At 29.2% G+C, this 132004-nt stretch overlaps 3 protein-coding genes across 4 annotated transcripts; all 3 read right to left on the reverse strand.

Moving 5' to 3' along the window:
- Window positions 1-7011: 7011 nt before the first annotated feature.
- On the reverse strand, window positions 7012-91056 carry LOC122534546 (protein 60A). 2 transcript variants are annotated; one of them, XM_043665302.1, is made up of 6 exons: window positions 89560-91055; window positions 51533-51719; window positions 39210-39364; window positions 14324-14512; window positions 11489-11565; window positions 7012-11371 (listed from the first exon to the last, which is right to left on the reverse strand). In XM_043665302.1, the coding sequence occupies exons 1-6, from the start codon at window positions 90011-90013 to the stop codon at window positions 11111-11113; spliced, it is 1323 nt and encodes a 440-aa protein (XP_043521237.1). In that variant the 5' UTR covers window positions 90014-91055; the 3' UTR covers window positions 7012-11110. The 2 variants fall into 2 exon arrangements, with proteins under 2 accessions (XP_043521237.1, XP_043521238.1); XM_043665303.1 differs by having other exon boundaries at window positions 11173-11371; window positions 14311-14512; window positions 89560-91056.
- Window positions 91057-100222: 9166 nt separating this feature from the next.
- On the reverse strand, window positions 100223-102026 carry LOC122534547 (spliceosome-associated protein CWC15 homolog). Its single transcript, XM_043665304.1, has 3 exons — window positions 101592-102026; window positions 100772-101087; window positions 100223-100676 (listed from the first exon to the last, which is right to left on the reverse strand). The coding sequence occupies exons 1-3, from the start codon at window positions 101720-101722 to the stop codon at window positions 100434-100436; spliced, it is 690 nt and encodes a 229-aa protein (XP_043521239.1). The 5' UTR covers window positions 101723-102026; the 3' UTR covers window positions 100223-100433.
- Window positions 102027-106524: 4498 nt separating this feature from the next.
- LOC122534553 (dedicator of cytokinesis protein 9) lies at window positions 106525-129667 on the reverse strand. The gene is made up of 28 exons (XM_043665312.1): window positions 129554-129667; window positions 118639-118814; window positions 118386-118455; window positions 115789-116136; window positions 115136-115630; window positions 114828-114994; window positions 114582-114743; window positions 114438-114517; window positions 114108-114361; window positions 113795-114036; window positions 113503-113602; window positions 113055-113426; window positions 112787-112984; window positions 112561-112707; window positions 112183-112369; window positions 112068-112097; window positions 110750-110928; window positions 110426-110634; window positions 109927-110334; window positions 109556-109856; window positions 109442-109493; window positions 109040-109200; window positions 108633-108962; window positions 108427-108568; window positions 107770-108032; window positions 107263-107620; window positions 106900-107191; window positions 106525-106759 (listed from the first exon to the last, which is right to left on the reverse strand). Exons 1-28 carry the CDS (start codon window positions 129665-129667, stop codon window positions 106525-106527), a joined length of 6072 nt encoding a protein of 2023 aa, XP_043521247.1.
- Between the last annotated feature and the right edge of the window lie 2337 nt (window positions 129668-132004).

Genomic DNA, 132004 nt, shown 5'->3' on the forward strand with positions numbered 1-132004 from the left:
ACATTCTCCATCATTCCAATTAGTAGTTAACAATAAGAAAAGTTAAGCAAAAAATATTTTGCATTCTGTTACAAATGGATTATTAAAATATATTTTAATCAGTTATACATTTTACTTTTCTTTTTCTTTTAACGTTTATTACTGACTTTATGATAAATTTGGAAAGCAAATAGAGTAACGAATATTACGACACATCATTGAGAAATCTTTGAAACGAGACAGAATATAGGTATAAACGAATCCGTACATCAATAATATTGACAATATTATTGTCAGTACAGTTTAACAACAGTATTGTCAATTCGATTCAATCAATATGTCCCTACCACTTTTATATTGACGCATGGACCTTAAAATATTTAAATTCTCGTTAATATTCAATCTTTCCTTTAAAATCAACTACGCACAATCAATAAAATTATCATTATTTTTTAATACAATAAAATTCCGTTTATATGGATTCCATTTGTTATAGACGTAATATTTTTAATATTTTAGGAAGTAAATTTTAGTCAATGTCCGATTAAATTAACTTCTGCTGATTGAATCCACTTATTTGAACATGAATTCCTACAATATGAATGAAACGAAAAATGTAAAAATGTAACAGTGAAGCAATAATAAAAAATCAACTCAATAGTTATGAAAATGATTAAAAAATGTTTACAATGGAAAAGCATTTGTACATTCCTTAAATAAAAACATTTTTTTCAAAAACTAATCATTTTATGATCATGTTATTCTAATACTTTTTTATATAAAATGACGTAAAGATTCGATATATCCAAAACAAAAAGTGGGTTTCCATTTTAAAAACTGATGCAACTATACACACACACACACACACACACAATGTTGGACTTGTAAAGAAAGTATGACCATCAATAGGTAGACAATGTCAAATTTATTTTTCTAAAAAGATCATTCAATTTTTTTCTCCAATATTTTTTTTTAACTTCAACCAGAAAAAATCTGTGAAGTAAAATAAAATAAAAAGATAAAAAATATATTTTAAGTATATCTATCTATAATATAGTGAGTTCATAATAAAGTGAGTTGATAAATTAGTATTTGTTGAATCAATTAAAGTAGATCTGGTAATTAGTTGTGAAATACAACAAAAAAAAAAAAGATTTTATAATTATATAGAATTATAGACATTGTTTTGAATGAGTATCTGAGTGTAGCTGTATTCATGGGCAAAAAACCGAGTTTTTAGATACCTTCAAAAAATTTTATTTTCCTGTGAGTTAAATAATTTTATAAGAAACGTTGTAGAAATTTTTTTTACATTTCGATTTTTTACTGTCAAGAAAAATATATTAGATATCCGATTCTACTTTATTTCCAGTTCAGATTAAATTTTTTAAATATTAAATTTAAAAACTTTTAAAAACTTTTGAAAAGAGTATATTGTATTTTAAAGTTTTAAAAGATTATCTTATCATGGATATGAGTTTTGATAGTTAAACTATTTCCAACAAAAATGCCAAATTTTCTTCTTATCCTATGTATATATTCGCTTTCTCACAATTGATCTTTACAATGAAATTTTATACTTTAATCACAAATCTATATTAGTTTTCTCTTTATTTTTTATTAAGAGAAAGATATAGATCTATACCATTATAAATATGTTTTGCAGCACTGAATATCCCTGTGGTCACTAATTACAATTAGATTATAACTTTAAAGATATAATGATGATAATAAAATCTAATCAATTAAAGTTTAAATTGCTTAAAATTTTGTTTAAAATTGTTCCATTGATATCATTAAATCATTTTGTGAGTCATTTTAATTGAATTTAAAAATTTGAAGTTTTTTATTTACAAATGTTTTCTTCGATATTATTTCATTAAAAAGTGCCTTATTTTCATTTTTATTCTTTAAACAACTTTGTCGTCCCATATTATGATTAATAAATATAATACTTGTAATACTAGCTTTTCTTTTGAACAATGCAGATGATCCAACCGGAACTATTTCAACTGTGTTTCGTGGCAATTTTGACCAACAACAGATTTGATTTGTAGTGCTACTTGAAAAAATATATAAAATATCTGTGACTATATAATTTTCTCTGATAATGATTTAACATTCTATTGATTGTCTCAGATAAAATTAACTAACTCTTAAACAAAAAATTGGAATTTAACAAGGAATAACTTCTATCCCGGAAATTCATAATGTTAAATTCATAAAACTTTGGGTTATAAAAGTTATAAACAGAACATATAAAAGTATGCATTATACTTTTTTTTCGTACCAAAATTCACTTTAAGGGAGTTGAAATTCTGTCGTGTTAATTTAGATATCTGATCAAAAGGTGATTTGAGCTTTTGAATGATTTAGAAAAAAAATTCATTATCAACTTATCAATATTTCTCAGGATATTAATATAAAAACTTCGATTTGAAAACTATGACATGTTAAATTATTCAAAATATAAACTGTCATATCTTCGGTTTTAATTTAGATTCTTTTACAATGTAATATGTACAAATAAATTATTTTTGTGCTACTTGACATTAATGACTTATTGTTAAATGATTTAAAAGAAAGTTACAGATACTTGTGACTTAACATGGCAGAACTGAACAAAAAAATTTGATAATTTTCGATTTTTTATTGTAACTTGCAAATTATAAGAAATACAAAAAAATTTAAGACAAAAATTATCTTTTTTAATTAGAATTATTTCATGATAAAAGATTTTTCAATCGTTTATATAACTAAAAAAAAGTTATAAATAAAAATATTAATAATTTTTTGCAAAATTTTAAATTGTTTAAATAACTTTGAAATAGCATACTATTTATTTTTATACAAATTTTGTTGAATATAATTGATAAATTGTATGTTTTAATGGTCGAAGAACTTCTGGATTCCATTATACCATTGATTGAAAAACTTTCAAATTTTTACAAAAAAGTAAAATAACACAATTTTGTCTTTTATTGGACAGTAAGTAAATATGCCAAATGAAAAAGGAGAAGAGAGTTAAGATGTAATCTTTATTAGAACTTTTAATTTTTAACATAATTGCAAATTTTTAATTTATTTTCTCAAAAAGTAGACAAGATTTAATAAATAATTAAACAGTTGTGAAAACACATATGCAATCCGAATATTATGAATAACAATGACATAATAAGATAGATAGCAACAATAGTAAAAATAGTAATAGCGCATGAAAGAGGAGGACGAAAGGAAACGAAAGGAAAGAGGACAGAAGAGATTACTAATTTTGTCCCAAGTTAAATAAACGTGGCACTGTACTGAACGTGCTCACAGTGAATTTACAGACATTACTATTTTATGATTATATTATAACTACAGCCACACAAATTAATATTAAAACGCACGCATCCAACGATGTCCCTGAAAAATCTTACGGCGTCCCATAAGACAAGGGAAGGCTCTAATAATCTACTTTTATTATCTAAGAACAGTCCAGTCCAGATAACCAAAAAATTGCAAAGAAAATTTTACATAATCAAGAACAGCAAATTCTTTGCTTGATATCATTTTCCAAGTACATATATTCGGAAACATTAAGATTTGAATCGCAAATACAAACTAATATTTCGAAATATTAATATTTGGAAAACAATACCAATTACCGGGATCCATCAAGAGTATGTAACTACACTCGGTTCGTGTTATAGCATATCGTAAATTAATGTTGCTTTACGAGTTACGATTTACACTGATAGTGAATTTGAATAATTTGTTGAAAAGAAAGAACGATATCTGAAGAATAAGGTATAAATGTTCGAGCAATCAAATAATTAACTTAAAACATTGAAATAAATATTTTTAATAATTTAATAAATAAAAAATAAAATTAAACTTATTATGATAATGAAATAGTAAATTAAATTAATTATGGTAATGATAAAAGAAATTAAACTTGATTAATTGTTACAAATAAGCTAAATAACTGTCGAATATTTAGAAAATTAATTGTTATAAATGATTTATTGAAACTGTGAAATAATGTTTGGAAATGTAAAAGAATTAAATTACTGATTCAATTGTTATAAGTAAATAATTAAAATTGTTAAATAATATACAAAAATACTATAAAAATACATCAATGACTTGATTGTATAAATTAATAGTTAAAAATTTTAAATAACATTTAGAAACATTAAAAAAGAGAATTAATTGTTGAATTGTTATAAATAAATTATTAGAAATATTAGATAATGTTTAAACAATTAGAATATTCAGAAATATTATTTAAGAGTTTAATTTAAAAATTCAGTTTTAATGTTTAGTGAGTATGTATGCGATGGTTCAATTAGTACTGTGATTGTTTGTCTCGGTAGATTGTTGCCAATCAAAGTCAACCTAATTTTTTGCTTGTCAAAGATACGGAACAATTAATACTTCAAAGTCTTTAATACTTCGAAATACGGTTTGTCTATTACAGTAATTAATTTGATTATTTTCATATTTTTGTTGTTTTATAACCCCTATCAGTTTAGGGCAACAATAAATACTGTAACCTCTACAGTTTTTATGAACTGAAATTATATTTGCACTGTTAATTTTTAACTCATGTTGACATATACTAAATTCTAATTTATAAGTCTGTGACATATAATTTATGTAGAATGCAATTTATATTATAGTCGAGAATTAAGTAGTCATCTCTTAAGAATAGTTATGCAAATGAAAAATCATGTTCAATAAATAATTTTCGGTGTAGATGTAACAACATTATTGATATTTTCTAATTTTAATTCCTATTACTAGTAGCGCTGCGGTGCAAAACCTGTCTAAATCGATATGGTAGAATGTGACATGAAAATGGTACGGGAGTCAGGTGACCCCCAAAACATAGGGCACGAAAAAACATTGGATGTCCGGTCTAGCCTAATTAGTCAATGGTAGAATCTTATGTCATTGTCGTATTTCTATCATACATCTCCTAATTTATATCTATTCTATTAAAAATCTCTGAAGTATTTTTTTCGATGTAATTCAATCATCATCTTGATTGAAAGATAGTGTTATCACTACGTTATTACTAATTTCATGTAAAAAGAGCATGGTAATAAAGAAACTTACGCAAGTACATTGTACATATTATGTAGCGTGTATTATAGAACGTATTTACAACATATTTACAATTGTCATTACAAAAGTTGTGTTAATGATACTACAGACTATATATCGATCGATTGATTTACGATTGTATTCACGAACGCTTCAGGCACCCATGAGCTAAAATAGACTATGTTTCATTCCCATTCACACAGTTAAACGCTCATCAAACGCCATTAAACAATGTTGATACACATCTCGAGCAGCGGCGGCAGCACATTCGAGTCTTGCGTCGGAATAATTTAAAAACTTTTAATCTCACGCATCAATTAAGTGACTATAACGTAACTCTTGTACTTTTTTAGAATTCGTAAAAAATAGAAATCTATAAAAAAAAAAAAGGAAAAAAAAAAAAAACAAAAAAAAAAAAAAAAAAAAAAAAAAAAAAAAATGGGAGAAAAAATACAAGAAAAAGAAAACATTGTACGATAGTCGTTTGATTAATTAACTAACACGTTCATTGCGCATCAGCATATAATTTTTCAAAATCACAAATCAAAAATCGTAATTTTTTAACATGTAAATGAAACAACTGTGAGACGCGAAGTTATTTTTGTGAGATGCAAGACATCAAATTTTGAAAAATACTTTCGTAATAATTCACATAAAATAAACACGCAACATTTTGTAACATGTGAAAGTTCGTTCGAAAGATTTTTCGAATTTATCATAGCATATAAAATTATTTAAAATCTTTATTTTCAATTCATCTAATTTTCATTATCTGAAGAATAAAAGTAATTTGCGTCTGAATGTTATTCATTGGTTTATCAAATATTAACTCTCTTACATAATTATTCAATTATTTAATTATGGTAAATATTGTTAAATTTTTTTGTATAATAGTAACGTGTACAATAATAAACTAAATAATGTTTTACAAGAAAATTTTATAAATTACAAGTCAATTGAATTTTTTCTATTTGATATAACATCCCGAAATTGTAAAAACTGTTTGCATTTATCAATTAACTAATATTATCAGATGACAATATCATCATTGTGCAACTCAAAAATGACAATATTATTGACATAAAAGACTTATATAAATATACCGCGTTTTAGACATTCAATTTACTAATTTCTAATTATCATCTATGACAATTATTTGATAATTATTGTCTAGAAAAAGAAATTCCTTACCGATTTGGAATTCTTTGATCTTAAAATATGTCGTCGTCGTCTTGAACAACTTTTTAGGTCGATCAGAACAGCAGTTTGATCTTAGATATTTATAAAAATTATTTAAAGAGCAAACTTATAATTAAATTATAATTTTTATAAATTATTAAATTTATAAAAGTTTATAAAAATATTTGAGATATTTATAAAAATTCCTTAAAGGACAAACATTTCAATAATTCTTGAGTAAAAAATATACTTTTTTTCTTGGGTCCGGCAAATAATTGATTCATTAAGAATCATTCATTTTTGCAAATTGTTTGCAAATAACAGCAATGTTTCCAGACATTACTTAACTTGAAATAATATCTTTTTAAAAAGAGCTAATCATTTTTTATAAAATGATCGGCTGATGTAAGATCAAACCTGGAATCCCTACTCGACCTATTTCAAATAAGTACTTTACTTTCATTTCCAAATTTTTTCGCAAAATTGTGGCTCTTAACTTTTATATAAAATGAAGTTATTTTCAAAATTTTAGCCAAACTGGAAGTGGAACATTTTTGGAAAATGCGCCATTTTTTACATGTACCTCGAAAACTAAAACTGAGAGCAACATGTAAAATGAATCAAAAAAATCTGAAATATCTCGTTTCCTAGTAATTTTATTAAAAAGTGTGTGAAATGAAATTTATTGTGTTCGAATGGACTATTTAGGTGAATATATTTGATTTTTGGATATCTTATATTTTCGAAGATATCAAAGCGATCTTAAATTTTTCAAAGATATTTAATACATTTATACATCTATTAATTGGTGCAGTTCTCTACAAAAAAAGTACTAACCTATATATTTTAAAAATATAATAACATAATAAATTTTACTTCAAACATTTTTTTTTTTTATAAAACCAAGAGGAAACGAGTTGTTTCAGATGGACATTCTTATTAACTCACCCTGTATATAAGAAAAAGTTGTTCAGAATGTTGACCTTGACGACATATTTGAAATTCATTGAAATCGGTGAGGAGTAACCTTTTCTAGATAATTTTTAAAAATATTTTTTAAAAAAGAATATAATCCCATATTTTTTAAAAAAGAATATAATTTCAGTAAAAAAGTATGAAAAATTTTTAAAATAGTCGATAAATTACTGGTAACGTATATCTAGAATCGTGGAAATTGATAGAAGTTAATTATAAATTCTTGTCAATATTCTGACTCAAATTTCTGAATCACTTGATGAATAAAAAGATATTTTAATATAATATTGTTAAGAAAGAAACGACTGTTTAATGTTAAAGATTTTTTAAAATCTTTCAGAAATAAGTAATTAATGCTTAATATTCTGACAATTGATAACTTTGGCACGTTTAAGAGGATGCCACGTTAGATAATAAAATAATAATAATAAAAATTTAGTTTTAGTAACATTCAATTTCAGTAAAATTGAATTTTACAATATTTCTCTTCTCTAAAAAGTAGAAATATGACTTGTCGTTTTGTCCGCTTGCAATGTTGGTACAGAAATATATTTTGTATAAAAATAATTTATTGCCGCATACAGCATTAGTAGTTCAAATCTGATCAGCAGTGAACGTATTAAGCAGTAAATTATTATTTTATTGCGCATGACGTTTCGTTCCAATTGAAAAACATGCGCATATGATATTTATTTTGTTCGACAAATCTGATTCTCATTATCATTCTCTATTATCTCTCTATGATCATTACGACATACAAAATCATACTAAAGAATTCTTTACTTTCTATATACGCATATATAAATAAATTTACATTCTACATACATGTACATAGAAAGTTGAGTTATTAAAGTGTGTATGTACAGGGTGGTTCGGTAACTGTCGCTATTTTAATCCTCTATAACGAATTTTAATTTGGAAATCTGAATTTGAATCTTTTTGAATATATCATCTTATATATTTATTTATGTCGTTGCATGTAAAAATTTAAACTTGTAATAACAATTAAAAAATTCCAATCAATGACGAGTTTTACCGCTTGTGATAAGCGAATGAAATTCTTGTTATAGAGAATTAATATTCCCCAGAATGAGGAAACTAGAGAAAAATATTTAATTATATAATAGAAAAGATTTAATCATATAATCCTTATTCTGCTCTTTCTATATAAGTATTATTAATTTAATTAAACAATTGTCTTACAAAAATTTAATGTTATATTAATTTTCAATTGGTACTATTGAGTCATAGGTGATCACAATAGTTTAAATTAGATTTGAATTGGGTTACTTAATTTTGAAGTATTTAATTTTAATTTGCATCCTATACGTAAGAAATATCGCTGGTGATTTTTATCACATAAAATGCAGAATACAAATTAAAAGAAAATACTTTCAAATTAAGTAACTTGACATGAATTATTGTTAATTAGAATGGAGCTATGGTTGAGGGTAAAATTCCTCTTTTCATCAATACAGTCATTAAAATTCTTAAAAATTTAAATTTACGAATAATTAAAATTAATTTTCCAATCCTTAAAAAATCTTCTATCTTTCTAATAAATAACGAATAAATTCTTGGTATCATAGAGTATGTGTGTATTATAGAGTTATATTCTACTATAATACTTGATGTCGTCGCATCTTTTTATATCATGCAATCTTTGCTACATAAATACTTTTCTATTCTCCATAATTTTCAAAAGTATTAAGGTGACAATTACCCGACTACTCTGTAAAATGTTTCATACGGTAAACGATACTTCGTAAATGAGAGATTTTCGGTTGAAAGTCATTAATTCTTGACAGCTGAGCGCAATTGTTGCTCGATTAGAAAGCCAACAATCAACAGACTGATGATGAATTTGAAGAATTAATTCATTTTTAAGCGAGAAATCTGTCATTTGCTGGATTCATACTATCTTATGAAACAACCTGTACACATATGAATTCGCTACAAGTATTACACGCGGTGCTCTTGTTCTCTCGGTCAGACACGTTACTTACAAACATAAATAAGTCTAATTACAAGAAAAAGAAAGGATATCTTTTTCTTTTTTGTGCCGGCTTACGTATAATAGATACTTTCGACGAGCGCAAAAATCTCGAATACAGAACAACGACAGATCAAATGTATATGACATACTCTTCAAATAATGACGTTACTCTTTTATTATTTTTTTCTCACACTGTAACACCGAGTCATTAAAAATTATAAAATTTTTCGAGTCATTAAATTAATATCACTAAATGATCTATTAACCGACCGTACGTTTGAACGTTAGATAAAATATTTGAGTTGAGTAAGAAAAAGAAAAATAAAAAAAAAAGGGAAGAAAGAGAAAAGAAAGATGAATAGATAGAAAGAAATGATTCGGAGTATCGATAAATAACCCCGATTTGTTACGTACATATATATATATTACAATGTATCCACTAAAATCGGATAAAAATCACGTGTCGGAATTGCACGTATTCGTCAATCGATTGTCTCCGTTCAGTTATTCACTTTTACTTCTGCCGGCGATGAAAATTATTACGATCATTAATACAGAAGCATTTGTTTCGAGAAATTACACTATCTACTAGTCGAAATTTGGCACCAGACGACCGATGATTTTCTGTGACGCTTGAAATCCGCCATCGATCAAGCGTTTGCAGTTTATGTCAAACACAAGCGAACAGACACTGGAATCTATTTTATCCAATCGAACTGAGAATCGAGCCGAATTGAGTGACAATTGTTTAATTCGAATATCAAATTGCACTTTGATCAGCTGATTACTTCGCGAATTTAAAATTCACGTCAATTTTTAAGTTAGAAATCGATCAAACAGATTATAAGATTTTATTTTAAACATGCACTTGTATAATATGCCCGATTATGTTTCATTTTTAGTAATAAAATTTTAAAAATGTAAATTTTCGTTTATCTGTCAACGAACAATTTATCATAGCCATATTCGTTTGATTTTTATAAAAGCTCAAATAAGAGATTGCATATCAAGAATAAGAGATCCAATATAACGATCGTGCTACTTTATTTTTATACTTAAATGCAATATCTAATAAAGGTAACATTTTATAAATGTAGGGAAAAATATAGAAACAACGTTATTGACAACAGTTTAAAAAGAAATAATTGAAATGAGTCATTAATCTGTAGACATCTTTCTCTTACTAGAAGTATTTCAATTTGTACCTTAAAATAGATATCAAAATTATTACATGTATGATTGTGATTAAAAATAATGTAAATTATAGTTTTAGGCAATATGCAATTTCTTACTTAGAATTTTACAAAATCTTCAGAGAAATGCCTAAGTCTATTTTCAAGCGTTCGTTAATAAAAAATAAAATATAGATATCTATACACAGACTTACAAAAAAACAATACATTCGAGTAATCTGCGCACGTCGATATTATATTATGTAGATTGTTGTATTTCGTATTACAATATTTGCAAGCCTGTGTACACTTTAAAACCAAATAAATATTTATTAATGGACTGCGAATTTCTATGTATTTGATTATGGGAAATTTGAAAGTCCGAAATGCACAGATGCATGTAAATTATAATGATACAATAATATAAGATATAATATTATAACGAACAATTTTCATCCATATTCTAGTAATCGTAAATTTTCTAATAAAATAAAAATTGTTCGATGGCACACACGAACAAGTAGAGAAGTAAGGAAAGAAATAAAAATGATCCCACAACATTAGGTACTCGACTCGATCCCTCCATCGATCGAATTAACGATTCGTCAATTGATTTTACTCGCAAAATTCAGCTATGTAATCTGATTTGCGTTCGATTCATCGTCAGTTCGAACGCGCTGTCCGTACACATTGTACACATCTTGCTAATCCCGGACGATCAATGGCAACCGCAGCTCTTGACGACCATGTTTTTGTACTTCTTCAGTATAACATTGCTTTCGTCGAGGAAATACAGCACGGAGATCGGCGAGAGCTTGGTGGGTGCACAGCAAGGCTTTGGTACCTTACCAGGGCTGACCAGATGCACCAACGTTTGGACGATCGCATGATTCGTCGCGTTCATATGAGCGTTCAAAGGAAAATTGCATTCACCGCTGCAATAATATGCGTCGTATCCGTCCGGTGCTATGATCCAGTCCTAGAAAATAAATATTCATCGATTACCGATCGGTACGCGGCAAGCTAGAAGACCTGACGATCGTCGTACACGATTGCATCAAATCCATCTGTTATTACGCTTCCTCGCGTAACTTACCTGCCACTTTAGATCCCTGAAGCTCACGTACAATGTTTGAATTTTGCAAGTCCTCGAGTTGTACTGCACGCCTGGATCTGAGAAAAATAGCAACAAATGGTTCTATAGTACGCTTCAAAGACGTATCCGAATTTAATACGATCTAAAGAATATGTATGTTAGATGTCAATATATTCGCGTCGGCTCAACTGAAGTCGAATATAACGTAATTTATGAGCAAATTTATGAACTTTTCAAAGGAAAATACTATAATTCTTTAACTAATTTTAGGTATTTTATAAAAAGATTTGGAGAAAGTCATAGTTTCACATGTCGGAAATGCATATATATTTATTTATATTTTAAAATAAAATATTTATTAATCGTGTGTGTACATACATATATATATTAATTTTATAATGAAATAAAATTCCAATTTTCATCAATTTGTTTTCAAAAGTATCTGAAAAATATAGTCACTTATACAGTGAAGATAAAAAAAATTATCGGTAATTTAAATTATTACAATTTCATTAAAAAAATTACACAATACACTTGGTTCCATTTTAAAACATTTAAGACCTCTATTTTTACAATCTTGAATTCGGTTTTACCAATGATAATTTTACATCATGTAACGAATGGGAAATTAAAGATACTCTTTTCTTAGAAATTGTAAAAATTAAAATGTCTCTAAAACCAAAAAATATTTTTTTCATGACTAGATCCATCTTGGAAATTGAAATTTATTGTACAATTTTTTTTTTTACCATTTTAAACTTTAAACGTTGGAACTAAATGACAAAATGTTCGGATTTCATGAATTTTTGTCGTCCAATCCTAATATTCAAAGTTTAAGAAAATACTGAAAAAAATTGTATAGCATGTTTTAACAATTTGTTGCAAAGGAGAGACATCATTTTTCAAAATTATGATGAATCTAGTCACGAAAAAAATTATTAAATGCATGAAAGTAATAGGATCGCAGATAGATTTAAATCAGTTGTATTTATTTGTTTTTTTGAAATATATCGTAGGTGTACATTTTATATATTGCACATTATATAAAATATTATGTATAACATTATTGGTATACACCAATATATACACCAATATTATAAGATATATTAAGCAATACAAGATATAGCTTAAAAAATAGAATTAGAAATAATAAAAAAGAAAAAAATTTAATACACTATACTAGATATATAAAAATTATTGATTAAATAAATAATGAAAAAAAAAAATGAAATACATTCAAAATATAACTTATTTTATATTTATTGCAAATGTCAAATAATTGAATTATTAACCGATGATAAAATATACAAAGTTACATTATAAATAATGATAAACTAAATATTTTGACAAACATTGTAAACACATTTATATTAGAAGAGTATTGAGCAATGTTTATATTCTGGGATTATATTTAAAATACCTATATTCTTAAAAAATTAATGAGAAGGAATGATTCCTCGTTTTTTTGTTTTTGTTTTCTTATATACATGTTTGATTTCATTCTTATATACATGTTTGATTTCATTTGTTATTATCGAACGGAGGAACACATTTAGACACATACATATATATTTCTTTCGACATCAATTTATTAAAATTAATAAATCGTTCATTTATTTTTGTGCACGATTTTACTAGAAACTTTTGTTGTATTGTGTTCTTGTAAGAGAACTATGAAGCTGAAAATTATGGAGGTGCTCTCCATAACAGTCGACAAGATATTAAACAAGCTGTATGTACAAAGTACTAAACGTTTATGTTAAATGTTTAGTACTTTGTACATAGAATAAGTTACGTTAGCTCAATTTAAAACAAGAATTATTGAACGATTTTAACACGCAATCAAGATAAGATAAAATCAGAATGGATCTCTCTTATTTCTGAGAATCTTTTCATTTAGTAGTTAGTTTTTCAATTACATTTTTATAATATTCAGTAATATTATAATATTTTTTCCTATAATATATAGAGTGATTCACACAATTGTGAACAAGCAATATCTTTCTGTTAGTTAAAATTAAAAAAAGACATCTCAGGAAAAAGATGAGTGATTCAAGGTGGACTACATATTTATAATTATATTTCTTATACAAATACTATAATGCATGCATATTTTACATATTTTACTTGTATTATTTTTTGAATATTTTACTTGTATTATTTTTGGAAATCTTTTTTTTCTTTCACGTTACATAAGAAAGTATCAAAGAAAGTATATGTATGATTGGAAAGTAATTAATTTATAAAATACTTTAATTTTAATTTTACATCCTTTGCCACTGTCTTTAAAATATGTTTTACAAAATTCAAGTTAAAATGTCTTTTAAACTAATCATTTTTCGACTATGTTATTCTAATATTTTTGTATATAGGATGTTTATAAAAAAAGAAAATATTTTCATTAAAAAAAAATAATGTAACTGTAAAATACTGAATTATTGATGTGAATATTATTTGAAAGAAACACATGATCGTTAGTACGTGGTACTAACAAGATTTTGATCTTCATCTTCTTTTTGTAACATTTTTTTCTAACGTTAATTAAAAAAATAATATGGCTTATTTAAATCACTCTATATATCACATATTTAAAATTTAATAATATTATATTATTATATTTATTTATTATATGTTATATTATTATATTATTTATTTAATGTATTTGGTTGTATACCTAAATCGTACAACAACAACTTTAAACATAATATTAATCAATTACTTTTTTGTAATACCGATTAAAAGACCTAATCTTCAATGTCTTAACCCAGAATATAAAAAGGTAGAAATGGAAATGATAGATTTATTGATTCATCGGACGTTACCTTCCGGACTTACCGGTGTACGGGTTATTTCGATAATCCAAACTCGACGACTCGCTCTTCTTTTTTCTCCTGGCATCACGTTTCTGTCGTACTTTCGACTCTCTGATGCCAGAACTCTTAAAGTAACCCACCATGAAGGGCTGCTTGTCAGGATTACCCCTGAACCCGACAATCCCAACGTCTTCTGGTCTCACTTCGTGTACTAAAAGCATAATGATGTTTGGTTTGATAATTAAATGCGACACATTCTTTTTATTCAGTATAATTCAGTATTATTATTCAGTCATTAAACAGATGTATAATTTGCCTGCGTTTTATGTAGAAGAATACCTTTTTAAGAATTTTCAAACAACTTGGTTGAAAATGATAAATTTTTGGAGTAAACTCTGTTTGAAAATATCACAATATTACAAGATTTAAATTATGGTAAATTGTTCAAATATAAAAATTTTTAGTCAGCAAAAATTCTCCGAAAGTAATACTCAATTTTAATTAAAATATTATAAGTACACTACGGATTTTTATGCGAAATTTTAAAGTCTGAGATTAAAATACTAAAATGCACATCATAGGAAAAAATATATAAAATATTATATATAAATATAAATATATAAAGTATAATATATATAATATATAAAGTATAGTACTTTTTATAACAACATTTGATACCTAAAACAATCTTCTATTTTTTTTATTTGCATTTTCAAAAATATGAACTTACATAAAAATGTGCAATCTAATTATAAATAGTTTAAAATTCAATAAAATTAGTATAATTATTATATATTAATACTATCAATAGAGAATTCGTGTGATGGAATTCTTTAATAAATATCGAATTGATCAATATTTTATTCACAACAAAAGGTAATTGAATCAATTGATTAATCAAGATTCGACAGATTTGATCGTAATCAATTCAAAATCATTTTATTTTAATCGAAATATTCTTTCAAGCTTTTACGTTCGTTTTCATTAGTCAAGTCTCTTGTCTTCGACTGCCACTTTATTATTATGAATCCGTTACTTTTATGTCACTTGAAATATTCTTCAAAAATGATGTTGAAGTTTTTTTCAACTTTGATTTGAAAGAGATAATAGTTGCTAGATAACTTAGATGAACACAATATAGCAGAGTCTTAAAATATTGTCAGTAGCTAAAAATTTATGTTTCTAGAATGAAAAGAATTATTTAAAATCTTTCCGGAGTCATAAAGATCTTGAACTTTGCTTAACCTTCATGAATTTACAATCGTTATATCGTTTCCATAACGTTTTTGTAATTTCATATTTATTGCTAGCTTTTTAAATTGATTTGTAAAATAATTTTACATTGTTTACATTACAAATTACAAATTTCGATAACAAGTCAATCTAAATGGATGTGTAAGATGACGCTAAAAAAAAGGAATGAACAGTATTACACGAAATATAAACAGATTCGTATTAATAAAAGTTTTAAATTTAATTCAAAATAAAACTATTCTCAAGTCACTACTTATTATTAAATTCTACTACTAAATTTCAACAAATCTGAAAAATTCATATTTTACGATACTTGATAAAATTTGAAAACTATTTTATTTTGGCGATTCCTTTGTTAACTAAAAATATTGAAAGACAAATTATTCAATTTCTACAATGTTACAAGTTTTACACGATTGCTTTCAGACAAAATTAATTAATTCGATTAATCAATAGTAATTTCATTTCTTGCCGCGTTCTTTGTGTCAATGTTTCAAATAATAAAATATAAAACAAATGAATATCATACGGCACATAAACTCAAAAAACGCAATAGAGCATAATATCAGATGCTGCATTTTCTTTTCACTTCAAAGGTACTCTGCAAATAAACAACAAGTTACAACATATAATAAACAACAATTCATACGTACAATACTCTAGAGAGAACATTTTAATTCGGTGACACCTAATTATCCTGTTTGATTCAATAAGTGGAATGCACGCGTGAACGATTACGATTCGCTCACATGTTTGTTAGAATGGCCTGCCAGTTGGAATTATTAATAGGCAACCTTCAGGAATATTAACTATTTAAGAATCTCGAGTCGGTGTCAGCTGACTCTCTCTCGATAGAGCATGATCGAGGGAGCCGTTCACTTGGCCGATATAGGCGACAGTTCATGGTTTCCCAACACGTTGGCCCTGCAATTAAGTCGCCGCTGCACCATTTGCGCGTTCAATTAATTGATCGTTCCGTCAGCTGGCACGCATTGATCGATCGATTATTCTTAATTATGTTGGCGCGGCATGCATGAAACAAGGAGAAGCGGTCACGCACAGAAATTTCTGGATATGTATATATATATATATATATATATATATGTCCGTGGTGAAAACGCGTGGAATTCAACGTGATCGTGAACGTCGTTTCGTAATATAATCGGAACTTAGAAGAAGTTATGGCACTTGTTTATCATAATTATTGGGGCTGTCTTAATTATTCATGCAATAATAATCACGCTTCTCTCTTAACAGTTCGCGGTGTGACAAAAATAGAGCCATTTTACATGAATTAGCATAAAGTGTCGCAACCTCTGGCTCTGTACATTAGTGACATTAATGTCAAGAATATTATTTCCACGCTGCCGATGGTGACACTAGATTGGAATGGAACCGTCGTGAAAGTATGGATCGTATTTTCAATCGAGAAATTTGCACCTTGAATGATAAATAACAGCTACACAGCATACACAGCGTACGCAGCACGGTTGTTATCGTATTAATTTAAAACATGTTGAACCGATATCAATTTCGCTCGGAAATGATGTGTGTTAAAGGACCCTGAGGAAATCTGGTTTCGATAATGTACTTTCGAATTAATATGATACACATATGCATATATACATACGTTACACACGTGTGTACATACGTAGTTATACTTGGGTTACACTATATGTAAATTACGTTTTTAAAGCTTTTGATTAAATCTTGAAAACTTTGCTCCAAGATGCAAATTTCTCGGTTGAAAACACCATCCACACTTTTACGAGGAATGACTTTACTGGCGGATCATTCTTCTTTTCACACGAGATTTTGTCGTCGATTCAACTCGATCTTCATTTACGATATTATATTGAATTAATTGTACACGTACAAGAAATCATAAAAATTTAGCAATTAAAGGAAAGATTGTTTCAGGTCCAGTTAAAAGAAAATATACTAGAAAATGTTTATTTTAATACCAACATCAGAATTATTTTTTCAATGAAATGAAATACAGTTTTAACAATATCTAATGTAACAAAATTTATCATATATTTTTATTTTGTATTTTTCATTAAAATAAATACAAACATATAGAAAAAAAATTGAGTTATTAAACTCTGTAATCTTACAATGCAATATATATATATATATATATATATATGTTATGTGTTATCTTTAATATTATATTTAAGATAATTGATATCTATTTTTAATGTCTTATGGAAGACGTAAATCTTCAAAAATTCAAATTTATCAAAACTTTCAAAATCTTCAAGATTTAGTTAAGATTTTAAAAACGTGAATTATAATACTTAATAAAATTCAAAATTCAAACATCATTTATTAAGATTTTTAAACATCGAACTCCAAATTGTTTAAAAATTAAGATTCCAATGTCTCGTCGAATAAGCATTTTGGAGCAAAATTTTTATAAATATTTCTTTTAATAATAGAATTTATCTATACAGAAAACTGAATAAAAATTATTTTGTTGACCATTATTTAAGTGAAAAAAGCGTACAATAATATTTTTTTCTATAGTCTTTTTTTATTGGTATTCTAAGTTTTATTTTATTGTTTTTATTCTTATCATAATTTTTTATTATTTTATTCTTTTTCTTTCTCACTGTTACACTTAATGACATTATATTTAATTATATTAAATCAAAGATTACTTAAAGATCAGACTGCGGATTTTTACACAGAAAATTTATAAGTTCAAAATTCTTTTTTCAAAACATATGTATATAATATGAAATTTTATAGTATGATATTTTATTAGTATGTGAAACAATTTTCTATCGAGATTTTATTTTTGTCATTATATTTCCAAAAATATGAACATGTAATTTAGTGATGATTATTAAAATGTAATGTAATTCCAAGCTCATACATGCTCATTAGATTTTTATTCAGCTAGATTAGTGATCCGCCGCATTGTGTAAACTGTTCCAACATAATAATAAAAATGTATATCATTTTTTTAAAACGCTGCTAAAGGAAGAATATCAGTTTTCAAATTTACATTACGAAAACAATTTTTCATAAAAATTGGTCAATTCTGTAATCTTGCTTGATCGTAGAGAATTTTCAAAAGAAACAATTTTAGATTAGAAGAAACGAATAAAGTTATAGCTTTTTTTAGTTTGTTATAATAAACAGAGAATGCATTTAAAAATTTTTTATTATTAAAGACGTAGAATCTAGAAGAAATTTGTTTCATCTACTACATAGAATGTCTCAAATTTAAATATCAAAATTTTGTCTGAAATTTAAATGTCAAAGTGAAAAAATGAAAACATTTTTATTATTTTTTTCGTTCGAATGAGCAAATCTGAAAAGTACTTTTTTTCTAGTCTATCAGTTCCTTACACATTCCCGAAGTTTTGGCATTTAAATCAGGGACATCCTATATATCATAATGTGTTCTATGGTGAATATTTCATATATATATATTTGTATATTATATACATTGAGTACATATTCCTGCAACTCTCAGTTTTCCACAAATACATAAAATTCGGATCCCAATTATGACTCTCTTAGGTTATAAATTATAACAATTTGATGATCGACAATTTTTCAAGAAAAACCTTTACTTTAATCGTCAAATGTAGAATTTAAAAAACGGAAAATTAAAATTCATTATAAACGAACATTATACGAAATTACATAGCTTTGAAAATAAGGTTGCAAAATAAGGAAAATTTAAGAATGTTTTTGGAGATAGAATTATATTTCATTAAAAAAATAATATGCATATCTGTTCAATTAGTAATTAATAAAAATTGGAATTAAATATACTAAAGTAGAAGAACAAGATTGTTTCATCAAAATCCCATCTGCGGTATATCTCTCTAAGATTTTATCTGAAGCAAATTTTTTTAAATTTTATGTTAAATTGTGTAAGAGAAACTTGCCGATTTCAAAAACATCAATTTAAAAAACAAATGACAGTTATCTGAATTAGTAATTTTCAAATCCTTTTGTTTTGATTGTGCAAAAAGATACACAAATCAAAATTTCGCTTCGTCAAATATCAAATAATAGTCTTGAGAATATTACAAATATTTTTGATAGCAATTTTGAAAATTTCATTTCGGGGAAAATGCTCTTTAAAGTTTTATTAAATGCTGGCAAAAAATCTGAGTTAATTATTTCATAAAGTATTCAAGAGTATTTTCAAAGAATCGCAATAAGAAAATATATGATTGCTGGGAAATCAATTTTTTCGACTTAGTTAAAATTACAATTATTTAAATACAAAGTTCTTACATTCTGAAAAAAATTAAATTCTACGAAAATTGTAAATAAATAACAAGTGGAAATAAATATATAAGAGTAACGTTTATTAATTTCACACAATGAGACTACTTCACTAATTAGACAACAATGATTAATAGGTAGTCAGACAGCTGTCGATAAACATCGATACGTTTTTACAAAGCTATTCATCAGACTTTTATTAGACAAGCTGCGTTACAAACGAGACGTCATTCCGGCCAATGATTTATTTAATAAGGATTGCCTGAAACAGAATGGTGATCGCAATCTATAAATAGTACGGTGTGTACTCGATACCTGTGGCTCATATTTTTCATCCTGCACTTATATTCTAAATTAAGATATTCGCGTAACAGATCGCGATCGATGCTACTTCAGAAAAATCCGAGAAAACATGTTTGCAGTTACGCAGTCAAAGTCGAACTAGTATCTCTGCGATTAAGATTAATGATCTATCGAAGTGTTAATTGAATCGAAGATTTTCCTTTTTCTTGGAATTTTGTTACTTTTGTGTCTAATAGATTTTTTCCTACTCTTCAGCTAGATGAAAGAGGATACAGAACGTTTCGTAACTGATAGTATAATTGAGAAGTAGATATTTCTGCGTGAAAAATTAATACGAAAACATAGACTAAACTTTTCTGGAAAAAATGTATATTAAATGTTTGTTATTAAGTGCGCACTGAATCTCACTTAGCTATGTTTTTGGATCCAAACATTGAAAGAAATAAAGGAATGCAGGTTTAGTAATATTATGATATTTCAAAAAAAAAAAAAATGTACAAGATTGAACTTCATGTTTTGTCATTGTCTGATGAATTTATCTAGTTTTACAGAACTGAAAAATATAACTGTCAGAATTTTTTCGTATAATTTTATGATATTTATTACACATACATACAGAATTTTTATAATTTTAAATTTTTCACTATTTTCACAAACTTATAGAAAAATGCAATAATAACAATAAAAGAAATATATTTTCTTAATAAAATACCTATATAATATTTTATCTTCCTATCTTTGTTTGCTACTGAAAAATTCAACATAGTGTAAAAAACGTATGAACCAAATATCGTTTTTTTTTATCATATTTCAATTAATGGATTTTACTGTAGATTAATATATTTACTTAAACGTGTATTTATTTTACATAGGATTTTTATTTTTATTTTATTTTATTTTATTTTATTTTATTTTATTTTATTTTTATTTTATTTTATATAGGATGTTTATGAAGAATAATATTTTTTACTTTAGAAATTATTGAAAACACTCTCCATTTACTAAATATTATTCCATTTTTCAAATTAATTAATTAATTTGAAAATTTTTGTGAATTTTTGGCATATTATGATACTTATCAAACTCTTTAATATTTTATTTTAATAGTTTTTCAAAATTTTTCATTACGTGAATGATGTAATGCGAATCCATGAATAAAAAATCAAGCAAAATTAACTCAACTAAATATTTAATTTTCTCAACGATAGAACTTTCTGATAAAAAAATTTATTTCATATTTCTGATTTATTTTTTCATACAGAGTCAGTCCTAGTTACATATATCAATAATTACAGAACTCCTTGTATGTTTGAACTTTTTACAAATATCTATTTCGTATATTGAAGTTGATTGAAGTTAACATATTTAAGAAATTTATATAATGGAAAAATGATTGAAATGTAATTTTTCTCAAAAAAAGAAATAAAATAAAATACATAAAATGATACGTAAGATCTATACTTATTTAAAAATTCGAAACTTTTCGTATTTAACAAATATAATTTTAATATATATATATAAATTTTGGATTCTTAAATAAATATAGATTATTTTATCATTTATCATTTTCATAAATAGTATCATTTTATGTATTTTATTTTTAGTTCTTTTTTTGAGAAAAATTACATTTCAATCATTTATATATATATATATATATATATAAAACATAGTAAACTATAAATATAAAAAAGTCAAACATAATTTTATTATAAATCTCTCCGTATTTACTTTGAATGTAAGATTTTCCATCGATTGAATGGCACAAACAATTAAATAATATTATACATTTCAAAAACAATTTTGTTATGATAAATATAATAGCTACTAAGGTGAGACAAAAATAAATGAGTAATAAACTTTTCTAATTAAATTTACTATTTACTTTCTTATTTAAATTTAAAACTAAATCTCACTGTATTCATATATATCTTCACAGATATTTACCTAACCAAATCAGCGAATAAAATAAATTTTGTCACGACCTATTTAAAAAGAAATTTTCACAAATGAAATTGAGTTTAATTTGTAATATGAACTTTGCCTGATCCTTTGCCGTATCATGTTGGCTCGGTCGAGTGAAGTATCACATTATCATAATTCACACGCCTTGTACAAATTACCTGTTTGTCCTTCATTTAAGTAGAAATAGTTAAATAGTAAAGAGTGTCGACGGTTCACTTTGCTAAAAATCGCTGTGTGAGCGTCGTTTCAATCATAAAGCAATAAAAAACGAACACAACTTTAAAGGAAAAGTGACACAAATATTGTTTTGTAAAAATATAATATGCACGTTATATAACATATAGGTAAATTACGTGGAAGAGAAATAAAAATTTAATATGTATTTCCAAAAAATAGCAAACGAATATATATTTATTCTAACGTGCATATAATAACTTATGAACTTTTATAGATTTTTGAATAATAACATTTTAAAATTTCATCAACAACGCAATAGACACAATTATTTTGATTATATTGATAAAAATTTACCAATCTGAAAATATACATTATTGCAAAATTTTTATTCTAACGTGTATTTAGTAAAAAAAAAAAACATAGAATGAATAGACATTTATTATATGTCATAATTTGTCATTAAAAATAAATATAATATGCACGTAGAAAAGAAAGTTTCATTTAAAACTTGATTTTGAGAAAATTATTTGTCAATCGTGCTTGAAAGATATTCCATGTGTGAGAATAAATTAAAAATGTAAAATAAAAGTTTTTCATTTGAGACGTCATTTTTAAAAAAATGAACTTTGAATACGCTCTGTCCAAAGTTGATCTAGCATGTGTGTTCTTGATGAATACTTCAAATTAATTAAATAAAAAAAGCGTTTTATGAAATTAATTTAATTCAAGTAATAATTATTAATCTAATTCAAGCATTTAATAAATATTCATCTAATTCAAGTATACTGAAAAAATATTCAAAGTCGATTTTCCGGAAAATGAAGCGTCCTATAAAAAAATTTTATTTTACATTATCGGTTTGCTTTTTCACCTCTTTCCGGTTGTATGAAAACCCGGATATTTTGTATAATAAAGTATTATATCTCATTAAATATTATGACTCATTCATAGAGGCGACAGTTATTTGTTCAAACATTTTCGTCATATCTATGATATAATATCTGCATTAAATATCTTGTAATTTTTATATTACATTTTCAAATTTGTTTTAAACTTTGCTAGTATAATTATGATTGTCAAATCTCATTACAGTAACAATAAAATTCTAAAATATTCTATACGTATAATACACATAATTCATTCATAAAAGTATTCTTATAGTTTTGATATTTTGAGTAACTATAAAACGATTTAATTTTGATAATAAAACAGCATATGTACATACGTTTATATACTATTTCTGGATAATGATTAGGGTCAATATTAAAAAAGAAAGAGTTACCTTCGAATTATTAATTACATATATATTTTTCTTAATATCATTGTATCTTTCTTCTAATCAAAACATTTCTTACGAGGGACATCATATTTCTTTTAATATAATTTAATATAAATTATATTTTCCACATTACTTACAACTAATATCTTTCATAATCTAAAAGTATCTATTTGAGCAAAGTGAGTTAACCTGTCATTTAAATGTTTTTTAATATGCAAGTTAATATTAATCTTAATTCTATAACCAATAGGATATAATCTAAAAAAAGAATAAGTTATTTTATCGAAACTTTAAAGTAAAGAAAACTGTGAGGTTCTTACATTTAGAAAAAGATAAAGTTTAAAAATGAATCTTCTTTATCTTCGTCTAAATGTAAAAATCTTATAGTTTTTTTTTATCAATTTGTCTCAATATCTCAATAAAATAACGTTTGAAATTATATGAATGTTTTGATCATATATATGTTTTGAATTATATATAAGCTCCTTAATTAGCAAGTGGCATAAGTATGATAAAATTAACAAAAATGAGTTTATTACAAAAATAGTAAATATTAATTATATTTATTTCGTTTACCAATTTATATATATTTTGTTACGTTAATAAAACATAAGAATCAATCTTTACATCGTAAATAAATAACGGCATTTGATTATTCGTTATCATTATTAGTTTGTTACTAAAGTAATTTTTTCTTTAAATGTTTATTTTTCTTCGACTTTATTTTCTTATAGTAAAATCACATTACTGTTAATACTGTTACAAGGTATTATAAACGAAACTCGATTTTTACAACGTTCAGAAGAAGGAATTAATTCAATTGTGAACTAAGAAACTCACATTGTTTCGGTTGTGGTCTGAGGATTAAAATTTTTAAAATAAACCGTACAATTTTGTCCTCTTGTTTACTTTTTCGAGGAAAAACGCTGGAAAAATAACGCGAGCACTCTGTATATATCAGTAACAACATATTAGCAATTCTCTAATATTATTAATTTAAAAAAAGAAACGCAATATCAAAACGTTAATGATCAGTAATATGTTTAGAAGTAATATCCAATCAATCGAGAGATTAAACATTCGATGAAACAAGTGATTCGACTACAAATCACAGTTTCCATCCTTATCCACGATCTACACGCGTGCCATACAAATTGCATCGTTTCATCGGCAATAAAACAGAAAAAAAAAAAAAAAAAAAACGCATTCCCGATGGCTTCTCTCGATCGGTGAAACAATGACGCGCGAGAAACAACGAGGCAGAAATGCAAAAAGGAAGAAAAAGGAGAAACGAAGAATCGCCGAGGCGTAGAATCGATTTGCTGCGACGCGATGCAATCCGCCGCAGAAGAGAATGATTCTTCGCTACGGTGGGTGTCGATTCGCATGCGGCTCGCGCAATTTTCGCGCGATATATCGAAATTCGAACGAAAGGACACGCGTATATACGTGCGAATGATTCAAACGGTCTCATTGTGGAAGCCTGTGGCCGCGCGCTGCGGTTCGTTTCCGCGGGGCAGCATTGCCGCGTATGCAAATGATCCTTCTTACGGACACAGCCGCGCCGAGTTCGAGAAAGCTAGTAAATTGGCTCGCAGGAATGCGCATTCGCCGTGATTGCAGCGGGCACCTGCTGCTGCACTTTGCGCGCCATTACAGAATCGACTGGCTACCAGCTTGTCGACAAACTTTTGCTAGCCGAATGCACGTGACGAATTCGATTGAATTATGCCGTGTCTTTCCGAGGGAACGTCAGTTTCGTTTGTACGGCTTTATTTACCGAGAAGAGATACGAACTGATACGCGATTAGATCTTTATAACCGAAAAAGTAGAGATCGACATTCACGAGTTTCTCTCGTTTTTTAAAAAAACATCCTGTTCGAGCTTATTTCGCATAAAGAAACATTTGTTTTTTTTTTCGTGGAAAGAAGTATTATCTTTAAAAACACTTTTGAACAGTATTCTCGCGAAGAAGATATTTTAAGAGAGGAAAGAGAGAGAGAGAGAATCTCTGTGATAAAAGTTGCACGAAAGTTTTTTAAGTTGTATACTTTAAAAAGTTATTTCGAAAGTTATTTAATTAAAAATCCAGTTTTACATTCGAGTACTATTCGTCGAGTAATATTCAGTATTTAGTTACAAATACTGAGAAATTTTTTAATATTGATAAACAATTTTATATTTGTCTCTCCGATAGAACATTTTTTATTTTTGTGCTTTATAAGTTCTGTTGTTTGGAACTTTTATTTTATTTTTGTTATTCATCATGTAATGAGAAAACATTTTTAAAAAACGTTCTACGATTCAGGTTTCAAACAGAATCTATATAAAAATTCCTTAATATTTTCAATCTCTGGGAAAAAGTCATATTATAATAATAATTATATATTCAATTTCAAACGAAAGACAAAATTTCTTTGTGTCCCACGTTTATACATTAGGTTGAGAGGTTAAAAATTTTTCATCAAAAGTAAAAATCAATTTTTTAAAATTCATTTATTTATGTTTATCAAATTCTTGAAATTATTGTTTGTCAAAAATATTGTGTAGATGAAGAAATATAATTACAAAATTACAATTATAGTTTTACTTTTTGTTATTTTAACTATGTAAATAATATTAACAGTTTAATTTCTCAAGTATTGGAATCAGTATACATAACTTTCAACTTTTCCTGCTTTACTTATTTATTTACTTTTACTTTCTTTTACTTATTTATTTGTTATAATATATAATTCAAAGTACAAATAGAAAAATATATGGATGAAAGATAAAATAAATGGAGTATATAATTCTCGGAAGTAGTGCGTATGCGTTTTTTTCATGAAATCATGGATTAAGACGCAAAAATAATTTATGTTACCAAGAAAAGCACTAGCAAAATTACATACTTCATACGTGAAATAGAGTGAGTAAATAGAGTAAAATAAAGTAAATAAACAGTATAAACAGAGTAAAATGAAGTTCAGCTAAATGGATGCCTAACTGCATGATTGCGAATGATGAAACTGATTAATAGTAAAAAAGGAAAATGACGATTTTAAATAACGAGTCAACAATTTTTTTTTTTTTTTTAAGTATATTGATCTACACGAGGTTCAAGAAGCAAACTTTAAAAATTTGAATGTTAACATTTCTGTATTTTTAATAGAAGAATGCCTAATTCGGGATTATTGTTATTGTATCGGGTTATTCCTGAAATTGCAAGAACATGGATTTCGTACAGTTTCTGGAATTGAAAGTATGTATTATGCGCATTTGATAACTTCGTTACGCTTCTTGGGATAATCTTCTAATTTTTCTAATTAATAAAAGCAATTTCCATTAATTACAAGATTGTTCTAAAAATAACGCTAATGATTTGTGAAAGAAACATGAATTTGAAAATTTTATGAAACAGTTTAAAAAATTCTACCATGCGAAGGAAAAGTTGTTTTAAAAATAAAAATATATGAATTTGCAATTAACAATTTTAAATAGATCGCTCCGTTGCTGCTTACATTGTACGTGGAATAATCGAGAAAAGGAATTACTTTTTAAATACTAATAAGAAAAGAAAATGAAAAGAGAAATTACTTTTAATATAATATATATATAATATATATTATATTAAAATATAATATAATTATATTACAATATGTATTATAATACATTATATTATATATATAATAGTATATATTACATTATAAATAAATAATTATAGTATAGTATGAATATACTATAGTATACTATAGTATAGTATAAATATACTATAGTATATACTATAGTATAGTATAGTAATTATAATAATTATAGTATAATTATAGTATATATTATATTATAATATAATTATATTATAATATTATTATATTATATTATATTATATTATAAATATATAATATAAATATAATATAATTATATTATATTATAATATAAATGTAATATATAATATAATATAATTTAATATAATATAATAAATACTAATATAAGAAAGAAAAATGTTTCAATACTCTTTTTATATTTAAACATAATCTTCATTGAAATCTTTTATTTATAGAAATTTCACTTCTTATCAAAAAATCTTCTTATTTTATAACTCATATTTTTTAACTGCAATTTCACAATTCGTAAATTACGAATAATGCGACAATTTATTCAGTCCTAAGGGATAGGTTGAAATACGCAAATAAAGTTGTGCTTAAACGGCGATGAGAAACGAAGATAATGATACGCAGAAAATGTGAAATTCGTGGTACTGTAATTCCAGGCCAGTAAAGCGTTGCTGATTATATGTGTTTCACAGATCCACTGGATCCTTCTGATCCAGTTTTCATATATTAAGAGTAATAAAAAGCAAATTTCTTGGCATGTCCTCTTCGTGCCGGAGGTTCAAGGACAAAACGATTTAGTACAAAGGGGCAGTCCTAGATCAACCGGGAACGCTTTCGCAATACTTCCAACAGTCAAGGACGTGGAACCGGTAACATTGCTCATCTCACGATTCATTTCAACGAAAAATTATCAACTCTCGAGGACAGTTCATGTGTTCTGAAAACGTGTCTCAATGTTCAACGTAGGCAAACAGAAACGTGTATCTATTTAAGCTTCCATTTATTCCAATTAACAGCGTTAAATATGAATTTATGTATGTTTCATCTTAGTTTTCAGTTTTTTTATTTTCAATTTTTAGTTTTTATTATACAGAACTTATATTTAATTTTAATTTTAATAAGTTTCAGAATTTATATTTAATTTTAATAATTTTAATTAATTTTAATTTCAATTCTTAATTTTTAAAATTTTCAATTTTTTGTTTTTATTATACAGAATTTATATTTAATTTTAATTTTAGTTTTTATTTTATAGAATTTATATTTAATTTTAATTGCTTTTCGTTTTATTTTAATTTTTATTACACCGAGTTGACTCAATTAGAATACAATGAAACACGAAGAAAATTCGATAACTGAAAATGATAACTGAAATGTTCCGTAATTAATTCTTTGTAAATATTTTTATTCTTGTGGTAATTATTAGTTAAACTAGAGTGCAATGAAACGTGAAGAAAATTCGACGAGTGAAAATGATATTTTTTGTTATTATAAAATTATACAAGATGTCAAAGAAAGTAAGAGTGTAAACTCATCATAGTATTCAGAAATGTACGATTTAATACTCATTGAAGAGAAAAGCTGCTTAATTAATAAAACAACTACAAAACAAACTCAATTTTTTGAAGTATAATATAATTTTGTATGCACGAGTAATAACATAATTACTGATATCGAATTATTACAACATCGTTGTTGAATGTAAACCATTTTAAAAGAAAATTAAAAAAAAAAAGAAGGAAAGAAAATTGTTAAATAACTCAACTATATTATTGTTCAAATATGTACAAAATGAACTATTTAATATTCACATCGATTCGTTAAAATCCGAATAATTCTGATATTTTATGTGAAAGAGTTAATTTAATATTTCACATCGTTTCTAAAATAAAAGTAATGAAATAATCGAAGTGATCCGTCATCCGTTTCATTTTTTTTTTTTTTCAAATAAGATTTACTAGTCAAGCTTGTGTCCAACAAATTCGTAACAGTAAACTGTAAGAAACAACGGAATTTATCAAGATGATTGTCACGAGAGAACAGGAGAAAAAGTGTGAGGCACGTAACATCCAGCACAGTTGGCACACATTCCGCGCACAAGTCAAATACCTCTGTCGTTGCTTTATTAATTAGTCGATACAGTGACTCTATTACTGCTGAATTAGCATCGCAACAAGCACGAGTAAAACATACGGCATTAACGCTATCGTTACGATCGTCCATTCTTAGGTAGAGTTTACACTAGAGGTCTCTCAGTCATAGACACAGTCGTCTCTCTTTTTCCCGCTCAATATCTTGATTGTCCAATAAAAACGACGATCGTGGACATTTCTCTCAAACGGCGCGTATAAAATCTGCCTCTCTCGGAGCCCGAGGAAAAGATCACCGGAAGAAGAGAGAAGCCGAGCATGGTATTCTTGAATCTTCGCTAACCGCAGCCTCGACACTTGCCCATCCCCCGACAAATACGGCGATCTTTAAACATTTATTTACCCACGAACATCACTTTCAAACACACGTGCGAATAATTTGGAAACTGTCGATAGACCAACACCCATCGTAGTCGAATGATATTATTTATGACTGCTATTTAGACAAACAACCACATGTAATCGTGAAAAGAATGCAGAAAGTAAGTAAATTAAACAATATTATTATTAAATATAAACTATATTATTATTAAAAAATATGAATATAAACTATATTATTATAAAATAGTTATAAATCCGTTAGGAATTACTTAGTTTTATAATTTTTAAGTTAATTGAATTTTATTGTAACTAACTTCGACTCCAAGAATCAAACATTTTGAATTTAGATAATTCTATATAAATTATCGTAGCCACCAATGATCGAACCAAGATTAATTGAAAATGCGCTTATAATGTACATATAGTATCGTTATTTAAACAAATACGTAGGTACATGACTATATAATCGTGAAAAGAATACGCAATTATGTTTTGATGGCAAAATTATAAAAAAATGACTTCATTACGTTGATAAACTAACATCGTCGTTGTCAAATGTTATAATTATTAACCATAGTAGCTCGTATTCATATAGTTTTGGTACAACAGTTGCATTATAATAATTTATTTTTATTTACATTACACTAATGTTTTCTAAATTTCATTACTGACTATTAAAAAATATCCTACAGCTTCAATTGCAAATCGTGAAAAGAGTACGCAATTATGTTTTGATGACAAAATTCTAAAAAAAACGACTTCATTACGTTGATAAACTAACATCGTCGTTGTCAAATGTTATAATTATTAACCATAGTAGCTCGCAATCATATAGTTTTGGCACAACAGTTGCATTATAGTAATTTATTTTTATTTACAACACACTGATATTTTCTAAATTTCATTACTGTCACAATTAAATAATATCTTACAGCTTCAATTGCAATAGCCGTATATTTTATATTTACACGCTTTGGTATCAAAGTTCGAGGAATCTCTTCACAAATGATGTGTATTCCAATGAGATTACAAAATCCCACCAAAAAAAGATCCATAAACTTCCTTCAAAGTCGATGATAAGCAGCTGCTCTATTGAAATTTCAACGCGGCAACGAAAACCGTTTAGATAAATTCGAAAGCATCTGACAAAGGTTGGTTTTCGTTCGTAGTGATAGCGAGGTGTCGTAAGTCTCTCAAGAGTGAGCAAGCAAGCAAGCAAGCAAGCAAGCAAGCAAACGAGCCAGCGAGCACGCAGTTAGACGCGTACGCGTGGGCGTATCACGCGGAGGTGTGTAGCCGGTCTTTAGAAGCAGAAAGATAGCCGCGGCTATACTTTCGAAAGCATCTGGTTTTCTGCAACCGGAGGAAACTTCCTCTGGTAGGGGGCGGACGGTGAGAAGCAGCTCGCGCGTCCGCGTCACGGCGAACCAGTGCAAACAAACCGAGGGGCTCTTAACCAAACGAGAAGAAGAAGGGGAGGAAGATGAGAAGAACACCAAGAGAAGAAGATAAAGAAAAACAGGAGGAAAGAGAAGGAGAAAAAGTAGGAGGAGTGCAGAGAGACAGATAAAGGATAACCGAGAAGTGGATGTGTGCGAACGTGCGTGTCGCAAGAAAGACGTGTCTCCAGAGGATAGAACAGCGGAGGAGAAGAGGGATTGGAAGGAGACGGACAAATGGTCGAGACAGAGAGTATCCAAAAGTGTAAGAAAGAGGAAGAGAGAGGGAGAGAGAGAGAGACACCAGGCGGAGAACAAGAGAAAAAGAAACAGTGAAAGAGAAGAATTATTGAGGAACGGAATCGTGGCTTTCGATGTATGTATGCAAGGGATACCTGTGGATATGTGAACGCGCGCGCACGCAGAGGTGCGTCTTCGATCTTATGTTTTATATTGAATGATCAAAGATAAACCGGTTGTGCTCGCGAAAGAGAGGAGCAGAGAAGAGGAAAGGAGCGAGAAAGAGAGGAATCAACGTGGGGAGAGAAAGAAACCGGTGGAGATGGTAATGGTGATGGTGATGGTGATGATGGGGATGGTGATGGTGATGGTGATGGGGATGGTGATGGTGATGGTGATGGGGATGGTGGTGGAGAAGAAGGAGGTGAGGGAGGCAAGCAACGAAATGATCTAGGTGCGGCAAACAACAAACTGTATGCACGCAGGCATAAACATTTCAAGCTCTCACATATATATAATCGTCCCAATGCCTCGTTCTCGGATTGAAACGTGTGCCTCGTTTGATACCCGTGATGTCGTTATGGCAGGGTTCTCAAGTGTTACCTGCGTGTATCGCGCCGAAGATACAACGATTACAAGTTAAACACACGCCGTTCTTCCGCCGATCACCACCAGTAACATCGATTCTTTAGTCTGAAGGGTTATCCACTGAACGAATATTTCTAATAAATAGTTCGCCAATGTTTGCGATTGTTTTGTATCGAAACATTTACCAAACAAGCATCACCGCGAGGTAAACGAACAAAAACATATTCGCAGAGATAAGATCAAGTGCATTGCAAATAAATTCAACTCGATGTAAGTGGCAAGTTTTATAAGTGCATTCGTATTTCGAAAGAAAAAAGATGGTGTCTATAGTGAAATATATAGAAATAATGTAGATATAACAATGTAGAAATATAAACCATAGTTTTAAATACAATCAATCAAATTAAATATAATCAGTCAATTTATTGAGAGTACCATCTTTTTATTCGAACATTTAACAATAACGAAATTGATATATTTACATATGTATATTTAAATATATAGGTAATATTTATAATATGGCCTTTTATTTTTCGAACTCTACTGATGTTCACTGTGAAGTTCGAAAGCAATTTGTGTACAGCAGGACTTTGTTTATATAAATTTATCGCAAGACTAATAGTCTATTTAATTGAAATTCATATAATAAAAGACCATTGAGTCTGCTCTCTACTAGTGATTTTTCATTTAAATAGTAGGAATTTAGGTTAAATAAAAAGTTAAATAAAAAGTGAACCAGCAAGAATTCATTCAATCAAGTATTAACTAAAATTTGATTCAAATAAATAGAATTTATATAAACAGAATTCTATTGTACATCAAATTTTTTGAAAATACAGGAAATGAAATACGAATATTATTTCTTATGAACGAATATTGAATCCAATTCTATGAATGAATATTGAATTTGACTTGGATGCCAGAATTTATATTATTCACTCATAATCCATTGGATCATAGATATATATTTTATTATAATTAACACTGACTAAACAAAGACTAAACATATAATAGATTCTATTAAGAATTAATAAAATAGATTTTGCTATATGTAAAGAAACATACATGCAAATAAATGAATATAAACAATATATTTAACTATATCTTGATTACATTTTTAACCTCATTATAATCAATTTTTTGAAAATCATTCATCGCTTTTAAAATTATGAGGCCAGAATAGCGTTATCAGTTGCTATCATTAACACATTGCTGCAAACGTTCGAATTGTTTATAACTGTTTGATGTCTTTGCGTTTCCATGAAAGTAAATTCACACTAGCAGATGTCAGTAAACATTCGCAAACATTTCGCGATATTGATGAAGATTCACTTTAGCAATCACTTTAGCAATTGTCAATCACAAACCCCCCAATTCTTTTGTTTAATGTCTTTCAATTATCTTTGTCTACAACAAAGATTGCACGACGATGAAAAAGATGTTGAAATTCAATTCTTTCAATAAAGGATCTAAACTAAGACGTGAAACAAATTGGTCTGATTTCACGTTTCTCTGATGCTTGTTAGTTTGTTACCACCGTCTGACTTTTATTTCTTCTCTTTTGTTTCCTTCTTCTTTTTTCGTGAGCTTCCTTTCGTAGAAGAGTCGCTCTCGTCAAACCTTACGAACGAGATGAATTGTGGTTTTTGAGTAGCGCTTAAGAAAAGATGTTGGTTCCAGTATTTAACGCCCCTGTTAGTTCTTTCGAACCACGAGATACGCGAAGTAGATTTAGGCTTCGAGTATTTGATGCTTGTAATATCTTTGTATACATAAACCTCATCATCGAAATCCAATAAGGAAGAACTGATATTTTTTTTTTTAAATGCTAAATTTTTTAACCATAGAAAGTTATTCGACGGCTTTTATTTAAAGTCAATTTTACTGTTGAATTTATACGATTCAAGATGGATATTATATTTCAAGAGGTATTATTAAAATATGCATATTTTCTAAATATCTGATTTTAATATCCAAGATAACCTTTTGTATATTCTACGTTTTTTACAAATAAAATATTTTATAAATAAAGATATAAAGAAAACATTGAAGGCAAAGGCAAAAATATTGAAGAATTTTATAAAAATCACTGTATCGTTATTAGATCAATTATATTGTTGCCATTTTCTCTGTAAGAAAATAATTATCAATAACTTGTTAAAAGACTATTAAAAGATAACTGACAATTATACAGGGATCTGTATAATTATTTCAAACCTGAAACGATAATTTAATTTGACGTTGTAATGAGTATTTCCGCTGGACATATTATACCATATTCTAGTATCATTTAATTATTTAACAATCGTGATCCAATTATCATCTTAATGTCATCATAATTCAAAGTGCCCTGTTTTAATCGTTTTTTATTCTTCGAAAGAACATAACCAGTCCTCGTTCGGTACAATCGATTATAACAAATAATACTCTGTCGAGGAATAAATTGTGTGGAATGATTCGATATTTGATATACCGAATAACTTGGATATACCTTTTCAATACTATAGTAACAACCGGTAATACTACTATAGCGCTAGTGATTACTAGTGTTGCTACTCTGATATCATGTAACTCAGCGGCTAGTGATCGACTAACTAAAAGATTATTCTATATATATATATCTATTCCTTTGTATTCATTTATCTATATATTTGATACTTTTGTTTTCTTACTCTTTATAGATTTATAATTACTGTTCCTTTATATGTAACAAATATCTATATTATACAATACTTTTTCTTCTTTTGTATATATTCTTGAAATTAGTTGGTTGTTATAATGTTAGTGTAAATAAACATAATTTTAACGACAGAAATAAAAACAACCATCCGAGGTTTAAATTGTACGAACAATTTATATAATTCTATTTAGAATTTTATAACACAATCCAATTAATTTGTCAAAACAAATGAATAAACGTGGTCTTTGTTTTTATAAAACAAACTTTGTTTAATAAAACAATGACAGTCCGGAGAGTTTCAAAATTTGGAAAATTATGTCAAACACAAAAAATTAAGCATTAAGAAATACATTTTAACATTACCGTAACATATGTAAATAAGAATTATAGCACTTGGGAAATTTATTAATAACTGTACACGTTACCAAGAGCATTAAAATCTGCATGTGGAAGGAGTTGAGACTAGTATACTTGATAAAAAAAGTTAAACTGATAAATTATATAACGAATAATAATCGCGAAGCCTCTGGAAACTTGTTCATTTCAATAGGCAGCATCCTTAAACATTATTTTATTATTTATTATTTATTCAATCCTTGCCTACTAAGCTTAGGATGACTTCCAGTTTACATCTTTGCCTTTTCACTCTATGGTGAACTACAGTTACACATATTTTCTTACCCTAATCTATTATTCACAGCAGGAACCAGTATTCTTATTTAATCTACTCTAATAATCTAATAATCCATCAACAAAACGCAGATGAAAAGAAAGCCTACAATATCTATCAATTTAGACTCTAGTAATCTCATAATCTGATTGAAGAAGGAACATAAACTTGATCCAAAAACAAAACAAAAAGGAAATTTAACTATCACCAGTATCCTCAAACATCAAAGTCTGATAAAATGATGGATCTCTTCTCTGGCTCTCTTCGGATGCGTTGAAAAAAAAAAAAAAAAACACATGTTCAGCAAGAATATTAGTCCGAGGACTTTGTAACTGGTTGTTTTTCGTACGTTATCCCGATGAGATTTAATCATGGAAGGCTACCACGGTTCCGAGATCGGTGAAAAGATCTTGGAAAGGGAGACGACGTTTCGGAAAGGAAAATCATCAATGATCTAAAGCTCATCGGTTCGTAGGCTAACCGACAGGTGTAGTTTATCTGAAGAATCGAATCGAGATAATCTTCCCTCGTACGCCTCGTGACGATTCTCATCTGTAAGATTCGGTGGCAGAATTGGATTCAGGGGCGTCCTTATCTCACCATCTGGGTCTTCGTTTCTCGTTCGTGTGTCTCGATCTTCGTTACTCCCGTGTAGTCTTGCAGTCAGGCTTTGTTCCTTCGGTTAAATCCCACGCACGCACATCTCGCCAGTATAGGAAGACAAGACGACGCCATCGCTTGGCCTCTCGTCGATGATGCATTCGTGCTGGCCAGCAGTAGGAAGGACTTCGAGCGACGCACGAAAACTCGCAAGCAGCGAGCAAGATTTACGTCCTCGATTCGTGAACGATCGAGGACTCTCATCATTTCATCATAACGGCGACGTTCGCCGCCTTCGAGAACAAGATCTAGATTCTATATTCGTCTTTTTGAACACTTTCGTCGTCTCAGTTTCTTTTCAGTAGCTTTCAGATACTCGGACGTTTCTTTTGTTAAGAAAAAACGTTACAGTTTTGATATGAAAAGTAGAAAGTGGAATTGATGTTGAATTGAATTTTTCAAGGCTTCTCCCTGACACTTTATTTTTGTATTGTTATCATTTCTTTGCTATTTTGTATTTCTTTAACACTAACGCATATTTCCCCGCACAGTTGGCAATGCAATAACCTACACAACTCTTCTTAACAGATAACTACCGATACAACTGTGAGTTTACTGTGCGCTTTGTGTCAATAACGACTTTTATTATTACAATTGGTATATCGTTCAGTCCAATTTTTTCCTTTCATTTTCGTTTCATTATGAACAAACGTCCAGAAAATCGGTTGAACGAGATAGACGGATGATCTCGCCATCGTTCTGCGTGTGCACGAGCGAGCATGCCAAGGAAGAGAAATGGACCGGAAAAGGTGGAAAGGCAGCGGAGGCCTGATACGAAGCCATCGCTAGCCGATCAGTCGTACACAGGCCCGAAGACACGGTGTGTAGAGAACAAGAAACGCTTTTCAGCATGGGAGTGAGAGTGTGGAACAGGTGTACATTCGAGAAAGCATATACCTGTATATGCATCCACGGAGGTTGCTGCCTTCTCTGCTGTGCCAGGTGTTCAAGAAACGCTCGGAATTCATTACGTCGAACTTCTGACCCCGAAGCGTTTATTAGCCACGATCTATTGCTCAATACGAAGCGTGCGCCGCGTCTTGTTACTCGTTAATCGTACACTATTCTATTCCATATGCATTCTATAATGACACAATCTTCCTTCGCGTTTTTCAATTTGATGAGGAAATTTTGAAACGCAAAATTGTTTATATCTACGTTCAGTATTTCTAAAGTATAAAAATTCAACCCCTTAACGCTGGAATGACGTGCTACGCACGTCGAGAATTTTTTTTGTCCCAAAATTGCAATATTTTCTCAGTTTTAAGTATAACCAAATACACAGGCACAACAAATAATAAACTTATTACTTCTCAATAATTTCTATCCAGTGATATCATACTGACGAGTTCAAAAAGAAAGCGACGAATTGGTCACTCGTTATGGTCCGCAATCAGTTGCCAGCACAAGTGGTTAAATATAAATTCAATACTCTAAGTGATAAACATGATATAGGTAACGAAAGTACTACAGCATAAAATATTAAATAAAAAGCATTATATCGAAATTTTTTATATCCTCACTTTTTTTATATAGTTACAATTATATAAAAAATTAATAAATTTAAATTTATTTTCAATATTCAATATAATTAATTTCTAAAAAATTCAAAATAATAAAATTAATACATTTGAATGATAATTTAAACTAATGTTTCTTATAATTATTCTTCAATTAAATCAATTAAATTTAAATAAAAAAAACTTTTACTATAAAAAGAACTTATATTTAATATGAAAATATAGAAAATATTGTGCTTTTTGTAATATTCAGCACGTAAATAATTTTTTACCAAGCTTTCATTTCTTTCTTTTTTTATTACATTTTTCAAAATATATATTAAAAATCTGCTATGTATTTATTTTAAATTGTTTTATCGAAACTTGTGATTGGTTTCATAATTTATTTTTATGAATTTTAATGAAATTGTAACGTATGGAACTTTTGTTTCGATCGACAATTGTAAAATTTGAGCTTCTATTTATAACAAATAAAACAATCATAGGAATTCCATTTATCAAATTTCCAATTAAACCTTTTACTCCTTAGATCTACTCACTTGATCATAAATTTCTATTATGTGAAAAAAAAAATCAATAGTAGTAGAGAATCAGTAATAGTAGAGGATCAGTAATCAGTGGATTCTTATAAAAATTATTTTTTTTCATCCAACGAATTCATACGAAGATTTAAATCTTCCAAAGATGAAACAGAACAGAATCATTAGAAGATATAGAACAAAAAAAAATGTATTTAAATTTAAGAATCATTGAAAAATTGTGTTAAAGGATATTGAAAAATTCAAGTCATACAGTGACTTGATCAAATGTTATAAATATTGCTAAAATCATCACACTACGCTTCCACTTGTGTAACTATTTATGAAAAAAATTTTTTTAGTGACTTTAGGGATGTTTGAAGTTTTACAATTTTCGGAAAGGAAAGTATCTTTACATCTCATCTACGGCACAGGAACAAGAATATCTTTGAAAAAAAACGAACTTAAGATTGTCAAAATAAAGACTAACTGGATCTTTGTATAATTTTTTTCACGAAATTATTAATTTAAAATATCGACAATTTTTCATCGAGTATATGAACTATTTTGTGATTGTATGTATAAAATGTGCACACACACACACACACACACACACACACACACACACACACACACAGAATATATTCACTAATGTAAAATTTCATTCGATATAAAATTTCATAAACAAATGAAAAAAAACAGTTTTAAAATGTTAGAACAAAGTTAATTTTTATCAAAGTACCTCCCTTCAAAAAAATAAAAATTTAAAATTAAATACAATTATAAATGCTTACTATAATATATTACATATGTGCTGCTTCAATTACTGAGCACTAAAATTTAGTAAATACACAGAATGTACTTGCTTCTACGATATTTCGCAGACCATCGAAAGATAAATCACAGGCAGAACATCTTAAAATTAATTACTTCCTATGCTATATTGAAAATGGTTTATCTTTTCAATTACTTTGTAATATAAAACTTTACGTAAGTATAAATTTACTACATTTACTAAATTTACTAAATTAACAAACTGTTATAATTAATATAATTATATATATGTATATATTATTATATTATTTAATATATATTAATGTGAAATATTAAATTAGTTTCCGTATTCTTTCTCATGATAAAGATTTTCTTCGCATTTTATTCTTAGTATAATTTATATAATGCAATATATCTATCTATTTGATCCAAACTATTTTGAGTCTTTGATCTAAAGATAGACAAAAGATCATAAAACCTTGTAAAGAGAAGTCAAAAGCAATTGCAAGATGATGAATTTTTACTTACCAGATCGATCTGCGGGATGTACTGACAGATACAATCCCTTGTTTCCATCAGGATTATTCACCCAATGATCGAGAGCTTCACTAACATTTAATGTCAACCATCCTTCTTTTCCTGCCGTCGTATTAACTGCGTCTACGTATTGTAACTCTCTTGTCCTACAATGTGAAAAAATACAATCATATGAATTGTGAAAATTAATACAATTATGAAAATTTCAATTTTAAAATGTAACGTTACATATCTATATAAAAGAAAAAAAATCTTATCATATTAGAAAAATTGATTTAACTTAAATCCATTTAATATCCTAACTCTATTCTCTACTTTATTTTTTGCATATCCAATTCTATTCCCATTTATTAATTACTTGAAAAATTTAGAATTGATAATATAATTAAATTTATGATAATAGATATTTGACACAGTTTTGAAAACTTAACTTTATTAATTTGCAAAATTTTACAAATTTTGATTAAAATAATTTATAATTAAATTAAAATGTAAACATATAATAAGAAATATATAATAATTAAAATTCTAATATGTTTATAATAAATTATATATATAGCCAAGCAAAATAATGTGCAAAATAGAGTCAAATTTTGAAAACAAAATTTATCAAATATTCTGTTTTAGTGCTAATGTTACTTCATGACTAACAATAAGCTATAAGCATTGCAACGCATTAAGTGCTAAATGCTTGTTAGTGTCACTAATATCTCTGCAATTTTCCTTGCATACATCAAGGAAAACTTACGTTATTCATTACGTTAACACGCAATTGTGTGGACAGCGAACAGAAAATACACGAGTTACAAGGAAATTAACTCGCTGATCAAAACAAACATCTTCTCTCTCTCTCTCTCTCTCTCCCCTTTCAATAGCTCCATAAATTTCTATAATTCCTCAAATGAAACTTCAAATATTTTCTTATCCTATGCAAAATTATGAATTGTTAATAAGTACTATTAACAGCATTATTAACTGTCCATATTAGATACTATTCGTGCGTAAATATCTGAACATCTTAGTTATAAAATGCGAAAATTAGTTAAAATAAGGTTTATAATCTATTATTTGCCATTTGCCTGTAAAACCTATGAATTAGAAATCTAAGTTATATTTGAAATATCCGATTCGCTGATACAATTATTGGATACAAATGTCATTACTTGAAATGATATCAGAAATAACTTGAACATAAAAAATAATGATAAATAAATTTTCAAATAATGAAACAATTCCATAATGATTAACACTTGTGAAACGATTAACTTCATTATTAAATCATATTATTATTAGCTTTTAAAAATTTAACACGCATAATCAAAATATAAATTATAGAAACAGTAAAAAAATAACAAATTTATGTTAAGATAGCAATATCATAATACATCAATCAAAGAGAATTAAACATTTATATTAAAATTTATATTAAAATACTGTAATATATCTGCTTTTATATATTAATACAGTTAATTTAAATATAGATGTATTTCTTTTTAATAACATATTTCTGCAAGTGTTTTCAGTCTTCAAAATATCTACACCAAATAGAATTTCTTGTTATAATTAATTATATGATCATTTTGTAATTGTTCAGATAACGAACTAAAAATTTATATTTTGTTTATTTGATCTCTTAAGAGGTATTGACATGTATGTAAATTTTTAGTTTTTTTTATTTCATATAAATATCATTATAAGATGCAAAGGTAGACTAATCATAAATGTTATTTTTTTCGAGCATTTCAAAATATTGTCCACTTCTATTAGTATCTAAAAATACACGTGCAATAAATAAGACCAAGAAATAAGAAATAATTATTTGTTTCTAACCTTAATATATATATTCATGTCTAAGAATGTTAGTTATCATTGAAAATACATAAGATACTTAACATATACATCAAAATTAAAATACCAATTCCGTCATTGCAATAATTTATTTGAGATTAATTAATTTAATTTAAGTCAAAATATACAAATTTTAGAATTAAGATTAACTATTTACTTTTTATCTTAATTATTTGCATTTATAATTATTAACAATTTATAATAAAAATTAAATTTTTGCGAGTGAGAGACAAAATATGTCAAGATAAAAAAGCATATTCTATTATACGCGACAGAAAATATTTTCATCTAATCATTCATTTTTATGTACAATATATATATATATATATATTTGGGCAATTAACAAATAAGCATCAAGAATGTTAATCAGCAAAAACCAGGAACGAACGTATGGTCAAAGACGTATATTGTTTCTCTAATAGGAATCGTTGCACGGCTTTAAGTCGCGCAATTCATCGATAAAATCGATCAGTAGGAAACCACTGATTCTTATGTAACTGAGATACACACCGAGGAAGCTTGCGCGACCATTCGCCGTGATTCCTTCTCGATGGTGACTTGACGATTCGTGCAAATTCATCTTGCACGTGGCTCGTGTCAATAAGATTTCAGTGAAACACACATAATCATTGTTCATTGAGCGAACGGGCTCATCTCCGATCTCCACGGTCAAAGACATTTCTTAAACGACGCATTTATCTTTTTCCCGAGAAACGCATTTATCTCATTCCCATAATTGGATAATTGGGAATGCTAAAAATGTACACAGACGCAGGACGAATACTTGACGTTCCTGCATACATATATATTTTTCACTGGAGAAGATTTTTCACAGTAAGGATTATTTCCCTATAAATACGGAAATTCTTTTTATATTTTTTTGTTTCTTTTCGTTCTTTTTTATCTTTGGAAATATTTAATGAATTTTTATCATATTAAAATATCATAATATTATATTAATATTTACTAATTTTTTGAATTACTGGGATTCTCTTTTGTTAGTTAATCTTGTCTGATTTAGAAGTGTCTTTATGCAATAGATTTAATTAATACATTCATAAATTCGCGTTTAATAAATTGATAAGCATTATAAATTTACAATGTATGAAATTTATTATATTTATTTTCTTCTACAGATAAAAAAAAAAATTCTAATAAAATTCTAAAATATTACGTAGCATTAGAATGCAAATTTTTATGTATTTATAGGAAATTTAAAGGCGTAAAAAATATACACTGCATAGAATACTAAAAAATAAATAAAATATTCGTAATTAGAATACTTATTATAATATTTAACAGGAGTAGGAATGAAATTTCTAATCTAATCATATTATATTATATCGATATTTATCAATTCTTTGAATTTTTAAAATTTCCTTGGTACGTTTAATATTCATTGATTTAAATATATTTTTATCTCTGCACGAATATTTAATAAGTGTACGTTTAATTTTCCTACATCTTATTATCAATTATAACTTAATAGCAATTTAATCATCTCTACTTATTTAAAAACATTTTTGTAAAAAAAAAGATTTAACGAAACAATTTAATTTATCCCTAGTAGTTTCCACAGTTTGTGAATTCCCCGAATGTAAAATTTATTCATTTTCCCAGAAATAATTTAAATAATATAATTATATGTTTCACATTCATATGACACAAAAATATTTATTGAAATTAATTCTTTTTAATGTGTTCTAACAGATGCGGCTGTTAAATTGTTTTTCTTCGTTTGAGAATGAATTCTTGAATAGCAAAGCATTGAGTTGAATATATTTTAGCCTCGTAGCTATGCAACTGACGAAGAACCACGTAGTTATCAATCAATTTTTAACTTTCCTGAGATGTGTATTTGAATTTCAAAGTGCAGCTGTTATAACGTGATAAACAGGACATTATTTCCATGGCAAATTGAATACCATTATTCAATGACACATACTGATGGAATCTTAACAATTTGTTGAATGCAAAATGTGAATAGGAAAACAATTGATAGGAAAATAATACAAATGTATATACAGTGTGTTCCGTTTAAGTGAATACGGTGTAATATCTCACAAGGAATTGAAGTTACAAGAAAAACGTTCTTCTAAATGTTATTTGATATAAAGAGACATATTATGTCTCTTATTCTTGTTATTAATGGTTCTGTAGGTGGAGTTCTGAGATTTCATTTCAACTTAATTTCTTTAAATAGAACCATATAATTTCGAATTATAATTAATCTGGACGTTTTCTATAAAAAAAAAATATTAACCCATTTATGTATATTTTAGTTTTAATTTTGTGAAATCTATCATACAAAAGAGTGTTTCTCACATTTCATATTTTTGTTCAAACATACTGGCAAAGGTTGAATGCAAGAACCGTGTATATGAAAATTATTATTATACAAGTGCATATCTGTACATTGAACATAACTTAAACTTTACAATAATTCAAATTTTACAATTTGATATTTCTACTTTATTTTAACTTAAAATTCTAAATTATGAATAATTTGCAGCACATATGCTATAAATGAGTTACAAATAATAGCTATAATAGCTATAAATAAATTTAACTAATTATAGCAGAAATTATTAGAACTATTAATAAATTTAAATAATTATATCAGAAATTATAGCTAAAATATAATTATAGCTAAAATTATTCAAATATTTGAAAACTCTGTCAATCTACAAAATTTCCATGAAAAATTATAAATTGGTCATACTGACCATATTAGTTCTATTGTTAATGATTGCATTAATGCGTCATTTCGTTTACATTTTTTTAGTCATTTACATTATTATTAATTTTCCGTATAACATTTTGGTTGTGAAACTCTAAAAAATACTTAATATTCTTTTCCTCATTATACTTCACTTTTATATTAGATTCTGTAATGTTTTGAAATTTCAAAGAATTGATCTATCTGTAAGCTGTTACTTCAACTTTAATAAATTTTAGTTGCCAAAAATGGTATACAATTCCAAATAGAAAATTACAGAAAATTACAGAAAAAATCCTAAATAAATAAATTCAACGATTCAAAGAATTGTAACTGGAATAACATCATTACTTTTACATATTAATATTAATAGTTTTAATTTTATCTTAATATTGAGAACAGTGAGTTTCTTGATGTTGAATACTTTATTTATTCGAAATAAATTTCAAGTAAAATGAATATTTATTAAACTAATGTACATAATAGTACTCACTTTCTACCCAAATTCTCATTATATCTCTTATATTCAAAGTAAGACATGAACTGAAGTTATACACAAATAATATATAAATAATAAATAATATAACAAACTTGAACAAAGTTTTTAAGATGTATCTCATCTAATTTATAGAAAGATACTGTATCAAATAGTTTTTGAAAAAAAGGAAACAAGAATTTTAATTTTAAAAAAAATATTTTATATAAAATTAATTTGTGGTTTCAGCATGTTTTTAATTGAAAAAATGGGAATTACAAAACTTTTCGATCAATCAAAATGTACAATAACGGACGGAAAAAAGTCTATTGATATCTTATATATGTATGTATAAATAAAATTTTTATTAAACATTTCCCCTGTTTTAAATATTCATCAATTTAATTACACATATAATACAATTATTTACCTTGCCAATTATAATTTTATAAATTATCATAATTTTTCCATTTTACTCTAGTCGAAATATTTTTTAATCAAAAGCTTCTAAAATTAAAGTACAAACAATCGATTGTACTCTGGTCAGGCTTGGTTTTCGTAGATGAAATTATGAAATTATGAATTCTGTTCTTAATGAAAACGACGCAGCATCTTAAAGAAATAATTGATTTGTAAATGAAAAAAAAAAAAATTATCTACTCGAGAGATTGGAATCCCAGTGATGAGTTAATTCGTCGATTAACAACTGAAGCTTCCTTTTGAACTCCGTGAACCAGCGAAACGGAGAACAGCCATTCAAGAAATACTGGCAAGTGAGAAAAATTCATGAATTCCTAATTGAGACTAGAAGCACGAGACCCTGAAGCTCGTTACTGGCAAGTGTTACTGTCTGACTTTCGTCAGATGAGTCTTCCCTATCGTGGTCCAGAGACAGCTGACGCCGCTCTGGCATCCCTACCACAAGTGGATCTCTTATGGAAACCTGGTGCGCACACGTGAGAAACCAGAGTCGCCAGCTTGTCTCGGCTGGACCCAGAAGGTGGAGGAGGATAAAGAGGTGGAGGAGGATGCGTCACGCACCGAGTTTGACGGAAGAAGCCGAAGAAAAAAAAGGTAGAAGGAGGAGGTGGCTGTGTGCGTGTAACTGCGTAGGCACACCAAGTAACTCGTACTCTTAACTCCTCGCTCGGAGCCCGTCTCCACGGCTAATTTACTTCAATTTACGGAATAGCATTTCCTGTCGGGGCCTGTATATCGGTCAGGTCACAGTACCAAAGTCTACGGAGGTATCAGACAGGGATGGCTCTAGACTAGCTGTCGCCATCCGGTATGTGGTGGTCTCTCTTCGCTTGAGAAGCGGACACGTGGACTCGGAGACGGAGCAGTTTACAATGCTTGCTGGAACCGTCGAGCCTTTCATTTATCGTTCTTTCGCGAAATCTAATTACACGCACGTACAAACGGAATGGACGAAATCATGGTCGTCTAATTGTAAAGATACTTAAAGGGAGATGTAAGATATAAGTAAGAAGTTGGCCAAAAAATTATTGTCAGCTTTAAGATATAAGATCTAATTTAATTGAAATATTAAATAGCTTAACCAAGTAAAAATGAAACTCGGATGGTATTTTAATAGCTCCAAATAACTCCAAAATATTTAAAATATAACTTACATAGAAACTTCTTAATTCTATGTTGATGTACTAAATAAAAATGAAATTCATAATTTAAGAATAATTTTACTTACTAAATAATAATCTTACTTATTACTTATTCGTAATAATCACTTCGAATAAGTTCAGGAAATAGTACACAGTAAAGAGATACAAATAATTGAATTCGAAATGAAAACATAAATGAGGAATATTGTTTGAATCAATTAGTTCGTTAGAGTACTTATTTTAGCTTTACGTTTCATACTTTACATGGAAAGAGTAAGTAGCGAATGTTACTTGTGACGTAAAACATAGAATACCTATTAAAAGTAAACTAACTTATCGTTAAGTTAACTTAAGCCTGTATCAAATTATTATAGCTATCCAACAATATTTAACCTGCGCTGGCAACTGATTGCGGACCATAACGAGTGACTAAACTGTATACAATAATTCGTCGCTTTCTTTTTCTTTAGAATTCGTCGGTATATCACTGGATAAAAATTATTCAGAAGTAATAAATTTATTATTTTGCCTGGGTCATACTTAAATATACTTAAAACTGAGAAAATATTGCAATTTTGGGACAAAAAGTTCTCGACGTAGCACGTCATTCCAGCGCAAGAGGTTAACCACTTGCGCTGGCAACTGATTGCGGACCATAACGAGTGACCAAACCGTATACAATAATTCGTTGCTTTCATTTTTTTTCCAGCTCGTCGGTATGACATCACTGGATAGAAATTATTCAGAAGTAATAAATTTATTATTTGTTTTGGCCGAGTTATACTTAAATATACTTAAAACTGAGAAAATATTGCAATTTTGAGACAAAAAGTTCTCGACGTAGCACGTCATTCCAGCGCAAGAGGTTAACCACTTGCGCTGGCAACTGATTGCGGACCATAACGAGTGACCAAACCGTATACAATAATTCGTTGCTTTCATTTTTTTTCCAGCTCGTCGGTATGACATCACTGGATAGAAATTATTCAGAAGTAATAAATTTATTATTTGTTTTGGCCGAGTTATACTTAAATATACTTAAAACTGAGAAAATATTGCAATTTTGAGACAAAAAGTTCTCGACGTAGCACGTCATTCCAGCGCAAGAGGTTAACCACTTGCGCTGGCAACTGATTGCGGACCATAACGAGTGACCAAACCGTATACAATAATTCGTTGCTTTCATTTTTTTTCCAGCTCGTCGGTATGACATCACTGGATAGAAATTATTCAGAAGTAATAAATTTATTATTCGTTTTGGCCGAGTGACTTAAATATACTTAAAACTGAGAAAATATTGCAATTTTGGGACAAAAAATTCTCGACACGTGCGTGACACGTCATTTCAGCGTAAGAGGTGAAGATCTAAAAGCAAATTTTGCCGTTTTATTTCGATTTATGTTTATTTCTTCATAGGATGATCTAAAATAATTGACTATTGACGAATTTTCAGAATGATTCTAGAAAGGAATCGATGTTCGTGCGTCGGTAGACAGCCCTGGACATGAATGAGGGAGGTAGAATCAAAAGGAGACGAGCGAACTGGTCTCCGAAACTCTCACAGGTAGAACAAATACCTGAGATTTTTTCGGCGACTTAAGGACGGCCTAATTAGAGGCACGATGACGATGTCAAAAACCACGGACTCTGCCCGAAGGAACACGAAATTGGTCTAGCCACCCACCCGGGTGAGATCTGGCTCGCCAACAACGGAAGAACACAGAAGAAAAAGAATACCGTTTTTCCACGACGGAACCTTTCCCTGTTCTCCCACTCTCTCCTTGTTCACCGGTTAAAGATCATCTCGGAACTATCAACCACTCTTACTCACCCTAAAATAGCAGCGAGTGGAACTAGCTGCAGGTAGAAGCAATACCTGAAACATTTTTCCGAGAAGCGGACCTCCTATAATTGTCGACACGACAACGACATTCAGGGAAGGAAAATTTCATTAGAAACTTGCGAGAGAAAAAAATACGTAATCGCCACCATCAAATATGTTCTCTTCAGACAAAGGGATAGTGGGAAGCAGAAAAAGATTAGTCACGCTTTTCTAAAACATCTCTCCAATGGTGCTTCCTGTGAAGATAAAGCGTAACAGAAAACGTAACTTCTGTTATTTATGGCCAGTTCATTCATCACGAAAATCAATTACTATGTGTTATCAATAAAGCGAATAAAATTGTAACTACAATGGTAATAGAAAGATTTTGTACACTTTACTGTATTTATAATAATAGTGATTTTTTGATTCAGTTTATATATATATGTGTGTGTGTGTGTGTGTGTGTGTGTGTATCTTCAACAAACAAATTTAAGAAATATTGTTATTTATATATATATTTATATATTTATATATATGTGTGTGTATATTTTCAACAAACAAATTTAAGAAATATTGTTATTTTTTCAAAATTTATACAACAATGTCCATACATTATGAATTAAAGTTGTACACAGGATAATTATACATAGATTTGAACATTTGTCAATCGTATTTTCAGTTTACTTACATGTTCTTTTAAGCAAATGTAAGGAACATTATCAGTAATTTAGAAATGATCTAGTTGAACTGATAAATTAATTAAAATCTATAAAACATTTAAAAGTATTTCGTTCTTGGTTTAAATATTTGAAATTTGATAGATGTATAGTCCTAAATTATTGTGAAATAGTACAATATTGTAAAATACAATTCAAATTAATCTTTTTGATTTAATTGTAACATGCATGCATGTTTTGGGTGATGAATATTTAGAATAAAATAAATAAAAATAAGGTCATATGAATCTGTATTCGACATCTATAATCTATAATTTCTAATCTACAAATATTCTCAGTTGTAAACGATTGAAAAAAACATTTAATGTATTCACGTAGTGCCTTAATACATGCTATTGCATGTAGAATGCCAAAATCTTTTATCTAATATTTGCAAAAAATATCTATCGATCTATTGAACTTTTATTTTTGATTCAATTTAAAATCTATTGTGTAAAATTCAATTCAAGTGAATCAATGCACGATTTACAAGAAACGATTTAGAACAGATTTGAAACTATTCGAGAAATAATTGGCACACAGTGTATTGAGACATAAAACGGTATTGTATTGAACATTTTCTTCAATTATATACATACAACTCTTATATACAAACTAAAGTATATAGGACATACAGTACCAGTAACGATGAAAAATTGCGTTTAATTTAAACTGTTATAACTTTGTAAAAAAAAATCATGTAACAATCAACTTGATCTCATTTTAAAGCTCAAGGCTAATAGTGACTATTCACGAACAAAAATTTTTCTTAAGAATATTCGAATTTTTACAATTTTTACAATCTTTGAAGCAAACAAACTCACGATTGTCAAAATAAAGATCTTAAGATGACGCTTTAAAATGACACTAAGTTGATTGATGTATAATTTTTTTTTATAAAGTTATTACAATGTAAATTATCGATAATTTTTCATTATCAAGTATGCTTCTCACGCAATTTCATATGACATATTTTACATATTTTAATGTGTAAATTTATCGTTTAAAATTTACAACTTTACAAAATAATAGAAAATTTAAAATATAATCTAAAATGTAGTGCAGCTAGTAGAATAGCGATTAATACAAGATTAATTTGAATAAATAAAAAAGCGGCTGAAAATTAATTTTGCAAAAATATCTCAATTATGTGACTTAAAGTATATTTGTTCAATACTAAAACTATTAAAAGAATGAAAATATGCGTCTTTGGTCTTTAGTCATATTCAAAAAGTTTATATAAATTTTATAAGTATTAATTATTTATTAAAAACGAATATAGAACGACACATACATGTACAGGTATATTTTTTGTTTTCAAATTAAATTTAATGGACTATTCAGTTATAGTAAAATGTAAAAAATTAATAGTAGAGAAATTAATATATCAATACAACAAAATATTAACCTTTTGATGGAATTACATTATATGTATAATTGATATGTGTATTCAATTATTTATGCATGATAATGAGAAAAGTTTTGTGCTGACGGATTTCAATTGTGTAAATTTAGTAAATACCAATAGAGCAGAAAAATTCGAACTAATATATACTTTTTTAATATATATAATTAATATATTAATATAATATATAATATAATATTATATAATAATATATATAATATATATTTATTAATATATATTTTGCGAATATTACGTGTTATATTTAATATTTATTTGCATTACTTGATTGAACAAGAATTTTTTCTCTAAACATTGTTTGAAAAAAACTATTTCTAAAAATCTGACTCTATTCTTATGAAATTTTAAAATTTCTATTATTATGAAATCAGAATTGGTAAACGTAATCTGAATAATGATCAACAATTATGATTAATCAGGATATTAATCACGATTAATACTGATTATCAAATAATGAATAATCATTGATCAATGAATAAGAGAAGTAATCAAAATCGAATGTCATGATTAATTTAATAATCGTTAATTATAAAATAATTGTATTTTCGATTATGATTGTATCGGTATGTAGTTTATTTCTATCGATAACACTATGTATATTTTGTGGAAGCTACATGTTTATTATTTGCATTGTTTTGCAAAGTGTGCAATTCTTCAATTTCATCAGAATTTGTTGCAAATATTTAAAAAATTTTTCATCAACTACAATTGAAAGTTTGATGTATATAATTCTTGATTTGTTGATTAATCTTTCATATGACATGACAAAGATAGATTTTAAAAATGGACTGATAAAGCAGTGTTTGAAGAATGATCAAAACTTTGAGATTCTTCATTACGATACGTATTCGTTCTTATGCCAAGAATATACTAGAGTTTGAAAGTAACACGTCATAAATCATAATAAAATATAAATTAATCACTTAACGATTTAAAAACTACTGACTACAAATTACAAAAATTAATCGAGATTTATTTTAATAATGATTAATTGATTAATGATTGCAATTACTACGATTACATTTAATAATCGATCATTGTCCAATTCTGTTCAACTCTATGAAATTATACTAACAATATTTTTATTCTTTTAGTGACAAGTTAAAATTTTCAATATAAATAATTTGTTTCTTTAACACTAAAATTGCCTAAAATAACTATAATATATAACATAAAACTTGTGTCATAGAAATAAAAGTGCAAAAAGTAGAAAAAAATTATTGTGAATATAAATATAAAATATGTAAAATATATAAATGATAAGTAAATACAAAATGTATGAGTATAAATTTCGATGAAAAATTACAAATCACTCTGGTAATTCTACTATTCAAATTTTCTTACAATCCTCGCGCAACTTTTTCTTCAAAACATGTCTGTCGTTTCTTCAAATAAAAACTTGCATTACGATACATTTACGAAAGCCAGAGTGATTCAATGAATCTCTTAATGAGGAAAAGATCTTCTGACAATTCTCAATAATTGTGCAATTTTTACTCGTGTTATGAAAAATGAAAAATCTGAAAAATCATGGCAACTACTACGCTTAAACTCTTAAAGAGTTAAAAAGGACTATTTTCTTAAGAGATACCCAGTTGTAATCCTCGCAGAAAGCGGATAATCCGTGTCAGCGCTAGTAAATCGCCTCACATGCAAACAAGCCTCTTTCAGGCCTCAAAGACTCACCCATTCTCGGTTTTCAAGACCCGATAAGCCGTAATCATGTACGATCCATTTTTTCTCCAATTTTTCACATCCATGCTGCGATAGAGCCTAAGCTCCGCACTGATTATGTGTTCCCCGGGTGGTACCTCGGAAACGTCAAACCATAGCCTTTTGCCGCGCTCATGCCTCACTCCGGGAACATGATGATCTGTAGGTCGAGAAAAAAAAAAGAAGCGTCTCATTAACCGGCAATAACCAAAGCGATTGAGGCGAAACGGAATGTAAACGTAGATTTATGACAGGATTGTCGGGTGGCAATTAGCCCGTTCACCCGGGATAAATCGTTTTTACTCATTTATCCTTCGGCCGGATATAGATAGCTGGAACAACATTCGTAAACGTCCCTTCGGCGATCATCTTACCTACGTAAAAGCGTCGCCGGATTTTAAGACGAAAGGAAGCTTTTTTTTTTTCCGCCGTACCACGATGTCAGCAAACGATAACACGAAGACATAATGCATCGCATAGGTATAATGGGGAACCGTCAATGAGAGTAGTAGAAAGGAAATAACCGAAGTGGATGGTTACTTATCTATGGTTACACAATGGTGTATAGTTTGAAAGTGGTTAGAAAGCGGGGAATAATAAAAACCGATGTACAGAATATAAATTCAAGTAAAAGAACGCTCGTCTGATTAATCGTTTACGATGTTGGATTGGAAAATGTACACTGCCAAAGGTTTGGGTATTGCGTTCGTATTTCGTTTTAGTTTAATAATATAATATTTAAATTAATATCTCACCATATGAACATTAACATATTCTTTTGCTATACTATACGTGTAATGACAGGTTGTTTTTGTTTACTATAAACACTAAAATATACGTTCGAAAGTAAGTAAGTAATACTCCAAAGAAGAACATTGATATTAGTAATATTCTTGTTAATTTGCTTGCAATGTGTTTCACACACCGGGAAACATACATATACGCAAACTTGTTTCGAGCTTTGCGTATACGCAGTACTTTTAAGAAATAACGATGTTGATTAACTAGTCGTTAGTTATTAAATTAATACTTTGCTATCGTCGCTAATAGTTATCGCATTTCGCTTTATGAAGTTATTACTAAAAGGAATTTTAATCATAAAGAGTATGTAATATAATTTTATACGTACAGACCAGCTCAAAACTAGAATCTGAAATATTGTTGAAACTGTTTATTACACTAGTTTATTACACTACTAAAATGGTTCTGAGGGAATATAATTTTACAAGTTAACAGATATAAATCATGCAAATGACAGTATTATATTCTTTTATAGAAAATAATAGAGATTAAGCTGGACTTATCTATCTATATGTTTGTAGCAATTTCTATACAGATAAACTTTTGTAAAGTAAAGTTAAATATTTGATTTTCAATGTCTTAACGTTATCTTAAAATTTCTTCAGAAAGAAATATTATTCTATGATATTCTTCTTCGAAGAAGCTCAACGAATATATTCCAAATATTTTTTAATATCCCCAAAAATAAAGATTTAGATGTTTGTATTGATCCAACATTTTATATATAAATATCCGCTCAAAAGTTTTAGCATAAGAAAAAACTGCATTTAATTCAAAACTGAAAAATGAAATAATGATTCGTACAATCAGAAATCTGTAAAACATTAATATATAAACAATCGTATTATAAACTTAAACGTGCAATTATTTATCATCTGAATATTGAAAGTAAAAAGTATTAGGATTTCCAAACGGTGGAGTATTTTGATCTATGTGAGAAGTATAATAGATATAGGTTTATTAAAAGAAATAAAAATGAAAGAAACGTCATATTGTTTTCAAATCAATGCGTTTTATATTGCAATATTTTTAGCAAATAGATAAAATAAATAAAATATAAGTACAGGTTTCACTAGAGCTCGCTCTCCAGGCATATTTAAAATTGGATCCAGATAATTATGAAAGTCAAGGTCCAGATTAAAATTACCTAAAAATTCATTCAACACCAAATTTTTTGTGTTCAATAATTCATGTGGTAAAAAATGTACCGCTTATAGTTGCATGAAGACCAAAATAATCTTCAGCTGTTAAGATCGTTAAATTTAGGTGCACGTATATCTCAATCGTGATTTCGTTTCAACAAAATAAAAATATTTTCAATATGTAAAGAGCTTTTACTAGCAAAGTGAGACAATAATATTTTCACGTTTAGCTCAAAATTAAGAATTTTTCAAATAAAATATTATAATAATAAAAAATATAACAATATTCATATAAATACAAAAGGATAAAGTAATAAAAAACTTTGCATATTATTTTTGATTCAATTGTCAAAATAGTTGCAATTATCAAACTTTAATACTAAAATAATCACACTTGTCAATTTCCTCTTTTTACAATTGCTTAAAAGATACGGATATTTTTGTCAAAATTAATATTGATTGTTGTCTAGACGTAATTGTATAAATCCATTTATTTTAATCATTTAAATACAATGATTTGTGTCTGGAATATTTTGATAAATATCTCTCTCTCTCTCTCTCTCTCTCTCTCTCTCTCTCTCTCTCTCTCTCAGCCGGTTATTTTACCGTTAAATAGTAACGTCTGAACTTTTTGAAACTGCTTATTTAGTTGCTAACTATAAAAATGACTTTTACAAATTTTTACATTGATAAATTAACAATTCTATAACCTAAGTTTTATAATCGCAAACTCTTCTCTTGTTTGATGAAATATTATATTCGTAATATCGAATTCGTCTTTTTAAGTATTCTTAAAAATTAAAGATGTATTATTTTTAAAAATCTTACATCTTGTCATTTTTCTCTTCTGCAACTGCCTGATAAAAATAATTATTTGTTCATTTTGAGGTAGATCACCGCCACTCTTTCTATTCAACCACAAAAAATGATTTCAGAAAAGAAAACAGTCAGGAAAGTAAAATGCCATCAATTTTCGATGAACTGAGTAACCTGTTTAATTACGATAAATTTGAAAAAACTGACGCAACAATTCAAACCTTCCTTCTATAATTATCCTGCTAGATATTATCTAAATTCCTCAACAACCATTTCATTCCCGAAATGTTAATTTTTAATGCATTTTTGAAAATATTGCTCTTCTTGTACACGATTCGCGATAAAACATAATAAAATTATTAAAATTTATGAAAATTACAAGGTGTTTCTAAAAATTGAAAACTAAACTTCAGGAGCGTGTAATACGCTCATCAAAAAGATCTTAATAAACAATTACTCTAAAAACAATTAATTTCAAAGTTATGAAAATTTTGAAGTTTTCTATTAGTAAGACAAAACTTTCACAGAATTTTATCTTTACCTCGACATTACTCTTTTATATGTTGAATATGAACCTTGTTTGTTTCTGTACACGCTTCTACGCATTTTCTCACATAATTTCAGAATTCGATCATTAACGAAACTGAAAAGTACAAACTACAAATTATGTATATATAAAAAAACTCTGTAATATGTACAAACAATAAAGCACATTCTTCTTCATTATAATTAAGATTACTGATTTGACATACACTCCCGGAGAAAATGATTGTGTATTATCTTTTGTTTCTCGAAGACAAGTTCGAATTTTTGAAATGTATTTTGCAACAAATGCACATGAATATGACGACACAGAGAGAAAAACTTTTCAAATTCGTTATTCATACGGTATTTTTTTTTTTTAACAAACATCTAAATAACTTTAAATACAAATTTATCATAATATCATCAAACGTAGCTCAAAATACAAATTGTAAATGGCAAATAACAAAACTTATTTTGAACTCGTGGAATGTCATAAGAATGACTATTGAATGTAACACAACATATAATAGATAACTAATGTAATAGATAAGAAGAAAAACTTTTATGGAGGATGTTCATTCACCGGATGCATCACTCTATGTGTCAATTGACTATGTTTTTTTATCTTATTGCTATTTGTTTCGTATAGTGTACTTTATATTAAAAAGACTTTTATCTTATAGAAATAAATTAAATTAAATTTTAATTTTCTTTGATATATGAAGTATTCAAAATAAGTGTAAATCATTTTTTGTGGCAAAAACGATTTATGCCATGAAAATACCCCTCTTTTAACAAACGATTCAAATTTACTATAGTAATTGTATTATTATTATATTAATTATATATCACTATATATTATAATAATTATGTAATAATGACTTATATAGTAGACTACATAATTGTACAATATAACAATATATTAATATAATTATTACGATATATTAACTTGTTTTCATCAACTGATAATTTTAATGGAACAAATAGTTTACATGGTATAAATTGTGTATAATTGTGTACAACAAATGTAAATGCGAAAATCGAAACTCAATATAAACTTTGTAAATCCTTCAACATTTATTTATTTCTACTTTTCAAAATTTGCATTATTACATTCTGATTATGTAAAAAAAAATTGCTATTCCAATATAAATCTTCTGTGATCTTCTGATTTCTGTGATCGAGACATGATTTGAGATTAATATAACTTTCATTTTGAACATATCAAATTTCTATTTATTTTTACACAAATTTTAGAACATATAGATGTTCTAAACATACCAAAATGTGAAAAAGAACTGTTCTTTTAGTATCAAAGTATATATTATAAATGCATCATAAATATGTTATATGAAATAGTGAACGTTGTAAGTAAATAATTCATTTTAATTTTTAGGATGTCACAAGGTAGATAAAATTGGATTTCATTGTGAGAAAGGTGAAAATGCTAGTATGTACTTTGCCGTTTATTGATATTCCTCATCACTTATTTTTATTTATGACAAACTCTAAAAATCTATAACATTCAAACCGATGAATATCAGTGTTAAAATTAATGTATTATGATTTCTACTTTTATATCAACTCCTAACTAGTGTCATACAACGTTGGAGACTTAAACAATACATTTTAAAGTTCTAAATCAATTTTTCATTTAATTGAATATTATTATTATATTAATCTCTATTGTGGAAAATGAAAAACAAAAGCTAAAGTTAAATACCGAAAATTTCAGTAATTTAATTTTAAATTATCAAAGTCCAATGATACTTGGAGGTTAAAAAATTTTGATACATACGTCATTTACGATTCTGGCTCCTCGCCAGTTGTCAGACAACTAACACAAATTTTCGCGAACACAATAAATTTAAGACTTTATTCGAGCGTGCAAATCAGTCAGATTACGAAACGAAAAGGAAAGAAAGGAAAGAGAATAAAAAAGACAAGAGGAAGAATGCAGAGCCAGATATATGATAGTTCATAGCGAGGTTCCAATTAATCGGTAGAGAAAAAAAGAGTATATCATCCCAAGTAGCGATCCGACTTTCAGCAAACATCGATCAGCCAGGTTCCAGCAGCCAACGGTAATTCCATCATTCACGCTAAACTGACTGCAAATCAATTTTCCCCGAAACAACGAACCGAGCTCGTTCCAGTCACATCTTAATCCTCGAATGGATCGTCCGTGGTCCGGCGAGCAGGCTGGGTCCGAGATTCGAAGCGAGGATCGGCAGATCGTCGGATAGTCGGACGACGATGAAGAAGAAGAAGAAGAAGAAGAAGAAGAAGAAGAGGAGGAGGGCGGATAGCCTGGTGCAGCAGGCAACAGGCAGCTTATAGCCGACACCGATAACCGGCTATCCCCGTTCCGGCACGAGATCGATAAGGGAATCGTTACCTTCGTAAATGAGAGGCCCCCGAGAACGAGCCGTGGACAATTCGCAGCGTGAAATCGTCCTTTTTTCTACCGCCAAAGCGAGCGCCTCGAACACAGAGAGTAAAAGGGAAGCCAACAGCGGGTACCCTTCCTCCGCTACGGTTCGGAGGATCTTAAGTCGTGGCCCTTAAGTAATGCCTAATGTTTCTCCCGTGGAGGCTGAGATTCCGCCACGGAGAGGTGGGGAGGAGGAGAGACTAGAACGAGGAGCAGAAGCGAACGAGAACGCCGAAAAGAAGGGAGAACCGAACGGTCGGAGCAGCTGGGATGAGGGGAAGGAGGGCATAAAAATTTGTTTTGTTTTTCTCTTCAGACGGTCGCATTCCAACGGCACCTGATTGCCGCGAGCCGAGCTGGGCCCCTCGGCTCTCGGGGTGGTCCCGAATAGCTTGGGACCATCCTGGACCGCTCCACGACCGACTGGACTTTTGTTTTTTACCCCTCCTCTTTCTTTACGTCTTCGGCCCTCCTTCTCCGGACCGAAGAGAAGTCCCCTCTTGTACACCTACAAATACTCCTCCTCGTCCTTTCCTCTTCTTCGTCCTCTCCTCCACCTCTTCCACCGACTCCTAATCACTCTCTCGAGAGAAGACTCCTCTTCTCCTTTCCTTCCTTTCTCCCTTCCTCGCATCTTCGCCCTCTCGTTCTCTCCTCGCGCGTAAGTTCACGTGCACGCGAGAACTCGGAGAGAGAAAGAGAGAATCAACTTGGAGCCGCTCTTTTCTCATAGGGAACGAACTCGCCGCTCGTTCTTTCGATATTTTCCTAGAAATATTCATCGGCCGTTTCTCGGAGATCCGCGCTGTTTCGCGGCCCCGATCGACCACCAGTCGATCCATCCGTTTCATCATCCGTTCGACAACTTTCGACCGCGAGTCCGGCTGGATTATTAGTTCGAAGTGACCGGATGCTCCTCTCGGATCATTCGAACACATCGACCGTGGGAATACGATCCCTTTCTCTGTGCGCCGTGCGCCGCCGATCCGTTTAGAAGCTTGCGCATAGTTTGCATAATTGTGCCTTCGGTCGATCGATCGATCGATCGATGCCGCCGGGGATAGAAATCACGAGGGTTTAATTGGTTTAAGAAAGAGAGAAACAACTACGTGACGACTACGTTTCCGTGCCGCATAAAATTTTTTGTAAAATTTAACCATCAATGGATATTGTCGGGTCGAAAGAGACTGCAGATAAATTATAAAAACTTGGGGTATTTTTGGATTTTATTTTACGTTCCCCGTGATAAAGATTAGCAATAAAATTCAATTAAATGAAAGATTCTAAACTGTTGTGGTATATATATTGTATTATCGTGTTATATTTCAGTTGCGTTTAATTATAACAGATGGCTTGTAATATAGAGAAATGCGTGAAAGAGGGAAACTACGAACGTGGTGCAACGTTGGCGTGGAGCAATTTTTCTTTTTGAGAAAAGAGAGAATCGAGCAAGTTGGAAAACAAAGTCGATTGTGTTGTTTAAAAAGAGTTAATTCTGTTATTGAAAGAGTTTGTTTGAGTCGTTAATCTGCCTTCTTTGTCTTGTCTAATTATTTGTTGTTTAATCACCATTATTGTTATTTAATAAACATCATTTATATTATATCTCTACGTTACACGATTAAGCGTTAAATATGCTTATTATTTTAAGAAAGATTAGTTTTGACAACTTAAATACCAATGTCACTTGCTTTGAAATTTTTGTAGAATTTTAATCCTTAAGAATTACAGCTTACACATTGAAGCTTATATAACGATTGTACTGTTGAAAGTTTCACAGAATGGTAATATTTATTGCATTATTATATGTAGCGAGTAAAAGTCAACTTTAATTATTTTTATTTTATATATCAATAACAAAGAATTCGAAGTATAATTGGAAATGAATTGAAAAATGAAAGTAAGAATATATAACTGCAGAAAGAAAAATAGAAATGAGTAAAAAAATTAGGAGCAGTTTTACAGGACAAATTACACATAATACTTATAGTTAATTGCTTTTCAAAATTTCAGTGAATTAATGAAATATCAAAAAATACAGCACATTTTTTTTTAACTGGTTCTATAGAACGGGTCATTCTTTCCCCAATGTTTAATTGAAACAGTTGTAAATAAACATTGTAATTAAACTCGTAAAACCTAAAATACAAAAAATTTAAAATGATAGACGATATTCATTGTTTTTTCTCTTAATTAATCCTTACCCATTGGAGTGCTTTATACTAAAGCATAGCAAAAATATCATAGAAATAATGCTTAAAATAACTATTTGTTTATTTGTTAGAATTTCAAAAGTTACAACACGTTTGAAAATAAATGTACTTTTGATTTTTTCCTCGTATATTCTTCATTCAGAATTTAGACTTTTGGTAATTCTAATAAGCACTCAAAGCGATGTACTTGAACAAATTTTAAGAATCCAGGGGAAAAACGATCATAATCTATTCAAAACTGAGCACATTCGAAAATATTATAAGAATCAATGAATCTTGAATTCAAGGATGTACTTCCTAAAAAGATTCAGAAATTTATTATAGAAGTTATTAATCGCATATAGTACAGAAAATTTGCAAAGTTTGCTTATCAAATATTAAAAATTTTAATTTTTCGTGAATGGTCTATAACGAAATGTAATGATGGTTAGATAAAAGATCGTTGAAGAATATAGAGTATAAGAGAAACATCAAAGTTAAATTTTAATAAAAAAATCTGTATGCTTTCAAACATTAAAACATGTATAAGTACTATATATGTATATCTAGAGAGAAATCCATCATAGAATTCACTATAAGAATTATACAAATTGTACAATTTGTACAATTGTATGTACATATTTATTTTCTTTTGAAACAGATGCATTTATATTATTTTTCTGTTGAATCCATCGATTACCTTTAACCTATTTAATTCCATATTATCTTCGGAGAACCGCTAAAGCTTTCCATATAATTTATGAGTGAGTGATTCATAAAGAAATAAAGGTAAAATATCCCTTATTAGTTGTTAAAATATTATCAGGTGCTGTTTTTGTTTGTTTAGTAAATATTATAATTAATTAAACTAACATTAAAATATTTAGAAATTTTAAGTCATCTTGAATTTAGCAAACTTTTTTAAAAGAAGTATAAAGAAATTTTTGGCGAACCAAATTAAAATCAATAATTCCAAACACATAGAAAAATATGATATGATAAAATTCTTACAAAAACCTACGAATTATCTAAAGATATTATTAGATTGTGGATTTATGCATGTATAAGAAATTTTCAAATACAAACTTGCACTGAAACTGCAAAAGATACTTAAAATATTAGTACTTCCTATAATATTTATTATGTAAAACAATTTTCTACCAAGATCCTATTTTTATATTCTCAAAAATATAAATTTGCACAAAGATGGTCATTATATCTAAATCTCACAGGTATAATTGAATCAGAAAAATTTTATCAAACGTAAAAGCTTTATAGAATATAATAAGAATGTAACAAATTTTTCTCTTTTTGTTATTATATCAATTAATAAGCGATCAGTGCAATTATAAATAATCGTGCTTCTGTTTTTTTACAAAAAATGCTCTTTAATTTTTTAAAGTATAAATCCTTAGTACAATACTAGTTTTTATACAACTTTTAAAATTTGAAAACTTTTTTGGCGAAAAAAAATATAGATGATAGAGTCGAAGATAATACATGAATTGTAATAAAATTTGCCCTCAAATAGCATCGTTGGGTTATAGATAACTGTAACAATTTATTTTACATTACATTACTAAAATTTGATTGGAGATTAGTAATAAAAATTCTATTAAATTAAAGATTCTAAAACGAAGTAATTTATTTCTGAACTGTTATGATCTTTTCTTTTTTTTTTTTGATATTTGGCCCAAAATTGCAATATCTTCTCAATTTTAATTTTATATTGAGATATAACCCAGGCAAAACAAATAATAAATTTATTACTTCTAGTAATTTCTATCCAGTGATATATTCAAAAAAGGACGAATTATTGTATACGGTTTGGTCACTCATTATGATCCGCGAATCAATTACCAGCGCAAGTGGTTAATAGAATGTACGTATTTTTTGGAATCTACTTTTAAAATTAGTATTAGTGAAACAAAACAAAAACATCAGTCAGAATTCTTATGACAAAAATTAAGTACATATATCGTAAATTTAATAGAAATACGTATGACTTAATGAGGACATGTTTTAATAAAAATAACAGTGTGTAATTATTTGTAATTTTCTAATGCAAGATTGGAAAACCTTTAAATTTTCGTAACTCGATAGACTTTGCGATGCATTGATTCAATTAATCAAATACAAATTAAATCAGATTATATTTTTATAATTTTTTTCTATTAATTCTACTTTATTGATAAACTAACGAACTCTTAATTGACGTTTGATACAATTTCATGTATTCCATTGGATTTAAACCTGGAGACTGATTTGACCTCCCATTACGTTAATATTTTATACAAGAGAGTTGTTAAAGAGCCGTGCGCAGAAGAGCGAGCAGTATGTGTGTACGAACAAATAGAAGCACCAAGAGGAAACCGAAACTCAGCCGTCGTACACGTCGGGCCTAATCATTAGTCTAACTACGAACAGAGGGATCGGTGCTCGCGGCATTTACCACTTTTACACAGTAAGTAAAAAGAACGGCCGATTCATCCATCTCATTCTCGTGCGTTTCCCGTTCGCCCTCTTCACCCTTCTCTTTTTTCCTTCTTCTCTCTTACTTCTACTTCTTCTTCTTCTTCTCCGTCGTCTTTTTCTAGACTAGACCTTCCTTCTTCTTGTCCTGGCTTATTGAAAGAGCCGCCTTCGGCGGAAGATAGATAGATAGGGAGAGAAGGAGGTCCTGGGAAGAATGGAGCAAAAGGAAGCTAGCCAGGACGAGCCAGGGCACCCAAGTTGAGACATTTTTACCTGCCCGCGGCTTCACGTGGGGAGAGATATTGACTCGTCTTCCCCGTTTCAGTTCAGCTATCCACGCGATTTGGCAGAACAGAGACGGCAGATGGGGAAACTTTGTATAATATATGGGCTGCGCCGCGACTCCACACATACGTGTCCGAGCACACGCCTGCAAAATTCGTCCAGATGCACGTATCCGAAAGGATTGGCCCCGGAGGAACGGGCCCATAAATCGACGATACTTTTTAGGGGAGTACGTGATTCCCTCTCTCTGACAAATGGAAAGATCATGAGGACTAATTATGCGAGCAATTAATATTCGATCATCTTATAAACGTCGTGCAGCGATCTATACGAACGAGTTCATCGAACGAATTTTCACGAATTCTTTTCTTATCAATTTGATTTTCCTGTATGTTTACAATTCTAATTGTAACTCTTCGGCTTTTTTTCATACATTTACAGTGATGCAAACATAGTAACTATCTTAATATTTGTTTATGATTGAATTTACATGTTTTGTAATATATCGACATTAATGGTAATCGATATTTTTATATAGTAATTCGATAATGAATGTAACACACTGATGCTTCAAACCTTGTATCGACTGTTTAATTTAATTTAAATAATTTAATTCTCGTGGGATGCGTTCAATTCTCTTCGATGCTCTCGTTATCTTTATATAAACGTTCAATTTATATTTGTTCATTCATCTTTTACTGGACGGTTGATCAGTTTATAAAATAAATGTAAAAAATTATTATTTTCCAACTGACGAGTGCATCGTAACTTGCGCACTCATTTCTTTAGATCCTAAATTTTTAAGACTTTAGTTTTGACAATTTTTTTCATGAAAAAATCTCGCTATTTTAAAAATTTGCCTAACTATTTGAAAATGTAATACATAGGATTATTAACATCTGCATATTAATTTGTCATTGATATTGTGTATATCTATTTGTTGTTCTTTGTATTAAAAGTAATTAAAGAAATTAGTTCAAAATTATTTTTTTGAATATTTAAAATTAGCAGAAATCCAAAAGTTTAAGTTCACTGAATAAATAACATATTATGAATTAAGAATGTATTCATCTTCTGGTATATTTATTTACTATATTGCAATGCACCTACTCTTTGAATCTCTAATAAGTAAACAATTATTTTATTATTGATTATAAGATTATTTATATAATATTCTAATATGAACTAAACACTTAAAGAGTTAATACATGTATATTCTTACAAAGTTTAATTTTTTTATACTATAATAATTGATGTTATAACTAAATGATGAATATACTTCTGTGTATAATTTCCTTAATAGAAGAATGTCTTATATGTACGATAATTTTTCCAATAAATGATTATAATTCAATATGTACCATTTATTGGCAATTTTTTCGAAAGTAATAAACTTAACTTTAGAAAATATAAGAAACATAACAATATTCCACAAATATATATTTGTAAAAAAAGTTGCAATAAAGTTTTATGAAATGTAGGAAAATAATAATAACACTATAGAAAATTTTATAATAGTAATTTAAATCATTTTAATAAAATGACATTGAACTGCTTATTTTTAAGTTTATAAAATAATATTACAGATTTCATAACTGATAGATATAAGATCTTCGAACAATAATTACTGGAAAGAGCAAAGTTTAGCAAAACTTCAAATTTTTGCTTACGAGGTGATGATATTTTTTTTATATTTCTGTATAAATATATTTGTAAAATAAAATATTGAACATGAAGAATTTTAACAAATAAACTGTGTAACAAACAAATCTTTTACATATTTGAATTATGTGATTCAATACTTTAATTCAATACTTGATTCACTGTAACAGTTACGCCAATTTATAATAAAAAATGAAAATTATCAAATCAAATAAGCGTGGCATAAAAATATATAAAGAGAAATTTATTATGAAAAATTATTTATTCTTTCCAAAAGAGATACTAAATGTAATAATGTTTCTAGTTTGGTCGTCTGTCGAAAAATTAGCATTTCACAGATCGCTGTATAAAAAGGTCAAGAACAAACAGCTTCTAAAAAATGATGACAAAATATCTTTCTCTAAATATCGATGACTTTGCGTGGAAATTATAGATTTATTTTGGAGTTGTGAAGAATGAAAATTCAAATATATATATATTTGAATTTTCTTATATATAGATACTTTGATTATCAACAAATGAATTTAATGAATTAAACCAAAATATAATATATAATTAATATCATAATTAATATCAAAGTATAATATATAATTAATATCATAATTAGACTGCGAATATTTATGCAAATTTATCTTTTTATAAATATATTTAAAGAAATGAAACTATATTATATCATATTAACTATATACATTAAATGGTAATATACTTTGGATATTTTCTATATAATATTTTATATTTTATTTTTACAAAACCCAGTTATTATGATTATTATTCAGAATAGGCGTCTCGTCACATATGTGATATTTTAGTTATTAAAAATATTGATATAAATAAAAATATGTATGTCAAATTAAGAAAATCGCACAAGATTTATAAGATTTCTATAATAATAATTCTAATAATTTTTATGTACATAAATAATGTTTCTTACAGACAACTCTGCTGTAATCTCTCTAGAATTGCAAATTTATCGATAAAGAAACATTCCACCAAAGTGTTAATTTCCGATCTAACAAATAGTTTCACATTATGCGGGACATTAATCCTTTAATTGGAAGTGTATTTTGAGAAATTTGCGAGAATGTCTGCGAAACATCAAAAAATAACAAAACTAAAATTTCGATAAATTAACTTAATTTTAGATACACGTTTCTATGCACAAGATGTCTAAAACATTGAAATGTTTAAAACATATCCATGTTTTACGTATGGACAATGTTATTAAACGATTTCGAAAAAATTTTGCTTCGACGTTTATTGACGTAGTTTAAGGATTAAAATTAAGTAAAATTTGAAAAATGTTTCAAGGGAATCCATGCAAATTATGTATCAAAAAATTCCTAATATAAAAATATGTATTTTATTTGCATGGTCTAAAATAAAGAGAAAGCAAATCCATAATAACTATATTAAACTTTAATCAGAAGATTAATCCTTTCTAACTTGAAAGTTATACATTTATATTCATATTTTAAAACTATTTTATTAAATACTTATCGCTTCACCATTTCATCAATACATCATTAGGAAAATAGTAAATGGTTACAATTATTAGTTTCAGATTTCAGTTAGGAGTAAATAGGTACAATTAATCTTTTCTTTCTATAAATAAACGGAATTGTAATTATATGTAGAAAATTAAAAATAGAATTTAGAAAATATAGGTAGATATTTCATATCGTTTCTTTATTATTATTTATTTAATTATACAGGTCTTTTAAATGAAAAATGTGTATAAAATATATATTACATATACCTATAATATATGTATACAGCTAAAATATTATATATTGTATATTTAGTAGACAATATATATGTATAAATGCATAATCTCTATCGTTGCAGATATTAGAATGATTTAATAAGATTGTTAAAGGATTAAATTTGGATAACATTTACAGTTTCATGAGAAAATAAATTCATGATTACATCAGTATCAGAAACAAAATTTTAAATATTTGAATTTTAATATATCGTTTCTTATTTTATAAAGTAAAATAATTAAAATAATATTTTCTAACTCTGATTAAAACATAAGATTTGATCCTGTATAAATAGCAAACTCATTCGAATTAAAAAATCATAATTTTTCGTTAAACTAATCAAATTTACACTGTTCTATTTCCAATAGAAGTATGAAATTTTTTTTTCCTTTTTTCCTCATTCTCGCAAAATATATTAACTGTCGCATCACTCACTTTATATATTTGTCAGTTATTCAAAAATTTAACCGGATCAATGACAATATAAATTCTTTCTTTCATTCTTCTCTTGTCGATTCCTTCAATTCAAACAAAAGTAAACGACATTTATTGTCCATCAATTTCTCAACATAATTCTTTATTTCCTTACTCTTTTATTGTCAGAGTGATACAGTGATAAAAAAAATCAATAATATAAATCTGTGCAAATTCTTTCGTTGCAAATAAAACAGAAATTTCATAGATATTTTCAAATTGTTTGCATCGTTGATGGGTCACAATATCTAGAATTAATACAGGAGAACAATACCTACATGTTACTTTTTTTATATTTATTACATAATTTATCATATGATTGATTTAATTGTGTTTTAACTCTTAAATACAAATGCAATAAACCAATATATGAAACTATTCACTTATTCCTATTTTTCTTTCTGAATTATTTTATATTCTTATTTTACAGTGTATCTGCTATTATTTAATTATGTTTAGAATTATTATTATTCAAATTTAATTTAATTAAGCAACAATAATTTAAAAATTATTATCAAATTTAATTATTATTAATATATATAACGAAAACAATCTTTCACAATTTAATAATAAATATTAATAATAAATATATATAACAATTATATACATATATTAATAATAAATATAAATATAATAATATTATATATAAATTTAATAATAAATATTAATGGTCTGTGAATTGTTGTAATATAACAGTTAAGTTTCCATATTTATAGTAATTAAAGCTCAAAGGGTGAATTTCAGATGATCCTTCCATTACGAAAGTGTTCATAACTGAGAACGACAGACGAATACAGTAGCAAATTACATCCGATTCCCATTCGATTATCTTATAGTAACTTACGTACGTACGTGTAACAAACAACACAAGAACAAGCATAAAGTGTATATATATAAAACAACAAACCGGCATACAACGGAAAGAGATTCTACAAGGGGGGTAAAGAGGCTAACAATGGCAATCAATTAAAAACTCGCCGGGCATCGTATAACGTAATAACGCGTTTTAATTTATGCCGGTTTTTATCGGACGCCCGGAGTTCCCAGTACTAGATTGGGTACATATGTCGAATAAGTTATGGTTATGGGTATCAATTTATATGCATGCCGCATATCGCGTCGACGAGGCTAGAACGTTTCTCAGCGCGAGCTACGGCATGAGACGTCTCGGAGATAAAGCAGGAGAGACAGATAAATGTGGGAGAGAAAGAGGGACCAACAACTTTCTGAGAATTGTCTGACCGCGCTTCTTCTGCCACCCTCGCGAGCGGACGCGACTCCTCCGTAGAAAGAAGCACGAAACAGATCTAAAAGCGATCTTAGCTTTGAAATCACGGAATCACCTTGTCCTTTGGATAGGTACTCTCGAATCAATATTTACGATACTTCCAACGTGGAAGGTATTTTTAATGCGACTTGCACGCTAGATTGTCTTTGAATATCACTTCACTTGAGAAACTGATTGCATGTTGAGTTGAGGAACTTGTCGATTTTGCTTCGTTGTGACTGTATAAACAAGAGATTATGTATTTTTCCCTATTTCTTTCAATTAATTAATAATAATTAGTAAATTAATTTTTAATTTTAGATTTCTTTAAGTACATTTACTTATTTACTTTCAATTAATAAATAATAGTTAATGATTAATATATATCAATTAGGATAGAATTATTAATTATTAATTTTTATTAATTCATTGAATTATTTAATTTACTAATTATTTGTTAATTTAATATGTAATTTATATGTATCTATATTCGTACTTATATTTATGTTTATGTTTATTTCATTAATAACTAAAATTTTATTTTTACAAAGTTGTTTTAAGAAACTTCGTATTTAATATTTAATTGTATTGTAATATCCCCATATTTGAACTTTATTTGTTTGAAATGCTTTTTGGTTTCAATGAAATCTATGAGCTTTTAAATTATTTGGTTTCAATGAAATATATGAGCTTTTAAATTATTTGGGGTTTTTGAAAGGAATTAGCTTTCAGAAATTTAATATCTAAAAGTTGTATATACGTGAATGTGATATCATTTCAAACTTTAAAGTCCCAAACGAATATTTAAATATTATTACTCCATAAGTTTTAGAAATATTTTGAATTCTTGCAAAAATTGTTTTCAGAAAAAATCTTGATATGCAAGAATTATATTTAAAATACAATGCCATTTTAAACGTCGCTATTTATTTAATTAATTCACTATATGTTCACTTGTTCAAAGAATACAAAGAGAGTAACAATTTTTTGTTGATTTCAGTAAAGCGCGTATATGGCTTAATAAACTTAGAAAATGTTTAAAATTTTTGTAAGATTTGTTCCTAGGAAAATTCGTTATTTCTGTATGTCGTAAACAAAACATATTTTTATCTTTTTTTTTTTTTTGATATACTTTTATTTAATGAATGGCAACTATATTGGTTCTTAGATCTAAAAGAAGTACATTTTCTCTGAACGTAAATAACGTTTCTCGAGAATTCGTTTATTTGCGATTCAAGTTTCTACCATATTCTCTGAAATATATTGGAATTGTAAACCTCTCACATATTTCAACAATCACTGTTTGAATTAAGAAAAGAAAATTATTTTTAAACGAATTAAGAAAAGAAAAATTATTTTTTCAAATGCTTGTTTATAAAAGATACTTGTCTTTAAAAATATCTCAAAAAAACTATATGCTACTCTTTGAAATTATTAAATTTTATTAAACAATTAATTGACTTAGAAAAGCAAATCATTTCTTTAAAGCAATCATTTCAAGTTCTTAGTAAATATTTTATTTATGCATTGTAATAAACAGATTATGAATGTTTATGCATTTATAGGAAATATTAAAACGTAAAAAATAGCGCAGAATATTAAAAGACATATAAAATGTTCAAAATACAATACTTAGCAACGAAATGAAACAAATTTCTATGAAAGTTTTATTTTCTTAATAGATACGTATATTCTCGAAAATATGAATTAGCATAAAAATTTTAGTTGTAAAATTTGGTCACGCAGTCCTTCAAACCTAATTATTCTTATTAACAAATGAAAATCAAAGAGTTCTTGTTCGTTGTTGCAGTTCTTAGGAATTCATTTATTCGCGGTGAATGGACTTCTCGCTGTACTTCCTGAGACATGTTAGAATTATGGATTATCTTCGCGTCTCCGCCAGCGAGGGGCAACGTTGTTCTTTTCCCTCTTCAATTTATTCTATTATCGCAATTTGATGAATTGCATTTGCTAAGAATTCTAATTTTCTCGTCAGACTTCTCTTCTTTGAACATTTATTTTTCAAGCATTTCGCACTACCATATTAAATATTTCCTTTTTATCTCTACTATTTTGATATCTTTTTATTTTTGTAGTTTGACAAAATTTTGCTTATCGTTGGCGAAATATTATAATTTTTCAAAACTGCTGTTTTTCTTAAAATATGGATATGTTAAAATATAAAATAATATTGTTTAAATGAGAACTTTAATATAAGAATTAAAATTAAAAACAAAATGTTTCTTGCTTTATTAAAACAAAATTGTAATTCATAACTTCAAATCATTTTTGTCAATTAGTAACTTAAAATCAATTTTTAAGATATCTGACATCTTTTTAAGTGGGTTTACAATGCATCAACTGTAGTACATTTTTATTCTATAAAAATAATTATTGAGAAATTTGTCGTTAAAAATTATTAGTTCAAAGATATTTTGGACTTGTATTTTTCTCTAAAAATATTACTTTTATAATAAAATTAAAGTTAAAATATTTTAAACGAAATCATTTTCAGACATTAGTACTTGGTTAATACTTATTTGTATTTGTTTGTTTGTGTTTGTTACATACCGAAAACAATATGTAGACTCATTTAAAGAAATGTCAGTAATCTTGAAATTACCCTAAAAATCATGAATCACAATATTTGTCGTTCTGAATTAAATGATTTTATCCTGACATTTTCGATCTTAAATTTACTTGCTTAAGTAAACAAGATAAAAGAAATATTCTATATATTAATGAATTTTTTATGTTTCTTGCAAAAAAGTATGGAAAAACATTTTTTCTATAAATATCATCAAAAATTTATTATTAAAATTAATTTAATAAATATAAATATAAATTGCTGCTATTTAATAACATTGGAATTCAATAATTCTAATGTACAAGAAATAATAAGGCCATTTATACAATAATTAATAAAAAATAAAAATATTTATCTCCTGAAATTTAATAAAATATACCATTCTAATCTTAACCTATTAATGACATTAATTGTTACTCACAAAAATTATGATAACAGCAGAAGCTTTCTAATACGAGAAATATGTTCGGCGTTATGTGAATTTCGTATTCATACCCAAAGTGCAAAAAGTTAGAATTCAATAAATAGTTTTTTTAACATAATAAATATAATATGTAAAATTTCAGAAAATGGAAACTTAAAATTTTCTTTGTTACATACAAAGTATCCCTTTAGGAGCAATTAATCTAGTCGTTCTCAGAATAGCTTAAAATTAAATTCTATCACTTAAAGTGAAATTTCAATTAAAGTACATTTTTTAAATTTCAGAATTTTTGTTTTCTATTTGCAAATGTTTCTTTTAAAATTATTTTCTGGTCCTACTATTATTCCCAAATTTTTTGATCGCGTTATACAAGGATTTTGAACTTTATTTATTTAGTCAAAAATATTTTGTATTTAATACATGTATTATACAAAACCGGTCTAATAAAATTGTATTTAATACATATATTATACATATTATACATATATTATATATATTATTCTAGTAACAATTGTATTTAATACATATATTATACAAAATCGGTCTAATTAAAATGCAGATATTATCTTGTTAATAATTAATAATTTGATTAATAATTTTCTATGGAAATGTTTCTGACTGTATAAAATGTTAAATATATACCTTGAATTTGATAATTTTGTCACATACGTGTATAGTAAATAAAATACTATATACACGTGTGCAAGTATATAAGATTTAAATGCGATGGTAATTCATATAAATTATAAAAAGAGTGTTTCAAACGAACAAATTTTCCTTTCTAATATCAGAACGAGAACATCAATCAAAACGACAACGATCTCTTTACGATTCCTAAAAAGTCCTTCATGCATAATTCTCCGAGTTGAATTTCACATGGACAAGCGCCAAGAATGCCGTTTGATTGATCAGTATCTACAAATCACGTTAGATCACGTGACGTATCCGCCGTGTACGAGAAAACAATATCTACGGAATTTTCGTGTGGATACTAGGTATGCAAACCTATCAATTTTCCAGCCTTCCGCGTTTATCTCGTCGCTTTATTCATACGACCTCGAACTCTGGCGAACGTTCGCATGTAAACTCGTTCGTATTTGCATCTTGACGTGCACCAGGCCTGCAGGGGGAAGGTCAGATAACGAAGATCCAACAACGGCGATGATCATCGGATCCCACCTCTCCCCGTTCAGGCTACAATTTCGTCACTTTCGCGTTTTACGCCTTTATTCTACGAACTCCGTGGTTGTTTTAAAAAAAACTCTTCTTCGAATCACATGGCCTCCGGGAACTGTCCGCATAAATTTGCACGATCGGGAAACTTGCAAAACCGATCCGTCCCGCACGCGAATGTGTCCTGCTTCCTGCGTGCGTCAATTATCACGGCCAGCTCGCTAGCTCGTCTAATCGGTGTCTAATCGAAGAAACAACAACACGCGTTCGCTTTTGCGAATTACTCGCGCGATTTCTTTACCATTTACCGTATTCAATTACCGTATTGCACGTGCCAAAAAGGTAATTTCTTTTCTCGTTATCCTTCTCGTTACTAAATTCACCATTACATTAGGAATTAAAATTTTTCTCTTCGTTTTCTTTCTCTTTTTTTTTTTTTTTTTTTTTTTTTTTCTTTGTTTTTCATTGACAATTAAAGTGCTAAATTTAGACCCCTTTCTATTGTTGTTTGATTTAAAATTGTTCCAAATCCTTATCAAGGATATAGGATCTTTCGTTTCAACGATACATTTGTGAGATACGTGTGACAATGGCCCATCAGTAAGTATCTACATTATTGAATCGTGAAACGTTTGTTTGACATTTAATCAAAATTTCAAGAACAAGACAGAAAGGAAATACAAATAAAACGTTACGTACACTCGCATTTTTGTATATGCGATGTTACATTATCTTGGCAGAAAGAGATAGATCAAGATACTGATGTTTGTGATCTACGTGTTATTCCAAGTGTTACGCAATTTTTTCTTAAATTTTTTTATCAGATTTGAGGTTTATTATAATCGATAATGATGGTATTAATAACTGCATGAATTTTTTAAAATATTATATTAGATAAGAACAGACTAGCAAATAATTGCAAATAATTTATATGTTGAAATTCTACTTACATATGGAAATGTTTTCAGATTTTGAAAACTCATACATGAAGAAATAAAATAATTTATAATTAACTAATCATAGAAAATAGGTACTACAAATGTTGAAATTAATAAATTTTGTTTTCTTGTCAGAAAATGTTCTACATGTCAATGGAGAGATTGTATTTTAAAATGTGGGTACAATTTGCTTTTATAAATAATAACATCAATACTAAAAAAAACAATATCATTGATAAATCCAATATCGTGTCTCTAAAGAAAATTGTAAATGCCAATTAAAGAGTAGGTACTTGTAAAAAAACTCTCCAAATTTTTCATCTCAATTGATATACTTTTGTAATACATCCTGTTAGTTTGAAAGAAAAAGAATATATTAAAAATGATCGAAAAGTAAACCAGATTCGCATTTACAATGTTTATGTAAATGTTATGTAAATTTAAATGAATAGCAGATTGATTATTTTTTTTACAAATATAAAAAATTTCTCTTTCTTAAATTAATGCAGAAAATAGAAAATTTTATGATACATTCTCTCAGGTTATTATAGTCTTAGTCATATTTAAAAAGAAAAACAAATGAAATTTTGTAAATAATTTAAATCAAATAACAAAAATTTAATGTTTGGCTAAATTTAATATTTAGATATTTATAGATATTTACTAAATAAACTTAAAGTTTGTTGAAGTTAGTTGTTTTATTAATATCTGAATGAACAATCAAATGTATCAAGTCTTCAAATTTTGTAATAATACATACATATTTAACTAAGTCAAATTTTATAGACTAAATGTTTTATTAATGTTTAAATGGACTCTTCTGAAATGTTTTGAGCAAATTGTTTATTAAAATTCCATTTATGTAAGAAAAAATTTGAAATAGTAGATATTCGATGGGACAGTTTCTTTAGACAACTGAAAATAGAAGAATGGAATTAGAAGATTCCAATAAATAAAGGATAAAAGATTTGAGTTCCACGTTAATAAAGATTTGGTTAGGCATTAAAGATAAATTTTAATGAGTTATAAATCATCAAATCTAAAACGGAATCTGATCTATATTTATCATATATTTTAAATTTCTTTATTTTTTTATAAATTAATAAATTAATATCTCTTTCTCTGTCTCTCTCTCTCTTTCTGTACTTTTAAATCATTCCAGAATAACTATTGTCTATTAACTTTTATCTATGTACTTTTAATTACAAAAATTAATTGGAAAAATGCAGATATTTGGCGGATTCTATTTGAAAAAATAAGTCAAAAAAATGAAACAAAATTTTTTTCATTTAAATCTTTGTTTTTGAAAACGTCAACTTTGGAAATTTCTCAAGTATAATTGAATTTGGCAAATTCTAAGCTGGATGTGTATAAATAATCGATAAGAAATTATTCTACTTATAAAAATATAAAAAATATATATAATGCAAATATAATTTAAAAAATGTAGAATAAAATAGAACTTGAACATGTTAAATTTTCAAATTTAATTTCCTCGAAAATAAAGCATCTTATAATTTATAAAAAAATTGTATTCTACACCTTTGATTTATTTTTGTAAATAAAATAATCTTCTATTGATTATTCATTCCTGTCCAGTCCAAAATTATCAATTTATGAGAGTCAAATGTATTTCATAAATTTCCAAATTTGATTTTCTCGAAAATGAAAAAATTTTATTCTTAAATTTATAGAGAATTTACACTGTTTCCATTTGCACCATATAGACGATGTCCTATTTGAAGTGATTAATCGAAGTAATTATCCCCCATTCCTTGAACTATTTGTTATAAAAGAAAATTTCAAGTAAAAATTCAGTTTGTTTCGAGAGGAATACCTGACCATAAATCTTACCTAGACGAACGTGTCTCCAAAATTTCAGGGTAATCTTCATTTTCTTAAATGGAAATATATATTTTTATTCAGATGAACGCGTAACCAATTCCATAAAATAAATTGGTGTTCCAAGGTCATTTAAGGTCATTTACTGCCGTTAAAAATTTATTTCCATTGAACGAATCAAGATTTCGTTCTTGAGAATATTTCGTCGATTTGGTCATAAACATGATTCGAAGTCACATAAATTAATATAAATTCTCATTACTTCTTTTTAGAAACAGATATCTACTACGTGAATGTTCCCAGTTTCTTTTATAATCTTCGAAGAGTCAGTATTTTTGATGAGTAATATACTTTATGATTAAATTTAGGTTTTGGATATGACATATCTTATTGTCTTAATTACCCTTTTTTTGCTTTCGGTATCAATTTACAATGTTTCATAATGGAAAGAGTTGAGTAAGGTAATTTTCTTCTAGGAACAGAGTGAATCAATGCATTTGCGTCCAAGGTCATTATTTCGAAAATCTATATTTATCTATTTATCTTTCGAATAAGTGAAACTTGTTTTAATTTTAAACGACAATAAATAACCTTAAATGACCTTAGAACACCAATCTATTTAGATCGATGAATTCTTTATGGAATTTGCTACTCGTCTATCTGAATAAAAATACGAGTACATAGTCCTATTTAAAAAAACCAACCTTGAAATCTCAGAGGCTACTCGAAATCTACTTCAACAATTTTTGTGGCTATCAGATCTCCTTCGACACAAAGTAAGTTTTACTTAAAATATTCTTTTATAATGAATAGTTTGATATGTGTATTTTCTGATGTGTCTTTCTCTACACATGGCGATGTATTTCATTATTTATTTCAATATTTACCAATGATAAAATATATATAAATATATAAAATATAAAATATATAATTAATTGATATATATAATTAAATATATAATTAAAAATATAACACCCTCTTTTGGATAATTAAATAAATTTTCAAACTAATAACACATTAAAAATCTTGTGACTACTTACACGTGAAAATTTAAAAAAAGAGAGACAAGATGCGGACTAATATCTCAATCATTTTTCTAATTCAACACAATCATTCTTTCTAACATGCATATTAATTACTAAATGTCTTTTGCAAGTAATTATTATCATTTCAAATTTTTATTAATTCGTCAAGAAAGATTCTTTATTTCGTTGATTCCTCATCAGTATGTTCAAATTTTTATCGGGTCGCCGTCAACAAAATTATTCAAACAGAGAAACTGATCGACTAGTATAACCGTATATATATATTCAACTATAAAACCGAATAAATCTGTAATTATAAAGAAAAACCCCATATGCTTTCATTTTTCAAATACGTTTAAAGTTCTTAACGTTAATTCTTCTTATTAGCAATATTCAACGATATAAATGTATATATTTCCTTCATTTTGTATAATATTGTTTCTTTTGTAATAGTGTAATATTTCTAATCTTAAAAAAAGAAATCTAGAATATAATTTTGATTCTTTTATTTTATATATAAATAAATTTAATATAATATTAATTAATAAAATTGTAATATAAACAGATTAATAAAAATAGGAAATAAAAAGAAATCATAAAAGAGAGATCGTAAATAATCGTCGTATTCTTCAAATTTTGTAGACATACGTTTGTTTTGTCTGTGTATAACGTGTTTAAATGGAATATCAAACTTTTAGTCAATTGTATTGCAGTAGAACCCTAGATTCTCCTTTCTGATAGTAATCTTTCGTTCATACAATAGGAATTCACATTTAAATAAGTGTATTTAATTAATAGGACATTTAATCATATCGATTAAAATTTAATTCAAATAAGATTTATCCATATAAACGAAGTTCTACCTTTTTTTTTTTCTTGAACCTATATAAAATTTGTTTCCAAACATTTTTTTTGTACATATTGTATATACGATAATTCAATTAATGCTTAAAATTCAAATTTTTCGACACTGTGACACACGTATGACATAATATGTCTTTTCTTACAGTCACAGGAATAATAAAATTAATCGCGATAACTGAAGCGATAATTTCCATATTTCTTTCTTATTATGAACAGCGGCTCCCCTATTGATACTTTCAGTTCACAGTTAACAGCTTTGGTAGATTATACATCAGGTAAAATCTTCTCTTTTCGGAGATCTTTACTGCGATAAGCTATAAAATATTGCCGTTTCTATACAGTTATATGTGTTATGACCTTCCTTTTAGACAAAACCATAAACATAAAAAAATATAAACATAAAAAAACGCTCCTAAATTCACGTTTGGAACGATATGTAAGACGGAATGATTCGGTTTTGAAAATAATATCTATTCTACATTAAAATTGTTATGAAGAGAGACAACGTTAAAAATTGACGAATTTTAGTATTTATTTGAACTGAAAAATTCTTCCATAACACGAGTCATATTACAAAGATTTCGAAATTAACAGGCGATCGTCTCAAATATTAAAGAAAATAAGAAATGCAATTAAATCTGTAAAAAATACGAATGATCGTAATTCATTTATACCTGTTATTTCTTGGTCATATTCTTTCTTCTGTTAATAAAATAATTATTCGAAATATCGTGTAAAAGATTATTTTCATGATACTTATATACAATCGTATTTTCAATTAATATAATAATTCTTTTCGACGATTATAAATATGTAATGTAAATTAAATTAATGATAACAATTATTATGCAAAGAAAAGATTCTTTTATAAAGCATGCTTTGTGTTTGAAAGAATAAAAAAGCAATAATTATTATTTATTTTATAAATAATACAAGTTATCACGAACTAAACATGAACTAAACTAAATTAAATTCGAAAGTATAACATTACCGACAAGTCACGTTCCAAGTGTTGCCGGAGTTGAACATTATTTTAAAGAAGTGTCATTTAATATTATTTTAAATATTTTTATAAAGGAAGAAGATATTTTAATGTCTTATTATAGGTAAGTATTAAAGTTAAACTATTTTATGATAATACTTATCACTGCTACAAGGATTAGCTAATAATGAAGCAATGATACAGTGATACAAAGTGGTACAATGTTGTGAAAACATAATAAAACTTTAAATGTATTAACGAATGAATATTAACACACTTTCAATGAGTATAATTGGTTTAAAATTAATAGAAATAATTTTAAGAGTAATTAATATAATATTATTTGTTATTAATATAATATAATATAATATAATAATATTAATATAATATAATATTATTTTGCATATTATAGAATATAGCTAGAGAATTCTCTTTTAATATTATTTTGCATATTATAGAATATAGCTAGAGAAATCTCTTTTAAACAAACGGTCTGCGAGAAGGAGTTAAGTCACGTTGACACGTAACAGTTTCTTCGTATTCAGTATATTTTAAATTTACAAATAAATTAACATCTTCCCTATCAAGTAAATCTACAGAAAGCAGCAGAATTAACTTCGAGCATTAATTTATATAATAAATGTGCTTCATTTACAGTTACTTTTAAATATATCTTATTTTACATATTTCGTAAATACTTCAATCTATCGTTATTAAAGTGTGTCAGACAATAGTGTTTTATTTGAAATAGTTAAGCAACATGATAACTTGAAGAAAAATGTTATTTAAAATAATAATAAAATCATATTATAAAACATTATTTTAGAAATCTAAAACAATATTTTAATCTATGTTCTATATTAGTTTATAGTTCTATATTAGAAAGGACGGATAAATAATTCAGTAAATAATTAAAATTCACTAAACGATTATAAAAAGATTATATACAGTTACTGTATTATGCAAGATTATATTATGTAAAATACAGATTGTATTCATCACCAATTATAGTTTTTTTTTTTTATTTTACAAGCTAGCTATGTGTGATAATATAGTAAATAGACAATTTTTATACAAATTTTTATACGAATTCATATTTTTGAAAACATAATTTAAGAAATAGAATCATGATGAAAAATTGTTTTACGTACCTACATACGTATCTTTGTCCTAAACTAAAGTACAATGCTTTGTATATTTTATATATCGCACCCTTGTGAAAGAAAAAAATGACATAACGTAAAAAAATCTTTCAGAAGAAGCAAACTAATTTTCAACAGAATTAGATATTATTTTATTAAGTGAAGAAACAACGCAAGTAATAGTTCTCATCTTATCAATATGCATTTATTCGTAATAATAGTCGAATGATAACATTCATAATAATTTATGAAATGCAGCACAATGTGTCACATGAATCAAAAAGAACAACATAATTCCTCTCGGCCAAATTCTGAAGATCAATGAATAAGATTTTCATAATCGATCAAGAACTATTTCTGTAATATTTTTGCAGTGATAAATAACTCGAAAGTCGCGTTTCTTGGGCTCTGTCACTTTTCGCAAGGATGACATTTTTTATTTCATATTTTTCCTTAATGCACGTGCACTTTTGCAATTAAAATTTCTTATAATGCATAAGAATCCGCATAAAATAATATTTGGCAAAGTAGTTGTCTTTAAAAACGTAAGATCTAATTTTGACAACAGTTCTCCAGATTATAAAATATTGCAAATATTAACTTCATTTTAATTTGGATGACAGCTTGATATTTGTTTTATTATTTACGTATAAATAACAAATAATTTGTGTACCTATCACAAAAATGAAAATTATCTTGAATAAAACGCACTTGAGGTTTTCAACGCTTGTAGTTTCGAAAATGCGAGTTTCATCATTGCTGTTAGTATTTTAGAGATGTTTTTCATATTAGTATCATACTTACTATTAATCGCAAGTACTTCGATACTTTTTCCAAACTGCAGACATTGAAAAATCGAAATTACAAATTTTTCAAAAACTAAAATATCTTTAAATGTAAAACGACTCTGGCAACTTTTTTTATAAGTCCCAAGCTATTGAAGTACCGAGTTCTTGAACTTTCTAGAATGAAAAGTCTCCCTAACTCGCATAATTCATACATGGAGATGCATTTTAATAAGATTAATCCGCTCTAGCCTAATTTCAAAATACATTGTAGAATTAACTCTTTTTGACCTGACTAGATCGGATCCTCCAGAATTGACACAGTTAAAGTCACCCATTTTTTGCGTGCGCTTCGTACTCGCGTGTTCGCCAGGTGATTTCCGCGAGGCGTGTTCTTAAATTTCACGGAAAGAGGACGAAATTGCATCGAAGAAAGGCTGAATTCCAAGAAATACCTGTCCTTCGTTCATTCACTCGTCAAATTACCATTCTCCGTGTTCCACTCGCGTCACGATCGTCGAATGCGGAACAATTTACGATGCCACTGTGCCATCTTTCGGGAAAGGAGCTCTCCTTCCAGGGAATTCCTCTTTGCAGGTTCATTGAACCGAATATGTTCGAATATGTGCGAGATTTATCCTATATGAATAATTTACTGCCAACGCGGACAGCAAGTCGAGACACTATGTCGAGTTACAACGCAACAATTTCTATATAACTAAACTAATAATTATCGATCTTAACAACTGCAAGTTAAAGTATACGAGTTTTTATTTAACCATAGTCGTTACAAATATTTTTAAAACAATTGTTATTACTCGAATAATTATTGATAAGTTTCAATGCAAACCTCGATTGCGAGATTCTTTTGAATAATTGAAAATCATAATACAACAATTATAACTATTACGACATAACATTAATGTCAGCCCGAAATGAAAATTGCCTAGGCAAAAAAGCAATTTTCATAGTTGTAAGATGAAACGTTGAACTCTTTCGTCATCTGATATCCGTTAAATCCGTTTGATCAATGTTGACGAAGTGGATGGAAAAAATACTTGGGACAACGTTCCATGGGTAGCGTGTGTGAAAATTCAATTTTTTAAATCGGGCAGAGAACAGCCTAATCCCCTAATAAAAGCGAACCAGAAACGTGGCAATTTCACGCGTTAGCCTCGATTGACTCGGATCGTTTTCGTGATCACGAATCAGCTATAACCGGCCTGACGTCCCCCCATCTGATTTCACACATCGAGAACGTGTTCGCGGTGTCCTTGTAATTTATCTTCCTCGAACTTTCTAGAAGAATTCACGGTACTGGTAACGATAGAAGGAGAGAGGACGGGGGAAGGAGGGGGGAGGAGAGAGAGAGAGAGAGAGAGAGAGAGAGAGAGAGAGAGGGAGAGGAGAGGCCAAATGAAACGACGAAAAGAGATTCCGGCCGAGTAGAAAGTTCTATGATGAGGCGCATTTGCATAAGTCGATAGCAATGAAAGTGGAAACTAACTAACTGTTCTCCCGCCACCATTTTCTCGAAAATCTCCACACCGATTTCGATCACCTGCGACGCGTGTGACATAACCGAAGAGTTATGTTCGTGGCTCCGTCGAAGAATTCACGATGGCCGGCCCACGCGAACGATTAGCTGCTGAAACCTTACGGGGAAACATCTTGTCAAATAGAAAGTTCCAGCCGACCATTCCGGCTTTCCGTAATCTTCGAAATCTAGAGATTTGTCGGTGATATTTCGTTGCTAATTACTAGACTGCACATTTTTACTGGATTACTCAAGATTTTCACTAAATTACTAGACCTGCGGGCATTTGTGGAAAATTTGAAAGTGCACAATTACACGAGAAGATGTATTCAAAGTAAAATATTCAAAGTACAATTTTTATAACGTTTGATACTTGAAGTGATACTTTCTATTGAGGTTTTATTTCAATAATCATATTCTAAAAAAAATATGAATCCACAGCCTGTTAATCGCTATCCTTTAACGTTATCGATAAGCTTAAACATCAATTCGGCAGGCGAGTTCAGGCGAGTTTAACTTTAAATATTTAAATTAATTAAAAATTTAGTTTTAAAATACTTTGAATTTGTATTGTGCGTTTTATGTGACAAAAATCACAAATCGTGTTCGCAATTCATATCACCTAAAATATAGAATAAATTAAAATTAATTTCTTATAAATTGCTGGATATTATGTTGGTTTATATTATATTATATACCTAAAGTTCTCTTATTTAAACATTCCATATTCAAACATATCAATATTTTTATCATTCCTAAAATAGATTCATTTCAATAATAATAAGCAATAAAATATGCTTCATTGAAACAGAAATTTTATGATCGGTTTTATTATTTTCATCTATATATAATATATAGTATGTATTCTTATCAAAAATTATTGTGAACATTGAAATTCAGCAAACAATTTCTACTAAATGTAAGTATGCTTAACCTAATAAACACATAACAAAGAAATGTAACAAAAGTTTTAAAAAAATTACTACATTAGAACACAAAAAAAACTGAATTTTTATATATTTCAATTTTGTTTTTTTTTATCAACTTTTTAATGTTACCAATATTTAAATTAATTAATATTACTTCTGTAATCCTATAAAGGATTAAATAATTGTTCCACCTACTATAATCACCTAAATAAACTAAAGATAATTGAAAATTAAGTATTTTATTTACAACAGGTAACATTGTTTTCCGAAATGCAAATTTGCATATATGAATAAATATTTATTTAGTTGAAAATTTTAGATGTTTATTTAATGCTTGAATCTCAAAATTGTTGTATTTATACAAAAACTTTAGGAAGATTTTCTATTAATATTAACAACTTGTATTTATAGAATAGTTTGAATTAATGCAACAATAATGACATTACAATAATCGCAAAATTGTATAATCGATATTTGTCTATTAATATTATTTCAGATTTTCACTTTTAGAAAATCGTAATAGAAATTGCAAAATAATATATTACGGGTTATATCGTTGTTACGTTTTCATTTCTTTTTGTTGAATCCTGAAGTCTCATTTATTTTCATTATAATTTTAGAGAGCAAAAAAGTGTCCCTTCTTCTGTGACTGACTATAAGTTTACTTTAAGAAATAAACAATAATTTCTTCGATGGTAGAAACCAATTGCAAGTCAAATAATTCAAGTAATTCTTATTTTTATGTTTAGCTTAAAAAGAAATCATTTCATAATATTTTTGAACAGATAAGAGGAGAATTTATTGTCGAAATCACTGTCGAATGACAAAATTATACATCCAAATTTTTTAGAAATGTTTTCAAAATATTTAGACGAATGTCCACAATTTGAGCAATTGACAAAATAACTTATTATCTATTAAAGAAGAATGAATCCGATTTTTTAATAGTTTTGAGTAATCGTAGTAAGTAATAATAGTTTTAGTATTTTATTATACAATTACACTTACAAATTCAATATCAGGTCATTTCAAACTTCAGTAGAAAATAAAATCTAAAATTTTTTTTGTAAAATTAAATTTGCGAATCAATAATTTTCTAATTATTCTGTATTACAAAAGTATGCAATAATTATATATAAATATACAAATATAGGTACAGAGCGTCTCGTGACTGGATATACAACCAAGTAAAAGATAATTCTATTCTTCGTGAAAAAATGAATAGAAAAAAAAAATAAAATATTTTCATTTGAAGCTTCGCTTCCAACAGAATCAGGTTTATCCAAATATAATTTATTTGATTCGAAATTTGTTTAACATTTTATATCTAACTGAACTTTTCGTTATGCTCTTGTAAGAGAAATTTGATTCCAACTTAAGATTCTTCGGAACTATTAATTCTCCATTTAATTCTTCGCAATTTGAAATTCATCTGGTATTTGCCATATTTCTTAACTCGACGCGTGTTATTCAAACTAAAATCAAACGGCATCAATTTTCGAATCTTTTCATTAATCGGCTGTATGTACATAAATATGTCAATTTATCTAGGGAGCATCCTGTAATACTTTAATAAAATTCCTGACGCCGAACGTGTTTTCTCGACTCGCGGAGCTTGTGAAATTATACTGTTTTTCGCGTGACGTCACGATTTCGTAGGAATCGATATGCCTTAAAATTTTATTATGTTTCAACTCTCGATGAATATGCATGCGGAAGCGCAGATTCGCGCGAAACAGGTTCGCGTTTCTCAAATGCAACAACAGGAGAACGTCAAATTGAAATTCGACCAATGGAAATTCGTTTCTTTTCTTCTCTTCCTCCTTCTCTTCTGATTTCAATTAACACAAAATGTATCAAACTACTTTTAATGTTTATTTTTAGGCAACACATCAACGTTACTCAATTTTAATATCTCCGAAAAATGAAAACTTGTATCTGAATTTCAAATGCATTATTATCCGTTCAGACGTTAATGTATAATTTTAAAATTAGAATAAACATTGAAATATTAAAAAGTAATTAAATCTCAAAAATTGCCGCGATATTGTAATTAACAAGTTACATTAGTTATCCGCAGAAATAAAAAAAGAGTTGGATTTTAATTATATTCATTAAGATCTTTTATATATAATATACTATTATAATAATACTATTATAATATACTATATAATATAGTATATAATATACTATTATAATATACTATATAATATACTATATAATACTATTATAATATACTACTATAATATACTATTATAATCTTTTATATATAAATATACTATAACGATTAGTAATAAAATATACAAGTGAAAATATTTTTTTAACGTATTTTTGAGTTTTCGAATGTATAGCATGGATCAATATATTATACTATTCGTTGTTGGATATTATGGAACAAGAACCCGCAGAATAACCACAGAAATCGGTTGTTCTACTTTTAAACTAGCAGGATCTAGTCATAATATATATATATCGTAACCTTACAAGACACTAATAACAATCGCTATAATTTTTCTTACATTATCTTCGTCAAATTCACAGCGAACGGAAAATGAATTTAATTTCTTCAACTCTGTAAATTTGTAAAATTGTAAATCACGTTTATTAATTTCTAATTACGCTTCTCTTCTCTGTATAAATGCTTGTTTTAGACAATCTAATCGCCATTTCAATTTCTTGCTACTATCATAACTATCATATCACTTGCTATTGTCATAATTTTCCACATTATCTTTATTTACTTAATTAGAGAGATACCTGCTATGTTTTAAGAGATCAACGTTTTCATAAAATTTATCTAATTGACTAATCAACATATGTGTTACATGTATTTGTGCATTAGGTACATGTCCTAAAGTATACGAATAAAGTATATGATAAAGTATATGAAAATATAATCTAGGTATGAACGTAACAAAATTACGTCAAAGAAATATGCAATAAATACATATTGAATCTATTATAATATAATAATTTTTATTATCTTATTAATATAATGGAGGCATATTTTTGAATTTTTATTAGCATCTCAATATATCACCGCCTTGTCATCCAGTTTTGGAAATTCTCTTCAACATTGCATTCCACATCGACCACATTGTATTCCATAATCCTTTCTTTCATATTTCCCGTCAGAGAATGCACATCCTACTTATTAGACATTTTTCGATATCATTCAATAATCGTGTCGAATATCATTAATAACGATTAATATCGTTAATAATATCATAGAGTGGGTGTAGAGTATATATATATATATAGAATATCTTTATCTGTTCTTACTCTCTCTAAATTTCTCTAAATATTCGATAAATAATATCAAACTTTACAAAATAAATGTGAGAAAAAAACATGTAATATACTAATATACTAATAAAGTACGTGAAACATGTAATATACTAATAAAGTTTAAAATAATCAATATATCATTAAAATCTTTCAAAAACAGAACAATATTTTAATACATTTGTATAAACATTCGCAATAATTTGTAAATCATTTTGTACTCTCGCCATAAAGGACGGCAAATATCATCTTCCATAAATCAAGAAATATACCTTTCTATGTAACAATAGAATTCTTGCAATTAGTTTACACAATTGCTATTGAAGATCCGTGTAGGTGCGATATAAAGTGGCAAGTAACAATTAAAATTAATTCTTCTTGTTTTATTTAACAAAATGATTCCAAGTATAATGATAGCAAAGTATATATAATATATAGTAAATAATATAGGGAAGTAAATAAAAGAAATGAAAATTGGGACTGATCTATAATTAAGAACATAATGGAGAATGAAATAAACCATCGATAATCGGGTCAATGTTTTAGACGAATCAAGGAGTTTTAGTCCATTCACTGTTTCAATAACAAGCTGTCTCTCGTTTTAATGTTTCGCGTCGCACAACGTATCTCGTTCTTTCCAATACCTTACAACACATTGGAAAATAATCAGAATCCCAGTGTTTTTCAATGAATAACAACCGAAACGAACATGTTGAAAAACCGAACAAGTCTTTCGATAATCGCGATCAGGTTGTTTGCTGGACGATATTCGAGAACCAGCAGAGGATCTGCCAAAGTCACCGAAGAAACGCTAGACGAGCATTCCTTGCCGCAGAATGCTCACACCTACGAGAACTGCTTCTAAACCGGTAGAATCCAGTTGGTAAAGCGATTTATAATCCCGAAGTAAACTCATACAGTGTGTTAATTATATCTATCGGTGCTGAAAACATTTTCAAAGTATCTGTGAATTCAAATCCGCCGATTAAGAAACCAGTTTTCGCACCAATTCCATCATTCCTCTCTTTTTCGTCGCTCGAATTCATCTTTTATTTTTCTCCCTTTTCGCCTTTTCGTCTCGACGGGACAGCCCTCTGTCGTTATTTTTTCGACACAGCATTCCACGTTCAGGCCAAATTTCCAGGATAAATCGTAACCCATTCCGTCGAACTTGGTCTTTGATTTCGATATTCTATCTTGCCACATGGAATTACGCAGGATAGAATGTCGAAACGCTGACTGGAGTTAAAAAAGTCGCTAAGGTCAAAAAAATTTGTCAAGGTAAAACAGATTTTTAAAACTCTGAAGTTCTACTTGAAGCTTAATTTGAAGAAAAGATATAGAACCTCTAGAACTCCTGGGCTGTTACGTAAATTTCTAAATCACGAGACACGCTACGTTTTCTTACATATACTTGTTTTCTCATAAGCAATAACGAGGAGTTTTGAATATTAAATTTAAACATGTATATGATGGTAAACAAAGTTCTGAGAATCTTTCGCAAAAGGAAAATAGTTTTAATTTGACGTTAACAGATTTTTCGGTTCGAAGAGTCTTTTAGGTTTTAGGGTTAATCGTTTCATCTACATGTTATACGAAAATCTTTTCCTTCTTTCTTTTTTTGGAAAATGCTTTTTAGAAAATTTTTACCATTACATTTGCACGACATACCTACAAGTACTACAAGTAAAGAGAATTAATTCATCTTAAATTGTTGAATAATATAAAAAAACGTTCTTAGATACACCAAAGAATACGTTAAAATCATCCATTTAAAAATTAGCAAAAGTGATAACTACAAGTGATATACAGTAATTACAATTATTTTACTTAAAAAAAATAGTCATTATTTAAAAAAATAATTATTAAAAACCAAACAAAAATTCTGGTTTCTCAAATTAATCTGTGAAGGTCAATTTATGCTCCGCAATATAAACAACTAAATTAACGAGAATTACTAACTAAAGTCATATCATTCAATCGAAAAATAAACAAAATATTTAATTTTTAGAAAAAGCAATTTTTCCACGATACCGAATTTACAAATATTTTTTAAATATTTTTTTCACATCTATTTTAATATACAATGAGCAACGAAAGTATTCGAACGGCGATAGATAGAAAATAATTGATTATACAAAAATTGTACAATAAATTGCAATTTATTGAAATAAATTGTTTTTATACCATTGTATATACATTTGCTAAATATGTGCAAAGTTAGAAAAAAATTAAACACTAAGTAAACAAATTACATAACATTTTTCACGGGTAAGTACATATACAACATAACAAAAGTATTCGAACGCTGAATTATAAACACTATACATTGTAAACACAACTGTCGCAAGGTCTAAATGTAAACAAAAGATCTTCAATGTATTTCCAACAGTATTTGAGAGCAAACGGAATTGAAAGTTAGACGTTAACCCGTAATTCAAAATAACGAGTGGTACAATATTAGAGACAAGTAAACCCGAACGAGAAATTATTGTTAAATTGCACAAAGAAGGTAAAGAGATTGCTTCTCTTGTAAGCAGAAGCAAATCAACAATTCATTATATGATAAAAATGTATAATACGAACGGAAATATTGCAAATGAACAAAGATCTGGGCGTTCAAAAAAATTAACACCACGGGAGGAAAAATTACTTCTGCGTGAAATAAAGAAAGATCCGTTTACATCTGCTCCAAAATTGGCAACAATGGTTGTTAAAAACTTTAATAAAGAAGTACACGTCCAATTATGTCGAAGAATGTTATGGAAAAACAATTCCCATGGTAGAGAGAAACCATACATTAGCAAGAAGAATAAATTACTTCGTTTAAAATTTGCCAAAGTGTATATAAATAAGGACAAAAAAAAATTTTTGGAACACTGTTATTTTTTCGGATCAAAGTAAATTCAATTTATTTGGGCCCGATGGTAAGAGAATAGTATAGAGGAAGCCAAATAAGGAGTTGGATTCAAAAAATTTGAAGTCTACGGTGAAACATGGTGGAGGCTCCGTAATGGCATGGGGTTGCATGTCCGCTAATGGGCCTGGAAATCTCGTATTCATCGATGGATCATGAACAAAATCATGAACAAAATTAAATATTTAAATATTTTAAAAGAAAATTTAATCAACAATCCCGAAAAATTAAAATTAAATGTGTCAAGAAATTTTTACTTCCCTGCAGGACCGAGACCCTAAACATACGGCCAAAATAGTACAAGAATGGATTAGATAATGTACCCCATACATTATCCCACCACAGAGCCCTGACTTAAATCCCATCGAACATTTACGGGAAGAACTCGATAGGAGANAAAAGAAATAATATAACGAGTAAAGATTCTTTGAAACAAAATATCCTAGCAGCGTGGCACTCTATGGATTCAAGTGTTACCAAAAAGTTAGTCAATAGTATAGAAAATCGAGAGGTTATTAAAGCCAATGGTGGCCCAACTAGATATTAAAATGCAATATAATCACATATATTGCATTCTGTCATGACTATTAAAATTACGTTCAAATACTTTTGTTATGCCTTATATGTACTTATCCGTGAAAAATGTTATGTAATTTGTTTACTTTTTGGTTTAATTTTTCTCTAACTTTGCACACATTTAGCAAATGTATATGCAATAGTATAAAAACAATTTGTTTCAATAAATTGCAATTTATTGTACAATTTCTGTATAATCAATTATTTTCTATCTATCGCCGTTCGAATACTTTCGTTGCTCACGTTGTATATAAAAGTAAATTACTCAGACTGCCGTGCTTCATACATTTAATTATATAAATATTACATTTACGAACTATTAATTTGAGAAATTTCATGTCATTTCAAAATTGAAATTTTCAAATGTAGATCTCAGGTGTAGTTGTAGCTAAATTTCCATTTACTTCTGTGACAAAATTATAATTAATTGTCCATCCATACTACGACTTGCGAGAATTACAAATAGTATCATAATTTATAATTGCTACAAATAAATTATTCGACGCAATGATTTTAAGATGTCGATAAAAATAAAATTTACAAAATAATATAAAATTTTGCAGGGTATAGATACACAGAGGTATGTAATTTCCTAATGTTATAAAGGATTAATTGATACATCAATACAACAAACGATAATAAAGCTAGTAAAGTAGTCGGTGCAAACAAGAATTAATTTCTAGTGGAGGCTACGAAATGAAAATTGGATCTCGGGTAGCTGCAGCAGTAGCCTGCGTGGCGCGTAAACCATCGGAGGATAACCATCGGAGAACAGTGTTAACATCAGAAAGAAGAGAATTCCAATTGGATTTCGACGATGCTTAGAAATGCATGAGAAACAAAAAAAGAAATGTCAAAATTATCTCGTACGTAAGAATAACGGCGTTGTCATTGGCGACGAATGTCAGCGTTCCTTCATTATCAACTCTTTCTACTTCTACGTACATACTTGTGCACGGTTACTTGCGTATACAACGAATACGAGTAGTAATGACGATCGAGCAGCGTAAACGCGATGACACGAACGAGAAGAGACAAGAGAATTGACGATGAGTGCAGGCGCGCGTACGCCACAGAGGGAACGGTAATGCGTATTATACATAGGTATAAAACGTGTGTAGAGTGAAAGAGAGGAGAAAAGACAGAATAATGACTTACTGCGCGCGGCAAAGGTCATGATGACGTCGCTCTGGTCGATGGCCCTGAAATCCTGACCGGTGAGGTCGAACTCGCCGGCCCTACGTTGCTGCTCGCCGATCGGCTTCTCATCTTCGTCCTCGCCGAGAGCGTTCTTGTATATGTCCAAGAGGAACTTGGGCGCCGACCTCTTGACCTGCGGCGGCCTAGCGGCCGTGTTTTTCGGCCGATCCGGCAATCCAAGAAGATTCAATATCTCGTGCTCGACCTCGCGTTTCTCGCGTTGGCTGATCACTCTATGGACAATCGTCTGGTCGAAACCGTTGTCGACATAGAGGCCACTCATCCTTTCCGCGGCGGCGGTGCTCGTCAGCCCGGCGAGGATCGTGCCAAGGATCAGCAGGGGCGCGAGACGGCGCGGCGACATCTCAACGCGTCTTTCCGCTCGAGACCGACACGGGCCGGAAAGCACCATTCTACCTCCCGTCGCTTCCACCACCACCTCCACCAGCACCACCTTCCTCTACGCCACCGCCTCCCCCTCCTCCTACGACGGCGTTCGCACGGCGACGACGTCGTCGTCGTCGTCGTCGTTCCTATCGAGCCACCAACGTGGACGCCGAGCGGGATCGCCGAGGCGATCGCGAGTCACGATCCAGATGCCGCAGAATCGATCAATCTTGATCGTCCGCTCCGGAATCGCTATGCGATGACAACGCGCCAAGACACACTCTCTTCTACCGTCTTGTATCGTCTCAACGAGTGACTATGATGCCAACTTCCAACTTACCGAGTACCTTTCAAACTTTTTTCTTTTTTTTTTTTTTTTTTTTTTTTTTTTGCTTATCTTTCCTTTCTTCTTCCCGTTTACCGTTACTTAGTACCAGTATTTTCTTCTTCTTTTTTCCGTTTTTTTTGACCACTCGGTCCTAGCGTACTCCACTGATAAATTTCAATCAACGCAACAATATATAAACGACATATTCATTCGTCCGTTTGTTGTAGTTGATCGCTCCACGATAATTTCCCTATCAGTCTCGATACACCGATCGACTTTTTTTCGTTTCTCGCTGTTTCCAAAGTATCCCACACGCGAGAGTACTCGCCGAGCGTTAGTGTCAATCGATCGAACTCGATCCGCTCTCGATCGTGTTCGTTCTTGATTCCCCCTCACTACTGCGATCGAGGATCGGCAAAAAGGTACGTAACAGCGCGCACTTGGTCCGCGAAGCAATTTAAAGGATACACGGGACGCATGTTCGCGAAACGCGCACACGGCTGTGATTCTCGAGACCGATTCGGTGACCAACGATGACTACTGCCGCCGACTCCCGCGATGCCAGTGCCAGTCTGTTTGTCTGGCCCGTGCCGTGCACCTCCTTGTCGTCGCTGCTCCTCCGCGAGGCCTCACCACCGCCTCCCAGGGCCGTACCGCTCCTCCGACAGAGCCACGCCTCGCTTTACCTTCCTCTTCGCCTTTGCCTCTGGCTCGCTCGCTTCGCTTCGCCTCACTGTGCCTCCTCGGCGCTCGCCTCACCTCGCCGCCAATCGCCCCACGACCACTCGCTTCGTTCGCCTCGCGTTCGGCTCGACTCACCTCGCACTGCTTTTGCCTTGCCACGCCGGTAGCCACGCGTACATACTCTGATCCTTTCCTCTTTCACCGCTGTGTCCTGTCCTGTCCATTTCTCTCTTCTCATCTTATTTGTTATTTATATATTCACGTGTCTCTTTTCTCTCTCTAAACCCTCTTCTATCGACTACTAACGCCATTCGTATCAGAAATTAGCAAGACGATCAATGTGTAATTTTTCACGTAGTTACTCAGATTCACGCTAGCGACATTTTTTTTTTTTTTAGCAATTTTAGTGTTTCCTCGTCACATGTATAAACTGTAAGCTTGTATTCGTTGTTGCATTCCCATTTCTCTAATATAAGTTTCATGCCTATATCTTGATCGTCGATAAATCTAGCATTAACGAAACTTGAAGCTAGCAAATCGCAAGCTTCAAATTATCAGCGAAGCAAATATAGTTTTGCAAATGAATCGCGAATTAGCTGATTATTCTCGAATATAAAATTATAAAATTGTGGAACGTATAAATGTCACTTGTCGCTTATCAATTCGTTAAATATTATTAGTAAATTGTTTAAGAAGACTTTAGTTTTCTTTACATTTCTCTCTTCTAATCTTCCTCGCGTTTCCCTTCCTGACATCTGCTTTGTGCAATGCCCTCTTCTCTTTGTTTCGTGTAGGACTACAGACTTTTCTTTGCCTCTTTTCTTAATCGAGTCATTTCACGATACAGTTGGCGAAATTAAAAGTCTCGTGGAATGTCTAATGTTTCATTCCTCAAAGTATTCATTGCGAGATGTTTTGAAACGACAAGTACTAGAAAATGAAATTTGTTTACTGAATGTTGCGACCACGGTTCGAGCAACGTTATATGGGAATTAATTATTAAAAATTGTCTGATAAAATTTATGCCAAAATTCCAATATAAAAAATAAATATCTTTACGTGTATGAAACTGTCAATATATAATGTGATTGTAATTAAATTCAGTTTACTACCGCAAGTACCTACCTGTATTTATTTTAAACATTAGTAGATTTAATTAATATAAATTACTTTATATACTTGCATTCTGTCCTAAATAGGAATTTAGAAATATTTAAAAATAGAAATATTTACACAGAATACAAATAACATATAAAATACAATCCACTTTGCTAATTTTTAGAACAAATATAGGTAATTTGTAGTAGTAAAATTGAATTTAACAATCATTACGTCATTGTAAATTGAATATTCACGTTATATATATTAAGTTTGACAATTCTTACACGCAAATCATTCTTCACGCGTATTTCTTTTACTCTTGTTCCATTATAGCATTTAATTTTCCGTATTTCAATCAATTGTTTTTTTTTTTTTTTTTTTTTTTTTTTTACCCCAAAAATTTTTTAATTTTTCTTTTTTTTTTTAAAAAAACACTTGTATCAGTGTATACACGAATCTAATATCTACATTAATTAAATTAAATTGTGTAATCCATTATACGCACATGTATGCGCTGCAATTATATCTTTCATGTAAGTTACAAGTAGAACTCCATTTATACGAACTTGTCGCAGTTTATATAATTGAAATTCATATAAATAGGAGTTCGCTGATCCTCCTCTCTATTAATTTAATTTTCCATTCAAATAATTTATTCAAAGAATTTAGGTTCAAATTGAATAGGTAAAAGTTTATTCGATCGAGTATTGATAAAAATTTTAGTTCAAATAAATGGAGTACTTTGTACAAGATGCCATTTTGAAATGAAATTTTAATTCCTACAATGTGAACAATAAACAAAGTGTTTGAGATATGAATGTTCAGTGATTGGAAACAAGAAAGTGTTTATCTGTTGCTTTCTTTCAATTTTTATCTTTGAAGTCCGGAATTCAATTGTAGAATATTCGGGATGTCCGTCAATATATAATGTGATTGTAATTAAATTCAATTTACTACCGCAAGTATCTGTCTGTATTTATTTATTTTAAAGATTAGTAGATTTAATTAATATAAATTACTTTATATACTTGCATTCTGCCCTAAATAGGAATTTACATACTTGGGTAAATACATACTTGTATGACGCAAGTTACGACATCATAAATGATACGATCATCTTGATTCAATCTACGAATGAAATATTGCAACAAAAACGTGGAATCAAACAAAATTTATAATTTGTAGTTCTTTTAACGAAATAAAACATTTAAAAAATTATCCTAATGAACTCAACTAGAACTCAATCTCTATTGAATCTCCAAAAATCCAACAACTATTCTTCTCTACAATCTTTTAATAGTTAACGAACTTACAACTTATTAATCTTTTCACTAAAATTGAGGAGTGACGGAAATTAAAAAATATATTCGTCGAACACAAATTAAAAAAATATATCATAAAATTAAATTGGATTATAACGACATAAAAGTAATAAGCAAAATATAATACCTGAAATGGTAAATTGTGAAAATGAAACAGAAATGATAACTTAGAAATTTGTTTTTATTCTAACATTCTGTTTCAAAATAAATTTCGGAAAACAACAGTTTTACACACTGCAGTTATTAACAATTCACCGTATGTGCAGTCTTTTCAAAATAAATTTTTTTTATTTCATTGTGGCCTCAAAATATCCTAACGTGTCATAGATTTGCAAATAGTTTTCTAGTTTTCATAAGAGATATTTTTGATTAATGTATTCCTTCTCGCATGACGAATAATGCACAAACACAAGCAACAGGACGATGTTTGATCAAACTCGTATGCACGTAGCACATTAAATAAGAAAAGGGGAAATTATTCGCACATTCGATCGTTCTGCAAACGGCATGTCGCGATAATGTTCGATAAGATAGATAGATAGAGAGAGAGAGAGAACGTGTTGCCATAAGGGAGATGATAGTGATAAAGAGAGCCGCGAAAACGAAGGATAGCCAGTGGCAACGTGAAAATGTCCTGCTCACGATTAGATTGTTCTTGCGTATAACACTTGTCGTACGCCTAACGCGGCATGTTCGTGGAATGTTGCATGTAATATCAGATGTTTGCAAGGTTTCGAAGAGGTTCGCGGACGCGTGTTACAATGTAACTATTACGTAATGAAAGGCTGATGTCGTTCGAGCACGGGGAACGACAGAATTCAATCAAAGTACATAACGTTATTTACGTGCGTTCGTACCGCGCAAAATTTCTGCAACCATTCTGTCTCGGTACGACTCTGCGACGATTGCAAATTTTGATTTTCACTTGGGATCGTTTGCGATCTTTTCGCACGTGACTCTCGAGTGTTAAGAATAACAAATACGAGGAAAAATACGGTAATGGAACACGAGATGTAAATAAGAAGAAATTTCGACAAGTATCAGCAGGTAAAGAATACCTGTTTAAGAGTGGATCGATGAAGCAGGCAAACTTCCTTGAATTGCATAATTTTCTATGATAAAAATTTTGTTTGTTCGTCAGAATAAAAAATTAAAAGATTCGCAAAAGATTCCTTTCGCCATCATCATCAAATAAACGATTTTGTTAATAAAGAATACAAAAAAAGGCAAAGAATAATAGTGCAGTGATAAATAAATAAAATAAAATTGTAAAAGACAACAAATACATGGGTATGTAACTGTTAAAAGAAAAATATCAATTTTGAGAAAAATATAGGTACATTAAGTTCTTTTTTTAAAAATCATAAAAGTTGAGTGATCTGGTAGGCATTAATAAATTTATTTGATATTTGGCGGGAGAAAATAATTTACATTCTCGTGAGATGAGTAATCGATAATATTTGTATACCATTCCAGTCTTTTTTCGTTTACAATTTTAATTTGAATATATTATATTGCCAACTGATTTTTTTCTTCATTATTTTTAAGTTTGCAGTTATACATCTTTACTACTTTATTCAAATTTGAAAATGAAAAAATTCTTCTTTACAATAACAAAATCATAGAATATACAATATATAAAACAAATCTATAAAACAAATCTGTAACATATTTATTTATTTATTGCATTGTTTATTGACTGAATTCTTAAAATCTAAAAGTCGTTTCCTCCATTTGATAAGCAGAGCATGTTTATGAAATAACAATTACAATAACAAACTGAAATGTCTCTTGTTTAATGATATTATACATCAACGTTTAACGCCTAAAAGAAAGAATTCACTGCTTTCACTTCTTCTCGAACAGACACGCAACTTTCAGAAGCACAACGTTAAAAAAAATAAGATTCTTCATACAAACTGTTCGAACAGATTTATATAGGGAAAGAGAACAGCAACGCTTGTGTTTACTCCTCGAATTACATCCACTTCTCCTCGTTCGCTTTTACGATCGTCATATAATCACGAAACAGCCAAAGGCAATATTCCACTCGTACATATACAGAAAAGAAGAAACAACAAAAGATTAAAAATTGAGAAAAGGGATAGAGACGAACATTTTATAAACCGAACAATGCTGCAACGACTAATCGGCGATGCAAGAAAGAAAAACCGATCGATGCAGATTCGTAAAGAAATTTTCTTCCGAGCCAATCCACTGAATTTTCGAAGACATTTGCACGTCCCTGGGTCATAGAGATAGGACCGCCCCTGCCGAAGAAGTAGGCGGTGTTCACCAGCCCTGATCGTTGGTATTACTCGGCACTCTAACGTGGTACCGGAGATCAGGGTTAGCGAAGAAACGGTATGCGATGGCGGCCGACCGAACCTGAACATTCTTCCACTTTTTCAACCCCTTGGATCTTTATCAGCTCGCCATCAGCTCGCAGACCAGCTGCGTGCAATTTCTGCCCGATAACTGCCGCTGTACCATAACCGTTATCGATACTTTTCATCTGGAGGAAACTGTCCACCGTTTCCGGCCCGAGGAATGCGGGAACGGCCGTGTAAAAGAATCCACTTGAAAGTCTATAGACTTGGAAGTGATGGATCGAGCTAGAAAAATGGAGCTTATCTCGGATACTGCACGGCCATGGTGAAGAATTTACAGACAGTTATAGGTAACGCAGCGGGATGGTATGCAGCGGTTGACGAAAGTTGACCGTACGAGAGAGGTTCCTTTCGAAAACGCGCGCCTCCATGGCATACGATCTTTAAAAATATTTACTTGTGGATATATATCTCGTATATTCCTCGTTAACGATTTAGATATCTTGAGGATAGAATTTGATTAGAAGACGATCGTTTATTACTTCAACGAGATTGCTTACTAATTGCCTAACACCCATTGTGTTTCATACTCTATGAGAATTGCTATTGCTCTCGATTATTTTAAAAATCTCGTCTTTTAAAAAATATAGAAATTGCTTTATGAAGATCAGAGATGAATGACATGTAACAATGAAAAATATATTACGTTACGAAGGGCTCTTTTTTTAAAACATTATTTCTTAGTAAATATTGTAATTTCGTCTACAATCAAAGTTGTATAAAACAATAAAACAGAAAATTTTTTGAGGATATATTTTATTTTATATTCCTTTCACTTAATTAACAATTATTTGAACACACATCTATAATATAGACATGAGTGATAATTATTTTTGACGTTGTTAAATCATTTGTTCTGCGTCATAAATTGTTTGTAACGTCACATATATGAAATCGATTACATATATGTTTATATAAATATAACAAATAAATGTAATTTCATCGTATCAAATTAAACGAGCGTCATAAATCATTATATGTTCATTATACGTTCTAACAACTCGTTAACAACGTTAACAGTTGCAGTTCATAAATTGAAAAGAAAAAGATTTGCAATTTTTAAATGGAAAGACAAACAGATTCAAACGACCGAAAAATCGATGTCACGAAATTCGTGTTTTATGTAGAGAATTTTTCATAGATGTACATACATACATACAAGAAAAAATAAATCGTGTGTCATTTATGCGCAACCGACCATAAACGTAGAAGGGGTCGGGGTGGGCGGACGACGGTGAAAGCGAATCGGAGACGGTAGTATCATTAATCTGCCAATAAAGCCAGCGCAACGCTTATAATATCCAGTTTGTTGTAAGAGATATTTATTTACTCGACACAATTTCTTCGTTGGTAGACATTTGCAGATTGACAAAACAAAATTTAAAAAATAAGAGAAAAGAGGGTTCAACTCGATCTCTCTGGTTCGGCTTCCAAGTACGTAATTGTAAACCATCAACTGTTTATAATATATTGTCGTGTACTTTACTTTTCTAAATGGATTTTCTCACTCAATAAAGCGCGAGCGAATAGAAATTTATCAGATATTTTTAAAGGTGATATCAAGAGATTTTACTTGTTTACTTTGAAATTACTTGTTCCTTTCTATCTGGATACGGCTTTGCGCTGCTACTATTACTTACAAGTAAATGAGTTAATAATATAGCTAGCAAATGAATCCTTTACACAATCTTAACAATTTTTATATATTCGTGAAACATTCGTTTCTAAATTGTAGTTCCAACGCACTAAATTTTCAATATAGATTTTTTTTCCGTGACTATGTATGCATTAAGAAATAATTCTATAAACAAACAATTAAAATTCATTTGGCTCTTGCGAAACTTTTAATGAAATGAACTAAGCATTGTTTTAATCTTGATTGATTTATATTTAAAAAATAATTTAATCAATTCATTCTACTTTCATTATAAACATAACTTTCATAAAAAGAAAAATATAATTATTTTTAATTCGATCACACACACACACACACACACACACACACATATATGTATATATACAATTTGGCCACTATAATTTTATATTATTTGAAATAATGCTTGAATTAAATATGTGCTTACACATATGTACCTACACATATATACGCATGTCTGTAGTAGCACATTGCGAAAGAATTTTACTCTTTCAATAATACATTATCTATTAAAATCAGATAATACGAATTAGAGCTATGAAAGATTCTCTAGTAAAGAATTGACAACGAAGCACATACATGTAATGCAGTCTAACAACATCATTTTTATACCGACACTAAAGCTCTACTTGGTCACGCAAACAACTTAACCGGTTGTATACGAGAAACATTAAGCACATACCAACGTTCTTCCTACAGGTGTCGGATACATACATACCGCCCATTTATTCCGCAATGTTCGGATCTTAATTCCACGGAGATAATCCTGAAAGCATCTCCGAAGGTGAGGGGAGGAGATACTATTATCAATACATACCGGCTCACCCAATAAAACGTTGGTAGCTTACAGACCTGGATCGTCATTCTGCACGTTCGTGGATGAAACTCTTCAAGAAAAGCAAGAGATGCAGCGGTTCTCTCTCTCTCTCTCTCTCTCTCTCTCTCTCTTTCTCTCTCTCTGTGCTTCCCTCTGCTTCTCTCATCCCAATTTTTTTTCACTCGTTCAATACGTTCTCTTTCTCGACTAACCAACAGCAACGGAATAAATAAAATAAATAGAGGAATATAGGAGGTAAATAAAAAATATAGCAGCAGAAGAGAGAGGAGTGAGGAACGGGAGGACGAGAAGGAGGTAAGGAGAAAAAGAGAGTTAAAGGGAAAGAAGGAGAGGAAAGAAGAGAGAAAGGGAGAGGGAGAGGAAGGGAGAGTGCCCTCAGGGCGAATTCCCGTCGAGCATCGGCCGCTGCAGAATCCAGAGGTGCGTTCACCGGGGAAATCCCTCCCTCGGAGATTATCCTCTTGAAGAAAACTCGACGACTCTACATTTTTAACGTGCCATTCGTTCGACCGACCATCTCCTTATTGCATTTGTTTTGTTGAACGCACACTTCTTTTTCTCTTCGTTTCATTTTTAAAAAATCTTAATCTACATCAGGGAAAACTAATAATGAATCGGACTTGTAAAAATAGCAGAAAATAAACGAGATTAAATTGCAATTTAATTGCGATGTTTCGGTTAATCGATGTTTGTATATAGAAATTTGAAAGACTCAATTTCATTCCCCAATTTAATTTTTATGTTATTATTGTTTTATAATATAGCAAATGGATAAGGTGAATAATAACAATTATTGTAATTTCACTTGGCTATTTATTTCATTAATTTTCATCAACTTACAAAATTGGTCATTCTACGATAATTTCATATTTTCCTTTTTACAGAAGAATCCGGAGAAAAAACACCCGATACAACATTGACAATCTATCTGTGACAAAATAATCAAAATACCTCTAACCTTCTTTCTAACACTATTGCAAACAAACAATACGCACTCACCGAGGAAAACTTTTGAACAAAATATCAGTTATTGCCAATTAACACAGCGAAAGATGTAAACATTACAAGAATCACGGATCGTCAGGAATAAATCTAAACAATGGTATTTAGATGGCATCGGGTGCCTGTCGTAACTAATTTGAAGATTCGAGAGGAAGGGAAAAAGGATGGAATCGACGATGACGAATTCAGCCAAGCCACACAGAGAAGCGATCGGTCGTACGATAGAAATCTCTTCCCAAAAATTATCTCGAAGCGATCTACCAGTAAACGGTCGTCTTTCTTTCTTCGTCTCTCCTTCGAGCCAGGCCGGCCTCGCGTGTGTCCCTGTTGCGTTAGTTAGTTGGCCAGGTCGGTGCCAGGGAGTCTACCAGCGATAACCAGCTGCGAGTCGTACCGGTAGACTGCCTGCTGCCTCCGGCTGCTCCGAAGACCCTGGGACCGGTTATACTTGACCCAGCGGTTTACACGCGCTTGCCGCCGTCAGTACTACCACCGTCGAGGCCGGATCACACCGCTACCGAAACACATACCTACATTGCCTGAATAAACTTCACCACACTCGACTAGTTTGCTCTCTCTCTCTCTCTCTCTCTCCTGGTTTTTGCTCTCTCGCACGATTAACGATCTCCGTCAGACCAATACTACAGGCTAGCTCAACCTGTTTCATCCTATTCTGACTTATCCCATTCTCTTTGTCTTCTATTCCAAATATTTGTATGCTTATTTTTACATGTGAAGAATTCAGACGATTCCATCGCGGAGTTATCAAAGTGACTCTTGGAAATAAATCGAACAACGAGATGTAACTGGATTTTGAAACTGAGAGAACATCGCAAGCTTCTATTTTTAGATCCAGTTGCTTTTAGTTTATGGAATTTTAATTTAATGGATTTCGAGACATAAAATAATCATAAATGTGTATAAACATATATTATAACTGTCCAAATATGTACAATAACATATACTTATGAAATTAGTTGTCTGTAAGATTCTTTAATTTGCAAGAATAATTTGTGACAACATTGACTGCAATACGAAATACTTATAAATAGTATGATAACATTAACTTAAAGCTAACTAAAACTTAAAGCTATTTACAAATATCGCATCCTTCTTGTGGATTTGTTCACTTAACATATTTTTCCATAAATTTACGATGAAATTCACTTCGTAACGAGTCATTTATAAACACATCATGCTTCTTTTTTGGTTCAGAACGAGCACAGTTCTTGAATACGACATCATCGTCCCATCGTCGTCTGACTTTCATATCTGTTCTGCCACTTTGAGAAGAATAACTTAATAAAGGATTTCCAGAAAGAATGTTTTCCATTCTTATTCTTTCCTCTTCCTGCCTTTTCTCCATTTCCTAGAACATGAAGAAAATAGAACATTATAAAGGCTTTAAAAAACACATAAGATTAAATTTATGTATAAAATACATAGTATATGCAGAAACTTTACCTTTTTAGCTTGTTCTGCAGCTCTTTCCTTTTTAATACGTTGCAATTCAGCTAAAAGAGCAGCAGTATCATCTTCATCACTTTCTGACTCTGAATCATCATCATCAAGAGGATCATCTGCATCTAAACTTGCCGTAGGTACTTGATCAATTTTTTGCCTTTTGGCAATGCTTGTTGCAGATGTCTCTCGAGGTGGCTCTAGCATACGACGATTAGAACTTTTATCCTTTTCCCTTTCACGTTCACGTTCACGTTCTTCTAATTCTTTGCGAAAATCACGGTTTCGCAATTCCTCTATCGTTCCTTGTCCATGCTCTCTGCAAATGCAATTCATTAATTCATTAATTTTTCAAATGCAAAAAAAGTGAGGTTATGATGTTCACGTATTTACTCAACCCCTTGGTCTATGATTTCAGTTCCAATGGCAAGGGCCAAAACATTCCTAAGGGTCGGTCGCACTTCCAGCCATTTTACGGTTCGACATTGTGCAGTCGAAATTGTGCCAAACGCACAAGTCTTATGATATTTGAAGGTATAACACAAGGTTTAATTTTGTAAGATGTTTGATAAATTAATTACGAATGATACATAAGTGAACTAGAAAGGTTTATTATATTGAAATGAATAATGGAGCAATACTATTTAATTCACGTTTGGCCTAATTGACGTATTGCGAGCCTAACACATGACATTCAAATTTGGCCCAATCGACGTACTACGAACCTGACACGATATTGTAGGCGAAGAGGTCAATCAAAAAAATTGCATACAAGATTTTCTTGAATAAAAGTAAACAAATATTATTAAATGAAATATAATACCTGTATTTTAATTTTGTATGAGACGGTAAATCTCTGCTGCTATATTGTTTTGAAATTGCACTTAAATCTTTTTCACCACGTCCTTGTCCTCCTCTAGCAGGTTCAAACGTAGGTCTCGCGGCCGTAGTCATTTCTCTCAATATTTTTCAATACAAAAACAATAGTTTTTTCTTAATAAGTTTAATAACACGTTTCAAACGTATACGTTTTCAGACACGTTTTCACAACTGATCGTTCGACACAAAAGGAAGCCACTACTCTTCACGTACGTAGTAATTGCAAGTTCCCACTAGAGGTCCTGAGAACGACACTACACTGTAGCGAATCTCTAACAAAACTGCACTGAAGAGAATCTGTAGCGATACTACACTGCTCAGAACTGTAGCAATACTACACTGCTCGGAACTGTAGCGATACTACACTGCTGAAAACTGAGAACAATAGCTACATCCGTTCAACAAAATACAGTGACATCTATTTCCGCTCAATCGTTCCGCCGAAAGATGTGTTTCTGATAAACTGACAGCGCCAAATTAATAAAACTCATAAACATTAGAAAATTTAAAAATTGTTAATCCATTTATTATTACCATGGAGATGTTTGACAAATGTTAGAGATGTATATATAGCAACCATCAAACAAATTATTCGTTATTCGCTATTCGCCATTCGCTATTCGTTATTCGTCGTTTGTTATTAGGTATTAAATATTTAAATATAGAGAAGATTTTAGTTCATATATATTTTGTTACATTGATAATATTTTTATATGAATTATTAAAATACGGAGTTATATTTCTTCGTAGTACGGTGATTGATTTAAATTATCATCATCGTGTCTACGTCCCGGATGCAGACAGCGCCATCTTTTTCAGAGCGCGACAAAAAGAGTTTTCCTCCGTATCATAGGACAAGCCACACAGTACTATTGAAATAAAATTACGTTTTATCGTAAAGTCTCATCATAGTAATTATTATATCAAGTCAGGAGAAAATTTTGTTTTCCGCATAAACCTTTGTAATATATTACTCTCAGAATAAAGTATCTACGGAGTCAATCCTTTTATAGAGCATTCTTTCACCAATGCTAAATTCTACAAATCGATCGATATATCGTTCGATTCCATAAAATTAAAAAATTACGAGCAATACTAAAAATCAACTGAATTTGAAACGCCATATTATATTGTATATATAATATTCTAACAAAATTATATACGAAGTATTTGATTATTGATCTGTGAACGCTATTGATTAACTTTAAAAAATCTCATTGTCAGTTTTACGATTTAAAAAGAGGAGAAATTACGCATTGTAATATTGTTTTGTATATCATCTGTTATTTTATTATTCTTATTGATGAAAGAATTAATAAACAAAATGTTTTTATATTTACGATATATTGAAATATCATTTTGTTAAAATAATTTATATATGATACAAGTCAGAGCACAATTTAAATTTATAATCGCGTTAGAATTCAACGAAATTATTTTATTGTTTGTACGATATTAAAATTGAACAAAATGTTTGAAATTATTCAACAATGATTTTAATCATCGATTAAGAAATGTCATGTTTTACAAATTCATAATATAAATAAATAAGAATTAAATTCTTAAAGTAAGTTCTATATTTTCCATTCAACTATCTACTCATTAAAATTATGATCATAATATTACTCACATACATTTCGTAACATTTATTTTCATGCGCTATTTTATTACTGAACTTAAGCACTTATATCTCGTTATTGTATTCAAAATCTTTCTATATTATAAAAGTTTGCAAAAAATCTAAATTATTGTAGTCAGATTTTTTGCAATATATTATATATCATGGTCAGATTTATATTTAAGCCATCGCATATTTTTAACATATTATTGGACAGTATTTTCACTTTCATTATTAAAGTTTTTGCAACTAAAGAGGCACTGTATCTTAAAACATAATTTTCAAAATTTTATTTAATAAATTCGCAAATTTCTATTAACTTTTTTTATTATTCTATTTCCGTAGTTGAAAATCAATTCTACATACACATAATACATAAAATAATGCAATAATTTATTAATTGTATTTTATATTCAACTCAGTTTTAATAAATATTCATGACATAATTTTTGTATTGTCCAACACATAATTGATTTTCTTAACTAAATGATCTTAATTTGTCATATATATACATTTGAATTAAAATTTTTATTAATTTGAAACAAATCATAATTATTGCCCCACTTATTTGTAGAAAACTTTACTTTTCATAAATTTGTATTTGGAAAAGCAATAATTGAATTTGATAAAATTCAATAACCCTAATCTAACTTAATTTATGAAAACATCAATACGAATGAAATTATGGAGTTATTTCTCAAACTTATTCTTTGAATAAACAATAAAGTTATTAACTTGAAGTCATTAAAGTTATTAACTTAACTTAAAGTTATTCTTTGAATAAACAATTCATGTAAACATAACTCTATTTCTAATAGTATTTCTATATATTATTGATATATTATTTGAGACAAATATCAACACATATTTCCAAACATTCAGACACATTATTATGCATTGCTGATTTACACTATAACTAGACTACTAGTGCAGTCTGAATAGAAGAAAAAATGTCATGGCACATAAATTTTATAATATTCCAATCAAATATTATTATTTCGTAGTTCTTCGTTTAAAAATCCCCTTCACAACTAAACTCTACTAGTAGTATATAAACCTAATAGTTTTAATTTATATATTGAAATGCATAGTTTTTCACTCAGCCTTTTTCTTTCAGTATATGGTTTGTACATTCATTTTTAAAATCAATTACAATTTTGAAAGTAAAATAGTATTGTAATAATAAAAATAATAATAATTAGCTTTATAAATTTTCTATATAATATCCAAATTAATGTATAAATTTTTAAAATTATTAATGCATAATTATCTATTTTTATAAAATAAATACTTTTAATAAAATTTATTTTTTGTAATACTTACAATATCGCTAAACTTTAAAATGAGTAATTTTAGATACAATTTTCAATGAATAATTTTATTATAAACTCTATTGTTTGCTTGCACAAATGTCATAAGCAATTTTGTATTACCAAACTTGCAAATAAAATTAACAAAAGTATAACATAAAATTGACAAAAAATATATTCAATAAAAGAATTTTAAAATAAAATACTGTGTAATATATATTCATAGAAATAAATAAATTATCAAAACAATATTTTATGCATATTACACTGCATATTTTTCACATAAATTTTCCAAAACTTCTTTGCATTGAAATTTATAACATCTGTCTTTCTTTATACAATTAACAAAATTTCATCACAATTTAATTAATAACATTTATATATATAAAACAAAAATTTTTTATTGTTTATTTAATGATATTTTACGTGCAATAAATATAGCGAACTATTTATCGTTTCGAATTATTGTAAATGTTTAAACTTTATATTATAAAAAGTTTAAATACTTGTTTTTATATATACTTAATTTTGCTAAAAGTTATAATAGTGTAATTTTTTTGTCAAAAATCTATCACAAGAAAGTTACATGAAGAAAACATACACATCATATAAAATAAAATCTTCTTGAGATATTCTTCTGTTAGGAGAAATTTTGTTAAGTACATCGTCCGTAAAATTTTATGATATTATTAATCAAAATGAGGAGATATAAAAATTTCATATGGAAGATACTAGTAGCATGTATCGTGATGTCAAGTATCATATTATTCCAACATAATTTTTTATTAGTTGTTACTATACAAAGAGCGTAAAAAAGATATATTAAAGTTTATATGTTTAAATTTCTTAAAATGTTACGTCATAAAATAGTCTCCTCCTCTTGATTGATAATATTTGTATAAATTTGCATAACATTTGCATAGATATAGAATGATTGTTAACTACATATGTTTACATAATGTATATATACGTAGAATAAATTATACAATTATGTACAAATTAACTTTTACACACTTAACATATTCTGATATACATACAAATCGTTGAATTGTTACGTATATATAAATGCCCCTTTAGGTGCTTGACACCAAAATATACTACAATTAATTAAATGTAAATGTATCTTTTTTTTAATATATAAAAATTGTATATTTTAATGTAGATGGTTATAAATCTTGCAACTTGGAAAATGTAATAAATCTCTCATGGAAATAAAATGTATAAATAGTATTTTTGCTTTCTATTTTCTCGAAAAAATATGAATAAAAAGACAAAATATGTAAAAATGTTAAATATGTAAATGTATTAAATGTATTAAATATGGCAGTGATTAGATATTAAAAATCATTTATAATTAGGCCTCAACATAATACTTTTACACCAATCGTTTATCTATGAAATGAAATATTTTTCCATTTCTTCCAATTCATTAAATCGGATCCACACTATACAACAAAATATGTCACATAATAAAGTTATATAACTTGAACTAGAAAATCAAACTTACAACAAGATATAACATTTTTCCTATGAATTTGTTATACATAGCGTTTTGCTATTTAGTATAGAGCTATACTGATAAGTTATAAAAACTTGTTATACAATATTTTTTGTTATATAATACAGATCCAATCGCAAATTAAAGCAAAAAAAAGCTTAGTTGTTCATCAATAAATGATAAAAAATATATATACATAATATATATTCATAGTCAAAGAAATAAATCTGATTATAACAATTGAAAAATTTAAGTAGATGTAGTATGTAGTTTTGCTTACAATTATAATGGCAATATTCATTAATTCATCATTTATAATGAAAGTACTTTTGAGCATATATATGTAGATTAATCATGGGTTAATATAACTCAATTTGTTATCAATCTTTCATTTATAAGAAAAAGTATATTAAAAATAAAGTTACTTCAATCGTAAATGATTTCTTCTATTTTAAGCTGTACTTGTATGATTACTAGCACCACTGATAGCACTAAATAAAGCAGCACTATTACGTTTAAAATTTCCAATTTGTTCATCAGGCCAAATAGGTTCTCCAAGTAGTGATGACAAATTTTGACAAAGTTTTTGATAATTTTCTCGTAATACTTCTTGATATTCGTATTGATCGGATGTAATTAATTTACTATTTATCTGCAAAGCTGTGTAACATATTTTAACAAATTCTCTGAAAATCAGATAATTTCAATTAATAAATTTTAAGTAAGAAATTAACATAATATATTCAATATATACTAAACTTTGAAAAAAACAACAGTTTGAAACAATAATTCCCATAATATATAAAATATATTTTAAGGAACATACCGGAAAACATCTTTTAATTCTTCAACTTTATCATCTGGATATTGTGGAGAAAGTGCAGGATCTAAAAATGCAGAAGCATATGCAAGTGGTCCAGCATTTACTGTAACGCATATACTTCCTTGTAATCTTAATTGCAATTTTTTTACATCTGTTGGACCTATAAGAGCTACATCTTCTAATTCTTGGACACGCTGTCGCATTTCATCTAAAGCGACTTCAATTGGACTCAGTTCCATTATTCGTTTTTCAACTACTAGAATACGTTTTTTAATATACGGGAAAGAATATTGTGCTGAAATATAATGTATGTAATCAAGTATATATTTGCAAATAGTAAAATATATAACGATGAAGTAAATTTACTTGTAAGTATTGTTCTACGTTTCCACTGTTCTTCTGGAATACCTCTTGCTTTTCCTTCTTTAGTGAATGGAGTTTCAAACATAAAACATGATACATTATGATTTTGTTCAAACTCTGTTTGTCGAGTTTCTAATTCATATTTTTCAAAATAAGGTGTAACATGTGTTACTTGAATATATGCTATTTTTGGATCTAGTTCAGTTATATCAATAGGTATAGAATCCATTATCATTTTAACATTTTCTGAGCCAAATTTTTCAGAGTATAGATGATGGAGACGTTCTGAAATTTCAGATAAAGATGTAACTTTTGGTTCTTTATAAATATATTCTTGTCCATTTTCATCCTCAAAATATGCCTAAAAGCATAATTATTATATTATATTATATTATTATTATTATTATTATTATTATATTATACACTATCTTATACTTATTACATTATTATTATAGTATATATACGAAATGTAATAGAATAATATTATGTTTGTATATTAACAATGTTTACCAAACCAAAAAATGCAATTCTATAAAATCTTCCAAGAAGTCTTTTTCCAGACTTTGTAACTTCAACAATTTTATTACAGGCTTGTGCCAAATGGGAATAACAATTTGCTAAAGCTTCATAATTTCTTTTCACTTCATGTATAGGAACTATTAATCTGTACAAATGTCCAAGAAGTTCAAATCGTTCTGCTTTTTCTAACATTTCAGCACAAAGTTCTAATTGTTCAAGAAGTATATATTCGTTGTAATGAATATCTTGCACACCTAAAATAATATTATTGTTATAGATATAAATAATGTTATTGTTATAGATATAAACTTTTATATCTAGAGTAAAGTAATTCATTTTTAAGTAATTCATCAATATTAGAAAATTTTAGTCTAAATTGAAGCTTAAATTAAAAAATTCATTAAAAATAAAAATAAAAATGTTATAATTTTAATAAATTTCAATAAATATAATTTATTTTTTACATGATAAATGAATCTTTACATGATGTAAAGAAGCAATGCAAAAATAGATGAAAAGTAAAAAGAAAATTAAAAATAATAAAAAAAACGTAATTAAAAAAAAATTAAAAAATATATAATACAAACGTAATTAAAAAAAAATTAAAAAATACATAATACAAACATGTGCAAAACATACAAATCTCACCAGCATCAAGTTTAAGATTGCATTCATCCCTGGAAATGTTTTCAGAAATCTTATCAAAAGCTTCTGCTCCCCATGTATGTACTTTTCTCAATTTTAAATATTCTGCTATCAATGCGGCAATATGTAATTGACAACAAGCAGCCTAAAAAACATAGTATTATAACATAAAGTTAGTGAATTATTTTAAAAAATTTAAAAATATATACCTCTGAAAAATTCCCATCTCTTGCATGATTTCTAGCCATAGTTTCTAACCATGTATGTCTTAGTTCAGGTGTACTGGCGTAAGAATTAGCCAAACTATGTTGTAAATCTACCAACATTTCGGGATCATTATTATGTTCTCTCATTTGAGCTGTGGCCATCAAAACGGTCCTAATTCTTTTATTAAGATCTTTAACTTCTACTGGAAAACCAGTACCTTTCATTACTTTATCAGAAGAAGCATAGCTATTTATTAATGATAACGATTCTTGAAATCTTGAATTATTTAATCCAATAACGTTTCCAAGCATTTGCGAAACAGATATTATTACCTATTTTTGTAAATATAAAATATTCACGTTTGAAATATAGTTATTATTTTAAATTAATATTTTTTTCAGATACTTACTTGTAAATGAACCCTAGTTAAACCCTTCCTACTAGTAAATTCAAAATTGCTCCTCATAAGAAGATAAAGTAAAGCACAAGATTCCTGTCTAATAGAACTTAACTTACTATTACAACAACGTAATAATTCGTAACATAAACGTCCACATAAAACGGCATTTCCTATAAAAATAGTAATATCCAATTAATTAAAATTTATAATATGTAACTATAATATAACTTAAATATAGCTTAAATATTTAACTCTTTTTTTATCTCTATCAAAAAAAAATCACATACAATTATTAATTTTTACCTTGAAACAGAATTATAGAATAATTATTTAGAAAAGCTCTGAAACTGGCAAAAACATGCCGTAACAAAGTTTCAGATTGTCCAACTTGCAAAAATGATAAGTATATACTAAATACTTTCTGCATGATGAGATTATCACCATCTGTTGTTAAGAGCACATCCTATGCAAAAAAGAAAAATTAAATACAATGTATATTTCCTTTTAGCAAAATTTTTTGTGTACCTTAAAATGAATACAAAATAATCCTAAACAATCCAATGCAATCAAACCAACTTCTGTCGCCATATTTGCTTCTAACAAAGCTTGATGCACTTTTCCAATATCGCTTTCAACAAGATTTTCTCGTACAGTAGTATTATGTGGTTGCAAAGTACTAGTAATGGGTCCTTCATTAGAAAAATCAGGAGGTGCCATTCTGGCTGGTAGCGTCATTGCTTTCACTGTTCGAGGCTTTCCAGAATTATTTGTCATATTTGTAGCTATTTGTCTTTTTCCAACATATTTAAAATGATGAAGGCTCATTCTAAAATAAGAAATGAACGTAATAACAGCTATCCTACATTAAAAATAATTTTAATTCGATAGCAACTTACTCTATTACTGTAAAGAAACTTAAAATTTCACAATCACTGCATTGTTGCCACCAAGCAATAACTTGATGATCACCTAAATATTTTATTACAAACAAAAAACAAAGTAAAATATCTTTAACTTCCGATGATTGTAATTTATCACATCTAGGTGATGACTGTGTAACACTTAAAGAACGAGAATGTCTTTTTTTTTCTCCAGTACCATTTTCGATAGATTCACGAATAATAGTAGTTTCTTGTGATATATTCGATTGAGAAATACCAGATATTGTTGAAGTATCTGATTCTATACTAGTACAAGAATATCCATTAACTAATCCCTGGCCTGCTATGGCTGCGAAGTACGTAGAATCTCGTAAATGCATAGATGCCCTTATTGGAGATTGAGTCTCCAAATGTAATGTAAGCCTGCATATGTTTTTTTATGTAAATTGTTTCTTTTATTTTCTTTATTTGTTTTTAAACAATTATGATATTTTATAATTTGTTTTACGTTTACCTATGTATTGATTTTGGAGTTCCAGTGGTCGCAGTAGTACTGACAGTATCTTTATTTGCAAGAAATGAACTGCTAGTTGATATTCTGTTGATACCATTTTGTTTAATTTCTGTCTTATTGTTATCATGTATTGATTGTAATCGATGCAGATTTTCTAATACAATACTTAACCATGGTATATAAATGGATGCTATTCTACTTAACTGACCCTGTAATAATAAAATTATATTATTTTAGTAAAAGTATTGCTTGTATTAAAACAATATTTAATATAACGTTATAATATAATATTATATTACATTAAAAATATAGAGAAAGGTGTACCTTATTCTGATACCTATCATCAAGTTCATGCTTTGCCATTAAATCTCTTAATGTAGCTATTGCCACTTTACGAATTTGTACAATTTCATTTAAGGAAGTTTTAACTTCTTGCATTAATAGTCCAACTAAGAAATGATGTTTGCAAAAATCTTCTGACAAACAATATTCATTTATTAAATCTGTAATGAATATTTCAAATTAATGAATTTATTTCACTTTTCATAATTTTAAAATAGAAAAATATGCACATACAAATATCACCTAAACGAAAGTTTGAACAAAATTAAAATAGCTTAAATAAAGTCTTTTCAATAGTTTGTTATAAATTGTTGATTATTTTGTAAGCATTTAACATTTAAATAAAAAACTATCTTTTATCTAAAATTACCTATCGATTAATATTATTAACTATAATTTTAATTTCGTGAGATGTTTGCAAATTCATGCAATTCTTTTGCATTAAAATATTAAGATAAAATATTAAGTGATGAGTATTAAGATAAAAATATAAGATTTCATATAAAAATATAACATAAAAATGTGAATATATGTGAATCTTCTATACAGGGTGGGTCGTAAAAAAATAGTACAACTGCATTGAAGATGATTCTACATAAAAAAATAAATAATAAATTAAAATAAATATAAAAGTTTTTCATCTGCAGTCTTTTTTCCAAGAAAATCGGATTTGAAAATTCACGAGATATCATTTATTCAATCTAAAGATCTAAAAGATGATGCAATAATTTGATAAATTAAAAAACGAAAATACACTAGAATTCGCTAATTTGTCCTTAATTCATCGAGTCGAATTATGTATGTATGTAGCAGTGAAAATGACATTATTTTTAGTACATGTAATACAATAAAAAATGTATATTTTACAAACACCTGTCGCGTCATTTTAATTATATTTTCAGAAATAATCAAAAACAGAATACGATAGCCAAACTGCATTTAATCATATTTCATGAATTTTCAAACTCGATTTTCTTGAAAACGAAATTTCGGACGAAAAAGTTCTATGACAAATTTTTTGTATATTCATATAAAATTATCTCGATTGTATTACTATTTATTTTGCTATTGTATTTTGCAATGTGCCCATCCTGCAAAACTGTTTAAATTCCATTTCGTAATTTTCAGTGTATTTTAATGAAACAGGCTTGCATAGCAACAAACAAGATTACCATGAAAGTATTTTTTAAACATCTACTGATTGATAACGATTAATAACAAGAAAATAGTATACAACTCCCACTCACTATGGCTACAATAATAAATCATAATAAAAATGGGAGTGTATGACTTAACATACCATCACATTCTGGATCACTCTCTGTATCTTCTAAATAAAGCATAAAATGATTATATTTACAAAATTTTAAATATTAAGCATAAATTTAAATATTAAGTAAACTATTTAATTTTACCTCTTGAAGTAATTCGAGAGTGCATCATTGGTAAATTGAAAGATATATAATGTTCATGTGAACAAATTATTTGCAAAAATGTAAATTTGAAGTCATGTAGTGTACGTTGATCTCCAGGAGAGAAGTTGTCCATGTACAAATTTATTAAACAGAAAACAAATCCTCGATCCATAAATGTAAGACATCGCTATTTTGAAATATAAAAAATTAATAAGGAATATTTAAAAAATTAACATATATAATGAATTACTATTATCAGTAATTATAACATAAAATGAACTTGTTATTTATCTCACTTATTGTCTTTGTTTACAAACAAAAAATTTAACATACTTTTTAATTTTATAAAATTTAAATTTAATATACACATTTACTTACTTTTAAGAATTGTGCAAGACTTTTATTTAATTCATGTGTTTCAACCGGCATTTCTTTATATTTATTCATGAGATAAGGCATAATAACGTCCACTAAACTTCGAATTTTTTCATGGTATTCCACTGAAAATCTTTCATTTCTATGCATCTGTAAAAAATATTATTTGACTTATATTTGTTCACAAATTATATTTTATATGTTATTTATATTATTATTATAAACATACTTTTATCCTTCCTGTCGAAAGTAAATGCTGCGCCATACTTTTAATCATTATTTCAAAAAAGAAACTGGAATGATGCATAAACTTATTTACTACAAGAAAGTCAGTATTACTTGGCTGCAATAATGTAGGAAGATGTTTCCCTAGTTGTTCATGAACTGTTACAATACCGTTTCCTTGAGAGGGTGGCACGAAAACAAACTGTAAAATATAATAATATAATATTTACTAATAAAATTAGTCAATTTTATTAATATTTAGTAATATTTACCTTAATATAAGCTTGAAGTATTTCTTTTCTACCAGCTTCATGCACCATATTTATGAAATGTATTAAAACTCTTATAATATACAATCCAACTTCTTCATTTGTAGTGCAAGTTAATAATGTAAATAGTTGATTCAATATAGTAGGAAGAAATGTAATAACCGTAACTAATTGTACTGCGTGAGCAGCTTTTAATATTTTGCATGTTTCCGAATCTGCTGGTACTACTCCTAGTTTTGTATCTAGGATGCGTTCCATGTGAGCAAATAAATTATGCAAGTGTACATCACGTGTAAAAACAGTTGAAATCAACTGAAACGCTACTGTAAATACTGGTCGTTGAGAATCAACCCATATAATTTCTGGTCCAGCATTCTAGAACCAAAAAATTATAAATAATTATATTATTTTACAAAAATAATAAAATATAAATGTTTCATTTTATTTTTACCCCTTTCCCTAGTCCAAGAGGTTGTATTGAAAGATATCCTGGTGGTAAATGTGTTGCTACAGGTAATACTTGTATATTCATATCCATATCCACATTTAATCTATTTAAAATATACAAAATTACTACATATAAATATATAAATACACACGCACGCACGTACGTACGCACACAGAAAATAACGTAGTATATCAATTACAAATTTTATTTTGAAAACATCTCTTATATTTATATACCATACAATTACAATTATATATTAATATTATGTTAGTAATAATTTTTAAATTTATCATACCTTCCTTTATGCAATAATGGAGACCAAGCATAACCAACACAACTTTCAATACCATTTTCTTTTTTCTTATTCATATCACAACTTATGTGGTAAAAAGAAAACAGTAAGTGATGCTTAGAATGAAGTTTCGATGGAAGTCGTATTTTAATTTCTTCATACCAAGAAGGAACTGCATTATGATGTAAAACTGCGCAAGATGCTCGTAAGCATAAAAGTGGACCACCAGGTCTTCCATATATACACTATTAGGAAAAGATTCAAAAAATTTTAGCGATAGTTTAATACTCTATGAAATAATTTATATTTTACATACTCTTAAGGGTGTAACATTTTCGCAATCATCGTCTCGTAATTCAACAATACATGCAATGTTTCTAGCTCTAGTGAATATTTTTTGTGTGTCAAAGCTGAGAGTTTGCGGATACACATAAAGATGATTAATATAAGTTGTGTATGGATGAACATCTTTCTCTGAAGTACTTTCAAATTCTGGAATTTCAAGAGTTGCTTCAGATATTGGCGGTAATGGAAATGGTTTTAAAGCTGCTAAAGATGTAGACAATGTATCTATAAAAAAAAAAAATTAAGTTTTGTTATTTACATCTATATATGTTATAAAAGATGTTATTTTTTAGATACATACTGTCAGGTAAATCTGTAATTGACTCAATTTTTATTTTCAACCAACCAGGTATCACAGTCAATTTACTAAGTTTTTCAGGCCTATAATAGAAAATATTAAAATATGTATCATGTATAACTTATTATATGTCTTTGTAATGCATACTTTCTATATTCTGAAAGAAGTTTGAGTAATTCTTCATCTTTTATTTTATTTCCCTCCTGCCTATATATTGCAGGAAAGTCTGATGATGTATCCAATTCATTACTGTATAATCTAAATAATGGTCTAGCAGCCCAAGCAAACGGCATTCTATAATTTCCCAATCTATAAAATTTATAACATTTTAATTTATAACATTTTAACTTCTCAATGTGTAGAAAAGTATAGGGTAAAAATATAATCATATACCTTTGGCAACATGCTCTAACTTGTTTATGTACTTTTAAACCTAAACGTGGATCTTTCGTAGCTCTTAAATATGGTTCAGAAGTTTGGCATATATTTCCTTGTAATATTTTATCTATTCTTACAACCAAGAATATGTCAGGATGAGGATTACTAATACTAAATATGGCCTACAAAAGTATATATTAGTAAATTACACAATAATTACTAATACTAATACTAATATGGCCTACAAAAGTATATATTAGTAAATTACACAATAATATTAATATTATTATCAAAAATTTGAAAAAAGAAAAGAAAGAACAAACCTGTTTGGGATATTTAATCCAATCTAATGGTATATTTTTCAAGTCATCTGGTAATTTAATATTTTCTGTAGATTCTGTCATAATTCCTACAGGACTTAATTCTTTTACCATTTCTTGAACAACTTCATGATTAATGTCAAAATGAAAATTTTCCGTTAATTTTCTGCCATTTCTTGCGTCATAAAGACTTAATGTAGTTTGATATGGTTCCACTTGACATAATGATTCCTTTTCATCTATTGGTGCTTGTAATCTAAATTTAAGACTTTCACATTTTACAAAAATTCTCTGTCCAAATTGTTCTTTGTATGGATCAATATTCTGTTCATTATAATTGCCTGGTTGTTGTTTATTATGTGGAATATGAGGGTAAATATCAAACAGTAGTTTACGATTTTCTCGCCTGGCTAATGCTATACTGGTATCTGTTTCCCTAGAATATTTTATCAATTGTGGATTCATGCTTTGTTCCAAGCCTTTGAGTGTTCCATAAACCTACAAAGAATATGAAAAAATTAATTTAAAATATTCAAACAAATTCAAATAATGCTTATCTTTACCTGCATAGGTTGAGGAGAGGGAGGAGGTGTATTGCATGCTCTTTCTAATGAAGCAGCACGTTTTTCTTCTTGTTGTTTATAATGTTGTAATACTGAACTTAATTTTAATAACCAATCCTGCATATCTGTCTCATTGTCTGCTGCTAAAGTATATGATTTGTGGGTCCCGCTCATTCTTAATTCAAAACAGTATCTTCCACGTTTTGGATTCCTAACAACTTCAGTGCAAAAATCCATTACTATCGTTAGTTTAGCTTCACCCTTCTTTTCATCCTTAAAAAGCTCAAGAATGTATGTGCCGTCAACTTCTTGCCGAAGATGACAGAATCTTCTCTTAAATGATTTTGAACCAATATTTGCAAACATACGATCACTACTACCAATTTCTGGACCTTTCATTAAGTAGCCCTCCTTTGTTATTCCATTACTTTTTGTTAATTCCTAATAAAATTGAACAAACTATTTTAACTTCTTATTATTCTCTTATGGATTCATTAATTTAATTTTTCGTACGTTTAGAATAATAATTAGAACAATAATAGATGGATTTGATAAACATTATAAAAGTGACAGCTAAAATTATTTTTCAGCAAAATTATATGAAAAAAACTAACATTTTTTACACCATTAAAATTTGTACAGAATATCTCGTAATCGTGAACAAGCAACTACATTTAAAAATGAATCAGAAAAAAAAAAAACACTTTTTCGTTCAAACCCTTATTTTCAAAAAAATCGACATTAAATATTTATAAAATATGCTTAAATTACATTAATTTTTGAACTAAGCACAAGTGAATACCTAACAGATTATTCTGAAAAATAAATGAGAAATGTAGAATACAATTTTTTCATAAAATATTTTATACAAATTCAAATTCAATTTAAAAATTTATTAAGTGCACGTGTATCAAAAATTTTTAACAAAAAATATTCAAAATCCTTTTTTTTTTGAAAATAAAGCTTTAGAAAAAAAACATTTTATTTTACATTTTTTACTTATTTTTGCATATAGAGTATCTTTGTATAAATCATTTGCTCCTATCCAATACGAAATTAATCAAATTCAAGTATGCTACAAGTATACTACCTGATGCTATTGATACTATAAGTGAATATCGTTTTCAGATACTAAAACTCACATTTTTTTTGTAAAATTAATTAGTATTTTCTTTAGCTCAATAACTATTAGCTTCAAACCCAGCATTGTATTTGACAAATTTTCAAACTCGATTTCCTCGAAATCAAAAGCTTTAATGAAAAAATTTTACTTTTTTTCGACAGTTTTATATGAAAAATCGATTTTCATTAAACACCTTGTATGTAAAATATAATATACGATCAATAAGGATATTCACCTGAAATAACTTGTTTTCTAGTGAAAAAAAATCCTTGAAATGAGATTTATTGCGTTCGAGGCTAATCAGATGAATATGTTTTGATTTTTTAATATTTTACATTTTTAAAGATATCAGGGTAATCTTGACGCCGTATATGTTTTTGATATAGTATTATAGCCGCTGAAAAGACGAATTCAAGAATCTAATATGATTGATGATTGACAGTTGTTGTATCTTGAGCTACAAAATGACACAAAAATCTGTAGTAAATTTGCCAATGTAAATAAATGGAATATGCATTATTGGTGGATATCCGCGATAACTTTGACAAATTCGCTAACAATGGAATGTCAATGATGTGGAATTGTAGATGACATAATTGGTCCCTTTGTTATCGATGAAATTCTAACTGCTAACAAATGCGTTGATTTTTTAAAAGAGAAATTATTCTAATACATATTAATTATCTTATTTTAAGAAGTTTGTTCCGTATACTATGGGTGAATATCGAGAAAAACAATTAATGAATTATCGCTAGATTAGGTGCGATAGCCCCATTCCTTGGCTCCCGCGTTCCCTTAACCCGGGATTACCCACGTGAAGGTCTAGTCGCTGGGATGTACCTGCGCTAGACCCCCAAGTGGGTAATCCCGGGTTAACTTGAGCCCATTAAATTTTTTTTGTGACGAATAATAAAGCAATCTATCGGGACGCAACAACGCCAAAGAATAATGAGCTTTGCAAATAATGAGATTTTGCAGATAAATTACGCTACATTGCAAGCCGTTCATACATTATTTTTTGATAAAGTTTATAAAAATATCGAGAAATAAACTGCTATCTACTCTAAACGAAACATTGAAGATAAGTAATGTATGAACAATCTACAGATTTTTATATTGTATCTTAAAATCACTAAAAGTCATCATATTATAGGTTGTTGAATTCGTCTTTCCAGCAGTTATAATATTGTAAAAAAAATATATGGTGTCATTTAAAAAGGTCTTTAATATTTTTGAAAATGTAAAATATAAAAGTCAAAACATATTCGTTTGATTAGTTCTTGAATGCAATAAATTTCATTTCAAACATTCATTCTAATGATTTTTTTATAATCATTAGAAAACGTTATTTCGGGTGGATATTCTTATTGACTTACAATATAATATAAAATGTATATTATAAATATAATATTATGTAAAATGTAATACGATACAAAAAATAATGTATTTAATATTTAAATCTTATTTAACCAAATATAAATGCAAGTGAATGAAAAACACCAATTAAATAATTCAACAATAATTATAATTCATTTATAAGATTTATGTTAGAAGTAAACTATCTTACCTCATCAACCTGATCTACTTCTGTATCAATTTCGTATACTTCATCTTTTAGATCATCTGTCTTTGCTATTCTAAAAAGTAAGAAAATATATGTAAACTGCTACAATATATTTTATTTTGTATCAAATAAAATTGTATCAAATAACGGGGTATTTGATAATAATGTAAAATATGTGAAATATGATCATATGTAGAAACATCATTACAAGTACAGACTTGTAATGATGTTAAAATAATAAATGATAAAAACATACTTAGGTAATTCAAGATAAGTTCCACTGTATGCTGAATATTTATAATGTATGAGATTCCAATTAGATGTATAACTTTTTAAACATTCTTTTGTAAGTAGATTCTCTCCTCCTTCATTATTTGAAGTTTGTGACACAGTCGGTACTAAAGTGCGATACCTTCTAGGTAATACCACTTGCTATATTAAGAAAAAATATATCAAAACAATTATAAAAATAATTAATTTTTAATAGTAAAATAGAATTTAATTTAAAAAATAAAAAGTTATTAATTTTATTTTTTACTAATTTTTTCAGTATTAAAATTAAAAATGTTATATGTTTATTAAATTTAAAAATTATATATATATATATATATATATATATATATACAAGGTGTTTCCTGTAACGCGACGCACGATTTTTCTCCTACTTACAACCATCTGACAAAAAAAAAGTTTAGAACAAAAGTTGAACGGTGCAAGGTGTACAGTTAGGTATCAGTGAAAAGAAATTTCGAAAACTGTTTGTTTTCATAGCTAAGTCAAGGTCACTTTGGATGAAACAAATGGGAACACATAATTTTTTTTCCACCGTATTGTAGAGAACATCGGGACGAATTCAAACTACATTATATGTTATATTTTTATTAACGTGTTACTCCATTCACAGTAGTGGAAATCGTTGCTTCAGAAGGTTGCTTTCATTGCGGAAATCTATCTCTGTACACTTTAGTAGCTTCTCGAGAATTTCTCTTGCATTCGCCGAAAATTCACAGCACTTCAACTCCTCTCGAAATTTGAAAAAGAACACATTGTTGCAAGCGATTACTTTGTACCAAATATTGGAAATATAAAACGAAGGTACCGCAATGAACACACTGCGAATAGATTCTAGTTCTATGTTTACATTCAATAATCTGAGGTCAACTATGTTTACACTGTCTTAGAATCAAATCCGACGAGAAGTTGAAGTAAGCTAAATACTTCATATTTCCACTACTGTAAATGGAGTAACATGTCAATAAAAATATCATATAATACGTGTTTTGAATTCGTCTCGATGTTCTCTACAATACGGTGGAAAAAAAATGATGTGTTCCTATTTGTTTCATTCAAAGTGACCTTGATTTAGCTATGAAAACAAACAGTTTTCGAAATTTCTTTTATTGATACTTACTGTACACTTTGTGCCGTTCAACTTTTGTTCTAAACTTTTTTTTGTCAGATGGCTGCAAGTGGGAGGAAATCGTTGCGTCGCGTTACAGGAAACACCCTGTATATATCGCGTCGAAAATTGTTTAATTTAGTGTGATTATTTAGTTTAATCTAACTTAACTAGCAATTTGATTTCGTTCAATTTAATTTCAATCGGGAAAATCGCTTTCACGCAAGGAAAAAGAATTTAGTTTTATTATTTAGTTTAATTTGAGTTTAATTCAATTCCATTTTGATTATTAGTTATTAATTTAATTTAGTCAAATACGCGGGAAAATCGTTTCTATACAAGAAAAAAAGAATTTAGCTTAATTTAATTCAATTATTTAGTATAATTTAGTTTAATTGTTAATTTGATTTCGTTTAATTTAATTCAGTCAAACATGCAGGAAAATCGCTTTTATACAAGAAAAAAGAATTTAATTTTATTATTTAGTTTAATTTAATTTAGTTATTAATTTGATTTTAATTCAATTCAATTTTGATTATTAGTTTAATTTAATTTAATCGAATACGCGGGTAAATCATTTCTATACAAGAGTAAAGGAGTTTAGTTTGATTTAGTTTAATTATTTCGTTTAAAATGGCGAAGAAGAAAGATCGTAATAGCCAGTTTTCTTAAGGGGATCGTTGCGAGGAGAAAATTTCAATCATCAAGATCGCGATGCAGATACTCATTTCGCGAAAAGTATTTTTTAATGTTCTCGCAGGCATTTGAATTTTGCGAGAAAACAGCTTTGGAAAAAATCTGAGGCTTACGTTTCAAAATAAAGGGTAATAAACTGGATTATCCTAGGATTTATTATTATTTTTTTTTTTTTTTTTTTTACAAAATTACAACAATTCGAAGTGACAATCTTTTATCAAATGTGCGAACGTTTTCGTCCGTCTCTGTGCGTTTAATTCGGAAGCGAATCGTAACGACGAGCGTGTTTACAGGCTTCTTACTCGCGACCGAACCGGCCACGTGCGCCAGAGAATTAATTAACACGTCACGCGTGATCGCTTGCACGTTCCACCGCTGAATCCCATCAGCGTGGAAGCTTACGGTGTCGTTAAACTGATCGTTATCCAACCGCAAATATCGCTCGTATCGTCGGATCCAACTCTACACATGTGTTCGACATTTTAGATTTTATATTCTCCCGTCAGCCTCGACATTTCGCCGTACGTGGATTTCAAAGGCTCGCGTCATGTGCTTTAATGTCGCTCGAAATAAAATCAGTTCTCGCGATGTCGGATTCCTGTGACACGAAATGACTGACTGGACTGCTGCTGTATTTTAGTGGGTCCTTTGTTGAAAATATTTAACTTTTATTTTAAATGAAAGAATTAGGTTAAGATACGTAAGTAGACAAAAGAATAGCAATAGTTAAGATAAATAATAAGTATAGGATAGAGCAAAATAGGATACAAAATGTATGATTATGTAAATGTTATAACGTGTAAAAGTTAGGATAAATGCAATGCGAAATGTGCAATGTAAAAACCGAAGTCAATTTCATGGCCAAAGAGGCTGAAATAAAAATGTATACATTTAATTTTTATTTTGGTACTTATATTTGTAATTAGCAATTAATTTCTCACAATTAATTGGCACTTATGTTCGTAACTAGCAATTAATTCACCTCACAATTTTTCTATATATCGTCTAGAACTGCAAAGCGTATAAATTACAAATTAATTGTAAGATCATCCTGTAAGTTCGATCCGCTTTTTATGGCAGTTGTTTGTGGTAAAATTTGGAATACACCTGCAAGTGCTATGAACATATGTAATCACCCGCTCGTTCTAAAAAATCTTTTCATCTTTTTAGCGAAGATATAATGCCCTCGCTGTACAATTTTTTATTTTTTTATTTTTCGAGTTCTTTTTTAATAGTGCCAATATTTTTCGCCAACTAAAAAGTGTTACAACGATCAAAATAGGTGATGATCTGTGGGAGAAGACTTCTTCAAAATAATTTGACAATTTACTACATTATTGTTGCATCGTTGTTTGACAATTTAATTCGTATAACTTGAAAATAATATTACTATCAAGAACTCATTTTTCTAAACACTATTACATCTTTTCTTCAAAAATTTAAAATTAACATAATCCCAGATATGGCGATCAACGTGTTAACTTACAATTAGCTAAATCTTAGAGCTAAAGTGGAGCAGTGGAGGGGATCGCCCCACCAACTAAAGAGGTGGGGGAACAGGCCGCCAGTTCTGACTTAATATATTCTTAAAATTCAAAAGTTTTCATCTCTCGTCTGTTTCATTTTCAATGGACATTTTAAATTTCAGAGGGAAATTTCTTTTGGATAAACGGTTAAAAAATCCAATAGAACTGTTAGTTCGTTTTCTCTTTGTTAGCGTGAGTCCAAAATTGTTTGTAAACTGTGAATTATTCTTTATATCGTGTCTAGTGTTAGCTGAATTCAAACACAATATCGATAAATTTTCAAACTCGATTCTCTCGAAGACGAAGCATTTTACAGAAAAATTTTATTCTCCGCTATTTACTTATTTTCTCACGTAGAATGATCTACTAGATATTTTTTTTTTCTGTCACGTCTAGAATTAACTAAATCGAAATGTAATATCGATAAATTTTCAAACTCGATTTTTTTTTAAAACTGCATCATTTTAACGAGCAAATTTTATTCTACATTTTTTATTTATTTTCGCACGTAGAATAACTTTTTGTTAGATGTACCTTTCTGTCGCGTTTAAAATTAGCTAAATTCAAGTATAATATCGATAAATTTTCAAACTCGATTTTCTCGTCAAAATACGAAGCATTTTACAAAAAAAATTTTATTCCACGTTCTTTACTTATTTTCGTAGGTAGAATAACTTTCTTAATTTAATTATTCCCTTCTACCGTGTCTAAGAATTAACTAAATTCAAGCAAAATATCGATAAATTTTCAAATTAGATTTTCTTCGAGACGAAACATTTTGCAAAAAAATTCATTATTCTTCATTCTTCACTTATTTCCGGATGCAAAGTGACCTTCTTAATTTAATTTGATCATTCTTTTCTATCGCGTCTAAAAGTATAACACCGATAAATCTTCAAACTCAGTTTCCTCGAGAACCGGTGGCTTCAGTGAAAAAATTTTATTCTCCCTGCCCGACTCGTTTTCTCACCTCTTACTCTCGTTGCGTCACTAGTTACGGGACACCCTGTGTATTTATTACGTCCTTCACCGTCTCACGCCAGCGGCACACCTACTCGTTCCCGCGCAGAGTCCAACATTTGCATTTTACCAGTTTCATCTGCCTCGGGCGAACCTCGTAGGGTGTCTCGCGAGAAGCAAACGAATGAAATTGAAAGAACAAAGTGGACATCTACTGTGACTGTCTTGTGTCAGAAATAGACGCGCGCGTCTTCCGCGACCAATAAGCGGCGTCCTTGAAATGTCGCGCGGGGTTCTTCGACGAGCAAAGCCTTCGATGTCACGAAGGAAGCCTTCGTGTATCTCTAGCACGAATCACAGAGCATTCCCAAGATTGATTCACGGTCAAGAGGAAAAGAAAAGTTAAGTCACGCGAATTTACATCAGACGCGGGTGGGTGGGATGGATTCGTAGGGAACCGCGTTTCCAAGAAACTTTCGTTTTCTCGATCGATGCGAGGCGAACGAGCCTCTTCTCTGGCAAGCGTCTCGCGCGCGATTTAATAGACCGCTCCGCGTCTCCTCGCGTTAAATGGTTGTTGACCCACGACCGCCGGCAATCGGGCCAATCAACCGGCACGAGCTTCTTGCCCCGCTTTTCCAATCCATGCCGCGGTGAAATGATAATCCGCGGCACGTTCGCGTGCATATCGTATGTATCATCTCTCTTTCGGGATTTTTCGGATTCAACCGATTCTCCGGCTCTTGTGCGCGTAATTGGCGCAATTTGGTGCCGGTGTTTTCGATACGAATACTTCGAATTTGACTGATTCGTAAGACTTGAAAGTAGCTACCAGTAACTCTCAGCAATATTATTTAAATCTACGGAGTAGTTACTACGTAGTTTCGTAAAAAGAAGAAAGAAAAAAATTATTACAGTTTGAATTGAAGCTCGAAGCTTCACCTCGACTTCCGAAATGCATATCGTTTCGTTCGAAGATGTTTTTACATCAAGCGTTGAACGAGTAAGTGGGGATACTTTTTTTCTTGAAAGCGTGGAAAAAAATTCTTTTTTTTTTTCGTTGCTGAAAGTACAATGGATTCGAGGATTAATAAACCTCCTCGAAAACTTAACGTACGATTACTTTTGACGATCATAATAATTTCATTTTTATGACCGTTTTATCGAATTCGGAATTTTAAGCACAGAAAATGGCAACATTTTTATTATTATGTTCAGAGTTCAATATATTATAATATATAAATTATGTTCAGAGTTCAATGTAAGGAAATTTTAAGAAATCGTTGCAGAGGAGCTTCCGATATTCAAGTCCATAATAATTTCAATCGAGAAAAAATTTTTCAACTATTTTATTTTTTTTTTGTACTTTCGTTATTCATGGTCGCATCAATCACTTGTGTAGGTCATCAGCGACTTGAAACTGAATATTACAATTTATTGTATTGTATATTGTAATATATAGGTTAGGTTTATTGTGATATTTATTGTAATATATAAGTTAAGTTTATTGTATTATATAGGTTATCAGCGACTTGAAAGTAAATATTACAATTTATTGTATTATATATTGTAATATATAGGTTAGATTTATTATGATATTTATTGCAATATATAATGTAATATATAGGTTAGGTTTATTGTGATATTTATTGTTATATATAGGTTAGGTGTATTAGTTGTAGTATTGATTCTTTATCCTCTAGGTTGTTCTTCAGGAAAGGACTTATGTCTATTTTCTGCATTGGACAGTAATATGTTCCACTATCAATTGAACTTTGCACAAATTACAAGTGGAGAAATCTTCTTTGTCGAAGAGATTACTGGTGGGTGAATTTTGTATTTTTGTGGCTCGTTATGATCCCTGAGATTACAACTTGATCTTGGTAGAGAAGAAGCAATTGTGTTTTCATATATCCACTATGTAGTAGTATGTAATATTTACATAATTATGATTTTACACATTTGGAACATTTTTGAGAAGAAAAGTGTCTTCACTTTGCCATTACGCAAACATCTTATTGTTGGAATGAAATGGAACTTGCACGATTTGTTTTTACAAAATCCTAACAATTTCAATACTTTAATATTAATACTGGAAAATTTCTATCAGAGACATATATTAAAGAAAAAAAAAAAAAGAAAATAGAAAATCTTTATAATACAATAAAGAATACAAACTTCTGTTTGTATAATTTTACGAAGAATCATTCAAACGTCCAGAAATAGATCTGTTTCGTGTCTACAAAATTTCTAACAAAAATTACAAATTCATTAGTCACTTCGACTAATTATGACTTTGATAACTCCAACGTCAATGAGAGTCACTGCATCTGCGAGATTTTACCAAAACGAGCTCGGATTCGAGTTGGAGTGACAAAAAAGGAGAGAACATTTACTCGGCGCGTTGCTTGTATAAGTTCGTGGAATTAAATCCAGATGCGCGTTGATTACATTCGCGCGCCGATGGTTTCGATCCTCTTTACCAACTGGTAAATTCTGAGTGAGTCAGACGTTACCGAGAAATGTTTTCGAGAAACGTGCAGCGAGATAAACAGCCGCGTTAAAATTCTTCTTCGCTTTCCTAACCCCGTTCCTGACCGGGGCTGATCGCGAATCAAAGCCGATTCGAAGAAGAGAGGAAAGGAGGATCGATTGTCGTCTCTCTGTGTCACGCTCTGCGCGACTTTGGAATTTCTGGCATTCGAGTTCTTCCATCAACGGAAATCGATAATCACGGGCGAGTCGTGCCGGCTCGCGTTAATACACGATGAAAAGCGATTTGACATGTTTCCTAGCCAATTATCTGTCAACTGCTCTGACAAATTTGTCAGGAAATCGTCTTACGTCGAGGACGTCGTTCGATGATTGTTACCTTGTATTTTCAAGGAGATTGAAAGAAAAAAGAAAAAAAGAAAAATAAGATCGTGTGGCAATCGGTCGAAAGAACTTCGATCGTCGACAGTTTCTCGAATAATCCTTTGTGAGAAATTGTCAAGAGCAACCGTTTGTTGTACATTAAATTTTGGACAAAATCGCCATTTGTGCTTTGAATTTCGCATAAAACTAGAAAAACAAAAGTTCGACGATGATATTTATTAAAGTCGAAGCTCAACACTACCTAATAGATTGCAATTTTTCTATATGCATGAAACATTGACGTAGAAACATATGGGAGATGTAAAAATCTCGATGAAACATATACCGGGTGTCACCTAAGATTGGAAGTTGAAATATTCGAAACAATTAATTAATCGTATGGTAAAAATTGTTGAATGGTTTTGAATTAATTGATTGTTGCAATTGATATTTTGTGACAAAAAATTGAATGGTTTTGAATTAACTGACTGCTGATATTTTTTGATTCAGTTGATACATAGAAGTACATTAAAGGTTAAGTTTGAAGGTTGAGCTTTGACGGCAAACTGGTTTTGAATTGAAATTTTCGATCGTTGCACGTCCAGGAACTTATTAGTTATGCTAAAATTTCTGCGACCTCCTTTCTCACACTTTGAGAAACTGTCGTAGATGACTCCTTTATACTACATAATAAAACACTAAATACTATATAGTAAACACTGTATACAGGGTGATTAACATAACTTGCAGACCTGAAATAACTTTATCGTAAAATATCTCCTTGATCAAGTTTAGGACCAATATGGCTTAATACTTTTTTGTTTGGAATTTAATATTCTTTCGATTCGAAGAAAAAAAATATGTATATAGTCCAACTAAAAAAAAAAATAGACCTTGAAATTTCGGAAATTTCAAAACCCCTCACCACACACAAAAAATTAATACGCCATATTTTACGTCCCTTAAAACCATTTAATACAGCTTTATCGTATCAAACAGCTTCTCGTTAGAGACATAATTTTGAAGTTATTTCAGGTGTGCAAGTTCATCACACGAATCATCCTGTATACAAAAAACTATCGAATAAGATTTAAATTCAATTGGTCGCACGAGCGACCAATGAAATTCGAAAGATTCGGCAAAATGGCCGCGGGCCGCGGGAGGGAGAATCGTTTTGGCGCGTTAACTTCTTACGCTGGAACGACGTGTTACGCACGTCGAGAATATTTGGCCGAAAATTGCAATATTTTCACAGTTTTGAGTATATTGAGATATAATCCAGGCAAAGCAAATGATAAATTTATTACTTCTTAGTAATTTTTACCCAGTGATATACCGATGAATTCAAGAAGAATTACGTGGTTTGGTCACTCGTTATGGTCCGCGAACCAGTTACTAGCGCAAGAGGTTAAACGCGTCGGGGGATAACCGTTGCTTCTTAAGTCGTTGGCGATGTGTTGCTCGATGGGAGGTAGATCCGGGTGCATCGGGGTGCACTTACGCAAGGCCGGAAGCCGTAAATTTGATTACAAGACCGGCTAGTGAATCGTGGCCGCAGTGTCATAAAGGTTCGATTACGCGACAACGTTCCGCGGGAGCTGCTGGCAGTTAGCTTTTATGGGAATATGCTGCTGCGTGTCGTTCTACCGAAGGAAGATTTGCTCGATGGTGACAGCCCCTGCAACCGTCAAGGTGACTACCGACTTATTCTGTCCTCTTTATTCTTCGTTCCTTCCTCTTTATACGCGAGACTATTCCAACCACGTGTCAAACATTCGCGCCTATTATTCCATCCTTCTCTCTACACAGAAAATTAGAATATTTTCTACACAGAAAAAGTATACCTTTTTGTCTTTCCGATGCACGTTATCTTTTTCCTCGTTTTTATTTTTCTTGAACTCCGGCGGGCACGTTGTTTTTTTTTCTTTTTTTTTTTTTCGTGATTCCTAGTGGTTTCCTGGTGTCACCGCGGGTCTTCTATTATCGTCACGGCAAAGACCTTGGTAAAGTTCAAGGTCTGGGGGGGGCTAACGTAAATTTAGACCCGTGGACCGAATTCCATTTGCGAAAGCCTCGTCCCAAGCACAACGCCTCGCAATCGCCTCCGGCCAGCCGAGTTCGCGGCAGTTTAAAGGGTTAGCTCGATAGCCTCTTGCCGGCTATTGAAATTACAGTTTTAACCTCCGAACGATTCTCGTCCCGGATAACTAACACAATGCGTGAATAAAATTTAAGTGTATTATCAAATTAAACAACAAATTTTTCGAAAAAGATTAAAAGGCCGCCATATTATTTTATTTTAATGATTACATTTAATGACAAAAATATTATTTTATGTTAATATAATAAGGGTGTCCAATTCCAATTTATCATTTAATTTTACTATATTATTGTCTATAAATTTACATTATTATAAATTTGAAAATTTTAAATTTAATTATCATTTAAATGTCGTTATTTAATTTCATATTTAATTTTTAAAGTTTGAAAATTTGAAAATTTTAAATTTAATTATCTATAAATTTATATTATTAATATTAATTAAAATATCACCTTCGAACGATTCTCATCCCCCCTCCCAGCTCCCTCTCCCCATCAGTTCGCTGACAAGATTCAAAATCAACCAGCCACAAAATAACTTTTCGTAGAAATTGTAAAAAACAGTTGATCGTTGCAAAAAAAACAAAAAAAAATTCTGCGTGTCTACTCAGGGGGGGAGGATTAAAACGAGAAACTGGCTGCAAATGCGTGCGATAAAGGTGCAGCGGCAGAGTAGGAGATTGTTAAGAAGGTCAGGTCGATAATAAGAACACGGATCATCGGAGGGACGTTATTTTTAACAGCTGGCCGAGTGAGGTCCTCCGTGAGCGTCCGTCGGATAGGAAACGCACCGGAAAAGAAACAAGAGCGGATAATTAGCAGTTTCCCGACGGGCGAACGTTTAGCTGAATATGGCATATAATTTCCAAAAGTCTGTAGCTAAGGCTGTCTGCTAATTGTAGATATGTGGATATAAGAAATATCACATCTCAGTCATGATACTTATGGTCACTTGTTGTTCAGAGTTTTAAAAAGTTAGACATTACAAATGCGTATAGAAAAAAATACTTCTCTTCGATAAAATGAATATGATGAATTTACAGGTGCATAAAATTTACTAATTTGCTAATTAACTAATTTACTAATTAACTTGTAGTAACATTTTTACATATTTACTTTACGTGACAATTTGTGTGGTATTTCCTAACAACTTGAAATATAATATAGTATATAATATATAATATAATATAGATAATTTTATTTTTCGGCTTCACAGCCATGAAAGTGGACTTGGTTTACATTTCTCTCTTTTTTCATTCTCTCTGTTTCTCTCACTCTCGCTCTTCACTCTTCATATCTGTTTTATACTCTACTTACCCTATACTTTTGTTACAATTTACACTAACCTACACTATACTTTTATGCTATACTTAACAATTTAACCTCGATTGTATTACCCAACTCCTCTTTCGCTTATCCTAGATTACCCTTTTATTTTCTACCTTATTGCTCTAATTGTTTACGAATGTACTGCATATTTCCTTTACCCGCGTTTGGTTGTCTTCTCACTTTCTATTTTTTAGTTCTCCTCTTTCTGGCCTCCTTGATTTTGCTTCTTTTTCCCATTTGATTTCTTCTAGCCATCTTTCCGTTTTTTCATTCCTTTTGCCTCTCAGGATGTCCTCTAGATTTACCTTTCTGCTTGTTACCCTACAGTCTCTCACCAGGTGCTGCAGTCCTGGAGTGTCCTCACAGAACTCGCACTTCCTTTTCTCTTCGTCCTCCCAGTATTGATTCCATTTTTCCATGCATCCTCATCTAGCTTGGGCCATTAGCTGCTGACTTTTTCCGTTTCCTAGTTTCTTTAGATATTCTGGTAGTCCTATTGTCTGGATGTGTTTGTATCTTTCATTGTACCTTGATTTTTGTATTTTGTTGTGCTGCACTTGGCCCTGTCTTTCCATATCTCTCTTTCTCAGGTTCTCTATTATTTCTTTGCCGCTTCTTCCTTTCTTTATTTCCTGTTCCAACCCGAGTTTACTCAGCCCATTTCTTATTAGATATTCTTCCCAATATAATATAATATAATATATATTATAAATGAAAACATATTAACAATTTAACAAGTTTAACAATAACATTATGACCAGAAGTGGCGTCAATTTTGAAATAACGTAGGACTACTTTTCCACGATAACAACAACAACTGTTGGAAGATTGTTAGTCGCGTTTGTAAGGACAAGCGCGTGAAATTACGTTGACCGTGAGTTTTCGTCGGCGGATCGACCGCGAAAATACCGAGACGCAACCCGGAAATGTCCGGAAACGCGAAAGTGGTCGACGACGGAGGTCAACGAGCTGCCAAGCGAATCGAGAAACATCGGTGGTTTTATTTTTGCGACGTCGATCTGCCGAACCGGACATGTATTTATGTCGTTCGACCTTTCGGCTCGACCCTAAAGGGAACCTAACACCTCCGTCGGGCAAGTGTAAACAAAATGTCGACGTCTTCCAACACGTGAAACCAACACTCCAACCACCAGTGCCTATTAACGTGTTAGCTTTATTGTGCCGTGCCCTATTTCAACCCTTTGAACTGGATTTGTTTTTGCTTTTGCTCGTTCAGTTGCATCCAAGGTGAATTATTTTAAGGTAAATTAACGTACAACGGTGAAATTTAATCTGGTTTCTTTATTACAGTATAGTCATTATTGTTATATAATTTACTTTCTATAATTTTTTAAAGTGCGACTTTTGAAACAATTTGCAACATGTAAGAGAGGATGCCTCTCGCGTGTTTCGCAAAAATGAACTTTGTTGTTGTCTTCCTTTCGCCTTTAGTTTTTCTGTTTGAATGGGAACCGTACGATTATTATGTTCCCCTTGCGAATGGGGTATTAAAATAAAGGTAGTTTTTCATCAAATAGATTTTTCAAATCTGACGTCAGTTGTCTACCACGTTTTCTTTTTTTTTTTTTCTGTTCCCGAAATCTATCCACTAAACTACAAATTTGAGTTGTTGATTTCACTCTATTGTTATTACGCGAAATTTTATATGAAACATACGAATTTATGGGACATGTAACAAAAAGAAGTTTATCATAAGACAGAGTTTTATAGTAAATTTCTATTGCTATCTCCGCGAGTTTTATAGCAAATTTTGTCACTTCCAGCGTGACATATGAATTCAAAAGGTTAGAAGGGTGTTACCAATACCTAAATTGTGTCGCAAAGAAGAATGAAGAGATGACGTGTGTACTTGTTAAACACAGAGTACATAAGCTGCAGTGAAATGGCTGTTTTATTTACTTCTTTTTCTTCTTTTTGTAAAATCTAAAATTTTAATTCTATTAGTCGGATTTGTTTCTATCACTTACTTTACTATGCATAGTTAGCATATTAAAGAGGAGAATAAGAGAAATCAAATTCTTGGAAAAGTATTGTCCAACTCCAAGTCAGAAATTTAACAGTCTGCTAATCTGAAGTTAGGTACGATGATGGCACTTCACAGTGTAAAGTTCCACAAGTCAAGCACCGATATCTTTTTTGATTGAAGCTTTCCGAATAACATCTTCACGCAGGATTACTTTTCGACGACGTGCTTGGAATATGTTCCTTGAAAATTTTCAGATTAGACGTATAGCTTTGATTATAGCTTCTCGACCAAACTGACGATGCATCTATTGACTTTACATCTTGAATTGAATATGATTTAATGAATTCCAGTAAGAAATTAGAACATTTCCCAATTTCCCATTGTTCTCCTCGTATAATTATAAGAAATTCAAACAAACAACATCTGAAAAGCGAAGGAATAATTTTTAAACTTTTTTGCAATATTTTTTAGTCTCCCTTTTCTGTTGCGTACAGTTTCTTCGAGCAACTGTTTACATTTTTTTGTTTGTTCATTTTGTCTCGTTCTTAAATATTTTGAAGTTCCTGAAATTTACGAATATCGTCTCTCATTTTTCGTTAAAATTTTAATTTAAACAGCATGCCCTGCATAATTAAAAATTGCTTTTGCAAGATTAAAAAGAGTGTACTCGTCGTGTACAGCCAACGAGATTAAATATATAATCGAGAGTCGAAGCAAGTTCATTTTATCTCGTTCTTTCAACCTCAAAATATTTTAAAATTCGCGAAAC

The sequence above is a fragment of the Frieseomelitta varia genome, unplaced genomic scaffold (genome assembly GCF_011392965.1).
Source record: "Frieseomelitta varia isolate USP_RPSP 00005682 unplaced genomic scaffold, Fvar_1.2 scaffold_612, whole genome shotgun sequence".
NCBI lineage: Eukaryota > Metazoa > Arthropoda > Insecta > Hymenoptera > Apidae > Frieseomelitta > Frieseomelitta varia.

Bases quoted from the DNA above. Each gene is read 5' to 3' on its own strand.
- LOC122534547 (XM_043665304.1), bottom strand. From the start codon at position 101,722: ATGACTACGGCCGCGAGACCTACGTTTGAACCTGCTAGAGGAGGACAA. The intron at 101,088-101,591 runs GTATTATATTTC...TTGCATTTGCAG, and splicing joins CATACAAAATTAAAATACAG to AGAGCATGGACAAGGAACGA. The intron at 100,677-100,771 runs GTAAAGTTTCTG...TTCATGTTCTAG, and splicing joins CTGCAGAACAAGCTAAAAAG to GAAATGGAGAAAAGGCAGGA.
- LOC122534553 (XM_043665312.1), bottom strand. From the start codon at position 129,667: ATGGAAAAATGGAATCAATACTGGGAGGACGAAGAGAAAAGGAAGTGC. The intron at 116,137-118,385 runs GTAAGATAGTTT...CAATTTTATTAG, and splicing joins AAGTAGATCAGGTTGATGAG to GAATTAACAAAAAGTAATGG. The intron at 108,569-108,632 runs GTATATATTTTT...TATGTTTTTTAG, and splicing joins GAGATGGGAATTTTTCAGAG to GCTGCTTGTTGTCAATTACA.
- LOC122534546 (XM_043665302.1), bottom strand. From the start codon at position 90,013: ATGGTGCTTTCCGGCCCGTGTCGGTCTCGAGCGGAAAGACGCGTTGAG. The intron at 51,720-89,559 runs GTAAGTCATTAT...CTCGACCTACAG, and splicing joins CATGACCTTTGCCGCGCGCA to ATCATCATGTTCCCGGAGTG. The intron at 14,513-39,209 runs GTAAGTAAAAAT...TTATGCTTTTAG, and splicing joins ACATCCCGCAGATCGATCTG to TACACGAAGTGAGACCAGAA.